The sequence below is a fragment of the Eleutherodactylus coqui genome, chromosome 3, assembly GCF_035609145.1.
Source record: "Eleutherodactylus coqui strain aEleCoq1 chromosome 3, aEleCoq1.hap1, whole genome shotgun sequence".
Lineage (NCBI taxonomy): Eukaryota > Metazoa > Chordata > Amphibia > Anura > Eleutherodactylidae > Eleutherodactylus > Eleutherodactylus coqui.
In genome coordinates, this window is record NC_089839.1 from 275,217,172 (window position 1) to 275,346,984 (window position 129,813).

Consider the following 129,813-nt stretch of genomic DNA (forward strand, 5'->3'; position numbering starts at 1 on the left):
ACTTGGTGACCATTCAGATGTTTAGCTGTCTATGTAGTGCAGCCATTGACAACACCACTCATACAGAGTAGTTCTCTGTTCTGATTCATATGGGGGGGGGGGGGGGTCCTGACTGAGGGGTGGGGGGAACCAGGAGAACTTGTGACTCTCCTCGTCACCGGCAAAAATTTTAAAAATAAAGCCAAAAAGTGGTTGTGATTTGCAAGGAGAGAGTGTGGCCTTCAACTTTTACAAAAATTGCATAGCCCACCAAGCGGGAGATTGCTTCTACAGGGTGGGCCATGGTAAAGTTGTCCGGCACCACATTCTTATGAAAGCTGTCTAAAAGGAAATCTGTCTTTGCTACCCATTGCAACCAATCACAGCTGAGGTAAAATGATAGCTATGGTGTGATTGGTTGCTTCTGTTATAGCGAGCTTTCAAAGCTCTCAGGATTATTCCTCAAGCATAATGAAATAGATCCGAATAGGCATGCATATATATATATATATACACATACTTTTGACAAGGTACAGACATAGCATGATTAATTGGCACTTAAAAGAATACCAGAACAGGATGAGTAGAGAAATAAATACTTAAAGGGGTTGTCCCGCGCCGAAACGGTTTTTGTTTTTTTTCAACCCCCCCGTTCGGCGCGAGACAACCCCGATGCAGGGGTTAAAAAAGAACACCGCACAGCGCTTACCTGAATCCCCGCGCTCCGGTGACTTCTTACTTACCTGCTGAAGATGGCCGCCGGGATCTTCTCCCTCGGTGGACCACAGGGCTTCTGTGCGGTCCATTGCCGATTCCAGCCTCCTGATTGGCTGGAATCGGCACGTGACGGGGCGGAGCTACACGGAGCCGGCATCCTGCACGAGCGGCCCCATTGAGAAAAGAAGAAGACCCGGACTGCGCAAGCGCGTCTAATTTGGCCATTAGACGCCGAAAATTAGACGGCCTCCATGGAAACGAGGACGCTAGCAACGGAGCAGGTAAGTGAAAAACTTCTTATAACTTCTGTATGGCTCATAATTAATGCACAATGTACATTACAAAGTGCATTAATATGGCCATACAGAAGTGTATAGACCCACTTGCTGCCGCGGGACAACCCCTTTAAATAGTTCACTGATAAGGATGTGAAAGTTTTATGGTCTCTGAATTAGTGTTAGGCGGTCACCAGGCCAGAGTGTTATCTCTGCTATAGATTTCTCATACTTCCCAGTCATGAATCCTCTATGGCTTTGTGACTTGAAACCACCCTTCAATATCATAATTCTCATATCTCCTATGTCATGTCCATGACTAGAAAAGTGCTCAGCCACAGGTAATTTTCTCGTTCTCTCTTTAATTGTGTGGCGATGAGATTCAGTTTTTGTCCTGTTTCTCCAACTTAAAGCCCCCAACAGAACATTTACGGCACAAGATCAGGTACACAACATCAGAAGTGGAACATGTGAATGTCCACGGGATCTTATAGTCCTGCTATGTGTTGGGGATTTGTATCCTGTCCGCGGTCCGTACATGTGAGCAGGTCTTACAGCTTACACTGCAGGGATAAGTTCCTTTTTGTGTGTCTGAGGGCAATGCAATGCAGAGGATCCGGGAATATGGTGTTCAGACGGTCATCCTTGTGTAGGGTATGATGGAGTATCTTTGCAGTTTTCCTTAGGACCTCTTGCTGTGAATTGTAGGTCACTACTAGAGGTACTCAATCATTTCCTTCTTTTTCTGTGTATTGCAGTAGTTGATTCCTGGATATCCTGGTAGCTCTGGTGATTTGATCATCAATTGAAGTGGGATGGTAGCCCTGATTTAAAAATGTCTTTTTGAGATTGTGTAAATGTTCCTTTCTGTCTGTTGGGTTGGAGCAGATCCGGTTGTATCTGATGGCCTGGCTATAGACAATGGACTTTTTGATGTGTTTAGGATGAAAACTATCCTATCTGAGGTATGTGGGCTGATTAATCGGTTTTTGGTATAGGGATTTTGTTGTTTGAAATTTTTATGGTGGAGCAAAAAGTTGATTTTAGTATACGAGTAGCTTAAAGGGGTTCTGTCATTAAAAAACAAAAATTCTATACTTACCTATTCCTCCCCCATCAGTCTACTTACCTAATCTTCTCCCCGCCGATCCTCTGTCTCCTGCAAACCTTTTCTCCGGTCACCTCACCTCCTTCTGCTTCCTGTGACGTTACATACATTCACAGGCAGTCTCCTTCCTGCCCGGCAATGTACGCTACGTCACTAAATCACAGTCTGGCAGGGAGTGCTGAGCTATTGCAGAAACTGCTCGTGCGTGCTGTTTCTGTAATATATCAGGATTCTTTCCTAGCCAGTGAATGCTACATCACAGGGATGTGACCTTCACTGACCTGCCGGAAGGAGAATGCGAGAAATGCCAGCTTCATAACAAGGAGAAGACAATCCAGATGGCTTGTGGTGAGCTGACACAGGTGACTGGTTAAGATCAATGAGGAGAAGATGTGGTATGTAGTCTGCCTGTGGAGGAATAGGTGAGAATAGAATTTAATGTCAGGTTTATGGTGGGGCAGAATGGAATTTTATTAGTTCTTGTTTGGTGTTGGTCCAGATGATTATTATGTCATCAATGTAGAGGAAGTAGGCCAATAGTTTGCTAGAGCAGGAGGCCAGAAAGTCATTCTGCAGTTTTGCTATGAAAAGGTTGGCATATTGTGGTGCCATTTTATTGCCCATGGTGGTTCCCTTGAGTTGCAGGAATATCTCTTTGCCAAAGGAGAAATAATTGTGTGTGAGGATGAATCTTGTGAACTGTAACACGGATTCAGAGGCAACCCCTAATGGCCTCAAGGTGTGCCTGGCAGGCGGTCAGTCCATCTTCATGTGGGATGTTGGAATATAAGGATTCCACATCCATGGTGTTAGTGAAATATGACTCTACGTTCTATCCTACGCGTAGCCATTTTGTGAGCAAGTAGCCATCTTCTGTGTCAATTATTTTGTACTTTTCCTTTAACAAGATTTGCTAAAATGTATTGAAGAATAAGAAGGGACCTCGATGATTAGAACATTCCCTAGATTGAATGTCTTTGGTTATTGCACCCTATTCTCCTATTTCTCTCTAAACAATTATTGTTTAGAATTAAAGTATCTTTGTATTCTGAGAAGTTAATCATGTAGGATTCTACTGCATCTGCACTGCTTTTCCTTCAGCAATTTAGATGCTAAATTCCTTATCCTGCATGTTTATGTTCCTTTGACTAACGGTAATAAATGAATTATAATAGATTTGAATTATTGTAATTAGATTGGGCGCCTCTATAAAAGCTGCTGTCTGTTATTCAATAAACAGATTACTTTGGATCACATCGCATGTGTTTGTGGTGAGAGTTAATCTCCTTAGTTTAGCTTACCTCTAACTAAGAATTTGGAACCCAAAAGCATATTGTATGGCAATTATTAAATTTTTGCATTAACAATGGTGGCCAGGATGGTGCCATTGATGTGGGGACCTATGGTTGATAGTTTGTTCAGTGGGTCCGTGGTGTTCTGCAAATAGCTGCATAATGAATACACCCCACCAGTATTTCTACAGCCTGAACAGCAATGATGCAGGTCTTTCCCCAGGAGCCAGGTGCTGTTGCATCGTCATCCTCTAACCGTTGCTAGGTAAACAGTCTAAACCATCCACCCCCTCATAGCAAATAGCATACATAAAAATATAAAACCGTTCATTAACGAGTCTGATGGATAATAATGAGAATGGGAAATTCCAATTACTACTGGAATTTCCCTATAAAAATAATGTATCTGTATTATGTTACTGATTTTCACACAAGCTATTTCAGTGTTCATCCAGTACTCATCATGAGAAGGTCAACCATGTTGTCTATCTCAAACATCCGTGTTGACGGCCCATTGGGATTACAAGTATGAATTCAACAGCAAACAGGATCTGTTATCAGTTCACCACACAAATACTCGGCTAATCACAATAACACGACATCCTAAAGCTCAGCAAACGGGAACAAGCGGTTCTTGTGTGTTTTCATATCTCAACGGATAAACCGAGAAGCCAAAATCGATAACCGTCAAATAAAATGAGACATATGACATCATGTTTGCTAACATATTCATTCTTGGAAAGTGTCTTTCTTGTAAATGACTTTAGACTACTGGCTGTAGGCCCACCTTAGAGCTCATAAAATCCAAAAATGTAGTAATATGCAAAAACATTCAAGATTCTATGCAGCAACATTACTTCTATTTGCAATATTTTTGATGCTATTTGTGCTCTATTTTTGTTTATTTTTACGTGCACCAAATGTATTGCCTATTTGCGCCAATTTTTCTTTCATTTGAGCCGTCTATACCAATTTAGACTTCGCCTAGTTTAAATGGATGTGGCTTAAGTGGGGCATGTGTTTTCCTTAAATGGGTGTCTTTTCCTTAGGGACCTCTCATACAGGACGGAATTGTCTGCAGCGCAAATTAAGATTTTGTCAAATTGGACAAACACTACCGCCCTCCATTTCAATGTGGTTCCATCTTATATGTGAGATCAGAGAGATGGAAGAGCTCACAGCATCACTCAAAGACGCTCATGAAAAATTTGCCAAAACATGGCATCATTGGCTGGAGTTCCAAAACACTGATGAATATAAGAATCTGGACAGAACGTTAGGTAGCTTTTCCAACAGGGGTTTTCAGCCAGTTATTAAATCCCCCACTTCCACACCTTATATGCCTTCCCTTACGGAACATAGGGGCCTGTATTTGTTCCCCCCCCCCCCTTTTTTTGTCTTAACCGTCTTTGTCTTTGTCTTCTTGCTTTTCCCTCCCACTCAAACCTTCTATGTTCCTTTTCCTTACCCTTGTTGCAAGTTATGGTACATATGGTCAGGAGGACCACCCTGGTCCCATATTGTGACTGATATTTTGGAATGTTAAAGATGTATGTACACATATATTTTGTTTTTGTATTTGGTAAATGTTGAATCGCAGTTTTATATGAAAAACTTATAAATAAAGAATAAAAAAAAAAAAAAAGATTTTGTCAAATTGGTGCAGATTTTGTTGCGTTTTTAACTGCGGAATTTGTTCTGTGGAATGTCTTGCGTTTTTTTACGCAGACTTTAATCACAGAATTACATCTACTGTAGGTTAGAAATCTGCAGCAACAATTCTGCAGGATGTCCTTGATTCCACAGCAGAAAGCTTTTCCGCTATGGAATTTAATCTTGCAGTTTTGACGTAAAGATGCCTAGATTTTGACATGTGCGGAATTCAAGCCCCATAAGGATAATATTGTGATGCAGAAATGTCTGCGCGGACTAATATCATCTCGTGTGAAAGCTCCCTTATGGAGAAGACTCTGTTTTGGCTTATATCCTTAGTCATGTTGCAAGTCCTATTAAAATGTTGGGCATTGAAATATAGGGTAGGTAGTTTCCAATTAGTGATTCCATGGAGACATTTTTCCTTCTTGTATTTGCTGGCACGTTCCTTGGTTGCACTATTTTCTGGTCAAGGGTGTGGACATTTGAGCATAGTCCCACGCAGGCTGTATTACAGGTGAGATCAGGGACTGTATATATACTTCATGGGGCTGATTTATGAGGTGTGATGCACTTAGCAGTAGTGTAGAGCAAGTGTCAGGTGTGTCTGTGACTAACTACTTAACACTGACAGAGAGACGCAAGCATCAACCAACCTGGTCTCTCATACATGGAATATTGTGGACAGTTTGGGGCACTGATACTCAAGAAGGACATATCAGAGCTTTAGCAGGTACAAAAATGGGCAACTAAAGTAATAAATGGAATGGGCGGACTACAATACCCAGAGAGGTTATCAAAATTGGGTTATTTAGTTTAGAAAAAAAGACGTCTGAGGGGCGATAAAATAACTATGTACGATATATAAATATATTAGGGAACAATATCTCTCCCATCATCTGTTTATACCCAGGACTGTGACAGTAACAAGGGGGCGCCCTCTACGTCTAGAGGAAAGAAAGTTTTGTACACCAACATAGAAGGGGGTTCTTTACTGTAAGAGCAGTGAGACTGTGAAACTCTCTACCTAAGGATGTGGTGATGGCAAATTCGATAAAAAAAAAGTTTAAGAAGGGCTTTTCAATATTACATGTTATGGTCACAGAAGGATCGGTGATCCAGGGATTATTCTGATTACCAAATTGGAGTAGGGAAGGAATTTGTTAACCTTACATGAGAAAAATTGGCTTCTACCTCATTGGCTTTTTTTTTTGCCTTCCTCTGGATCAATATTGAGGGATAATAGGCTGAACTGAATGGACATATGTCTTAATTCAGCTTTACAGACTATGTTATTATGTTACCTTTTCACGGGATAAGTCATTAATAGTTAATTGCCAGGGATCCACCGCTAAGGATCCTCAGCAATGAGCTGTTAGCCCAGCCTTCTCTCAGTGTAGCGGGGTGGATGTGCGTCTTGGGGAATCAATGGGATCTGAAGTGACTATTACACTTACACAGCCATCGCCAGTGTCGGCTTCATGGCCGGGGTGCAACTGTATCCCCTATAGTTTCTCCAGTGATACATCGTACTACATGTAAACCGTTTGCACATCATTTTTAAGGCTCGGAAACCCCTTAAGATGCTTAAAAAACCCTGAAAACATATCACATACATTATGCTTCTAAGGGTCAGTGTGCAATGTACCTGCTCTCATAATATAGCCGAATTGGTTTGACATGGCTGCTCCTTTGTGAACCCGTGCTGCTATGACTTTACCTTTCATCTAAGCCATCTCGATGACTACATGGCAATTCTAGTCATTCAGTGAGAGCCATTCATTTGTCATGGTTTGTCACTACCATTATTCTAACCCTCTGCTTCGTCACTGTCATTATCCCAAACCTCTGAACTACCAATCCTGCCAATGTAAGTGCATTCATGCAGCAAATCCCGCCTCAGCATGGACCTCGCTTCATCTGCCCAACTTCTCCCAATGGAGGCGCTGCAAACTTCGTACCCTTTCAGACACGGTCATCTAAGCCTTGCAATCCGTGTTATTATCTTCTGGAGGATAAGAAGCATTTGTTCTCTTCTACATTACCTTCACATGAAAGCGTTTGTGCTGTTTTGATGTTTTATATGACCTTTAGGCTCCATTCACACGGGGCAGTTCGATTGTAATAAAAGCCGCAGCAAAAAGTGCTTATGCAAAAATGCGTGCGTTTTTTGCCACATTTTACTACAAACTTAGAAAAAAACACTCATGGTTTCACCAATGCACTTTTTTTTAACAGTTTTTATTGCAACCGAACCGCGGCGTGTAAATGGAGCCTTAGGGCGGCTTCACGCAAGCGTTGGTGTACAAATGCTCACCGCAGCACAACCTGCTCTATCTTTCTGCATTTTGCACAGCAAAGGTCACCATAGAAGACTATGGAAGGTGTACAAATACGCTAGGCGATGCGTGAAACACTGCGCAAAACCTTGAAATAAAGAACACATCTGGACCTCATTAGGCTAAACAGCCTTTTAGTCCATGGAAGATGTGTGTCGCACCTTTGAACTGACCCAGCGTGCACAAAAAGTAAAGTACTATGTGCAGACATGCACGCAAATCAAACTCAACAACCTCGTTCATGCGCAAATACGTTGTGCTGGGGCGAGCGTTTTTGCGCATATGGTCATACGAAGCCGTCCTAAGGCCAGCTTCACATGGGTGTAATTGTGCACACAAAATTTGCACACGCAATACGCTGAGAATGGAACCCATTGATTTAAGGCAATTAAGCTTCCTGTACACGGGATAATTGCCACGGGCGTAAGCACTCGACAGCCATTCCGACGACTATTGCTCTTGTAATGTCACACAGGAGCAATAGTAATTCACAGAATGGGGGTGGAGCGCAATGGAGATTTCTTCCGGTCATCCGCCTCCACTCACTGCAAACAGGCAGTCGTTCATAGATAAATGACTGCCTGTTTACACGGGGCGATAGTCTCTTGGTTTTTAGGTGAGCTAAAAACCAAGCTACTTAGACAAGTGAGCAATTTCTCTCTCAGTACCCTATTAGCGGCCATGTGTTCATGGGATGACTACTTCTTTGAATTTGTGTTTTCCAGCGATTATTTGGGTAATAATCACTCCGTGTAAAGGTACCTTTATTCCTCTTTCCCTTGTTGAGTACACATGCATGTATCCGAGCGCACATGTGTATTGTTTGAAAATGAGTTTCTTACTTCTGGTAGAGAGCAAAAAGTTGGTAAAAACAATCTCTTGCTGCTGCAATGCCACGTATGACCCATAGGTGGTGTTGCTGTTCCAAACCAAAAGTGGAAACCCATACGGACCTGCAGAGTTGTAGAAATGATTTTCGCCTAATACAATGTAATCAACTTGTGGTTTTAGAATTTTCAGATGTATGTATTTTTATATAAATCTATACATTGAATGTGTAAAGTAACAAAGGAGTTGTTTAGGGTGCGAACATTTGTCAACAAAGTTAGAAAACAGAAAAATGGAGAAAAAAATTTTATTCAATATTCTTACCCCTAGAATGTTTCTCATCCCCGTTGCTGTAATACCTCCAGTGGTGTATTGACTTAGATATGTTGCATCTATAGTAACATAAGATCACGTGACGGCAGCAACTTTGAGCTGTCACTGGATATTATATGACTGGAGGACATATCCCTACGGTCCACAGTGATTGGATGATCATGTGCTATAACTGTCACTAGGCATAGATAGTTAAAAATGTTCATAATTGTTCAAATCCCTAACCAAGCATGCAGACAGGTCAACAGACATGGTCCCATCTCATGCATGTAGCAATGCCATGTGCATGAACCCTGAGCTACAGAGCAACCCATGGATCACTCGTCAGCTTCATCACTACTGGAATCAATGGGATTTATGAAAGTTGTCGCGTCAGACACAGAAACAGGTGTGACCGTCTGTGATGTCACGCCTTGTGGAGAACCTCTTCATGGGACTGAGTTTTGCACAGTCTAAACTAGAAAAATAATAATAAGGAAAAGTAATAATAAGGAGGAGAGAGAAAGAAGAGAAAGAAAGAAAGAAAGAAGGAGAGAAAGAAAGAAGGGGAGAAAGAAAGAAGGAGAGAAAGAAAGGAGAGAAAGAAGAAGAGAAAGAAAGGAGAGAAAGAAAGAAAGGAGAGAAAGAAGGAAAGAAGGAGAGAAAGAAAGGAGAGAAAGAAAGAGAGAGAAAGAAAGAAAAAGAAAGAAAGAGAAAAAGAAAGAAAGAAAGAAAAAGAGAAAGAAAGAAAGAAGGAGAGAAAGAAAGAAAGAAAGAAAGAAAAGGAAAGGAAAGAAAGAGAAAGAAAGAAAGAAAGAAAGAAAGAAAGAAAGAAAGAAAGAAAGAAAGAAAGAAAGAAAAAGAAAATGAGAGAGAACAGAATGAATGAGAGAAAAAGAGAGAGAACAGAATGAATGAGAGAGAGAACAGAATGAATGAGAGATAAAGAGAGAGAACAGAATGAATGAGAGATAAAGAAAGAGAAAGAATGTGTAAGAGAGAGAATAGGAAGAATAAGAGAAAGAAAGAGAGGTAGAAAGAAAGAATCTGCAGTACATAACTACAAGACACGGAGAGGTACGCAGGGTCGCCGGCATGGGCATATTCAGTGCGGGATTCCCCATGTGGAATCCGTGCGCGCCTGTGGACATGAGGCCCTTTAGGGGCGGACTCGCATAGCCGTATGCGCAAAAACACTTGCAGTAGCGTGACGTTTTAATGTCATGAATAGGCCTATTTTGCTCACTTTTTACTGTACTGTACTAATGAGGACCTTTTACATCTGTGCAGCACACACCCATGCCATGATTAAAAAGGCTGCGCAGCCTAATTAGTTCTCGGTTTGTTGGCTTTCCTGCAAAATTGCGCATCCTATCACACAATTACAGGGGTATTGCTTGTGCACCTCTCATGGACTCCTATGGGACTTTTTGTGCACAAATGCACACAAAGATAGAGCATGTTGTGTTTTTTTTTTTTTTTTGAGGGAACCCATTGAAATCAACGAGTTCTATTATCTGCATATTACGCATCCAAATTTTGTGCGCGCAAATTTGTCCGTATGAGTCTGTCCTAAAAGGCTATTTATTCTAATGAGGTTTTGCGCAGTGTTTCACGCATTCCCCTTGTGTATTTGTGTACCTCCCATAGACTTCTATGAGGCCTTTGCTACCCACGGAATTCAGTGGTTTAGTTTTCACTATCAGGATTCTCGCCCGTTAATTGTGCGGCCGAGTAAAGATAAGGCTTCCCCCATCTACCCTGCACGTAGTATTAACTATAGGGCAAGACCGAGCTTACTGCTATTTTTTTCAAATTCCTACGCTATGGCGCTATGGTGGAATGGCCAGTGAGGAAGAAAAAAAAACGTGTTCATGCGCAACTATGCTCCATACCAGCGAGCATAGTTGCGCATACGGCCGTATGACACGGCCCTATAGGGATAATCGGAGCAATTACTACATGACCCATCCTTAGGGTACCTGGACATCTGGATTGGTGGTCATGCGGAATCCGACCCGCTCTTATTGTTCACATTCGCACGATCTAACGATTTTTTTGAGCAATAATCGTTCCGTGTAAAAGGACCCCCACTAATTAGCAAGTGACCCCCCTCTCCTGTGTACAGAGAGTACGTACTTTCCAGGGACACCCCCTACTCAACGGTAAGGACTGTCTGCCAAAAAGCAGGACACTAAGGCCGGCTTCACGCGACCGTATACGTATTTGCGCCATGTTTTCGCACATCAGGTGTTGTGTAATTGCAACAGCGTTTCTTACTGTACTTTTTGCACACTCAAGTCAGGCGCAATTGCGCACGCAATAAAACACGCACCGATGTTCGCGGCCATTGAAATGGCCAATTAGTTTAATGAGTTCAAGATGTGCAGGAAAACAGGGATCACTGCGTATTTTTTTGTGCGACTGAATCGCGCAGCCAATTACGCGCATGGGAACAAACCCATTGAAATCAAGGGGTTCTATTTTCTGCGTATGACGAGCGCAAATTTTTTGCGTGCGAATGCATGCACAAATACATCTGTGTGAATCCAGCTTCACACGAACGTATGTGTATTTGCGTGCGCCTGAGCGCTGTGTTTTGGCAGAATGAACGGTTTCTTTAAGCGCGCATCGGCGTATTTCACTACGCTTTTCCCCCTGCAAGGCGTGTTTATTTGATGGCAGTTTATTTGTTCTTTTTCTAGCAGAATTACGCTTTGTCACGCATCTCTGACCGCATTTGCGCACCTCCATTGACTTCTATGGGGACCTGTGGTGCGCAAATACTCATTATCATAGAGTATGTCTTTTTTTTTTGCGCAACAAATATGGCGATGTGAACGAACCCAGTGAAATCAACAGGTTCTATTCCCTGCGTATCGCACGCGCAAATACACCCGTGTGAAGCTGCCCTATGGGGGTCTCACACATGATCTAAATCGCGGCGCTGTGCCACGCTTCTACTTTTGCATTCAGAGGCAGCGCTCCTGCTTTAGCGTGCATCATCATTGATGAAGTGCGCTAAACGCACAAAACACAACGGACTGCGTTCGAAAATCTGGAAACAATGGGAGCCTCTGCCGGTTGCATGAGAGGGTCCCAAAATGTGAAGAAATTCCTGCGAGGAGCAAAAAAAAACATTTATTTTTTAATTAATTTTTACAAAATTGGAAAAACTCGTTAGAACAAACTCCCTGTTGTCCGGGCAACAAGTGGAACGTTCCATTGATGGGCGGGGGGGACGCTTTTGCTTACAGGTAACCCCATAAAGTTCGTGTCCCGGTGTCCGAATCCTGCCGGAAATTGCCGAAGTAGAATCCCCGCTCCCGGGATCCCGTTGTAGCTCATTTACATTCATTCCCAGGCTGCACCGCGTTGGCAGAGCCCCCACCCCGTGTCCTCGTCCGGCCCCTCTATCCTGCCCCATAGAGAGGAGCTCAGTGCACACTGTCCCCCCCACCCAGAGCCGAGCCCCGGGAGCCGGACCCACCCACCGCTGTGCCTCCAGCCCCGGGACCCTGACCCACCCACCGCTGTGCCTCCAGCCCCGGGACCCTGACCCACCCACCGCTGCCCTCTCCCGTCCCGGGACGTCTCCTCCTCTCCCCGACTCGCAAGGAGAAACTTTCCTGGGAAGTTGCTGCCGCTCTGCCGCCTATGAGCGCCGCTTGTCCGCATCCCTCCCGGCTGACTGCGACCCTTCCCGGCTCCCAGCCCGTGTCCTGAGTGTAGAGAGCAGCCCGGAGGATGCGGCCTCCCGTCTTCCTCGCCCCGCTGCTCCTGCTGGCCGCAGCCCGGGCCGCCATGGACGAGTGTGCGGAGGGCGGCCGGCCGCAGCGCTGCATGCCCGAGTTTGTCAATGCGGCTTTTAACGTGACGATCGTGGCGACCAACACGTGCGGCTCCCCGCCGGAGGAGTACTGCGTGCAGACCGGCGTCACCGGGGTCACCAAGTCCTGCCACCTGTGCGACAGCGGGCAGCTCCACCTGCAGCACGGCGCCGAGTACCTGACCGACTACAACAACCAGGCGGACACCACCTGGTGGCAGAGCCAGACCATGCTGGCGGGCATCCAGTACCCGCACGCCATCAACCTGACGCTGCATCTGGGTGAGTCAGCTGTGCCATGCCCACCACACATTCTGTGCCCGGTGGGAGCAGTGGTGCCCACACAACACTAATGCCCACTAGGTGCCATGCCCACCACACATTCTGTGCCCGGTGGGAGCAGTGGTGCCCACACAACACTAATGCCCAGTGGGTGCCATGCCCACCACACACTCTGTGCCTGGTGGGAGCACTGGTGCCCACACAACACTAATGCCCACTGGGTGCCATGCCCACCACACACTCTGTGCCGGGAGGAAGCACTGGTGTCCACACAACACTAATGCCCACCACACAATCTGTGCCCAGAGGGAGCAGTGGTGCCCACACAACACTAATGCCCATTGGCAGTGCCAACTGTGTGCTATGCCCACCACACACTCTGTGCCTGGTGGGAGCACTGGTGCCCACACAACACTAATGCCCACTGGGTGCCATGCCCACCACACACTCTGTGCCGGGAGGAAGCACTGGTGTCCACACAACACTAATGCCCACCACACAATCTGTGCCCAGAGGGAGCAGTGGTGCCCACACAACACTAATGCCCATTGGCAGTGCCAACTGTGTGCTATGCCCACCACACACTGCCCAGAGGGACCAGTAGTGCCCACACAACACTAATGCCCATTGGTAGTGTCACTGGGTGCCATGACTACCACACACTCTGTGCCCGGATAGAGTAGTGGTGCCCACACAACTCTATATCCCATTGGTAGTGCCTGCTTCTAACTTCTTCACTGTGCATGTGTTGGTTACGGGTAGCGCTACCCACATGGCGCTGGGCAAATTGCAGGTTCCGGTGCATGAAGAAATTGCAGCTGTCAATTTTGGTGTTGGTCATCTCGTACCCGCAGGGCTGCCAGTCTGTTTGTTTTTTTCCTCTCGCGGACAGCGGGCAAAATATTCTTCCTACTAACTGTCAAGGAATTTACAGAATGCCACCGGGTTCACACGAGCGGATGCGTGCTTATGTAGCTGCGCCTCGTTCTTGCAGAATGGACATGCGCAACGCCCGTTCCGCAAAAATGCCCAGTCAGCAAGAGGAAGTGCCAAGCGTAGACATTTATGCTATTTTTTTTTTTTTTTTTAACCACGTGTAAAAATCAGATGATAAACCAATGAAAATGATGCGGGAAAAGTTGCGTAAATGCAGGAAAATCGCAAATGCATGAACAACACCCATGTGCGTAAAGCCTAAAGGCGGAATCCTACTTCATGCGCAAATACGTTCGCTGTAGCGTAAAATATTTGCACGTGAAGGAGGTTGGACGAGGTACATTTGCGCGTGTCTGTGCGCAGTAGTGTACATTCTGCCCACGCACGGCCGGTTCACACCCCCTCCGTGGATTAAATTGGCCTAAAGAGGTCCAGAGGTGTTCTTTTTTTTTCCCCCGTAATTTTGCGCAGTTTTTCACGCTTGCGTATTTGCGCATTTTCCATAGACCTATATGGGGGCATTTGCTGCTCCTGCAGATCGCCCTCTAGAGGACTGATCTGCTGACTGCAGTGGGTTCTATTCTCTCCGTCTTGCGCATGTTTATTTTATGCGTGAGAAAACCTGCGGAAATCCGGTCGCGTGAGGACGCCATAAGGCGGAATTCACATGGGCAATATTCACGCACAGAGCTCGCATGTGAAAAGAACCCGTTAATTTGCATACGTGAACGAGCTGCGAGATCGTACAATCACAGCGTGACCTTTTCCTGGCGACTCTGCTGCGAGAATCGCCCGTTATTTCATACGGAACCGTGAAAAAATAATCGTATTGCATCTGCGTGCCAGGCGGTTTGGGGTTTTCCTGGTCTGGGTTTTTTTGTTGTTGTTTTTTTTTTTTCCCCTCCATTGCAATTACTAGAATAACGTGACTAATTTTTTTTCTCCACGTGCGTGAAAAACACAAGTACAGCGATGGGAATCGCGCATTTTAAACTTGGAAACGCATCGCAGAAGCGTAAAAGAACCCTGCAGGTGCGATGTACGTCCGATATTGTCAGCCCAGTATCGCACTCGCTTGTGTGAATACAGCCTGAGGGTTATTGACATAGGCGCCCCCCTCATTCTATGCGAGTTCTGTCCGCTTCCGAGATGGCTGAATTTGCGCGGGTAAAGAATCCGTTCGTATGAGTTACGTTATTTCACACAATCGTTTTTTTTTTTCCTCTGGAGCTGACAGTCTGAGTTCGAAAAATCGTTCCGTGTTCTATTTTTGCGCATTTCTTCAAGGATTATCCGTTATTTTCTATGGCCGCGACAAAGAGAAGAAGAAAAAAAAAAAAAGACTGCACTCGTGCAAATGTTTTTTCTTGTTTTTTTTGAAAAATTTGAAAATAGTTTAAAAAAAAATCGATCGTGTTTTTTTTCTTTTCTTAACTAATATCCCACTCTCTGAACACTGCTGGGTACACGGTGCCAGCTTGATGCCCCCGCCCGTCCTGCCACCGACCCGGAGTGTCATGTTCCCTCTGGTTGATAATTGCTGTCAGGTTGTGAGCGGATCTTTCCATCTCCCGGGGCTGCGGAATACACAATCTCTGTTGTGGACACCACAATACACAGTGTGTGCCCTCTGCCCGCCCTCGCTGCCCCGTGGCGTGTCACCAGCCCCCTGCTCCTGCTACATGTCATGCCTCGGTCTTGTTACATGTTCTGCATCTGTAGCGTGTTCTGTTGCTTCCAGCGTGTTTGTGCTGCCATGTAATTGGCATTCTCTGCCTCCAGCAACCCGCAGTCTTGACTTCACGTTGGCAGCATAGCGTTGGCAGCTGATAACCTGTCTGCGAACCGTTGGTTGTACCCGCCTGCCGCCTTACCTGTTGCTCCCTGTGTGTAACTCTAGTCTGTTGCTTCCTACTTTTCTCCGCCGCCACATCTCATGATATGGGGGGGGGGGGGGGGGTTTTGACTGGACAACCGTCTTCTGAATCGCCGCTTTGGCGTACGGATCGCTGCTGTTTATGCGCCTTTTCACAGCGATTATTGTTTCGCAATCTCTGACCGAGTTGTTGGGACTGTTTACACGGGTTCATAGACTAGTGATGGGGGTGACGTTGTTTGGTGGTCAGGAAGTGGAAGAACAGAATGGAAAAAAAACACCAAAAAAACGGAAGTCATCAGCGTTTGGTGGGAGGTTCGCACTGAACATGTGTCCACCCCCCCCCCCCCCCCTGTAAAGTTATTGGCTAGTTGATGAAAGGCGACGATAATTATTAATCAACCAGTGACTATTTTTAGGTGAGCTGAAACAAGGCGAGTAGTAAACGAATTCTCACTTATTAACTAGTTGGTGTCCATGTTTACGCGGAACGGCTGTCGCTTACATTGGCGTTACCCAGTGACCGGCTGCAGTTGTCCTGTATAGGGGCCCATTCACACAGGTGTATTTGTTTACATTTTTTTACGGATTGGTTACGGTCTTATAGAAGTAAATTGGTGTATTCGGATATGCGTTTTTCATGTGTGCGTTTTCCGTGCGTAAAATCTCGGCGCGTCCTGCGTTGGTCCGTATCGCTGAGCAAAATCGACCATAAAAGTCTATGGGAGTGTAAAAAAGCTTAAAAAAACAAAAAAAAGCGCAGTGAAAAGTGTCTTTGCCTTGTGTTTTTTTTAAATGTGAATACCGCCACTCACACCAGTGTAAATAGACCCTAAAAACGCACATACGCGCTTACGGCGAAGATCTCCAACGTGTGAGGCTGTATGGACGTGTTTCGAGAGTGCGCTGCGTGTGAATGTAGTCGTTGGCTGTAGGTTTTCCGTGTACATTTGTGCACATAGTCATCTGCTGCAAACTATCGGGCGCGCAGACGAGATCCGCACGCCTCGCAGCTACGCTTTGCAGATTTGTTTTTGTGCGCAGAAATTGACCTCTGATGCATATTTTTAAATTCGCAGTGTTTGTTTTTTGTCGTGGATCTCCCCCATTTCCGCGTAGAGGGGTGAAATCTGGATGTTGCTCGAGCAGGTTTTGCTGTGGTAACATTCGGCGGAGTCTTCTGCGGACCCCCCTGATTCATCGGAGCTCTTCCTGCGCTGCGATCATGCTGAGCGGACTTGCTGTGACTTCACAGACCGGTGCGCGGTTTGATGCGCGTTGCGCCCGAGCTCCTTGGGTGCGTCATGCACACAGCTGATATTTTGGCGCTGCGTGCACATTTCGGTTTGGAATTGCTGCAGATTTTGATCTTTACGAGTCCGCAGCTGTTCTGAGACAAATCCACATCCTAATAAGACGTGCGGATTTCACCGTGGCATAAGGATACATTGTGTGGATCCACTCCGAGGTCAGCTTCATACGTGGCGTATTCGCTGCACGCACGCCGCCATGGAAAGCCTGCAGCAATTGCGCTGGAAAACCGCAATGGCCAAATCTGTTACCTAAACATCGCAGTGCTGATTTGGCCATGGTGGTTATAACGGATCTGCTGTGGATTTAACCTTTGTATTACAGGGATTGAGTTCCATGGTATAGGGCCGGCGTGGCACGGGGGTCTGCAGCAGGTCCAACGCATCTGTTGGAACGCGGCCTTATATTTCTCTATAGGATCCGGTCGTACTTCTTGCAGAAAGGAAAAACAAATGGGCGGCAAGCGCTCCTGTGCGAACCCGTCCGTAACGGATGACCTCTGTGTAATTACACCTTTTAGCTTTTCTCACCAAAGAAGCGATTGCATGCCTGCTGCAGAGAATGGCCCCCGAGGCCGCGGGTAGGAGAACGCGCCGTCTGCTGGGCCTCCGGTGCTGCACTTCCCCACCGACCATTAAGGCCTCATTCACACGGGCGACATGGCATCACCGAAGAAAATTGTGTGCTCCGTACGATATCTCGCGGTGATACCGCAACTTTGTACCTTATGGGCTTTTTCTACTTAAACCAACTCCGTGCGCCTGCTGAACTTTAGGGACCTTTAACATGGAATTAGGAAGCATCGGAAAGCCGGGGTAAAAGCCGCAGGCTACCTGCTATAGTTGATCGGTGGGGTCCACTGCTCAGGACCCCGACGATCAGCCGGAGTGGCCGGCGCTTGTGACTGCAGGCACGGCTCCCATTGATTCCACAAGTTGAAGTACAATAAGACGCGCTGCGGTTATTTTTCAATTATGTAAATGGAGACGTTGGCGACGTTCATAAATCCTGTGGATGGGCGCACATGGCGCTATGCGTAAAACACTGCGTGAGTCACTGTGGGGCTGCCGGTGCCCCAGCCTATCGCTGCGTATGGCAGGACAGCGTATCCAATGCACGCAGTCCACCAGTTTTTGTTTATATTCCCCGCGCCATTGCTTCGCTACGGTGCTATGCGGGCCACCCATGCACAATGTAATTGCGTATCGGCAGTGTTGATTACACACCCATAGAGGACAAGGGCTCTCGTGTGTAATGCGCTGCAAAATAGAACATTCTGCGTTCTTTTTTTTACGTTCGTGTATTACACAATTCTTATATGAAAAGGTGAGCAGAACTGCGTTAGAGAATATACGTGATCGCCTGCTAATTACAGTGTGTCACACGCAGTAATCTTAGCCAGTTTATGGTGCACAAAAATTAGCGACTTTTTTACACGTCAAGTTTTGCACCAAAACTTTTTTTTGCGTTGCCCTTGCTGCTTTTGGGTGTGAAAATAAAGTGGGTGGGCCTTATCGGGAGGGGTGGAGGGGGGGGGGGGGTGCGGTTGCCCTGGGCCTACAGATGTATTTCCCCCATTGACTTTTATTAGGTCCGAGTTGTATCTGAGATGTGTAAATAGGCCGTTAGTGTAAAGTCCTTCTCACCCTGGAACACTCGAGGTGAGTCTCTTGGACTCATGTTTTTGAGACTTTGCAGCGCTTTCTGTAATCTCCCCTTCACTATTCCTCCTCATGTTCTTTGATGTATAACCTGATTTTGCACTTTCTTCCTACATTACGTATGTCCTAGATAAATGCCCATAACATGGGTATGATGGGCTCGCTAGATATTTAGTTCTACCAGTCTTCCTGCTTGGCTGTGGACGGCAGATAATCTATAACGGTGGTTTGGGGTAGATCCCACCACAATTGTGAGAGCTGTATTGGGCAGCAGTCGCCAGTAGTCGGGCAACGGGCATGTGGGTTCAGAATTTCCCCCTTGTTGCCACTGTTTCGGCATGTCCAAAAGGAAACCGTGCGCAGAAACAACTTGTTTGCAGTGACGAGTCGAGGTTTGATTGGACTGCAGGTCACTTGAAAAGCAATTAAAGCGTCCGTATTCCGAGGAGCAAGACATACGATTCGCCAATTTTCCATGCCACAATGAGTAGGGGAAGATTTGGAGACCTAATAAACTTTTTAAGATTTAATGACAAGCCGTCAAGAAGTTTTCGAAGGGCTACAGACAAACTACTGGGTAGGCTACTCTTCCCCACTGGAACTTGCCCTGCTTGGGTAAAGAAGGCAATACGAGGGGAGCAAATATTGCAATCAAGGTAGTAAACTAGCAGCGGGGTACTTCGGCACCCATCGGAATATTGCCTATATTAAATCAATGGAACTCGCTAACCGCTTGTAGAAGAACGGGCTGACCCTGGTCGGCACAGTATGTGAACACAAGACGGTCATACCAAAGGAATTTCTTCCCAGCAAACAGGGCAGTAAAAAGTTCCGTTCTCGATTTACGAGAGACCGCTCCTTAATGTCCTATGTACACAAAGTAGGAAAGAGTGTTGTGCTTCTCTCCACGGTGCGCCGCACCTCTGAGGGTATTGCGGATGGTGATGTCGATACTCTTGATCAGCTGGCACATCCGCAGAGAGAAGACAAGTACGCAGGGGTTGATGCCGGGGCACAGGGTCTGGTTCCGCTGCGAGAGTCCGACCCAGCTGTGTGCGTTCGGCCAAAGAATAGGTCTATATGGTGAATTTTTAGAGGTCAGTGGGGGATGTGGTGTGAGTGCCAGGCTACTGTGGGATGCAGGTCACAAAAAAATCCACCAAAATTAAAATTTTTTTTTTTTGTGCAACCTGCTGTCATGGCAACCTGTGACTCATGCTGCAATCCCATTGACCTCAACGTTCATGGAGGTCGCAGGGCTAAAATGTGCTGTAGGTTCCTCTACATATAAATCTGCTCTACCTGACTTCTAGTATGAGCAAAGGTAATATTTACTTGTCAGGTGTGCCTGGCTTTGTCTGTAGCACTTAGTACATGTACTTGCTTTTCAGGTGCACCTCATACATCCTTCGGAGGTGCATACCAGCATTTGTGTGATGCCCGAAGGATTTGGGGATCAGCAGCTACTTCCTGTTTTCTACCCATATCTCTTGGTGGATTGAACTTGTAACCAGAGATTGGCCAATATTTGTCATGAGAAGCCACACTGTGGGTTCTTTCTAAGAAGTTCTACTAAGATCTAGCGTTATCCCTTATTCACAGGCTAGAGGATGCCTTTGATTGGTGGGCATCTGACAGCTAGAACCCGCGAAGGTGTTATGGATGTGGGAACTGATGGGATCCCCTTTCTCTGGATCGGTGGAGGTCCCAGCAGTTAGTTATAAAGTTATTGTGGATAGATGCTCACTATAGATCTTGGTACAACCCCTTTAAGTAAAAGTAAACTTTTAAAAAACTTTTGACATATCACAGTGACATGTCAGAAGTTTTGATCAGTAGGGGTCCGGGTGTTGCGATCGCCACTGATGGCTAAAATGAATGTGCAGAAGCGCTGTGCCTGTTCAGCTGTCATCGCGATTAGGGTACGAGCGCCGTAGACTTTCTGTGGAGCCCATTCACCGCACTAAGCAGTGATGGGAACAGCGCTCAGATGAATCCTTCTGCCTGTTCTTTTTAGCGGTTGGTGGGGGTTTGGCCCCCAGACTCCTAATGATCAAAACTGTTGTTGTGTTACTATGACATGTCTGGAGCTTTAAAGGTTTCTCATCGACACAGGCTGATTATCGGGTACTAATGTTTGCCCCGATCACTCCATGAAGAAGCAACCATCGTTTGTAAGCTGATCGGATCTTTCATGTAAGTATTAAAATGCAGTCGCTCATCGGCCGTATGTTGCCAATCTTCGTGAATGGAGCGTCATGGTCGTTTCTGCAACAAATCTGCCAGATAGTAATTCAGCCTAGTACGATACGTCATTAAACACCTTGACAGATTCTCGTAAACGAGCGCCCTGTGGGCGGCTTCATTCGGCTGATCGATGTCTTGGCAGCTCTAAGCAAAAGTTTAGATAACTTTTTGACTTCTTTTTTTTAATGATTTGCTAATCTGGGATCTCCTCATACATAAAGAGAACACTGGCTGAGCTTTGCTGGCTTGGCTTGGGGGAAGTGAACATAAAGCGGAGTAATTGGTGCGATCTCCTGCTAGGTAGGAGCTCGTTCCTTGTAGATGTAGTTAGTAACAGATTGCGGGGATTAGAAGCAGATTTCCTTGTAGTCTCCGTGTTCGCAGGCAGATACTTCATATGTCTCACATTTTGTTTATATTGGTTCATTCTGCATCTATTACCAAGGAAATAAATCTTCATCTTCTTGTTGCTTTGAAGCTCTTGAGTTCGGCTGTGATGATGGTCGGCTCCGTGTGTTGCTGGGGAGTTTATGTACGGAGCTGTCAGGTGGCGCCGCGGTCAGCGGGTGTGCGCACGTTCTGCTTCTGGGAATCTTGGTGCTGGTCAGTGTTGCCGCACCACAGATGTGGCATAAGTCTGTTGGCGTATATCCTGGGATGATCTATCGTCTGTGTATATAGGTCTGAATATAGCGGTATTGTCTGCATAATAGGTGGGAGTGCTGGGAAAAACGGAAGGGTTGAGTAGTCGGACCCCTCAACGATCATAAGGTGATGGCATATCCTAGTGAAAGGCCGTCACTATCTGTAGTATGAAAACCACCTTTTTTAAAGGGGTTTTCGTACTTTTCTAACATTGGCAGTGGGCACATGGCACATGAAGTATGCAGTAAAGTAAATAACCATACATACTGGCCTCTAGCTGTGAGACGCTCCGGTCCCCTTTTTACTTTGCTGGGAATGGTATCATTTTTTTTACCTACGTGACTACTGCAGCCAATGGGAGGCCGGCAGGGGCGACAGCAGTGACTTCCCGTAAACTTGCCTTTTGGGTTTCCTTCATTAGATGCCTACTTGACTGGTTTACGGGACATTAACAAACTGCCTGGCCAGGTGCCATGACCTGTCAGATGCTGTGGTGGCGGTCTGGCGCCACAGTGAGTATATTTTATTTAGTTTTGGGCAAACCCAAAGCGATATAAAAGAAATAACTTGGAAAACCTGTTTAAGGACTCCTTCACACTGGCAAGGGTGATATCGGGCCATGAATCATGACCTGATATCGCCCTCACAATCCATATAAAACCCCTGGATGTGAGGCGTTTTCATGTGAAAACTGCCTCGCATCACTGCGGGGTATCCCTCCAGCTGAGGCTGAAAGGGATTCCCCAGTTGAGGCTGAAGGGATTTCCCTGTCACAGCCGTGACAGAGCAATGCAGAGTTCTCCCATTGGTTTCATAATTATGCATTTTCACTCACTCTTGCTTCAAGTGTGTCCCTACCTTCAAATACCTCCAATGTTTTTGCTTTAGATTAACGGGGCGAGCTACCGGGCAAACGATGCCGACACTCGTCCTAGTGATGTGCTGTTACAGAGGTGAGTAACCTTAAAGGGGTTGTCCCGCGCCGAAAGGTTTTCTTTTTTTTTTTCAATAGCCCCCCCGTTCGGCGCGAGACAAACCCGATGCAGGGGTTTAAAAAAAACAAACCGCATAGTGCTTACCCGAATCCCCGCGCTCCGGTGACTTCTTACTTACCTTGCGAAGATGGCCGCCGGGATCTTCACCCACGATGCACCGCGGGGGTCTTCTCCCATGGTGCACCGTGGGCTCTGTGCGTTCCATTGCCGATTCCAGCCTCCTGATTGGCTGGAATCGGCACACGTGACAGGGCGGAGCTACGAGGAGCAGCTCTCCAGCACGAGCGGCCCCATTCAGAAGGGAGAAGACCGGACTGCGCAAGCGTGTCTAATCGGGAGATTAGACGCTGAAATTAGACAGCACCATGGCGACGGGGACGCCAGCAACGGAACAGGTAAGTGAATAACTTCTGTATGGCTCATAATTAATGCACAATGTACATTACAAAGTGCATTAATATGGCCATACAGAAGTGTATACCCCAACTTGCTTTCGCGGGACAACCCCTTTAAGGAGACTGTTTTGAGTTGGGTAACACAAATACTTTGCTACCATGGGAGTAAAAGTTTTAAAAGTATGCTGGGGATTTCCTTTTATCTTTGGGCATCAGGTAATAAATACAACAACCTGATTTAATTTTTTTTTTTTATGAGCAAGGGTGCTGTGCATTAGTCGGCCTCAAACACCACGCTCTTATGAATTGATGTGGTGTGGCTCTGTAATAAAACGCACGTGTTGTAACGTCTATGGGGTATCCTGGAGGAAACAATGAAGGCACGTTCCCTTGTTCGTCATATTTCCATAGAATGGTAGAGTTGGAAGGACCCCCAGGGTCATCGGGTCCCACTCCCTGCTTAGTGCAGGACTCGCTAAATCATCCCAGACAGATATTTGTCCAGCCTTTGTTTGAAGACTTCCATTGAAGGACAACCTACCGCCTCCTGTGGTAACCTGTTCCACTCATTGATCACCCTGTCAGATTTTGAAAGTTTTTTTTCACTGCAAGTATTGATTCAGAGAACTTAACTCTATGGTGTCTTCTGCAAACTCTTAGCATAACTCAAGTGTTTTTTTTAGCTCTCAGTATTCGGTTGAGGCACGAATATCTGACTTGTCTGGCTTGGAGAAGTTCTTATGTAAAGTGCATGACTGTGTGAAGTTGCTTGAACTTCTTGGAAGCGCCACTTCTGTCCTATCCTCTTCTATCTTTGTACGCTTATAACCAATGTGAAATGAGGACTCTGAGAACGTAAGACCAATATTCACTATTTAGTCTACCTTGTTGACTTGGCAGACACCACGTCTGGAAATACCTCGCCCACATTGCCAATTCCGTGATGACATACCTGCGTGTTAAGCCTTCAAAGGAAATAAGCCCAATGTATTTTCAGTTTGTGGTCACAGCAGATTTTGGACTTTATTCAATGTTTTGTCAATCTCGGCAGGGAATCTCCGATTATGTGTTTAGTTTTCTTGGTATGAATGGAGAGCGCCTGCTTAGTCATAGACTTCAGTGGAACAGTAAGGCCGGGGTCACATCTGCGTTGGAAGATCCGGTCGGAGGTTCCGTCGCAGATCAGGCTCAAGATTCCGGAAGCAAAAGTGCTGCATGCGGGGCTTTTTCTTCGAAATAAAAGCCGGGCAGCTGAGCCGGAAGCGAAGGGACTCCATTGTAGTCGCTGGGGTCGATTTGCCGCTATTTGGCTCCATCATAAGACAGAGCCATTTAGTTAGGGGATTCCCCTTTCCTGCTCCTCGAACAAAGCAGGAAACCGGAACCCCCAATGCAGATGTGAAGGCACCGATGGGTCATTTTGCATGGCATGATTTGAGCCAAATGCCCCATGCAGATTGACAATCTTGGTGCCCGTTTACGGTGGCATCACACGGGACAACTATAGTCCGACTAGTCACTCAATGCAGCGAACGTAAGTGATCGTTCCTTTAAGGGCCAAGTCCTAACTTGTTCACTAGTCACATATACCTAAATTACACAGTTTTTTTTACTTTTGTGGGACAGAAAGGCCCCCTGCACACGGGCGGGATTTCCCGCAGAATTTCCGCCTGTGCCCACCTGCATAGGCTTGCATTACAAAACGCCATCCTATGCACACAGCCGCGATTAGGGCAGGCTCATACGAGCGTAATTTAATTGCGGATTACGTGGTGATTGGAGTCCATGAAAGTACGTTGGTTTTCTTTGATCTCTTCGCACTTGTGTTTATACACTGCGTACGATACGCACATAAAAAAGAAACCGGCATGTTCTATTTTACAACGTATTACACGCAATAGAGCCCTATTCTCTATGGGCACGTAATAAGCGCGGTACATACGCAGTTACATTGTGAATGTGCTGCATTTATATGCAACGTCTCTAAGCGACAGCGGGGAAAAAAGCAACAAGTCAGATTGCACGTGACGGCCGTGCGCAGTGCAAAATCGCTCCCATACGCAGCAACAGGCCTGCTTACACAGCGGCGGAACGCTAAGTTATATACGCGGCGTTTTTACAACACTCTCGTCCGGATGCGGCCTTCAACCGTAGACTCTTGAACGCTGGTTACAATGTGATATGAGCCGCTGCCAACCTGCCGGCACTTCTCAAGCAGGACCTTAGATGTAAATGGAGTAGAAGAAAAAGTTTCTGTAGTTCTATCTGCTGAAACTTTGTAACAAGTGATAAAGTGCATTAAACTGGGTTCTATGAGCCGGACCTCGCAATGTTGGATGTCCCAATCACTCAAGTATTTGCTGTTGACGTTGAGCATTTTACCCCGAATTACATTTTCCGCATATTTTCATCCCTCTAAAATCCGGATCTTGCATCCTGAATCCGGAGTTTTCCCATAGATCTGGAGCCGTAGGAATGATGAAATGACATAATCCACCGCCCACTCCTGCTGGAATCTTGGGAAAATAAAGAGAATTGTGTTTGAGAAAACAAGGCGGCATTATGAAGTCAGCGGCGGGAGAGGAATGTGTTTTATAGGAGGCTGTTCTCCGCTGACACATGGTGGAATGTCATGTTACATCGGCAGGACCTACAGAAAAGGACAATCGCCACTGTATATCATGCCGATGTACAGTAGGGAGCGGCTGGCCCTTACAGACTAATACCTAGATGGGTATTAATGGATTTACCAGTGATGGCCATCGGAGGTCTGTCCTCTGTCTGTAGACCCTTCATTTTTAGGCCTCGTGTACATAGCGAAGCCTGTCTAACCGCAGAGTCCTTATGGCTTCGTATGGTTGTGCGCTGCTGTATGGCATCTCTGTAGAAGTAATACTCGAAGGACGAGGGCCTCCATAGTGTATGTCTGAATTTGGAGGCATAAGGATATATAGCAGATGCCCATAGATATTTATGGGTGCTAGATTAGTTTGGCCATTGGCATCAGACGTACAATGGGCTGAACCTGCTGATTTCGGCAGATTCGGTCTCCTCTAATATGCATGGGGAACCTCCTGACTTTCCTCCACAGGCAGATAAAAATTGACACCTGGATTTCATCTGCCCCAAACTTTTGTTCTCTGGGAGATAAGCCGCTGCCAGAAGTGCCTGGCAGCGGCTTTCTCCCTTCTCTAAATTATTCAAATCGCCAAGCCGAGAGCATATGTATGTCCATAGCATGCAATGTAAAATGATTCTTCCGCACACATGAACAGAAGTCACTTGTGATTTCCGCTCACAAAGGAAGAATCGCACCATTTTGGGGCGAGACTCGCACAGATGGCTTCCATTGCGGTCAATAGGAGCTGTTCGGCCCGCAGCGATTTCAAAATGCCAATTTTGAAATCGCTGGCAAGGCATTCTCTGCACTGCCCATGTGCGTCAGCGTGCTGGCCTGGCACTTGCGCAGCAGAAAGAAGACAATCCGGACAGGTACGCAGGGGTCACCGGCCGGCACAGGGTCTGGTTCTGCTGCAGGATCCGACCTGACCGCGTGCACGCGGCTTTAATGTTTTTACTGCAAAATGTTGCAGTTTTGCTGCGGCTTTGCAGAAGGGCGCTGCGGTCTCCTGGTTCAGTGTAGCAAAAGAAAAACCACAAACCATGTCACAACATGCGAACACACCCTGAGGGCTCGTTCACGTGAGCGTGAGTTCGGCACGTGAATGCGGTCAATGAAAGTAAACAGACTCTCATTGATCCGTTCTCAATGACATGTGAACGCTGAGTGTAGGTACGTGCGAGGAAAAAGATCGCAGTGTGTTCTATTTCTCGGCGTGAGCCTTGTATGGGCAGCGCAAGCAACGCAATATTTTGCATATGGGCGGCGATTCATATGCAACACTACTATGAAGCAGAGCGAGTAATTAAAAAAAAAAAGTCACACTGCGCATGTCCATGTGCTTGAGATCCGTGGTCATGCGCAGTGCACTCGCTGCCAAACTTGTTGTCTGCCAACTTGCACAGACCGGTTAAAATGCTGCAGGACGCCCACAGCGGTTTACGGAAACGGTAGTGTGAACGAGATCTTGGGGTGCGTTCACTCTTAGCTTATTTTGCTGTGGATCCGTGCTAAAATCTGCATTTTGCGCTGTGGATTTTGCTTCAGATCCATAGCTGATTTTACCCTTTCCATTAAAGGGGGTGAAGTCTGCTGCAGACTGGCACCAATGGGCGCTGTGTGAACGCACCTTTAGGCCCCATTCACAGGTCCCTACTGTATTTTGCTCAGTATGTTGCTTCAGTGTTTTGGACCCACTGGTTCTGGTTCCAAACACAGAAGTGGTGCAAATCTTTCCATTAAACATCTGCAGGTACAGCGAACCGAACAAACAAAAGATGGATCTGTGGAGACGGGCTGAACGAGCGAACGCTGACATTATTCGCTCGTGGGAGCGATGAATTTTTAAGTGTAAAAGCACCTTTACTGCTAGTCTTCACTTCCATCAAAGGTTTGCAGTGAAGACTAAGACCACTGGCAATGACCCTGCCAGGGGTAATGTGGGCAGACTGGTGGCGGGCTCCAGGAATAGATCTCTATATAAAGGCTACTGATGCCCTATGTAATGGGGGTCACAGATGACGCTACTTGTGTAGACTGGATACTATATTTCTTCCCTTGCCGCGGTCCTGGAGGAGCGCGCTGTGATTTACATCCGTACATGCTCGGCCGTCAGTGTATTGTAATGAGGAAGCTATTAGCAAGTGACCTTCTAAAAGGACAATCGCCCCTTGTAAATGACGGGGGATGACCCCTCGGCTGCTTCCGTCTGGCCGCGACTGCTCCTTTTTAAAACTAGAAATAAGACTATTCCACCCATGAGTATGAGCTGCTCTGTGGGTATACAGCGGAGAGTGTTAGTATAATGGCGCACGGACAGTGACCTGTAGTTCCATACAGTCACATTTATGGCTAGATTACGGATATTACTAGGACATAAGAAAAGACTCGCAGAGCCTAATAACTGGTTACTTATCAGGAAGTTTGTCTTGGCTTTGTAGTTCATCTCGGTGATACGATCTTGCTATTAATGTTTCTTTTCCATTGACACTCTTTGCATGATCGACATTAGCGCACATGTGAAACACGAGGCTCGCGGGCTGAATCTGGCCCGCCACCTCCTTTTATGTGGCCCGACGGCCATGCTTTAAACCCTAAGGATTATCCAGGCAGCACCTGCAGTCAGTGTTGGGATACATCGGGGTCGGAGCAGAAGCAATTCTCCAACCCCTGTGTAGTGGCCAGCGCAGTGCTTCCTCTTCGACCCCTGGTGTATTCCGGCAGGTGCTGCCTGGAAGATTACCCTTTAAGGGAATTCTACCCACCCCGCCCGCAGCACCCGTTTGGCGGCGCAGTACAAAGTCTGTGATTGTGGACCTCTGTGCCGAGAATGGTGTCAGACTCGGTAGTATTAGCTGTTGCCAACCGCCGGACCAGAGCTGCCGGCAGAGTGAGTGTAAAGCCTGTAGGGATGCTGCCCGGCCAGAGGCCAATAGATTGGTTGCTGTTGGCCTCTGTCTGGACCGCATCCCTGGGACTACGGTGGGGGGCGCAGTTTTGGCCACCCTAGGTTTTTATGTGCGCAAACACGCTGTGAATAATGCAGACCACCCATTCACTTCAATGGCCTATTGCGGTGCGTAACACGGATGCCATGTTTTTCGTTAAACCCCATTCACCTTTTGTTGAAGCAAGTTTTAGCATAGCCCTTGCCAAATGCATTGAATCCGTAGGCCAAAAAAATTGCTTTGTCATCGCTTCAAATAATATTGAATGATGGAACACGGATACCTTGGTCGCAGTCTATGGCATCAAGTCATCGACTGCTACGTCTTCCTGTAGATGGCAAATGACGTCGTCCATATGTGCCAAACAAAGTCATGGAGAGCCGATGTAATGTCAAATAAATTCCCAGCAAGAACAGGTCTTGCTTTAACCAAATTTAGGAAAATATGGGTGTACGATTTCTCTCCTCCACATGCTACGTCTTCGGTTGGAACCACATCGGTTCATGATCTTCACCTCCGAAGAAGCAATCTTAAGTTTCGTTTGGTCTTCATCTGTTTTTTCTTCCAGCCTGATAACCGCTCATCAATACTCTTTTTTTCCCTAATTTTTTTGCCAGCGCCGCCCGCTCCCTCCGGGCTGCATGTTTGTCACCGGTTGAGCGAGTGTTTTACAAACTCGTCTGTGGTTTCTGTTGTGGATCAATCTTGGGAATCGAGGCATGCTTCCTGCCTGGCGCAGGGGGACGGAGGGCTGAGGTCAGGGGAAGGGAATATGTTTTTGTGTCTGTTGGGACTAGAGAGAAGGGGAGGTTTGGGAATGCTCATGGATATTCTGGTGGTGTCCACCTCGCCTATGGCGGGGGATGGGTAGGGATTTTCCAGACCACAGGCTAAACTGCCTTTTTTGTAGCATTCCAGCTTCAGTAAGCTCTTTTTTCAGTTGAGTTGAAATGCAGGCCCATTCCAGGACCGGGGCGATGGAGGAAACAAAGAGCGCTGTTGATCGCAGTTGGTCAGAAATGTTCGGGACAGTCGTTGCGTGTGTCCTTGTCTTCTCCACTGAGATACATTTTCCAATTTCCGAGTGCTAGAAAAGAAGGGGGGGGGGGGGGGGCGGCAGAGGACAAAGTTCCCAGGAGAGTCAAACTTAACATCTGTATTTTTCCAACTTTTTCTACTTTCGGCTTCAACTTTTTTTTTTTTTTTCTATTTCTTTTGCCTGAGGGCTTTTGAGCGCTGCTCCCACGACCTGATGTGAAGATTGACTTAACCCAGACAGTGCTGGCGCCTATGCATCCATGCCACTTTATTTTGATATAAGGAGCGAGCCTGAATTCATTGCTTTTGGCATGCACCGCACGGATAAGCCACCCTTTGTTTATGGCATACACTTCTTGTATAATAGTAGCAAGGTTTGCTCTGTGGGATATGTTTGTCGCCATACAAAGGGAATGGTCATCTGAATGCCGGGGACAGAGATGTTTGTATCTTGACATATTAGTGTCTAAATGTGATTGGGAATTAATTCGTATACAAGGGTTTTGTTTAGTAGTGTTGCGAGGCACAGTTTTCAGACAATGTCGTTGAGTGCCCTTAGGGGGGGAGGGAATGGAAAATGAATGTCTCCCTGCAAATAAGAAAGTATGCAAGTCCTGCTTCATCCGCCATGGATTCTTCTCCGTAGACCCACCTCTGCTCTGAGGCAATCGTACTACAGGAATTCCAAATATCCCGTTGGTCACGTCACAGATCTGGCAACTTCTTACTGAGGTGTGAGCCGGCGTTGGGCATAGGGACTTCAGGCCTGAGGATTGTCAGGAGCTCTCGGAGGGGAAAAAGTTTGACTCGAGATTACTTTAAGAGGAGTCTGGACCTTGTGTAAACACTTGGGTAATCCATATTGTAACTGTTGGCTAGTAGAATTGGCTTCGTGTCCTCAGGAAGTGATCTCTTTCAATTTTTGGCTTGGGTCGCCTCAGTTCCTCCCCAGGGGTGAAGATTTTTCTATTATCGGTCTTCATTCCTCTCCGTAGATATCTTGCAGCGCTCGGTTTTCCTGCTATCGTATTTCCACCCACGGTTTAAATAACATTCGAGGCAGAGAATTATCTTTTTGGACAGGAAGAATAACAGTTGGACTCTTTGCCGGATTGTAGAAGAAAGTGATATGGGAAGTTTTGGATGTTTTCTAAAAGTAACAAAGTTTGTTTTTGAAAGGGGCGCAATAAAACGGACCGCCAAGTTGTTAGACAAGAGATAGTAGGTAATTGTTAAACCTTTTTTTTTTTTTTTTTTCTTTTGTCCCTTGGCACAATTTTTTGTAACTCAGATCTGCTTAATACCTTGTTGGGGTTGTACTTGCTGATTGGTGGGGTCTCGCCATTGAGAGAGCGGTGTGTCTTGTTTCCCCTATTCTCCTCCCTGTGGGCTTACTGCACCCCCTGCAGTGAGGAGAATGAATAGAACGACATTCACGCAAGCGCACTGCCGCTGCATTCATTTTCCATGGGATTGCAGTTATAGTGGAGTCCTAAGCGCTTGGGTATTTCAGTCGGCCCCATTGAAATGCCGACTGTACATGGTGGGCCGGCGCTCCAGTCACTGTGGGTGGGAGAAGTATTTCTACAGTGGTGAAAGAAGGGGACATGGGACCCTCGTTCTTGACCAGTAGGGATCTCAGCACATTGTACCCCCTGTGGATGGGGATAACTTGTAATTCTGGCACAACCTCTTTAAGGTGCTTCATACACCTTCATTAGTTGACGGACAAACCCTTTTTTTTCGCCAACTGCTATTTTTCCTGAGTTCTCCATGCATATGAACGCTTGATTCGGTTGAGCGTTCATGTGTTAGTCAAGAAAACTGCAGCGAGACATATCTAGCAGCAGCTTATCTCCAAGGAGAATAAAGGCCCATTTACATGGAGCGATGATCGCTCAAAAATCGCTAAAAAGCGACCGTTTAAGCGATCATCGTTGTGTCTAAACGCACGCCCATTGTACACTTTTCGTGCACTGCTAGCTGATCGTTAAACTCAGGTCAACCTAAAAATTGGCATGTGGTCTTATCAGGGCCGCACGCTGAGTTCTCCACCGGTAGTGCTGATAGCATTGTTTCCCATCTGAGAACAAAGGAGCTGAATGCAGATAAGAGCGCTCGGCTACTAACTGCATTCAGCTAAAGGCTTCGTTTGCACGCTAATAAGCTATTAAGTATCTACTTAATAGTTTATGCAAAATAATCACTGAAAGCTGTCACTCAAACTGTCGTTTTGAGCGATCATCGCTCCGTGTAAATGGGCCTTAAGATAGGGAACTTGGAATTAACTTTCAACGCCCAATCTTCCTTTCACAACCTGTGTTTGGGGGGGCTTCTAACTCTTGACAGTGGTATGGTCCAGCTGAAATCGGCAGGTTTGGACCACTTTTGTCTGCGCGTGAGGACTCTTTTATAGTCACCAAAAATGGAGTGATGTCGTTGTCAGTATCTGCCCTGTAGAGAAACAATGGTGGGACCTTACATACTTGGCATTTTCTGCAGTGTGAATGGGATTATTCTTCATGTTCATTGTACTATGCGTTTATACCTTAGCAGCAACCAGTACATAGTGGGTTAAAGGCGTTTTCTGGGACTGATACTGTTGACTCATCCTTAGAATAGGTCATCAATATGACGTTGGTGGGGGTCCACCATTCCGGACCCCTGGCACTCAGGTGAGTGCTGTGGCTTGATGGTTTATTTAGAAGAACTGTTGGGCTGCTGATGTGGTACCTATAGGAGTGTGAGAACTTTCCCAGCCACCTGTATTACAAGATTTCACAAAGTAGTGACCTCCTTACATGCACAGTGTAGCGGACCCCCAGCTCTCACTGTAGAGATTTGGTCCTTTGTTAGAAATCTTCCGTGACTCGCTGGCGTTTTGACATTGGCCTGAATTTTAAAAGGAAAGCGTAAAATCTCATCAGGGTGTACATCCTCTAATATATGTGGTCCAACAATAAGGAAAGGCTAGGAACCTGGTAGGAACCTGGTAGGAACCTGGTAGGAACCTGGTAGGAACCTGGTAGGAACCTGGTAGGAACCTGGTAGGAACCTGGTAGGAACCTGGTAGGAACCTGGTAGGAACCTGGTAGGAACCTGGTAGGAGCCTGGTAGGAGCCTGGTAGGAGCCTGGTAGGAGCCTGGTAGGAGCCTGGTAGGAGCCTGGTAGGAGCCTGGTAGGAGCCTGGTAGGAACCTGGTAGGAACCTGGTAGGAACCTGGTAGGAACCTGGTAGGAACCTGGTAGGAACCTGGTAGGAACCTGGTAGGAACCTGGTAGGAACCTGGTAGGAACCTGGTAGGAACCTGGTAGGAACCTGGTAGGAACCTGGTAGGAACCTGGTAGGAACCTGGTAGGAACCTGGTAGGAACCTGGTAGGAACCTGGTAGGAACCTGGTAGGAACCTGGTAGGAACCTGGTAGGAACCTGGTAGGAACCTGGTAGGAACCTGGTAGGAACCTGGTAGGAACCTGGTAGGAACCTGGTAGGAACCTGGTAGGAACCTGGTAGGAACCTGGTAGGAACCTGGTAGGAACCTGGTAGGAACCTGGTAGGTTAGGCTGAAGGGAGACAATGGTTGTTGATCCAGAGGAAGGCAAAAAAAAAAACCCAATGAGGCAAATTGGGGGACTGCAGGAACATTTTTTTTTTTTTTTGTAGATGACTTTTTTAAACGAGTCTATTTGCGTTTAATGCCAGGTCACCCTACGAAGTAATCTGTCTCATGTGGCACAGTATGGCCCGACGAGACATTTTTCCTCCAAGTAGGCGTCTCGGATATTCTCCCACACATTTCATTATTAAGATGTCAGTCTGATTGGGGGGACACTTGTAATAAATAAATGCACCGTAAGCCGCGAAGTGCTAAAATCTGACAGAATTTCTCTGAGCTCCAGAGCTGGAATTCGTCTGCCCCCTTAGGGGGTCTCTACGAGGCATTCTGACAAAGAGCTGCTTTTACATGCATGTCTGGACTAGAAGAAGTTCCAGCACACTTTTATGTTTTCAAGGAGCATCCTCCCCTCTCCTTCCTTCTCTCTCCTTTTTTGTCTTTCCTTAATTATATTTTTTGATTCCCTTTCTGTTCTTTTTTTACCTTTTTTTCCCCCTTTAATGACCTGCAGCCCCCACCCCTTGTGCAGGCTCGTCCTGTCTTCCCTTCCTCGAAGCTTCTCCTGAGTCCCGTGCTTATTTTAGGGCACTGCCAGACTTAGATTTTTATGGCATGCTGCAGCTATTTGCAGAAAGGCTGAAGTGGAGTGTTGGGACTGCGGTGGGGGCGCTGAGTGTTGGGACTGCGGTGGGGGCGGCGCTGACGCCATCTCCGCACACTTCTAAGACAACATCCTGTACTCACCTGCAAGCTCCCCTTTCATGTAGAGGAGACTTGACCCTCTTCAAGTCACAATGGCGTATTATAAGTGACACATTAACGCTTATTGTACAGCGGGCGCTCCCTCCCACGCCCCGGCTTCCATTTTCGTGTAGAAATTGCAAATCTCCTTAGCAAACAACCTTTTTTTTAATCTGGTTCGAGGAGCGCGCGGGGTCCGCCCTTCTTCAGAGGGACTTTGCAGCTCAACTCAGTCTGGCGAACCGTATAGGCAACTGTCCGAATAATTGTCTGGACGCCAGTCTGAGCTCCGCATTTACATTCTGCAAGGATGGGAACAAGAATAGCCGATCCCAGCAAAATAAATCCCTGCTATTCCTGACAATGGGCTTTGTGGTTAGCGGTGTTCTCTTGCAGCACTGGGGTCCTGATTTGGGAGGGGGTTAAAAATGAAAGTTTTGAGATTATTAACAAAGTTTTCTCTTTCCCCAGGAAGAGCGCCACACTTGTTCATGGACTTTGCTTGTATTGCAGCTCGGCACCAAGTGCTGGTAGTGCTTTGGCCTGAGGAAAATAAATAGGGATTTTTCAAATTTCTTACTAATTTAAATGGCTTTCTGTTAAATTGTATGATTTGGTGCCGGTCCAGTCCCAAATACCGGAGCATACTAGTGTGTTGGGTCCAGTAAAACGCAGGGAGGCATGGCGAAAACCCAATGGATCCCAATATAGTCGGTCGCAAAAACGTGGTAAAACGTTTTTGTTTATCCCCGGTCATTTTGTTACTATGGTGGTTGATAATTCCATGGCTTCCTGCATGTAATATGATAACTCACTTACACACAGCTCACATTTAGCATCACCCATTGTAAGGAATGAAGGTAACTTGAGTCTTTGAAGTTTGGAATGCTTTAAAGTTGCAGTCCTGCCTCCTTAGAATTGAGGTAAACAGCACAGCATAGACCCATTTGAGGAGCCAGATAATTTATTAGTGTTCTGGCAATAAGGTTGTCGAAGACTCTTACTATTGATCACCTTCAGGATAGTTGATCGTCAGACCCCTGCTGCTCAGGATCACAGCTGATCGCTGGGCCCGCTGACAGTGTGGACAGTGCTTGACGCAGATAGCGCTGTCAGTATTGCAGTGGCCTGGTTTGGGTACTACAGGCACACCTCCCATTGGGAGCTGTGCCCACAACATCAAACCAAGCTGTTGCAATATACAAAGCGCTGTCCAGACTGACTGCGGGCTTTGGTGATCAGCTATTGATGACCTATCCTGCAGATCATCAATAGTAAAAGTCCTGGACAACCTCTTTTTAAAAGGGGTTGTCTCACAAAAGCAACTATTAAATAGAAGCTGACCCTGAGTGAATTGTCATCTAAAGCAGCTGGATTTGGTGGACCGGACGACTTTTGCATGTGTATGGAGGGCCAACTTACTTTTACCCAATGGGGGTGGGGGGCAGGATCAGACAAATTGAATTTCAGCGCCCTATCCTCTTCGTTTTGGGGTCTGTCCAGGAAGTTATGGACAACTTGATACACGTGTGGTTGGTGGGAAGTCTTGTATTACATTAGTTTTCGCTGAGGGTCAAAAAGTGTTTTCTGTTTGTCATACAGGGTCGGCCACAGGAAATGAGCCCAACACTGTCTAAACGAGAGTTTTGCTCTAGCAACCAATCACAGTGCAGCTTTTCACTTTTCCTCAGCAGTATAAGAAATGAAAGCTGTGTTGTGATTGGTTGTTCTGGGTAATAGACAGATTTTCTTTGGGACAGCTTTCATAAGAGTGAGGTGCCGGGCTACTTTTCCGTGACCCACCCTACAGATGCTATGGCAATGAGTGCGAGACATAGTGATACATCTAATATTTATACACGTTGGGGCTTGTTCACATGGGCGTCTTGTCACCCCGTCTTATGCACGCGTATATCCTACGCGGTAAAGGAAGTCCATGAAAGTCAATTGACCTTCAGTGATCCATGCACGCCGGCGAGTGGACGCTGCAACGCAGTCGCTCCCGCTGGCAGAGCGTATGGCTACTAGATGTGTAAGATGTTGCGGGGAGACTCGCAGCATTTCACACGTATGAACAAGCCCCTAGGCCCAACGGCCACGTGTGGATTTGATTTATTAAATCCACAGCTCTAGCCACAATGCGGCGTCCGCAACTGAATTAAACCATAGGGATTTGATTTTTAGGCGCTTTGCGGATGCCCCGCGTGGATCTAAAATCGCAGCGTGCTCTGTTTTATTGCGGATGTGGCTCCATTCATCTCTATGGGAGATTAAAACGCTGATCCGCGATCACCCGCAAGACATTAAAAAAAAAAACAAAAACATTTTTAAGATGATCCACAGTGGATGCCATGGGCATTGGGCCTTAGTCTGATGCGGTTCGGTTTGTTGTCCTAACTGTCCTTACGTGGATGTATTATGTAACCACACGTTATGCTCACTCATCATCACCATAGCATCTACAGGGTGGGCCACGGACAAGTAGTTCGGCACCACACTCTTAGGCTAACCTCACATGGGCGAGCGCAATATGGAGATGTGAATCACCGCCCCATGTGAATTCCCCACAGATGTGAGGCACTTTTACATCAAAACAGCCTCACTGACGGCCACGACGGAGGACCGCTGAGTGTCTCCCATTGTTGTCAATGAGAGACTTCGCACATGGGGCGATGCTGCCGCCAGCCCCATTGAAAGCAATGGAGCTGCAATGCGAGAGCGCACAAGATAGGACATGCCACTTGTTTCCTGCATCACAGTGCGGTGCCATCGCTCATGTGTATCACCTCATTCAAAAGAATGCGCTTCATATTTGTGCGACTTGCAACACACAAATCTCGCTGAATTTCTTTTTTTTTTTTTCTTTTTAATATTTTCTCACCCGCGTGAAGGCAGCCATAGGGTTCATTCACACGGGCGTAAATATCCACTGTATTACAGAGTGAAAAGAACCCAATAGGTTCAATGGGTTTATTTACAAAAAAATCTCTAGAGGGGTCGACTTACACCCTGAATAGAGTTTGGGTACATGAATATGCTGCGTATTCACTGACTGATACCCGCATACACCCTGCAAATGAGCCCTTATTACAGCGGTCTTAAAGAAAGTATCTGTTGCGCATTGCAACCAATCACAGCGCAGGCTATGGCTAGTCCCATACGGGCATATTATCATGGTGCGTTAAACACGCGATGCCAATAGCCTATCGACTTCTATTGGGTCACACATACCTGCATTTTTTTTTTCATGTGAAAAAAAAAATTGCGACTTGTACTATTTCGAAGCGTATTACGCATGTATACGCGCCATTATTTATTTTATATATATATAAATTTTTTTTCTTTTAATGTTTTCTAATTTGTATATTAAAATATTGCACAATACCGATATCTCGCCGCCTTAGGAAGAAGGAAAATAAATTAGTACATTTGAACATGAGGCTCCAGGAGTGTAGAATGACCCCCACTTGCGGCATTATGCGTGGTCTGTATATAGCCTCAGTCCCCCGATGCTATAGAGCACGCAGTAGTAAATACTAGACCCGCTCACAGATGCGTCTTATCCACGTTGGCGCTGCTTTGACAGTGATGGGTAACGTTTTAAGGAATATTTTTGCGCTGGCTTTGACATGTAAGCTGGCGTGCAACCAAGTTTACATGGGCGCAGATGCCTTTCTGTGCACTTAAGATTACTTGATGGTGGTATTTTGGCATTGCGCTCACTAGATGGTATCTGCGTTAATATCTTACTTGTGCGAGTGCTAGAAGTCACATGGTTCCACATGAGTCGTTTCCAGCCATTATAGCTTAAGCTTGGCCAAACTGTAATCCGTGACCCTGCATGTATGGAACTATACCTGCAAGGCAAGTGTTCCCGGGGAAGAATCCTCTTATTTAACCCTTTCCAATCCACTGTCTGACATTATGATTTAAGGCTGTACAGCTCCGATGTTGGAAGACGTCCATTGGGGTTCTCTTACTGTATATTGCCAGCCTCTCTGCTGTCGGAGCCTATCCAATGTGTCACCTCATGCAGTACTGGTTTTAGCCAGCATATAGCGCTGTTGTATAACAGAAAGAGTAAGCCCCCTAGGAAAACCAGGATACAAATTGGATTGGAAAGGGTTAATGTACAGGGCTCATTATATATTCCCAACAAAGAGACTAAGCTCAGGATAAATACTAGATTTGGGGTATGTTCACACATGGCCGATTTGCTCAGGATCGCTCAGTGGAAAAATCCGAGTCAAAATTTGCAGCATTTGGTGGGACGTTGATGGCGACCTGCAGCGGATTGCACCCCATCAAATTAAAATCAATAAAGGGGTGAAAACCACAGCAATTCTGCACCAAAATCCTCATCATACGTTGCAGATTTTGGTATGGATTTCTGGCTGAAAATCTGCGGCAAATCGGCTACATGTGAACACACCTAAGGGTGCAGCCACGCGGGCGGATTTGAATTCGACCGCCTCCGGATTTCGCAGCAAATACCGCCCATAGCATGCAATGCAAAAGTGATACTTCATGCACACGAGTGGAAACCAGTTGTAGTTTCCGCTAGTGGATGAAAAGATCACAGCATGCTCTATTTTTGTGACGATTCCGCACGTACGGCTTCCGTTGAAGTCAATGGAGGCCGTCCGATGCGCAGCCCTTCCGCAGTTGGCATTGCAGAAAGGTTGCGGATACCGTGTCACCACTAGGTGATGGCACAGGAAAAGCAGGAGTTTAAAAATCTGTATTGCGCATGTCCGATGGCGAGTCGTGCGGACCGTCAGCAGTACAGATGAAGCGACAAGAAACCAGGTATGCGCGTACGCCGCTGCTCCCCGCGTGCATGTGGTCTAGTAGGGTATATGTTCACAAGGGGTGGCATTTGCTGCTAAGTGTCCGTGGCACGCAATCTTCCCTGTGTAATGTAGAATTGACTCCATCCTTTTTGAAGTGGTGGAATCCATGTGAATTGAAAATGGACCATAAAGTTGGATTTCAACAGCTTGCCTCCCTCTCCATTTGAAAGGGGCGAGCATGTGCATGGAGGGATTGTCTGGCCAGCGTAAGTCAGCCGAACCAGCCAATTTCGACAAGACAGGCCAAGGAGCTAATGGGTGTCCCACCGCTTTGATTCTTGGTTCCCACCAAGTTGCTGCCACACATCTGGCAATGGGGTCAGTTTATTTATACAGCACATGCTTATTCCGCAGGACTGTAATCACTTGTCACCGTTGGTACTCGCTGACTAACTTTACCTATTACCGTAGTAGGTTTTTGGAGTACCCGGAGGAAACTCATGCAAAAACTGGAGAACCTACAAACTCCATGCAGATGTTCTTGGTATGATTTGAACCCAGGACCCCAGCACTGCAAGGCAAAAGTGCTAACCCCTTAGCCACCATACTGCACATATTTACCATTGTTTGGCTCCAAGAACTGAGCCGAACAATGGATCTAATTGGTGGCAGGGTCAACGAGCCATTGAGACCATATGGAGGAGCAATTTAAGGGTGCATTCACATGGGCAAGAACATCATGCAAGTTTTGTGCGTTGCAAGGCGCACCTGGGAACGGCGGGTACGACTCGCTGTTCGTGTGAGTGCCCCCTTGTACAGCGTTAAGGGCCAAGTAGAGGGCACCAACCTGAGCTGCCCAACTATCTCCAAGTGCCCTATAGCAGCTGCCTGATTTCTTTCCAAGGTATGTATGTTCTTGAATAAGGTGCCATTTGTGACTGTAGAGGGCAGAGGGGCTGTTGCAGTGTGCCATCCCCACCCCTCCATTCACAGGATTATTTGCTATTTTTGACGTGTAGCGTGTGTCCATAACTGGGCTTTTGTAGCTCCATTGACTTTGTAAAGGGTGTACGTTCTTTGTAGATGTGTCCAGGCCCCGCTTCTCTCCTCCAGGTGTGCGAGTACAAGGACCATCCACTCCCCTCCGCCCTGTTCTACTATTCAGGAAATGCCACCTTTGTCCTTTTCTAGTCGGCTTATCTCTTGTTGCTGGGGGTCACTCATTGAGATTTCTTTGATGCTAAATCCCTTCTGCCCATCGCATGCCCAGAGGGAAAAGCCCCGCTGAGTAAGATTTCCTGGAGTGCGCCTCACAAGCTTTGAATCTGTGCCCTGCAGTCCCCGCTAAGCCCATCAAATTGATTTACATTGTGCAATAATTAATTATACTTGCTTGTTTCCTTGGCGAACAAAAGGCGAGGCGGCTTTCTCATTTGTGAAATATTGGTTAAAGTCATTAGCGTAGCCGAGTGCATTAGCAGGGCATCTCTCCGAATTGGCACGATTGTGTTTGTAACGCCACCAGTGGGTGAACTTGTACGGTATTCAGGCACTAGATTACAGAGTAATGGTTTGTATCTGTTTTTGCAGGATTAGTAATGTGATATTTTATTGGACCTTTACCGATGCAGTGATACCAGTTTTTATATTAATTCAGGTTTTTTATTTTTTTTATTTTTTTAGATGCAATGACTGGGAAAATGGTTATGTAACTTTTTAGTTTTTGTAATCTATTTTATTTTTTTTTTTTTTTAAATTGGTGAGCTTGCAACCTTTTGATCGCTCATACAATATAATGCAATACTATGATATTGCATTGTATTGTGTTTTAACAGGCTGCCTATTAAAGGCATGTTACAGGCACATCTCTAATAAGCAAACAATCTTGGCAGCCCTGGTGGCCTTCAGAAGGTCCCAAGCTGCCATGGCATCCGGATGGCACCCCTGCGATCTAATCGCCGTTCGGGACGGAGCTGACAATGGCATTTAAAGTGTTTAACAGCCACATTATCAGTTCTCTCCAATTGAGACTGTTGCATGGTGGAGATCAGCTGTCAGATACCAATACCTGCCGTGTTTGGGTTGGATTTGGGCAGTGCAAAACTGAAAAGCATGGGAGCTCGCCTTTAGGATCGCCAAGTGTCATGAATGACTAAACGGGCAACAACCATCACCCAGTGGTAATTTGTTCAAAGACTTCTAGGAGGAGCCAACAGGTGGTCATGGGCTACGCCCTTTGTACATATGACCACTCTGCCAATCACAGGCTTCAGTGGCCATGGAAGAATTGCCGCTGAATCCTGTGATTGGCAGAGTGGTCACATGCATGGTGAGCGGCACGTGAGCTCCCGCCGGCTTCTTCCACCATGACCTCCTATCTAAGAGGGAGACACAGATATTTTTTTGTTTTGCTTTCACCCCAAGTGCAAAGGTCCCCATACATGTTAGGAAGAAAACGCTTTCAAACCCGCCGATTTTTGTCAAAATCAGACAACTGTTGGATGTTTATCGGAGGCCTTGCCACTTTCATTTCACAGATTATGTGGGGGAAATAGAATCAGAATTCCAACTTTTTGATTCTTTTGTTCCTTCTGGAGTTGTATGGCGGCGGCTTTCTTTACTTTGTCTATGGAAAACACATGACCGCTTGGCCGAGTTGAGTGTTTATGGAGAAGACAGCAGAATTGGCTGGCTGTTGACTGTGCATAGATACCTTTAAAGGGGTTGTCCACCTTCTAGCTCTTTTGCCGCAGGAAGCAGATATTGCTATACACTGCACAGTGGCCAAAATTGGTACTGCAGACCGACTCCCATTCACTTCAAGCTGGGTTATTGCACAATGTACAGCGCTGTCTGCTTCTTGAAGCAAAACCGCTAGAAGTAGAACAACCCTTTAACTGTGCCAGAGCTGTTCTGCAGCAGACTATCCTTTTTCTAATCTATGGGATGCAGAATAGGATTAATTCCAGAACTTGGGCTAGGTTTTTTACACCGATGCAAAGTCCTTTTTTTTTTCAAGACACCTCACATCAATTGCGATCCTCAGGCACGCATTTCACGCTCATCAAAGGGTCAAAAGTGTTTCCCATTGATTTCAATTGGAAACCTCAAGTTGCACTCGCATGCACATTGCACATCATGTAAGTGCCATGTGATATCTTTTAAGGTCCCATTGGAAAGAATGGGTTAGGCGCTACGCGGAAACGCCCAAAGATCAACATGCAGCGATTTACTTTTTTTTTTTTTCTTTTACCTTTCCCCTCGTTCATGTGAATAAATCTATTCAAAAGAATGAATTTAATCGCATATTTTGGGCGTATCGCCCAAAACTCACATGACTTTTGCTTGTGTGAATAAGCCTTTAATGTCTTCATTATACTTTCGGACTGTTCATCGTGGGTCTAACAGCTTCACGATGACACTTAAGACATCTTAAAAGCTTCCACTTTAATCCTTGAACAGAACAATGAAGTTGTCTTCTCTCCATGACTTTTCCTTCTCGGGTTGCCAACAATACTTGACTTTCTACCTGACTTAATCCAAACTAACGGAAAACCTACCGGAAATGGCCCATGTTTGACTGCTTTCTCTTGTGTTTTAGGTTAAGTAGGTGTATGTAAGTGGCATGGGATCAAGGAAGGAAGGTTACCAATATGTCTGGGCTTGTTGGACTGATTAGGAAGTTGGTGCGGTGGGGGATATTGTGGTTAACCGGCGCACTCCGCTGTGGGGGTGGAGAGATATTTCAACCAGTCGCTCCATTCTCATCCGCTCTTCAAAGATTCATTGCAGACAATGCGTCTTTTATGGAATGAGTTCATGTTGTAAATGAGTCCCCTGTGTCTTTGGCTAGTGAGATTCCCCAAGCATGCACCCATTATACTTGGTATTATCCCTATTATACAGTAACCCGCTTATTAGCTCGCTGACATTTTTTGTAGAATGCCAGAGATGTTCTAGAACATAAGAGAAGTTGTGACAGTCCCGTAACGGATTGTTTTAAAGTCAGAATAACTTCTTTGTGCTCCATCCATACATTACGCCATGCTGTGGTTGTCTTTGTGGGGATGCGGTGGCATGGAAATGACCATTTGTGTGCAGAATTATGGCCATAACAAGGAAACCAAAAGTTGGAGCTATAATATTGTGGTCTTTACAAGACTAACGTACTAGAAAGGAGTTGTCGCAGAAAAGGCAAAAGGGCTTTTCGAGAAGCGGCTCTATTCTTGCCTATGGACTTTGATGTTGCGGCTCTGTTTCGTTGACTTGAATGAAGATGTACTACAATACCTGCCAAGCCCAATATAAGGTTGCCTAATATTTTATCAGGCATAAGAGCAGATAGAAATATGGGGTACATATAAGACGCGGGAAGCCTTCGGGGACGAGCAAGACAAATGGCCGCCTCGTCCAGTGCGCAGAACCCACGTGACAGCGGCCAGAGTTAGTTTTCAATACTTTCACAAGTAGCAGTCATATTCTAAGAACGGCGTGTAATTATCCATTTTCTTCACCTGCGTGGAATGACAGCCATTGACATTCGGCCATGCAGCTGCCGGTCTGATGTAAGACCGCCGATTGACTGCGAAAGAGGTTGCTTGCAAAGTCAGCATTTCCGTAAGATCTTCGCGCACCATTCTGCATGACGACCTGAAGATGCAAAAAGTTTCTTCCCAGGTTGGTGCTGCAAATGTTCTTCCAATGAACAAAACGGCGTTCGCAGCGGTCATGCGATCATGATGTGGATGTGAAAAATGTCAAGCGGAAGATTAGGTGAAGTGATTATACTTTCAGATTTCTGGGGTAAGTAGTGTTAGGAGGGGAACGGAGCCGGTCACACCTAGGAGCCACAAAGTATTGAAGTAGTTTGTCTTATGAAGGGGTTTCCCTTGGCCATATGGACATCATAGAGTTGGTCGCCCACTCGGTACTGTCGTCTAACCCTAATTGAGAGCGGCTCCCGTTCTGGCGGAGCCATGCTTTATTATGTGGGCAGACATTAATCTGGCCGTTGTGTACCACTACATTCTCCGTGCATCAGCTATTTGCCCCAAGGGATGCGTTCTGTAAAGGGTGGTTTCTGATGAGACAACCCCTTTAGTGCAAAAACAAAATTTGTAGTAGGCAGAGTTTCCTCTGGTGGGTTGGTGGTCCTGCGTTCATATCGGATTGGTTTAGGGACCTCCGCCAAGAACATGGAGTTATTACCAGGAAACGATATTATGTCTCTGGCTATAATCTGTGGGGGCCGCCTGGAACAGCTTGACTTTAATCATTAAAAATCATGGGTCTTGCATGCTATTCCACACTGACACATGTAAGACTTCAGCTGGAAACACAAGAAGTGTTTTGTCCTATTACGTATTTCAGTGGATGTCGCAATCCGTGAGTGCGCAGTAACAAGGGCCAGACGGCTTTGAAGTACGGCTTCATCTTGCCAGTTTTGTTAGTTGGGTTTATATTGTAATATCTGATGGAACACCAAGAGGCAACATTCCACGGGTGTCTGCGGTAATAACGATTGTCCTAACTGTATTTGAAGCAATTATAGATAATGTAATTTTAATAAAATGTCAGATGAATGTGTTCTTGTAGTCTCGGGTGACTTTAATATAAGCTGCTGTGTAGATGTGAGGACTTGCATTATTTCGGACCTCTTATGACTTGTATCTTGCTTTTTAAGCTCCAGTTCTCTGTCTTCCCTGAGCTGGTTGGTGTAGACTAGCTACTATGAGGTCTCCCATACACTGCACATAGCGAAGAGGAGATCCTGTCCACCTGTTTCTGTAGTAAAGCCTCAGAAGCAGCAGCATCATAGAGGACATCATACAGCAGTACTGAGCAGTGTAGATGTGAGTTAGGAAACTTACTAGAGGCTTCAGCAGTCGTATCTGTGTTGCACCTTTTTACTCTTCAGCTACTTCCTTCCCCTATTGCCCGTAGACTTCTATGGGCAGCATGTAACCTGATCTCTCAGCGGAAAATCCACCTCTGTTTCACTCAAAATTGATTTTTAGCAGAGGGCATGTTCAGTGCAGGAGATGGGAAGGGAAGAAGGGGCTGATAAGTGGAGGAGGATGTATTTTGCTCTAATGAGATGTATTACAAGTTTTCTTATCTGTGCCTGTACTATTGAATTATGGAAAGTAGGTTGAAAGAGTGGCGCCTATTTAAATTAATTTTTGTCAAGCCCTTAAGGTAGTGATCATTCTAGTCGACAGTAGCTATAAACACAATTACTAATGTCATGACTTCAGATTACCACTGGCCTCATTGAACATAGTTGGAAACCCTCCAGAGAATTCCGATAGTGTGTGTATATGTACATACATACATACTCACATACATACTCACATACATACTCTCATACATACTCTCATACATACTCTCATACATACTCTCATACATACTCTCATACATACTCTCATACATACTCTCATACATACTCTCATACATACTCTCATACATACTCTCATACATACTCTCATACATACTCTCATACATACTCTCATACATACTCTCATACATACTCTCATACATACTCTCATACATACTCTCATACATACTCTCATACATACTCTCATACATACTCTCATACATACTCTCATACATACTCTCATACATACTCTCATACATACTCTCATACATACTCTCATACATACTCTCATACATACTCTCATACATACTCTCATACATACTCTCATACATACTCTCATACATACTCTCATACATACTCTCATACATACTCTCATACATACTCTCATACATACTCTCATACATACTCTCATACATACTCTATCAGAATTCTCAGGAGTGGTTCTCGAGTCTAAATGTACACATTCACCTAGTTTTCCATGACACAAGGAAAAAGAGCGCTGTATGTGCAGTTGTGGCTTTGCCAGGTACTGCAGCTCAGTCCCATTCACCTGACTAGGAAAAATCTTGCAACACCAGATAGAGCTGCCTGATGTGTCATCAGTGAAGGGCACCCTCATGGTCATCAGCAGGGGTCCCTGGAGTTAGACACCGACTTTGTAAATATTGAAAGCCTATGCTTCGGATCAGTATTTACATCACAGAACACCTCTTTAAGGAAACCTTCACAATATCGCCTGTTGTGTTCTGCGTTCTGTCCCCTACAGAATCTGATCTACATGGTTTGGCATGGCCTTTGTCCACAGTTGGGTGTACAATGGGTTAAATGTTGGGTAGCGAGCAGTGGAATGTAAGTGTGTGTGTGACTGTGATCTGGGCCTGCTTAGAAAGCAGAAGTGCAGCCATTCGTGAAATGCAACAACTTCTGGGATCATTGATCTTCCCCCAGTTGAAATATGTCGGGTCACGGGCTGCAGTGCTCAGCATTGCTTGGGGTTGTAGTTGCAGTATTTCTTATTTGTGCCACTTCATCTTTCCTTGACAGAAGGGTTACTGTAAATGTGAAACATTGAATGGCATCTTAAACCAAGGGAGGAACTTTTGATAGGGAATTGGTAATTAAATCGCCACAGTTGGTTACCATGACCTTGTAGGACATGGGTATGAGATGGAAGTTGATTTTCTCAGCCTATGGACCTTCTAATATGCCTTGAAACAGAAATGCAATTGTAGTCTTCAAAATCAGATCTAAGGGAACCGCAGCAGTCAGCTGCTATTTGTAGGAAAATGTGATAGTAAAGTGTTACGTTTCCCTGCAGTGCCTCCACAGGGGAAATGAAGTATTACACAGTTCCCAATGATATTGATGCATTGTCTATGTAATATAGGACAGGTCCTCCAGAACGAGACACTTTGTGACCACGCTCCACTCTGTCGCTTGCAGTAAAAGGTGGGCTTTCTTTTGAGAGGTGGAGGTCTTAAAAGGGTTTTATGGGCCTCTTTAAAAAAAAAAAAAACAAAAAAAAAAAACTTGAAATGGTGTAAAATAAAAAAAAAAATGGACGGTCTCGTACTTCATTGACAATTCTTCCATGGCCACTGATTGGCTGAACAGCCACATACATAATGTACGGCACATTATCGCCCCCTGCTGCTTCCGGATTCCGAATGACGTACGGCCAAACTTCAACGTTAGATGGGGAGCAGCTGGAGTAGATAAATATTTCTTTTGTTTTATACCATTTTTAAGCCCATAATTCTTTTTCAAGTCCCGGACAACCCCTCTAGAGTCCATCATCTTAATTTCCTGGAGATGTAACGATAGAAGTCATTGAAACTTTTTATATACAACTGAATTTTTGGCCTCCGTGTAAGTTGCCGTTCTCAGTGTTTTCCCTCCGTCTCTGGGGAAAGGACCCTTCCATTATGTTTTTGGCATTTTTGGCAGAGCGCGGATCGTAGTTCAGTTTCCCACAGGAAATTCAATCATATTTTAAAACTGGTCTGTATCACATTAGCATTATAATGGTCACTGTGTGCCATATTTATTAATGAGCGGCTGGGACGGCTGCAGGAGAAAGTCAGGACCGTATATTTATAGGGTGAATAAAAATAAATGGCAGCTCGCTAGCGCCCGGCATTGGTTGGTATTTCTGTGGAGAATGTAGAAGGTTTGAGAACATAGACTCCTGGTGCTCATACTTCTATATATGCAACCTGAGCGTCATGGGTCAGCAACCAAAATATACACGACCCAAACACCATTTGTATGTACTGTAAATAGGGTCACAGTTCTCTGCTGGTTAACTTATTAAAGGGTAGCTAACATTGGGGGTGGGGGGGGGGGAACTTCTGAAGTGCATGAAAGTTTTTGACCACATGATGCAGATAATCCTGACTCCATAGTCGGCCCTGGGGTATTGGGTTTTATGTGTTGTCAGCCAGTAGGTGGATTGCTGTAACTAGTATACTTCTATAGGGTTACAAGTATTTTCCATCTCCCGCTCTCTAATTTTTGCCCATTGGACGCCGACCTGGGTTCAGAAAGCCAGCAAACGGAGCTTTGTGTGGGATCTCCCTATGTGCTCACCTGCAATGACATCATCTGAAGATAGCAGGTCCTGTCATCACTTGCCAATCCTCTGCTCACCACCCTAAGAAAATAAGCCTGGAGGGCGAGGGAGTCGGAGTGCAGGAGCTGCTATTCAACCACTAATGCACCTGGTTAAATACGGCTCTGTACCTCTGCTAAGGTGCAAATGATTTATGACCAGGTTGAGGGTTCTTTCTCCTCCTAGACCTGTCATTAGACCTGGGTGATCGGGGCGGTGTAATTCTGGGAGCTGTGGAGTATGACTTCATTCGCATAAATAGAAGGCATGTTGTGCATTGGTTGCATCAATGTACGTTACTAGGATTACAGCTGGTAACATGTTGAGGGGCGGCTCTGGGACTCTGGTTACATGGAAAAGAATAAAACGGAAGGAACTGGGATCATGTTTTTAGTCTCTTCTGAGCTCATTTGCACCCCCTGCTGAGTATTGCAGCCTACTCGGGAAGACCTGCCAGGAACGAGCCCCGATCAACCTTCCTGCATGTCAGTCGGGGCTTGTTCAGCGCCATTTACATGGGTAGGCATTATTATGTGTAGGATCTTCCCGGCACGTGCAGTACCATTGTTGGGAGTACATCCCTGTTTACACGGAGCAAAGTGCTGCTGATCGATTCTTTTTGGTGCCTTATGAAGGACCTTTTAGGCTGGGTTCACACGGGACGGATTTTACACCGACTTGCTGCTTTTTTTTTTTTTCCCCCGCGCCTACATTCTGCAATCAGAATCCACCGCCAGGTTGAGCTGAAGTACTGCGCTTATTAAGGCGTGTTTTAAGCGTTTTTTCCGCATGGAATTTCCGCAACACAAATGACTATGCAGAATTGGCTGCAGATTTTGCAACTTCTTTTGAGGTCTACAAACGCCATGGAAACTACGCCAAAATTGACATGCTGCAGATCCTAAATCTGTACTGCAACAACCTTTCCGCAAGCTTTACATGCGTAAAGTTTCCACAACGTGACAACCATGTTTTATGAAACCACATTGACTTGCATTATGCTGCAGATTTTCCATGCACCAGGTCTGCATGGGGGAAAAAAGCAGCAAATCCTCGTATGAACGCAGCCGTGCACCTACAGATCATCCGCGAACGTTTGTCCGAATGGTTGTTCACTCAGTTGCCAAAAAATGCTCCTTTTGTGAGGCGATTGCATCACTTATGTGGCATCAAGTCATCGGTTGTCAGCAGCACATCACCCTGTGATTGCCCTTTATGAACCAGCCCCGGTTGCCTTGCCAAAATGCGGACTGGGGCTCTTTCCTGGAAGAACACACCTAATTGGGTTTTCCAGGACTAAAGGCCTATTTACACACAACAATTATTGTTCAAAATTCATTCAAACGATGTCTTTTGAGTGATCGTTGTGTGTAAATGCTACCATCGTTAGCTTTTCGACCGAACGATGATTCTTAGTTCAGCATAAAAACCATCCTTTGGCCGGCCAGCTGATGGCAGGGAACTCAAGCTGTGATACTCCACGGGAGCGCTGATAACATTGTTTTCACCTGCTGTCCCGCGGGAGAACAATGGGCCTGTATGCAGATAACAGACCACCCGCTGTTATCTGCATCCAGCGAAGGGAGCTTCATTTACACGCAAATGAAGCTAATAAGCTACATTAGTGCCTATTAGTAGTTTATTCCAAATAATTGCTCAAACTGTCATTCAAGCTATCTTCTGAGCGATCATCTTTGTGTGTAAATGGGGCCTAAGGGCCATTTTACTTGAGCCAAGAAATCGTTCAATTGTCCAATCTAAATGTATGTACGACTAACAATAAATTCATTCGGCATTCAGTTTCTGCATGCATAAAAGCTGAATGATGGAATGTCGGGCAATCACTCATCCATGAACGACTGCCTATTTACTGTGAATGGAGACTGGCTCCTGGAGCAATTCTCGTCCGGCTCCACCTTATTCATTAGCGATGGTCCTTCCTGTGTAAAAGCACCTGAGCGATCATTGCTGGGATGGTCTAGTGGGCATCTGTGCCCTACAGGTCGTCCCATGTAGAAGCACACTTGGATCTTGATGATCAGTCCTCCAGGATAGGTCATCAGTATCAGATTGGTGGTCGATGATCCCCGTTCAACTGATTGAAGAGACTGCAGCGCTCCAGTCTCTTTTCAGACCTATGACATCACGTTCATCAAGATCATGTGACAAGGTTTCGGCTGCCCACAGTCATTACATCATGGCACCGAAATCTCATAGTAGTTGTGTAAGTGGCATAAGTAAGGCAGGTCTCACACGGGTGATCCAGATTCTGCATAAGGGAGGCCGCAGCAGAATCTGGCTGTGACCCCGCCCGGTTGGCGACCCTGCATCCCTTTATTGCGGATGACCGCAGAATCTCACTGTTGGGCATGCGCAGTACAAACTGCAATTGCAATTGCTGTCTACTCATCTGAATGTTCTATTTTGTTTCAATGTTGGCGGGCTATCACGGATTACGCAATTGGAATCTGCTCGTGTGAGACCGGCCTTAGTAGAGTTGCCCAGGGCTAAAAAGCGTTTTACCCCTTCGACCGGATTAATGCACTTATCTGGACTGCAACCTTCTCTGTTCAGTGAACCCTGGGCAATCTCCTCTCACATATAGTAGGTACTTAACCTCTAACTATAGTGATCATGTGAGTGTAGTACTTATTTATATTTATTTATATATATATATACACACCGCCAGTACTCGAGGTATGGTTGGTAAGAGTATATTCGGAGGAGTTGAGGGGAGCAGTCCTGATTGTTCTGCTCGGGTGGTAGACTTCCGGCCTCTGCTCTCTTGTTTTGCTGATGCGGTGACCTTGCGGTGTAGCTGTCACCTTGGCCTCTCTGTGTATTTAAGAGTTAAGTCCCTTCCCCTCTTTCCTATTGTTCAAAGGAATTGGGGAGGGCTCCAGAAAGGAGGGTGTGAGAAGTATTCTATATCCTCAGATAACACCTGATGAACTCTGGCACAAAAACATTAATGGCTCTTTCACACACGAGCTGCACGATTCACGTTTGCCCAAGCGAACGAGCTGATGACATCACCACCACCCTGCTGGCGCTCGTACAGCCTGTGTAGGCAGGCGGATCATCATTGGGAATCATGGCCTTCCCGTTCAGTGCTTCACATTCCTCTGCAGCACGTGGCTTGCAGGTGAGCATCACGGCTACTGTTAATTTGAAGCACACTAGTGCAGCCGGGCGCTCCAATAGGGGGGAACAGCTGGATGCAGAAGACAAGCGGGGACACCCCGCTTGTGTTCCGCATCCTCGGCTCAGAGTGCAAGGTGATCGCTTAACATTTGAGCAATCGTTTTGCGCTGTAAATGACACAACGATTATTGCTCAAGACATCTTTTGAGCGATAATCGTTGTCTAAATAGGTCTTTAGTGGAATAGATCCGAAGAGGCCTACAAGATATGACGAGGCACAGACACGGTGTGATTAATTTGCACTTAATACAATACAGAACAGGATGAGCGGAGGAGTAAATACTTAATTAGTCCACTGATTAAGCCCTGGTGACCCCCTGAATTGGGCTGCATCCACACGGGGTACAAAATCTCTCTACCAAACATCGCTCATGTGAAAGAACCCATTGGAAACCTTGGGCTTCACATTGTAGCGATGTTTTGTAGCTCGTGCGGATGCAGCCTAAGTGTTAGAGGTAGAGATGAGCGAGCGTACTCGGAAAAGCACTACTCGCTCGAGTAATTGGCTTTATCCGAGTATCGGTGTGCTCGTCCCTGAAGATTCGGGTGCCGCTGCGGCTGACAGGTGAGTCGCAGCGGGGAGCAGGGGAGAGCGGGCGGGAGAGAGGGAGAGAAAGATCTTACCTCCGTTCCTCCCCGCTCTCCCCTGCAGCTCCCCGCTCCGTGCCGGCACCCGAAACTTCAGGGACGAGCACAGCGATACTCGGATAAAGCAAATTACTCGAGCGAGTAGTGCTTTTCCAAGTACGCTCGCTCATCTCTAGTTAGAGGGTCACCAGGCCTGAGTGTTATCTGTGCTATAGGTTTCTCATAATCTCCAATGATGCATGAAGACACTTCCAATGTTTATTCCGGTCTTCAGTGTCAAAGATGGTTATAAATTTGTACTCCCAAATTCTTCTATGACGTTGAGATTTGAAGTTGGCCTCTTTCACACGGGCTACAAAATCTCACTACAAAATCATCGCTACAATGTGAAGCTCATGGTTTCCAATCTGTTCTTTCACTTGAGCGATGCTTTGTAGCCCGTGAGCCCTTAGGCCTCATGTCCACGGGGAAAAGAAGAATTAAAATCCGCAGCGGATTTTAAATCTTCTCCTGCCTGCGGATCCACCCCATAGGGATGCATTGACCACCCGCGGGTAGATAAATACCCGCGGATGGTCAATAAAAAAGAATTAAAAAAAATATGGAGCATGAAGAAAAATGGACATGCTTAATTTTCGTGCGGGTCTCCCGCAGGGACCGCTCCCGCAGGCTTCTATTGCAGCCTATGGAAGCCGTCCTGATCCGCGGGAGACCTAAAATAAGAATAAACTTACCGCAGCGGACCGTGCAGATCTTCTCCTCTTCGCAGCTGGATCTTCTTTCTTCGGCCCGGCGGATGTGCCCGGCGCATGCGCGCGGTACGCCGACGACGTGCCAAGCACATTCGGCCGCGAAGAAAAGACCTGCCCAGTCCACTGCGGGTAAGTTAATTCTTATTTTCAGCGCTCATGTCCGCGGGGCAGGAGGGACCCGCTGCAGATTCTCCATGGAGAATCTGTAGCGGGCCTGATTTTCCCCGTGGACATGAGGCCTCAAAGTTACTATAGTACCATAAAAGAAATCTATAGCACCCAGGCCTGGTGACCTCAAGAAACAACTTTACACCCCTTGTCCCGTCTGCAAATGACTGATCGATGTCTATTTACTCCGATGGATTATTTGGCGACTAACAATATTTGTTTTCATCTTTCATGCAATCGACGACGATCGCTGTACGCACTTACTGAGCGATAATTGGCGGCGTTCACTTGATATAACGGTTCTTCGGATTAAAATCGCCCTAGGTAAATAGGGTAATAAAACTAGGGTTAAAGCGACCCTCCGGTTTTGCAACCAAATTACGTCCAGGAAATGGGGGGGGGGGGGGTATATTGCCTATGATTGATCTATGCCGTCGCTCGCTTGCAATACGCAGGGAATATGCATATTTCATTCACGTAACTAGGCTGCATACTTACGCGACTGACATACACCCATGTGAATAATAGAGCTGCTTTCATATCCGCGCTGGAATCTTTGTTCAAAGGTTCCATCGCAGATCCGGGACAAAATACCAGAAGTAGAAGTCCTGCATGCTGGACCTCCTCTTGTAAAATGCCGGTCAGCTGAGTGCAGACCGTACTGACCCCATCATAATCAATGGGGTCCTTTCAGTGCTGTTTGGGTCAGTCTTGGGACCGAACCGTTCGGCCAGGAGATTCCCCTTTCCTGCTCCCATAACGGAGCAGTACAATGGAACCCCCGACGCAGATGTGAGAGCAGCCAAACAGCATCAGCGCACTGCGGGAATTACGTAGTCTGAAGATCGTATCGGTCAACTTGGATGGCCAAAAACGGGACCTGTAACTGGCAGAACAGAGGGGCGGCGGTAAAGATCAATAACTGTAATGTAGTAGCCTATGCTCTCAAGCTCTGGTCTCGGGGACAAACTTTCTCCTGAAAGCATAGTTGCTTTAAACTCCTTTTGGACACACTGCTACTGTTATATATGCAGTACCTGGTATTGCGGTTTAAACCCATGTACAGAAATGGTGATAAGCTGGAATGCCAGATACATCGAGGACAGTGGCTCCGTTTCCGGTATAGTTCCTTCTTCATGGCTGTGGTTGGTGTACATCCACCTCGGGTGGTCCTCGCTGTTCGTCCCATCAACGGCAAAAGCCTTTTATTACTGACACATTCCCTTTAAATTATTTTAAAGGCCACATTTCTGTAAAGAGACCAAGGTGTTAATGTTGTGTTTTCTGTGAGATCGCTCAGCGGCCGGGCACATCCACCCTTCATTTGTTTTTGTAAATTAATATTTCCTAAGTGCTTTAACACATGTTGCGCTCCCATCGCTGGGAGGGATGAGGGGTCTCTGCCAGCAAAACCTCCACCCACAACATGTGAGCTTTTCAACCTGTTTGCACTTTAGTTCAGCATCACCAATATGGGGGGTTTCTAAACTTTTTTTTTTTTTTTTTTTTTTAAAGAGCAGTCACTATGGTGGAAAGTTTGTTTTTAAGTTTTTAGGTTTCTACTTTTACATTCCTTTCACCTATAATAAATCCCCTTTTTTTTAATAAGGCGGTATGAACAATTACCCCCACACTATATAATGCATGGCTGATACCTTGCTGCTGGTGTAATGGCCGGCCATTGGTAAACTCTTACATTCCCTACCAGTGAGGTCTTATATTTGGATTTCTACTATCCCCTCCTTTTTCCCTGGTTCAGCGGTAATTGACCTTTACAGTCTCTTAAATCACGGAGATTGAATTGGGAGTCAAACCTCATTCTTTAAGAGTCATTTCTCCGGAGACTGGCACAAGGTGTGTGTGTTTGCACTTGGAAAGGGGGGAGGAAGGAAACGCTGTCCAGATCCGCTTATCAGGAGGAGAGAACATAAAGATCTGCCTATTAGTCTTATTTATGCTCCCTGTATATTATATACACCCCGCAGCTATATTTACATGGCGACTATAAGGAATTACATCCTTCTGGCAGGTAAGGCTTCCTTCACTACCAGATCTGATCCAGAATTTGCAGGAATTGACTGAGATTTTCCGGGATATTTTTCACTTTTTTTCTTTTTTATTGTAATATCTCAGATTCAAGAAGTTTATAATATATATTTACTTTCTTACTTGCTGCAATCCCCCTGTTTAACACCTGGTGCGTCAGTGTGGGGCGCACGTTCCGCTGACGCCGCGTCCACTATACACACCCGCTCTGGTCTATGTTGTAAAGTAGAGACAGACAGTTTTTGCTACCGATTTTTTTTTTTTTAAGTTTTTAATTTTTATTTTTTATTTTTTTTTTTAGCTAAAGGCATGAGAAATATAAAGGAAGGGCTTGCAGTATACATGTAGCGCAGACAGCCCTTGGAAATCGTGGCATTCAAGCGCAGGTCTGCGATGCCCCATTGCAATCAATAGAAGTGTTCTACCGCGATTATCACGGTGTTCGAAATGGGCAAAGCAAGCTGATGACGTCACCGCTTTCATTTTCCCCTCCCGGTGGCATACAACTCTGCGTTGAAAATGCTGTACTTGGCGGTTTTTACCGTGTTTTTAACACACCCCATCCATTTCAAAGGGCGATGCAGTGCATTATAAAGCGCCGCAGCGGCAAAAATAGAGCGTACAGCGTTCTATTTAGCGCACGTTAGAAATGACATTCCGTCCGGCTCCTGTACCTTCTGGGCGGCCCACCAGAGTGTAACAGTAGTGCATCGTTTTGTTGGTAGGGCATTCTAACTTGCTGGTGAGAGTACAGGGCACCCCTGGCTGTGGGGTTGTTTCTCCCAAGTGATGCCAGTTGGAGAGCAGATGCCATCCTATTGTCTGGGGCATGTGCCGCTCACTTCTTTGCAGACTTTATTCTAGGCTACGTCACCAAAGCGGCTCATGAGACTCGGTGGGTTTGTCCTATTTTCGGTTTGCACCGCTGACACATCGTCTCCTCCTGCAGATTCTCTTTAGAAAGTTTGGATTTGTTCGTGATGCCAGCAAGGTCTTTATTAGTTCGCTGACGAATCTAATCTATTTTTATTGCGCCAAGAATAAAAATGATGGCAGCGCCTGAAGTCTGCAATAAAGAAAAATAATCTGCCTAATGGACTCCCATTATTTTTTTCATTGTCGTGGTGAAAATGGTCACCCATGCTGCACAATCACGCAGTGCGGCGGTGCCAGCGGCTCCATTGGGAAGAGCTTCTCCAACGGGTAAAACATCCATTCCAGAATAACCCGCCTGGAGACGCCGCAGCCCCTCGCTCGCTCCTCTCACCTTCTTTCCGTCCCCATATTCTATCTTCAGGAAGGCATTCTCTCCCGAGAGTCCAGATAATGTCTGGCTCCATCACTAGGCAGATGTTCCGGAGAACGAGCCAAGCTGCAGATAGGCTCTTCCTGACCAAAGGACATTCTAGGACATTTCTGCACAGCTGCGACCTCGGAAGAACGTATCGCCAAACCAAATGTAAAGCTTTAAATTATTCAACGAGCTACAGAACTGCCCGTGTATTTCGGAAAAGGAAGGTGTACATTAGGGCTCCTTCACACGGGCGTGTGGTCACGGTGTATTACACATGCCAATTGTGCACGCATAGTACCCTACACCAGTGTGCCAGTGGCTCGTATGTTGCAGCTCACACATACTGCGTGAAACGGACATGCAAGAAAAATCGTAGCATCTTCCATCTTGGCACGTATTTCATGCGCATACACTCCAAGATGGTGCGTGGTGATTGGCGGCACGCAGTGAAGTATGCAGTTGCATTGCCTACTTGATGCAAGTTGGTTGGTGGCACGCAGCGAAGTACAGTTTCATTGCCTACTTGGTGCATGGTTATTGGCTGCAGTCAGTGGAGTGCGCAGAGCCTACTTGATGCACGGTGGTTGGTGGCCTGCAGCGAAGTACGCAGGGTCATTGCCAATTTGGTGCGCTGCGGTTGGCGTCACGCAGTGACCTACGCTCGTGTGAAACCACTCCTAATCGGAGTTGATCTGTTACTGCTTTTGAACTGGTTCCCTGGAAGAAATGTTAGCCCATTTAGCACCCTTCCACTGGCATTTTTAGGGTGCCATTCAGTGCAGTTTCACCAGCTAATTTAGTCTTAGGGCGCCCACCCACTGGCGTTTGCGATTTTCGTGCGTGAAAAACGCAGCGTTTTCGGTGCGTTTTCCGCGGCATTTTCGCGGCTTTTTCCGTTAATTTCCATTGACATTCATGGGTGCATTAAGAGAAAAATAAGGACACATATGCAACTGACAGTTCCTATGTTAAAAATTGCAACGGACTGAAAAAAAAAACCGCCAGTGGACAGGAGCACATTCAATACTAATTGCTCTTGAGAAAAAACGCAAAGGAAAAAAAATCGCCAGTGGGTGGGCGCCCTTATCCTTGTATTATAAGGCATCCATCCGTCTACCATCCTGTAGTCCTCATTTCTCCCTGCATTAATTGTCTTGGCTATCATTCATAGTGCATGACGTTAAGGAGACGTTCCCACCGTCCTCGCTGCTGATGGTGACCACGATGGTGCATGACATTAAGGAGACGGTCCTACCGTCCTTGCTGCTGACTGTGACCACGGTAGTGCATGGGGTTAAGGAGACAGTCCCAGCGTCCTCGCTGCCAACGGTGACACGATGGCACATGAGGTTATGTAGACGTCCCAGCGTCCTCGCTGCCAACGGTGACACGATGGCACATGAGGTTATGTAGACGTCCCAGCGTCCTCGCTGCCAACGGTGACACGATGGCACATGAGGTTATGTAGACGTCCCAGCGTCCTCGCTGCCAACGGTGACACGATGGCACATGAGGTTATGTAGACGTCCCAGCGTCCTCGCTGCCAACGGTGACACGATGGCACATGAGGTTATGTAGACGTCCCAGCGTCCTCGCTGCCAACGGTGACACGATGGCACATGAGGTTATGTAGACGTCCCAGCGTCCTCGCTGCCAACGGTGACACGATGGCACATGAGGTTATGTAGACGTCCCAGCGTCCTCGCTGCCAACGGTGACACGATGGCACATGAGGTTATGTAGACGTCCCAGCGTCCTCGCTGCCAACGGTGACACGATGGCACATGAGGTTATGTAGACGTCCCAGCGTCCTCGCTGCCAACGGTGACACGATGGCACATGAGGTTATGTAGACGTCCCAGCGTCCTCGCTGCCAACGGTGACACGATGGCGCATGAGGTTATGTAGACGTCCCAGCGTCCTCGCTGCCAACGGTGACACGATGGCGCATGAGGTTATGTAGACGTCCCAGCGTCCTCGCTGCCAACGGTGACACGATGGTGCATGGGGTTATGGAGACGGTCCCACCGTCCTCGCTGCTGACGGTGACACGATGGCGCATGACATTAAGGAGACGGTGCCGCTGTCCTCGCTGCTGACGGTGACATGATGGCGCATGACGTTAAGGAGATGGTCCCACCGTCCTTGCTGCTGACGGTGACATGATGGCGCATGACGTTAAGGAGATGGTCCCACCGTCCTTGCTGCTGACGGTGACACGATGGCGCATGAGGTTATGGAGACGGTCCCACCGTCCTTGCTGCTGACGGTGACACGATGGTGCATGACGTTAAGCAGAGGTTCCCACTGTCCTCACTGCTGACACTGACACGATGGTGCATGACGTTAAGGAGATGGTGCCGCTGTCCTCGCTGCTGACGATGACACGATGGTGCCGTGCGCCTCTTCTGGATGTTGTGTAATGTTAATTGCTCCCCACCTCTTGGGCTCCTGCAGCTGCACACAAGATGTTGGCTTAGTCTGCGGTCGGATGGTTTAGGTTTTTAATGGGTTTCCTGTGCGGCTTCCTGCCAAACAAAAAAAAAAAAAGCTCTCCTGATGAACTTGGAGATTACTCCACGCATATAGAAGGGTTAGTACACACAAAGATGCCTTTGATAACTTGCCATTGAAAAGGGTCTTTACATCCATTGTTTACACAACCAAACTATGAAGTTATGCGCGTCCTTGTAGTATTGTTTCACCAAAACGCGTTGGGTTTTCTGCATTTTTTATTAGCTAGATGTTTTCTTCTCATATTGGACTTTCGACATGGGTGAACAACTTCGAAGCACAATTGCTCGTTCCTGCCGAGGTACACGGCCCGTTCCGCCGCCTGGATGGGACTTCCATTTTCCTCTGTCCGTGCCATGACATTGCTCCATCTTCCCCGATACTCCCATAAGTGGGCAGGTCACTTGCCCTTACAAGATCGTCAGGCTCATCTTCAACTGTCCTTTGGTCAAACAGCCAGAATTGACTATGGGTGCATCCTCCTGTCCCCTTTTACAGTAAGAGCAGCAGCTCTGGAGAACAAAGTGCAGCTGTGCTGTCTTACTGCATAGATTAGGGCCTTATGTCTACAGGCGGATTTAAATAGCAGAATCCGTGCGGACGATCCGCAGTTTAAGTCCCCATAGGGAAACCTGGGCATCCGCAACTGAATTAAAGCATGCACATTTGATTTGCGGATCTTTTGGGTGCGGAAATCAAATTGCAGCATGCTACATTCAGTGCAGTTCCTGCACGGAAGGCTTCCATTGAAGTCAATGTAAGCCGTTCGATCCATGGCCTGTCCGCAATCGACATTGCGGACGGGCTGCGGATTCCACAGGAAAGCAGGAGTTTAAACAAAAAACTCTACTGCGCCGGCTGGCGCTTCTGCACACATCCGCAGTACAAACAAAAGCCCCCGACAGGTAATCCGTGTCCTTGGCCGTGGGCAGGGTCTGATTCCGCTGCGGGCTCCCGCATGCAGAATCCGGCCTGTCCGTGGACATGAGGCCTAATGGTTCTTTTACACCGACCTCTCAGTCAGCGCTCGTTACCACCTCCATGTATATGGACAGATTATTGGCTCTGTGGATGGCCAATCATTAACACGATTGTTCGTCCCCATACTACGATCCTTGATCAGCTGCATGCCTCTGTCGGCACCGGGACAAAAAGTGAGCATTTTTATGGTCGTATAAATGGGCTCTCAGCTGGCAAATATTTGCTTTTTTTATCAACTGATTGTTGGTCCCCTTAGATGGCCCAAGGAGAGCGAGCATTCGGAGGAGGACTTGTGCTCCATAGCTGGCCCTTGTAGGACCAAAGCATGGCCATAGACTTTACATGGCTCTCACCTTTTTTTGGTTGACTACTATCTTGCCCTATACACAGAGGCCTACCCACTGGATCGGCCAAGCATTCATGTGTTGTGTAGAGAGGGGAGAAAGCGGTTGCTGGACACCTTTGGTGTTGGGACGTAACTCCAAGAGAAGGATGGGGCAGTCAAAATGCTACTGCCCGACCCTTCCCACCTGGCATCTACTGTTGGGGAATAGACGGGATCCCCTATACACATTAGATGATTGTCTGGACCCAGCAGTATCGGTGGGTCTGCCCGATATACATTTATAGCTATGGCCACCTTAAGACAATAATAGTCATGGTTCATATAAATTTGGTGAAGGATGTATCTGTAGAAACAGTATACTTCAAGGTCCTCGGCCAAAGTATTACCTTCTATTCTTCATGGTCCTTTTTTTTTTTTTTTTTGATTGATTCTAGGTTTCATGCATCTGCCTCGTTTACCTGGCCTTATATACCCTTTTTTATGTTTGGGATGTAAGGCCCCCCCCCCACTGGTGCCCCGGTGTCTTGGACTAGGAGAATCGGAAGTACAATTTGGCTGTAACACTTTGAATTTTCTCTTTATGGGGGGTGATAAACGGTACCAAAGGTGTGTGGCAGCCACTTATCTCATGGCCATTGGGTATGGGGGGAGCAGGAGGATAATCCGAATGTAAATCATGTTTAACATAGGCAACTTACAAGACATTCTTCGAATAGCGATCTAACACGGTAAGCGGAGACCGATTACAATGCGCCCTGGTCTGCTGGCTGTTTATACACGCACGTTATCTCTGGAATTTCGTGTTTTGTGAACGACGATGTTTGATTTGTGGTTTAAATTTTGACTTGTAGATTTCAAAAAGTTGATTTCTTAACATTTTTTTATTCGTTGGGTAACTCCAAGCTGTAATTGACAGTGTTCCGCTTCTCCATTTGCGATGGTGCCTACTGGGGTCTATGATGCCATCACTTTGAGTCATTAGACATTTGGTTGGGCTGGGGCAAATGGCCGCTACCTAACTCGCATGAAGCTGCCCTATGACCTGTTCCAGTACTTTGCATTAGTGTTTGTAAACCAAAGCCCAGGATTGGGTCCAAAACATGCAGATTAAATCTGGTTTTGCCAAATGGTAATGTAAAAAAAACTACATAAGTGTGAACGAGGCCCAATGTCCACGGGCGGCTTTGATTTGCGGAATCTGCGTGGGAGATCCACACATCAAGCCGGCTATAGGGAAGCATGGGCGGCCGCAAATGACTTAAGGAATGCGGTCCAGAAAATCGCAGCATGCTCCATCTCTGTGCGGATCCCGCACGTACGGCTTCCATTGTAGTCAATGGAAGCTGTCTGATCCGCGGCGCGGCTGATACTGCGGACGTGCCGCGGATCCCTGGGAAGCATTATATCCGGATGAGTTCCTCGGCGGATATCGCGCTCGCCCGTGTGAATGTCGCCCAGCGGTGAGGCCGCTGCTGCTCAGCATTTATTGTACCGTTGGACATTTTGGGAGGTATTTAGGTGGTCTTGGATCTAAACATAAACTGGATTATTTAGTATTCGTGTTGCGCTGCGGCGACCGGAGGGTCCCGCGTCTCCCTTCAGTAACAGCTGTGTCCACAGAGCTCCGGTTTCGTTTTCTCAGGGTTGGCAATGGATACTGATGGATCGCTATTTACTACCTACTCGTTTAAGGAAGTCGGGGCTTTAATTACAGCACTGTTTGATTTGTCAACACTGCGTATAATTAGTGCCGGGGCCCGTCTGTTTGTGGTCAGAGGAGAATTATTTCATGAATACCTGCTAAAAGATGGCTGTTGATCCTGCGCCGGCGACACTCTGAAGTTTAATGTATCCTTCCTCGTTATTTGTTAGGCGCTTGTATTTTTTATGTACTTTGGCAATTCTAGCTTTGTGTATCTTGCTGAGTGGATGTTGTGTACCCAAACATGACTTGTGTGCCCTGCTATAAAGCTGCCACTGGAGGCGCTCTTAGTCCTTCCATCTGGTTTGATGCAAGAATAGTGCAGCATGTGGCGCTATTCTTGCTGTCAGGAATCACAATTTGTTCCCGATGGACCCCGGTATGGGTCATTGGGGTCTTGCCAGATGGAAAAGGTTGCAGTGTAGCCGGTAGGGATTTCTGTCATTATTTCTAGTTTATATTAGAAACTTACTGTTCGGCCGCATGCACACGGGCGGATTTTTTGTTACTTGATCCGGCGCGGGCGTCTGCCTCCGGGTGCCACAGCAATAACTCTCCATAGTATGCTATGGGAAATGATTCTTCATGCGCACGAGCAGAAACCAATCGCTTTTTCTACTAGCGGATGAAAAATCGCAGCACGCTCCTTTTTCCTGCGATTCAATGGAAGTTGCTTCTGCAGCAGAAGCAGGAGTTTAAAAAACCATCTGTACTGCACATGTGCGCCGGCGAGCCGTGCGGATCATATGCAGTACAGATGACATAAGGCCTTAAATGGAGCATGTTTTAGTTGAGGTGTGGACGCCCATGCTTGCCCATCGGCGGCTTGAATAGCAGAGCTTCCGCATAGGTGCTACAAATTAAATCCACCCGTGGATCAGGGGCCTTAAGATGCTGACAAAGTGTAAGACCCCCTTCCACGGTCAAGGCAGAATATCGCTAGTGATATTCTGCTATGGGGGAAGAGGGGGAGCACTGATAGGCTCATCGCAGAGAATCGCGGCAACCGCAGCATGCCATGATTTAAATCCCGTGAGCGGGGGATTGCTATGATTCTCCGCCTGTGGACGCCGGTGCTGCGCTTTCCATAGTAATCCTATGGAAAGCATTACAGAGCGCGATCCGTGGGTGTTCTATCGCAAGCATATCCTCGCCCGTGGACAGGCAGTCTTAAGTCCGCTCGGAGCTTCTAGTTCTCTCCTCTCCAAGTTGTGACTCTAGGCAGTAGTGTTACCTTTTGGTCTTTTTTCTGTACTTGTGTGTTTAGAAGCCGTGATGATTTCGGTTAATGAATCGCCTGTCTAGCTGTTTTGGTGGGGAATGTTGTTAATTTTCAGCTCCAGTAGCTGCAGCCATGATTAGCTTGTTGGTTTAATGTACCATTAATCCCCTAACCCTTTCCAATTGGGAGTCCTGAGAGATTGCCCCTTGTGTTTGCTGAACTAGGGCTCTATTCACACGGGCGACTTATATATCTTTTTTTTTTTTTTTTTTTTTTTTTTTAATTTCTTGGACGCATAAAGTTCGTAAAATCCCTGTAAGCCCTATTCTTGTGCAATTCTTGTTTGTAGATTATTTTCTATGGAGTGCGAACAAACAAATTGCAATCCTATGACATGCCAATGTGAGGCTTTAAGGCTGCCTGCACACGGGTGGATTTGCGTTGCAGAATCTGAGGCAGGCGTCTGCCCCTGAATTCCGCAGCAAATGCCACCCATAGCATGTTATGGAAAAGTGATTATTTCATGCAAAGGATCGGAAACTGATTGCGGTTTCTGCCCCTGAATAAAAAATCGCAGCATGCTTAATTTTTGCACAGATTCCACGTGGACGGCCCTTGCGCAATTGACATCGCAGAAAGATGGGCGTGGAGTCAGCGTCATCGCTTGGCGATCATGTGGGAAAATAAATCTGTACTGTTCATGTCCAACGGCTCGCTGCGCGGACCATCCGCGGTACAGAGGAATCAAAAAGAAACTACGTACGCCGCTGCTGCCAGGACCGGATTCCGCATGTAGAATTCGACCTGCCCATGTGCATGCGGCCTTATGCAGGTTAACATATGGGGGGGGGGACGTGCGGAGCAGTGAAAAAACGGGTGCCAATTTTGTGTGCATGGAAAATGGTCAGCTTTTTACTTACCACATCGCACTCGCCTGTGTGAGTACAGTCTGATATGGATGATCATTCACCACCTTTGAATCACAAGTGGCTGTGGCACGGGGGGCGCAGCACTTGGCATTTGCAGCCTGAAGGGCACATTCACATGGACTTGTTTTCCAAGCGCTGCCCATATGTTTTACTGAATGAATATGGACCGCTCACAGACCCATTAAATCGGTGTACTCCTACATGCATTTCTATGCAGACTGATGTTGCACGTAGAAAAAAGAAATATTGCAGCTTGTCCTACTTTGGTCTATATTAGCAGACCAAACTGGCCCATGAAAGTCTATGGGAGCATAAATAAAAAGACATGGACAATACATGTGTGTGCCGTGTATTTTACACATGTTGCCAGGAGACAGTGGGGGAAAAACCAATGCCACATGTAAAACAATGCACACATGCAGCAAAAATACATGCAAAATGCTGTGAAATTGGTCTGTTTTTCACGGTCCAAGATTGCATACGCCTGTATGGATGGGCCCTTAGGCTCTGTTCATGCCTGTCCTGGAAAATGCCGGAAGGCATGACTGAAACTGGACAGACCCCATTATAATCAATAGGGTCTGCCCACGGCCTTCTAGTTCCATTATAGGACAGATCACTTTTTTTTTTTTTTGTGCTTCCATGATGTAACAAGAAAACAAAATCCACGAAAGCAAGTGTGAACAGAAGCGCAGATTGAGATTTAACGTGATACCTCTGGCTCCTGCATATTACCAGGAAGCTGTCGGGATAATGGTGCCATGTAACCGGTCTGGGGACTCGGAGTGTAGGGATGTGCAATGTTTAATGATTTTAGTGTCCCCGGTGTTGGAACCAATATTCCATAATATGTAGCACTGTGTTGTATTATCAGGCTGCCATCAGGTCTGATTGCTGTTTTCAGGAGATGCATTAGTTACTTCTCCCTCTTACCACCACTCCCTTGTGATTGACAGATTTCTCCCTATCGATCTGATGGAGAGAAACCGTCAGTCACAGGGATGGAGTGAGTAAGGAGTAATTGATGCATCTCACTAATACATTAGAAAATAGTCTAATCTGAAAACTAGAGTCTACATGGCCAATTTTTTTTTTTTTGCATGATAGTTCCCCCCCCCCCCCCCCCCAATAAAATGTTTTACAGTACTGTATAAACTCCGTCATGTGCATATAAAAGTCTTGTATAATTTATATGCTCCATCATGACAACGTTGACTGCTTATGGGTTAAGTCTATAGCACGCCGCTACATAGACTACGTTCCTATTGGGATAAGGAAAAACAAATGTCATTTGATGATTATTTAGAGTCCTGTGTTTAGGGTTATTTAGACTCCGGTCACTTTTTCTGCACAAGGCCGTCGTGACCTTCCTGATTAAGTCATAACTTCCTACGCCGGTGATAAATGAACCATCTGTGTAACGCCGTGAGTTCTAAATGATGGTATAAAGGCTTACTAATCCGCCGGTGAGACCCCGGGCATCATTGTTCTTTGTGAAGCTCCTAACTTTGTGCTGCTATTTTCCGACAAGAACTTGGAGCCGCGTTTGATGGCGAAATACAGGTTTGTTGCCATGTACCATCGCACATTACACCTACCACCTCCCAACAAAACACGAGGGTTCCTATGGAGAGGAGATGCAGCAATCTGCTTATTTGTGTTGCTGCAGGACTTGTTCGGACTTGTGTAGGACGTCCGGGATCGCTTTATTATAAGCCGGGTTTATCACAGGTTTAATCGGCTCTGATCTTCTTCGTCTGCATTTTTAGTTCAGCGTCGTATTCTACGGGAAAATGCCAAGGGGTTAATGGAATAGCAAACGCATTATGGGAGCAGCACCAATAAAAGTGTGCCTTTCAGGGTACGTTCACACGTGGATGATTTGCTGTGGATCTGCAGCAGATTTCACAGAGTTCAATTCAGATGAATTGTACTGTAAATTGCCACAGATTGTTAATGGAGCGGAGGAAGGCATTGACAGAAAGCTCTAGCGGTAGGAGGTCCCACCAATACACATCAGATGGTTCCGTTGGAACTCACAGGTTTGGCCACATTTTCTCTTACAGGGGTTTTCCAGGGAGAATACTATTGATGACCTTTCCTCGGGATAGATCATCAATAGTTGATCAGCTGGGGTCCGTCCCTTTGGACACAGACCGACCAGCTGACTGTACGCTCGCTGACAGCGCTGCAAATACACAGGGGTCTGAGTGGAAGTCTCTGCACCAACCTCCTTGTAGTGGCCGGCCCTTGTAACTTTAGACTTGGCTCCCATTAAGTTGCACTTGCAGTTACAAGCACCGGCCACTACAGACGTCGGCACAGAGGCTTCTGTTTTGACCCCTGTGTAACTGCGGTGCTGTCAGCAGGTGCGTAATCAGCTGATCGGTCGGATCCAGAGTGATGGACCTCGGCCGATCAACTATTGATGACCTTTCCTGAGGATAGTAGTCATCCATAGTATTCTCCCTGGAAACCCCTTTAACATGTATGTGGGAAGTGTGTAATGCTTGTTTTCCTTGGTGCAGTGATGATGCATGGGAAATGGTAGTTGCTGTGTCCTTCCTCCTACAGATGGGAGTCCCAGCAGTACAACATCCTGTGCTCAACTTATCCAGGGACCAGCCTGACAAAAAGGACTTTTCTAAAGGGGACACATCTCCCCCTTAAAGCAACCCCCTGGTCCAGGGACCGGAGGAGAAGTGGGTCTATATTGCCTGCAGCTGTTCTACTCTGTGCTCCCTTCAATCCACTGGTCCAGAATCCCATTTTCGGCTAATGCCTCGGCCATCTTTAATTTTACAACTATCTAATCCTCGTAGTGTATTGTTCATATTGTAGTGTTGGACTACCAAAGTACTATATCTGTTCTCTGGCTGGAACAGATAGACCAGAATGCTGGAGCCTTCTTGGACGGACAGAAATGGAACCAGTGGATGGGGGCAGTGAACTACTGCAAGTAATATACCCCTCTGTCTCTCCTGTCTTGGCTCAGACTTTTGTCCAAAGCCCGGTGGGTCACTTTAAAGGTGTCCTTACGACTTCAGTAGCTCTTGACTCAGTCTACGTTCGGCTGACACCTATTTCTCCACTGTCCTCATTCCTTTTCTCTTTATTTTTTTTTTCCAATTGGGATCGTGGAGAAAGCCGCAATCAGATATCTCCCGGTGGAACGAGGATCAGGCATAGAGATTAAGCATGCCCAATTCTCCTACATCGGGGGGAAAGTCAGGAGGCACACAGGTGCAACAGTCGTCTGGTCCTGATGAAATTGTTGGGTTTGGCCATTTTTGTCTCTTGTATATGGGGAGCTTTAATGTGGCTATTTCATGTTCTTCATAGATTAATGCTCCTTCTACGCCGAACGAAAATTCCCATTTGCCCAAGCGAACCAGTTGGTGACACATCCCCAACCCGTTTGCGTTCGGATAGCCTATTTAGACAGGCAAATCATCGTTGGGACTCATGAACTTCTCATTCGGTGTTTCAGATTCCTCATAGTTGGCTCGCGTTTAAACCAAACAATCGGTCACGTTGGAACGATTTTTGGAACGCTAATCCTTCCGCACCTTAACCCAGGCCGCTGCAGCCGGGCCCTAGGACTCATAGAGTTAAGCTAATAATGCTCTGTGTGTATAGAAGAACTGACATCTTATAAGGTGCTGCGGAATTTGTAGCACATAAAAAAGCACTTACCTAAAATTCCTCCCCTATCAGTTTGTTCCTTGTTTGTTTTTGGAGATTACGGCCGTTTGCAGAAGCTTTTGGCACAAAATCTTATCCTTTTTTAAAAAAAGCTAACAATTGCGAATACCCGGAAGAGTCCAGTGTATATACTGCGTCCCACTGCGGCAACTTACATTACAAGAGAGGAAAAAACAGCCTCAAGGAGGGAAATATATGTAAGGGATTTCTGGCCGAAATGGTCAGCGCTTATTCATCACCCACTGAGCGAGGAGGAGGAATTCATGCCATTTAAAGTAACATAGGAGCAGAGCGGAGTGCAGACAATGACGGCGCACCGGCTCCCGGGGGCCAGGAAACAGCTGCTTTACACTGGAAATATAACATTTTCTATAAACTCAGTACTAAGTGGTATTCATTGCAGTAAACAGTAGCGCATCAAGGCTTTTATCTGCATTACATCTTACTTGGTGTAGGAGCGGAGTGAGCATCAACTTCTGTAGCTTCAGGCCTAATGGCTCAACCACATGGTCGCATTACAACTGGATCAGAGCCGATCCCCGGAGAGCCTTTCCAAATCTCTTGTTGGCACTAATCGTGTAGCTCCTGCAAAGAGCTCTAATATGCCATGTGCATAATCCCTAAGCCACATGGGTAATTACTTGTAGACTGGTCATGTTACCCATGACTCTAGATGATGCACTACTTCATACTGTCACAGGCACATTCATGGTTGAACCAAAGAGCATTTTAGGTCTCCGATCATTGATGAGGGCAGTTTTTGGTCAGTATTTCTGTGTGATCTAGGCCCATAAACTTGGAAGATTAATCAAGACAATCAAGGACTCTTCAACGCGATTGGCCAACGGCGCTCATGTCTAGGCACCAACGAAATTCCATCCAGTTCTATTTGAGTCTGTATCAGTCCATCATGGGTTATTTACTAAAGAGCCTCATGTGGTGCTGTGTGTTAAGGCAGCAGAAATGCAGTCCTAAGCTCTCGCTCACGACCTGAAGGTTGCAGGTTCAACCCCGTGTGGTTCAGGTAGCCGGTACAAGGTTGACTCAACCTTCCATCTTTCCGAGGTCAGTAAAATGAGTACCCAGCTCGCTGGGGGGTTAAAGATGACTGGGGAAGGCAATGCCAAACCACCCCACAAAAATGGTCTGCCAAGAAAACGTCACGATGTGACTCCACCATAGGACTTAGTGTGATTCGGTGCTTGCTCCAGGGAACTTAAAGGGGTGGTCTCGCGAAACCAAGTGGGGTTATACACTTCCGTATGGCCATATTAATGCACTTTGTAATGTACATTGTGCATTAAATATGAGCCATACAGAAGTTATTCACTTACCTGCTCCGTTGCTGGCGTCCTCGTCTCCATGGTTCCGTCTAAATTCGCTGGCAGCTTGCTTTTTTTAGACGCGCTTGCGCAGTCCGGTCTTCTCCTTCCAGCACGAGCCGCTTCAGTGTGCTCCCCGCTACAGCTCTTCTGCGCATGCGCAGACGAGCTGTCACTGTTCGGGAGCGCGCTGGAGCGGCCATTCTGTACCTTCCTCTGTTAGAGGAAGGTGCAGAGCTGCAGAGCTGTCCGGAGAAGCCGCCCAGCTGTCCCGCCGTCCAGCTGTCCTGGTAAGTGATGGGCCGGGGGGGGGGGCTGCCGCTGCGCCGGGGGGGGGGGGGGGCTGCCGCTGCGATGGGGGGGCTGTCGCTGCGCCGGGGGGGGGGCTGCCGCTGCGCCGGGGGGGGGGGGCTGCCGCTGCGATGGGGGGGCTGTCGCTGCGCCGGGGGAACTAGCGCTGGGCCGGGGGGGGGGGGGGGGGGCTGTCGCTGGGCCGGGGGAACTAGCGCTGGGTCGGGGGGGGGGGGGGCTGCGCCGGTTACCTTCTGCCTGGCGGTGGGTGACTGGTCGGCGGCTGCGGTGGGTCCGGTCGGCGGCTGCGGGGCGTCTGGTTGCCATGGAGACACAGCTGGTAGCGTCTCGGGAGCGCGCACGTCGGGCTACAGCAAGCGATGCGAAAAGAGCTGGCGGCCATCTTGGGAAAAAGTTTTATAAGTTGCTGAAACGCTGGAACGGTAAGTAGAAACCAGCTAGGAAAGTCATTTACAGGGGTAATTAGTAATGTATGTTTAATTAGGGGGACTGGGCAAAAAAAAAATTCACTGCTTCCTCGAGACATCTCCTTTAACCTTTACCTACTAAAGAGTGGCCATCTAGCATATCTCCTGGACACTCCATCTTAGACTACCTACGCACAGGTGAGTGCCGCCCAATATTGCGCTCAGCAAACTTCGTTTTAACCACGGATATAAGGCTTGTTTTGTTTTTTTTTAAAGGTAAAAGCGCCCCACATCTGTGAAAATTTGATCCTCTGGCGCGATTAGACGATCGGAAGTGTTTCCCATTGATTTCAATGGGAAACTTTGCATTCACATCACATGCCATGCGAGAGCCATGCAATGCATTAAAGGTCCCTTTGAAATCAATGGGCGATGTGTTCTGAGGAACGCAAAAAGATAAGAAATTGCGTGTATATGACTGCATTCAAAAGAATGGGGGTCGCACGCACGTCAATACGAGTTCTTCAGCCCTGTGAAAGTGGCTTATGTTGGGGAAAGTGAGGATTAAAATCAAACATTTTAATATTCTTGATAATGGATGCCCATTTGGGAGGTCACAGATCACTGAGCACTTTTCAATTCACATTAATCATCATTCAGTCTGCAATCTGATAGTCTGAGGAAGGTCCATATTGGGCTGAAACGTTACCGCAGTTTCTGTGGCTTGCATGTAAAATCCTGTAACGCGTTTCTACAAGTTCAGGAATCCTTATTTGACCTTTTGTAAGGAATTGGAACCTTTCTGAGCACTAATAAAGCAGCGACCTATTCGGAAGCGTCGAAGTTTAGAACAGAGAAACGGAATTAAAATAGAAACTTTTTTTTTTTTTTTTTTAACCCCGAATTAATTTGAATGGGCTTTCAAAAAAAAAAAAAAAAAAAGAGGAAAGTAACCAAATGTTATGTTTTGCTTCAATTCCATTGCGCATGCGGAACACAACCCGGCCATAGTAGTAGCGCTACTGCATCTGTGCAAGCAGCGCTCCTCAGGGTGTAATGACGGAGATGTGAGGTGCCGGCTGTTGTCAGATTCTGCAAATAGCACATTCTGAGCCGAGCGTCTCCTAATCAGGTACAGCCATGTCTACGGCTGGCTATCTCTTCCCTGACATTCCTACTGTATTATGTACAGGGACGTAGATCTTACAGTCACATCTCCAAATAAAGTTCGCTGCAGGTCATCTCTTCACATCCTAAAACAGAAGTTCCCCTTTTAGAACAAACTTGCATGAAAGCCTGAGCGGAAACTCATGATGCCCGCTGCAGTCTGGCGTGGGGAATACTCCGGGGACTTGGTTTATATTGGAACGATGGCTGCTAATTGGGTGCCTATAGTGGGATAGAGTGCCGGTAGGTGGCTCTACATAAAGTGCAGTGTATGTAATGAACCCTGGGGTATGGCTGCCCATGCATTCTAGAGATCGGACATTTGGGTGATGGCAGTCTCCCCCGACCCCTCATACACATGTGTTCCCAATGTACACGGGGGAGATAGCTGCCGCTGAAAGCTGTTGGGGAGGAGTCTGGCTGCTGCCATACATGAGACAATCGGCAGGTTCCACCGATCTGGATGGGATGTGTTTGGCTACCCTATATCTGGATGGGGTCTAGAAGAACCCCCTAAATCTCTGCACACATGACTGTCTTTTAGTAAATATTTGTTTTCTTCCTGAAATAACAAATATGCAGAATTTTTAGAACTACATTTTGTGGTGTTCCTCCTAGAAATTTATGAATAAGTTGACAAGTGGGTGTGTCCTTACAAAACTCTGTCCAATCTGCACAGAGTACGTCAGACTTGGTACACACCTCTTTAAGGAGGAGTAGTAACACCCAGTTGCAATTTATTCATACATTTCCAGGAGGAATAACAGAGGAATGGCGCAGTGCGGAGTGTGGATTCACACCAGGGTAAGAATATTTACACGTGTTTTGCAGTGCGTTTTGGTGGATCGTGCGCACAAGTTGTGCACACTGATGTGTGCAGATTGACACACAGACCCTCTCAGCCATTGATATGCCCAATTAGTATGAGTTCAAGCTGTGTTCTTTCCCTGCGGAAATACCCAGGAGAATAGAGCATGCTGCACTTTTTATTTTTGCGCCACCGAATTGCACATGCCAAATTTGCGCATATGAACAAACCCATCCCTGTGCCCCCCTTCGTAGTTAGCGGAAAGAGCGGGGTCCGGCGGTCTCTGTTGTATGTAGATACGGTTCTGTGCTGGGCCACCATTTTGGAGGCCGATGAGCGCACACGTCTCCACGGGGCCTTAATCTGAGAATATTACAATCCCCGCCGCTGCTGGCTCAGCATGTTCAGCGGCGGGCGGACGCCTACGTTATTTATCCCAGTGGAGGAGGACAGGCATTGAGAGATTGTCGGAGCAGTTGCATTTTCTTCCCCTGCACTTAGCGGTGTGGATTTTCCCACAGTCTTCCCTTCCGCTCCGGCCCCTTTCTCAGCCTGCTCCTTAGCACCTGTTTCGCTCCTTCTCTCCCCCTCAGCTCACTGGAGTGTATGGAATTTTGTTTAGATATTGCACACATCCCAAAGGAGAAAGATTGTTTCCTGCAACCATCTGTGCCTGTTCGTGGCGCCGCTCGTACCTGCAGGGGGCAAGTGTCCAGCCGCAGACCTGCGGGAGCGTCCGTCTACAGGGGTAGGGGCCATATCACCAGGGGGGTACAGTGTTATGTCATGTTCGTTCCTTGACTACCACTAATATGAATGACAGGTAGTCACTAATCCAGGTAGTCACCCAGCTTTCTCAGACTCCAGAATGGCAGATCCTGTAGTAATAGTCACCACTCCTCTATCTGGGAATAGTTGGCCGCAGAGGGAGTTCACACATCTTGTGCGCTATCACCTGTGGTAGTTATAATGGCAGCCGTGTAGTGCCTCACCCAGCTTTATAACCTGGAGGAACTTGAAATTGCTTTACAGAATATGAGCCTGCGTTTGGCGTCGAACCCCCCCCCCCCCCCCCCCCCCGACATACAGAATACGCCCCACGTAGGCTGAAAAGGTCATGTGACCAGAGCCTTAAAGGCCTTTTTACACAGCCTGATTATGGGGCATGAACACTTTTACTAGATTGTCTGGTCTTGTAAGAGGGAGAACGATCGCCTTCTGCGGCTGATTGGCTCACTGGTTGGCGGCACATCTAACCGGGGGCGATCTCATGAATATGAACCCCATTCTTGGAAGGGTGTCACATACATGAGTGATTTTTATTTTATTTTCCTGGAAAAAACCCCAAAACTCAGCACGTTGTTCCTCAGAACGTATCGCCCACTGCTGTCCGTGGAACCTGAAAACTCCTCGCACGGCAGCTGATGCGCCCCCAAGTGGGATGTGAGGTGTTCCTTTTGAAAACAATGGGAAACACTTGCCGATCCTCCAACACAGCTGAAAGTCGCGCCTGGAGGTTCATAACTCCACAGAAGTGATGGGAGGCGTTTTTTTGGTGGAGAGATTGCGCGTACACGAGCGCGATAACGGGCAGAGTTTCATGGTCCGATATCGCGCTCGGCCGTGTGTGGGCAGCCTTGGGGTGCGCTCATACATAGTGGAAAATGCGCAGCAAATCTCCCAGTAATAACTGTGTGAAAATCTGCGGCTCCGCAGCCGACTTCACCCTTCACTGAAAAGTGCAATCTGCGGCAAAAAGACACGGCAAAATTCACCCCAAATGGTGCCAGTTTTGGTCCGGATCTGCGCCAAAATCTGTAGCACAAAATCTCCTGAGGATGTTGTGGTGGCTCGGCACGTAACGCGTGAACATACCCCAAGTATAGCTGCACACGCAGGTTTTGTGGCATGGGTTTTCCCACCATAGTAAACACTTTTTTTTTTTTTTTATAAACCCCATACGAACGACTTTTTGTACCTTTTAAATATTTCAAATTTATTTTTTTGCTTTTTTTTTTTCCCCCTCCCTCATTGCTATAACACTTTTTTTTTTTTTCTTTTTTCTATCAACATAGCCGTATAGGAGCTTGTTTTTTGGTGGATAGTTAATATATAAATATAAGCTGTAACATTTTTTTTTTTTCCCCTCAAAGATGCAGCATTTTGTTGAACTTCTGCATATCGACAGCTTTTTTTTTTTTGCCACAATTTTGCTCAAATCGTAGCAAATAGAACATAGAAATAACCGCTTCCCCAAGGTTTGTGGTTGAGGTGCTTTCACATCTGCGTTGGGGATTCCGCTTTCCTGCTCCACTTGGGGAGCAAGAAAAGGGAATCCCCGCAGCCAAACAGCTCAGTCTCTGGACGAAACTAAACATGGACAGACGGACCACATTGACTAACGGTATCCGCCTAACTGCCCGGCTTTTGGACGGAGGAAAACACGCTGCAAGCCGTGCTTTTTCTTGCAGTATTTTGAGCCAGATCCGCGACGGAACCTCCGACTGGAGATTCCAATTCAGATGTGATCCCGCCTTTAATCATACAGGAATCTAGTAAAACTACATGGTGGATCTCTTCTGAAGACCGACTGGTCACACGTCGGGCTTCGCTCCTACTTTCCCACATGTAACTGCAGCAACGACTTCACGTTCGGGCTGTACCCGGCATGAGGACGGTGTTGGAGTCAGAAGGCTGTAGCGCGAGCTGCGTGTTTGTGGATGTACCTCCCATAAAGGAACAATGTAGCAGCTGGTTTGCAGCTGTTGCTCATCACCCTGGGAACTTTCGTGCCGGACAGTTGTTCCAGATGTTCTGTGAAATAATTGCGTGGGGGGTGGCGGCATTTCTCACTGACGCTTTGTCTGTATCTCTCATCTTTCATTTGTTCCCTGCTTTTATTTTATGTCTTTCATATGCATTCTTCTTGCTTTACTCATTTTCCTAACTTCTGTTCTAACGAGCGGGGAAGTGTCTGTCGCACACATCCTCAATCAGAGAGAGCTGGTCTTCATTACCCAGAATGCCTTGCATTTTAATAGCGAGAAGTTTGTGTAAACTTTTTTATGAGTGTAATATGACTTGTACAGAATTGGAATCTTTATTTATTTTATATCTGACAACTTTCTTCCCACCACTCATATCCAATGTTTCTTATTTCTCTCTCCCATAGGGAAGTCATTTGATATTACTTACGTCCGGTTGAAGTTCCATACGAGTCGCCCAGAGAGCTTTGCCCTCTACAAGCGGACGCAGGAAGATGGTCCGTGGATCCCCTACCAGTATTACAGCGGCTCCTGTGAAAATACATACCAAATCTTTAACCGCGGCTTCATCCGCACCGGAGAAGATGAGCAGCAGGCACTGTGTACCGACGAATTCAGTGACATCTCGCCGTTAACGGGCGGCAATGTTGCTTTTTCTACCCTTGAGGGCAGACCGAGTGCCTACAACTTTGACAACAGTCCTGTTCTGCAGGTACATTCACTACGCTGTATTTACACCCCAGGCACAAATATTAGATTTCTCATTTGGGATCCCCCTCACTGTTAGACATTGCAGGGAGTTGCGAACAAGTGGCTCTTGCAATGGTGGACTCGGGTTCTCTGTTTTACATCAGGGGTGCACAAACTTCAGGTCGGAGGGCCACAAACCAATTCCAAGGGCTGTAATACAACTTAAAGGGGTATTGCCAACTTATACATTTATGGCTTATTGAAAGTATACACCATAAATGTTTGATAGGTGCCGGGTGCAGTTCCATAGCGGTCACTTATCGGGGATCCCCGTTTTACCCAATGCACTCAAGAAGGAGACCATGCATGCCTGCGGCGCTCTCCATTGTAGTTTGTGAGTTACTGATACAATCTAGTGTTTCACAACTACCACAAACTGCAGTGAATATAGCTGCCCTTATGCATGGGCACGTCCTCTACTTCTGGAGTGCCACGCGGCGCTCAGGAGATCCCCATTCTCCTGCTATATGGCAATCCTAGAGATGGCGCCACAGTGCAACATAAGGACTCGCCAGTCCGTACTCATGTTATACACCGATCTTCACTCTGGCGTGGAAAATAGATTTGAGAAGCGGACAAGCGTATCTGTGACTGGACGGCTGGGGGGCCACACAGACTGGCATTGAAGGCTGCAGGTTGTGCTCCCCTTTTTACATAGATGGTCATCCATCTGTACGGCCACCATGTCCATCTACAGTATGCTGTCCCTAGAATAATCAATCATGTCGTTATTTGTAACCAGCCGATTGCTTCAGAACTTTAGAGGGTTTTTGAGCTTAATGTATAAACTAGTACACGGCTCCAGCGCTGTCTGATCAGGTCCCCAAAAACTTCTGCAGCAGTCATGTGAACGATGGACGGCACGTGCCCGCTGTAGGAGCTTCTGGGACCCGACCACACAGTGCCGGGCTGAGATGCAGGACTACTAAGGAAGGTATGTTCACACTGAGTGGCAATGGTGTGCAATGCCCGCGGCAGAAACTTCTGCATCATTTCTGTGTCCAAAACCGTGTCAATTTCTGCCTCATTGGTGCGGGTTTTGCCTCTGAATCAGCGGCGTATCCGCAGCTATTTTAAGACGATACCTGGCAGCTTCTAGTGAGCGCCCTAGTGCCACTGGTCAGGTGATGCGAAAGTGCCATCACCCAACCAGCGGCGCTGAGTGCCCCGTGAAGGAAGCGCTGACGGCCAAAGACAGCGCGGGGGGGGGGGGGGGGGAGCGCAGTATCTTTTAAATCAGCTGCGTACCCGTAGCTGAATTCAGGAGTCAAAATTGGCACCAGTGATGCGGATTTTGACTCTTTTGGATGTGAGATTTCCTGCAGACATACTACAGTGTGTTCGCCTTGTTATAAACATACCCTAGAGAATGACTACAATTCTCTTCCATTCTTTTCTTAATTATGGAAGACCCCTTTTAAAGGCCATTGTCCACAGGGTGATCAAGGACTGACCGATAACTCCCTTGTCATGGGTCTCTTCTCTAGTACTGATAATAAATTCATAATTTCATGGCCCTACATCCCCTCATGCAAACGTGTCTGCTTGAGGTTTATAATATAGTGAGCATGACTGCAGAAAAGACGAGCGATCGCACAAACTATTGGATCAATGAGGACCACATAAGTGCTAGGCTTGGACATCTAAACAACTTGCTATATTGTTTGGCATTTGTCCAAAAGCTGGGTAGCTGGGTGAAAAGCGAATGGACCCCATTATAGTCAATGGGGTCCGTCCGGCACTGTTCGGTTCTGTCTCTCAACGGAACCGTTCAGTCACAGGGATTCCCCTTTCCTGCCCCCCCGAACAGAGCAGCAAACCAGAACCCACCACGCAGGTGTGAAAGCCCCCCCTTAATCCAGGGCTACCTTAAGGGTCTTGTGTTGTCCTACTTTGGAACCAATTTTATGTATTGCCTTAGTCAGTTCAAATGAAAAACCAAGCACAGAACCCCCCCCCCCCCCAGTGTTCTACTATTTTGGGTATTCAGCTCGTATGAAGAACGGTCTTGGTGACTGTCAGCAAAAGAGATTTGCTGCAGAAATGAACATATCTGAGTGGGGCTGCAGGTCCAAAGAGAGTCATAAATCTCCCCAAATCACAATCCAGTCTGAGTGACTGACATACTGCGTGGCAATGGAGACCATCGCTCGTGTATATTCAGGAGGGACTGTTACAAGACCATACTGGGTTGCTCCAAACTTGCTGTTTTCAGCAGCTGTGGGGAACCCAGCGTTGTAGTTATGTTGAATTACGCTAATTGCACAACTCTGTATTTTCGGATCCAGCGCATCAATGCAGGCCTAAAACAGAAGCTCTTTGGAATAAAATGAAAGTTTCAATGGCTTCTGTGCTTTAGTCCAGATAGGTAACTTGGGGCACATTAGAACACACGATCACTGCTGTTAACCCTCTTTGTCCTGCAGGATTGGGTGACCGCCACAGACATCCGCGTGACTTTGAACAGGCTCAATACATTCGGGGATGAAGTGTTCAGTGACCCAAAGGTGCTGAAGTCTTATTACTATGCCATTTCTGACTTTGCCGTAGGAGGCAGGTAAGTGTCCGTTCAACAAATGGTGGATCTGTAGTTTTTATATTTGGCCGAAATATTTTGTTTATGGGTTAATGGTGAAAAAGGATACTAAAGAGGAACGTCCGGCTCTCCTGAGCTGCTGTGTTTTTAATCAATACTTGCACAACTCATGGAATAATTTTGGATTGTTTACTAAGAACTTTTAATTGTGTAGTTCCTCTGTTATACCTCCTGGAAAAGTATTAATAAACTGTCAACTGGGTGTCACCATTTCCTGCACGATCCCAGAAGTGCTGACAGTGACGGATTGTGTAGAGCAGGGGTCCCCAACTCCGGTCCTCAGGGACCACCAACAGGTCATGTTTTCAGGATCTCCTATGGTAAGAACACCTGTGGTAATATCTGAGGCACTGACTATAATTACATCACCTGTACAACACTGAGGAAATCCTGAAAACATGACCTGTTGGTGGTCCCTGAGGACTGGAGTTGGGGAACACTGCTGTAGATGATGCACTACTTCATATCGTCACATTCATGGTTAAGGCCTCCTTCCCACGAGCGTGACGGGCTCCGCAGCGTAATATTCCGCTGTGAAGCCCGTCACGGCGCCCCCCAGAGCCCCTATACTTACCTGCGGGAGATAGCGTGAAATCGCTTCCCCGCCCACCGCCGCGCGTCACCGCCCGTCACCGCCCACCGCCCTCGCGTCACCAGCCGTGTCACGTGCACGGCCGGCCGTGTCACGTGACGCGGCCGGACCGCGTCATTTGGCGTCATATGACGCTCGGCGGTGGGCGGGAAAGCGTTTTTTCACGCTATCTCCCGCTGGTTACAGCGGGAGATAGCGTGAATGGACGGCTTCCATTGACTGCAATGGAAGCCGTCAGTGCGTACAGCCCGTCCTCACCCGCAGAAAATAGAGCATGCTGCGGGTGAGGACGGGAGAAATCGCGGTGCGTAATTCCGCGGTGGAATTACGCATCGTGAGCATTGTGCTATTAGGTTCAATAGAACCTAATAGCTGCGGGCAACGTGGCGGATTTTCGCCGCGAATTACGCGGCGGAAATCCGTTCGTGGGAAGGAGGCCTAAACCAAAGAGCATTTTAAGTCTCAGATCATTGATGAGGGCAGTTTTTGGTCAGTATTTGTGTGACCTAGGCCCATAACCTTGGAAGATCAATCAAGACAATCAAGGACTCTTTAACGTGATTGGCCAACCGCGCTCATGTCTAGGCACCAACATATTCCTTCCAATTCTATTTGAGTCTGTATCAGTCCATCATGGGTTATTTACTAAAGAGACTCATGTGGCACAGTGTGTTAAGGCAGCAGAAATGCAGTCCTAAGCTCTCACTCACGACCTGAAGGTTGCAAGTTCAACCCCGTTTGGTTCAGGTAGCCGGTTCAGGGTTGACTCAACCTTCCATCTTTCCGAGGTCGGTAAAATGAGTACCCAGCTCACTGGGGGGTTAAACATGACAGGGAAAGGCAATGCCAAACATGTGGCAATGTCTGAGGCACCGGCAATAATTACATCACCTGTGCAATACTGAGGAAATCCTGAAAACATGACCTGTTGGCGGTCCCTGAGGACTGGAGTTGGGAACACTGGTGTAGAGAAACCCCATATTGTCAAGGGGACTGGTAATGCCCAGTTATTAGTATATTCATAAATTTTAGGAGGAATCACAGCACAATGTAGAGTTTTAAGAAGGGATTCTCCAGAATTGTTTTATGAGGAACAGGAGTATTTCATAAATCGCATGTCTGGAAAGTGAACAGGTCCTCTTTAGTTCAGGGCTACACGGAAACTTTGCTCATACTACCACATATCGCTGTGTAGCCCTGTGGTCTCGCAGTAGCATTAAAGCCAGTAGGTTTGCAGTGCCAATCGCAGGTTGCCACAACTCCCAGGTCACAAATTCCAATGAGGTAGGTTGTTTGTGATCTGTGAGTCAGTTGTGGCAACCTGCGACTCGTACTGCGAACTCATTGACTTCTATGACAGTGTTAGTCCCATCCCAATCTTTGCTCGTGTAGTCCGAGCCTAAATGGGAAACTTTCCGTTGGGTCACACCCGCTAAACCGTCACCAGCGTGTTCTGCTCTTTAATAGCCGCAGCATCATGCTTTTGGATACACTGTATATCATGCATGCGGTGTATGGAGTGTGAAGCACTGAGCGATTAGTGAACGAGAATCGTGCAGTTTAAACAGGCTGCCTGAGCGCGAACGAGCGGAAGACGTCACCAGATCATTCGCTCTGGCAAACAAGAATCGTGAGATTCTCGATGTATCTAAATGGGCCCTTAGACTAGTAGTAAAGTAACTGTGGAGTGCAGCATTTACTCTAGATACCAGGGGTCAATGCAGAAATCTCTCCCAGGACTGGGACGGTAACAAGAGGGCATTCTCTACTTCTAGAGGAAAGAAGGTTTCTACTCAACACAGAAGGGGGTTCTGTGCTGTAGGGTGGATTTGCCGCGGAAATTCCTTGCAGAATTTCGCTGCGGCTGCTGTGGACGAGATTTCTCAGAAATCTCGTCCACACAGGACGGCCAATGCGCTGTGGTTAATCCGGCAGAAACCGCGGCTGCGGCACTGCTTTGCTGACCGCAGCATGTCCGTTCTTTTTTCCTTTCCACTGCGGCCGCGCTCTCCTCTATGGGAGCGCCAGCCGCAGCGGAGGAGCGAGCGGCCGGGCCGCTTCAAAGCCGTCGTGGGTTTTTCCACGGCAGTTCTCCCGGCGGAAATCTCGTGGTTTTTCGCTGTGGCCAAACCGCGGGATTTCCGTCGGGAATCCGCCCCATGTGACCCCAGCCTAAGAGTGGTGAGACTAAACAATTATCATTCAGAAAATCGTTCCAACAAGTGAAAATGAATGATAATCGGGTAGTTTAAATGTGGGACTAGCGAGAATCGTGAGGTTCAGTGTGCAAACGGCATGAGCTGGTGCTGGTTTTATGCCGTCTGAAACTGAACAACCTTTGCGCGAGAACTGCACGATTCTCAACGAGCGGACTGGTTGATGACGTCAGCAATGCGTCAAACGCAGACTAACAGATCGTAAGATTCTTGGTTTTGTGTAAAAGGACAATAAGGGACTCTCTGCCGGAGGACGTGGTGATGGCGAAATTACTAATAGTTCTAGAGGGTCCTGGACGCCTTTCTTGAGTGCAATACGATTTACAAGTTGTTACTGATTTGCTTCAGAGCGGTCGGTGATCCCAGGATTATTCTGATTGCCAGACTTGGAAAGGAATTTTAGTCCTAAAATAAGGAAAATTGGCTTCTACTTCCATAGCTTTATTTTTTTTTGTCTTCCTCTGGGTCAACATTGCAGGATAATAGGCTGAAGTGAATGGAAAGATGCCTTTTCTTTCAGCCTCCCATACTAGGTAACCAGCAAGGGTGTACGGCTTTGGGGGCGATCCTTCCAGTTAATGAACCTTCATTTTCTTAATGCAAGCTGTAATTGAAGGTCCTCACTATTTTTTATAATGGTTTCCGCTAAAAATGGTTTTCTGAGATTCTTTGAGCCAGTCTTTTTTATAAAACATGGAAACCTTTTTTAAAAAAAGGCATATTCTCCTTCCCAATGCCCTCCCCATCCCCCACTGATGCAATCCTGGAACTGCCACTCATCGCTCACATGACCGCTTAGCCAATCACTGGTTTCCGCAGGCACTAGAGATGAGCGAGTATACTCACTAAGGCACATTACTCGAGCTAGTAGTGCCTTAGCAGAGTATCTCCCCGCTCGTCTCTAAAGATTCGGGGATCGGCGCGGGTGACAGGTGAGTTGCGTCGGGGAGCGGAGGGGAGAGAGATCTCCCCTCCGTTCCTCCCCGCCTCTCGCCGGCCTCCGAATCTTTAGAGCCGAGCGGGAGGATACTCAGCTAAGGCACTACTCGCTCGAGTAATGTGCCTTAGCGAGTATACTCACTCATCTCTAGCAGGCACCTTTGCATGAGTGGCACATGACTACTGAGGTCGGTGAGCAATAAATGGCACGTGGCCGCTGCAGTTTCTTCCGGCATCAGACTAGTGACTCTAGATGGGAGAGATGATTGGAAAGGTGATTATACATTTTCTGTCTTATAACATTTTCTGCCCCTGTAATTTAATTTATTTTCCCCTTTAAGTCTCCGAACGCCCTTTAATGGCAGCTAACGCTACGCCTGTCGTGTTTCTGCATACGTTCCAGCTTCGTTCTTGCATTGTTTAATCACCTCCTGGATAGTAAATCATCAACGACCTTGTTGGTGTTAAGGACATTGGTGAACAAGCCAAGATCTGTAGGGTGTAGTTCCTTTCCAGCTCCTCCGAGTATCATTTCCTCGTGTCATCCAGAATCCCTCTCTTGTTTTCAGGTGCAAGTGTAACGGCCACGCCAGCGAATGTGTGCGCAACGAGTACAACAAGCTGGTCTGTAACTGCAAGCACAACACATTTGGTGCGGACTGTGAAAAGTGTTTACCCTTCTTTAATGACCGGCCCTGGAGGAGGGCGACTTCAGAGAGTGCCAGCGAGTGTTTGCGTGAGTTTTTTGTTTCTTTGTTCTACACTAACTATACCATTATTGTTACACGGTCCTTCCATCATTCAGCTGTGTCAATAGTCCACGTGAAAACTAATTATTAGGAATAAACAAAAGTTCCATTGACTTCAAAGTTTGAGAACTCCCTCCCTGTGTATCCGGAAAGCTGCCCCCAAGCTAGCAAGACTCCGTTTACACACACCGTCCATGAAGACTGCTTTCTTTATGTACTTTTCATTGCATGCATCTTCGGACTGTACTACCCTGTTTCCCTGAAAATAAGACATACCGTGAAAGTAAGACATAGCATGATTTTCCAGAATTTTTGAGGATGCAAAATGATTTTTCAGGCTTTTTGAGGATGCTTGAAATATAAGCTCTACTCCAAAATTAAGCCTTGCTAACAGTTAATTAAAAAAGTCAATTTAAATAGTGTCCAGGCAGCTATACATGTAAAAAGGGTAAACCTTTTTGAACAAAAATTAATATAAGACACTGTCTTATTTTTGGGGGAACACAGTATGTGCAGGAGCTGATTCAGTAACGTTGAGCCCAACAGTAGCATTACAAGCATCCATGCCGATGGAATGCGGCTAGCTAGGACCGCTCTTACTGATGCTCCTCTCTGAACTTAAACTGCATTGTAATTGCTAACAGGCTTTCAGTTGTGATTCCTTTTTTTTTTTTTTTAATGCGTTTATTCATATTTTTCTACACTGGCGGAAATTGAAAGCATCACTCCCAGAAGGAATTGGTGGAATTTCATGGAACATAGTAGATATGTATAGAGTCCTAACCAAAATAAATGATCGCAAAATGAAACAGTTTATTGCTGTTCGGCACGGGTTTCAGTAAGAAGTGGGCCCGTCGTGGGGGCCCATACACTTTTGGGTTCTTGTAGGCATTGCATCAATAAGTATTCAGATGTCTTGTTAGGGTAGGTCTCTCCTGTTGGGGTAGGTCTCTCCATGCCTGCATGACTTTGCTGTTGAAAGATACCATTTTGGATGGTGGACATGGGTATGACAACCAGTTCTACCATTCTGCCCACATACTGGCAGGCAGTCATTGTGCCTTCAGCAACCACCAACTCGGTCCTGATGTCGTAACTGATTGTCCCCCAAACCATGAGGGTTTGGACCTGTGTGGCGCTCTGACATCACAGCAGGGGGGCCTTTCTCCAAAACGCCAGCAGATACGTTGACGATTAACACTTTACCACCAGACCGAATTGGGACTTGTCACTGATTTCCATTCATTTGTCCAGTTGCGTCTAGCATTACACCAGGTTAGTCGTTGCTGGAAGTGCAATCAGGTTAGCGGAACATGGGGCATCGGGGTCCGAGAATGCAAGCCAGCTTCAAGCAATGGGTTACAATTGTTCGTCGGGTGACTCTGACTCCAACCATTGCTTGGATCTGTGCTGCAGTCGCCCGTCTATCAGCAACCGCCATCCACCCGATTTGGCGTTCTACATATGGCACTGGTCTGCGAGCCCTGGAGCCTTCCTGTGTCCATTGAGAAACCACTCTCTGTATTGACATTGCACTATATGGCCAATCCTTCGGGATATTTCACAATCTGATGCCCCCATTTCAAACACGCCAATTACTCAAACTCTCTCAACCTCAGACATTTGGGTGTACGGAATTCGAACTGTACAATTTTTTGGCATACTTGGTCCTTTTTTGTCTACAGATTGTCAAGGACTTTCTTACATAACCCATTTTACGACTTATAAACTAAAGCAACGTAGCCTTTTACATGGCAAAGGGCCCCATAAGTTGCATACTAATACATGTACTTTTAATTATTCAGTACCCTTCATGTGGAGACTTGGATCAACGTTTCATAAATTTTCTGCAACTCTTGTCTGCATGTAACGATTTTTCAACTTCCCCCAGTTTATTTCATTCTCTCTTTTTTGTTACAGCCTGCAATTGCAACGGTCGCGCTCAAGAATGTTACTTTGACCCAGAGCTGTACCGTTCTACGGGACACGGTGGCCATTGTAAAGGTTGTAGAGACAATACCGACGGACCAAACTGCGAGCGTTGTAGGGAAAACTACTACCGGCAGAATGATGCCGAACCTTGCCTGGCTTGCAATTGTAACCCTGTTGGTAAGTATGTTTTTTTTCATTTCTTTTGTTTCCCTGAATGTTCTCCGGTCCTTTACTCTTGGATGTCTTTACAGTACGGCGATATTGCTTATTTTCACATTCTCTGCTTGAAAACCTCTCCTGGGTCTGAAACAAACAAGAAAACGTTACATAAACACATTGTAGACGGTGTCGAGCCTTGCAATCCAATGTAAATAAGCATCATGCTGTCTTCTAAACAAAGGAGACCTCCCACTGATTATCTGCCCCTTTGGCTTTGTAGATGTGCATTCCAACCTCAGCTGTAAGATCAGTAGGGCCATTGTATCTACCATTAGACTATACACCGTATATGTAGCGAGCTACCATGAAGAGCAATTAGAGAGTCTTTAACGAGAGCTTTGATTTGTATACAATTGTTTAAAATCATATTACAAGTTTTAGTTTCGTGAAGACATTTTTTTTTACCTTTTTTTTTGTACCTTTTTTTTTGTGGTTTTCACACTTTAAAAAAAAAAAATTTTTATTACCAGTTCCAACTGTATAGGCTGAGTATATTGAAATGGAAAGAATAAGCTTTTGGCGTAATGATGATTATAGCCATTCCATTTACTACTTATCAGAATTCAACAGACCTTACATGAAAGGGCTTGCCCAGGACTAATCATGACCTTTTCTCGGAATAGGTCATCAATAGTTGACCGGCGGGGGTCTGCAACTCGATTCCCCAGGCTTAGTGTAGACAGCGCTGGAAGCAAATAGTGCTGCATTGCAGCTGCTTGGTTTGGTACTGCAGGCACAGCTCCTACTTAATTCAATAGAAGCTGCGCCTGTAGTACCAAACCGGGCCACTGCAATGTTGACGGCACTATCTGCTTCTATTGCTGTAAACACTGGTAACAGGCCCAGGGATCCCAAGTGGCAGATCCCCACCGATCAACTATCTTGACAATAGTAAAACTCCCAGACAACCCCTTTAACTCCCTGAAGGTTCCCGTAGACTTCCGATGAACATCAGCTGGTCCCACTGGTTTCAGCAGGACAAGACCTACGCCTAATGTGCATGGGGTCTTCTCTCTCCCTTCAACAAGCCAATTAAAATCTGCATGTGTTTTTTTTTTCCTGAGTGGAGAAGGGGGGGTTAGGACATGCTTTATATTTTATTTTTCCTAATTTTTATTTTCGGAGCCAGTCATACTCTCTTGCAATTTAATGAATTTTCCAGCTGCGTGTGAATATGACTAATGACATAAACTTTTGTTCTGCTGGCAGAACCAAAAGTTAACAAATAGTCATTCTGTACTCCCTTTCGTCCCATCTTCTGATCACAAAAAGTATATTTTTAGAACTGTTTTCTAACAAAAGTAATGGTGCAGACTACAATGTAAGCAGAGATTGTTCTTGTCGGCCTTGTACAGGAATAGGGACTTATGATTGGATGCTTATGATCTGTGTTTTGCCTTCTGTATATCAGTGAGGTCCAAAGATTTAGGACATCTATGAGCAAAATAGTTACCATAAAGTTATCATTTTCGAGCTTCCTTCCTTAGAATACCACTTTGTGATGTTCCTCTGCTATTACTCCTGTGAATGTTTTATTCTATACGGACAACTCAGTGTCCGGACTACTTCTGTCTATAAGGTATGTCTTGGCATGGTCTTATTGGTGCAATCTGTGTCATATGGACACCAGGAATAGGAAAACCTAGCCATCAACTTATACATTTCCAGGAGGAATAACAGAGGAACTGCACAAGTTTGTAGTAAAGATGCTCTAGAACTTTATAGTTTCCAGGAGAATCCAAGCATTTACCAGGAGGGCTGGCGCCTCTCATCCTCACTTGCATTGCTTCTGACTCTTGCTTCGCTGTTCTGGTACCCTGCAGGTTCTCTTAGTACGCAGTGTGATAATTATGGACGCTGTAGCTGTAAACCTGGGGTTATGGGAGAGAAGTGTGACCGATGCCAGCCTGGTTTCCATTCGCTCACTGAAGCTGGATGCAGGTAACAGGATTTCAGATTTTTCCCAATGCCGTTCCTGCTATATCCATGTGTTGAGTAGTAACTCTATTCTCTCTCGCCTAGGCCCTGTGCGTGTAATGCTGCCGGTAGTACAGATGATTGCAATATGGAGACCGGACGCTGCGGCTGTAAGGATAACGTAGAAGGCTTCAACTGTGAAAGGTAAGATGCAGAATGGGCCCTTATGTAGAATCCAGCAGTTGGGCCCTTATGTATAAACTGCCATGCAGATTATTCTTCAGCGGCCCTTTTACGTGGGCTAATTTCAGGCCCGTGATGAGCGCCAATTAGTATGGCAAGTCGATCAGTGTTCATTTAAATGGCCTTCAGGCAAGCTGATGCAAACTGTTCAGGGGACACATCATGCATTATGGTGCTGTGCAAGAACCTGGGTGTCCTTGGTGCAAAAATTGGCATTGTAAAAAGCAATTGCTCAAAGGCCGTGTTTAAAGGGGGGCCTTATGATAGTCAATATCGCCTCAAAAACCAGCAGGCGTAAAGTCCCATTTAGACAAGACGACCGCCATCTAAACGACCGCACGATCGCTGACGTCACTGCTAAGGTCGTTGGCGCTCATGCGGGGCATTTAGACAGGCAGCAAACACCACCGGATCGCGGGCCTCCTTGTTCAGCACTTCACATTTCATGTAAAGCGCTGACTGGGGAGCGTTCACATTCAACGAGAATCCCAGAATCCAGCGACGTTTTTTTATGCTGACTTAGTCAGCGATAAAAAAAAAGTGAACGAATAGTAAACCCTTTTTTTGCATTTACACGGGACAGTTATTGCACATTTTTGCACATTTTTGTACATTTGAACGAAATTTGAGCGGTAATCGTCCCGTGTAAATGGCCTTTAAGAAAGAAGATAAAGCTGTCCCTCATTTTCATTGCCCACATTGCTGGAAGCTCCTCATAATTTACTAAAAATGCAAATGGAAGGAGAATGACCTTCCAGTCCATCGTTAGATTAGGTCTTATACTGTCCTACCAAAAGTATTTGGACCCCCCCCCCCCCCCCCCGTCCCCCATCAGAATGGATTGTGTGTTGTTAGCATGTCACATGTCCTAAACCATGCTACATGAGATGTAAACCCTTGGAGGTGTCAGCCATAGTTTGTGCACGCTATTGGGATATATGGGTTATGCACACAAGCTGTCCATCAGGAGCACAATGTATTGGCCCGTCTGCAGTGGTGGAAGGAGCGTCGTCATTAGCCAGGTGAGCAGTGGAAGAATGTTCTACGGAGTGATGGATCACGCTACTCCGTCTTCATATCAGATGGAAATACCTGTTTGTAGGAGAACGCTGTTTTATGCTAGTTTGAGGATATGGATGTTCCTTGATTCGGACTGGCTGCACCTGAACCCTAATGGACTTCTTTGGGACGAACTAGAACGTTGGGTCAGGAAATATAAAAAACACAGCCATCATCTTTAAGAGAACTCGCCAGACATTTGCAGGATGAATGGAGGGAAATACAAGCTGAAGTTTATCAGACGTTAGTAGAAAGTATGCCATGGAGTATTCAATGTCATTAGGGTTAAAGGAGCCCCACTAAGTGTTAACATATCTAAATACTTTTGATTCTTGCTCAGGTGTCCACTTACTTTGGATAGGATAGTGTATACTGTGATGATGATCACTTTATTCTCGTCTCTTCTTCCGTTTAGATGTAAGCCTGGTTTCTTTTATATGGATGCAGCCAACCCTCGAGGCTGCACGCCCTGTTTCTGCTATGGCCATTCCTCAGTTTGCAGTAGCGCTGAACGCTTCACCATCACCAAGATCGTTTCCACTTTTGAGACTGGTAATTATATTCTGGGGTTGGAGATTCTATCACCCTCTACAGTTTTCTAAATTAAGCAAAAGCTAATAACCCTCTTAGCGCCGTACTGGCTAATGTTACACATTAACACAGGTCACATCCTGACTACTTATCGCTGCCTTATTAGCTGTTGTGTGGCATACCTAAACATGCCGTTAGATGTTAGTGGATCCCTATATCAGTCCGATGTCTATAATCACATGTTTGCCTGCTATGCATGCTGAATGTATAATAATGAGGACATCGCCCATTAACTGTAGACTGCAAGGTAATTTGACTAATAATTGCGCGACCAACTTTACAGTAAAAAAAAAACAAACTACTATTAAGTGCCAATCTTACTCCACGCTCTGATTTGCGGAGACTGCAGGATATGTTAGATTGTTACAGATGGCGAATACCCCTTTTTGTGTTCCATTACTAATACAAAGAGAGATTGATGGATTAACTGCATTTTATTTTTTCCACTGAGACTCGGATTTAATGCCCGCGGTGTGTCTTACAGGTACGGATGAGTGGGTGGCGCAGCAGAGGGATGGCGGTGAATACCCCCTCACCTGGGTTTCTGAAAGTAGCTCCTTATCAGTCACCTCCGAGAGCTACTTTCCCATCTACTTCATTGCACCTGGTAAGTGTAAAGGAGGACTCCGCTCCTGTAAAACGTCCTGCTGCTTCTGATTACCACATAATTTATAATGAAATCCCAGTTGGGACCGTTGGGAACACTTCATCATTGAGGCAGCGACTGGTACTGCAACTCAGTGCATTAGAGGATCCGGTACAGCCAATGCATTGTACATGAGTGAAGACGGTGGAGTGCCGTGGTCCCGATCGGTAGGGTTTCTGGGTCTTGGGGCCTTCTTATCATTCAGATTCTTGCTGGATCACAGTAATCATTCCGTGTAAATGCTGCCAACGACTAACGGTAATTAGTTCACTTGTTCATTATTCAGTTTCTGTAAAGATTTAAGAATCAGCGGAGATTCTTCCTGTATAAATGACTGCCGGCTCACTGTGAATGGAGGTGGGCTGCTGGAAGCAATCTCCAGCCCACTCCGCCTCTATCATCACTGCAGTCATGGGAGCAATTATTGCTGGGACGACTGTCGGGTGCTTAGGTGCTGGACAATCATCCCGGGTAGAAGGAGCTTTACACTCACTAATCACACATTGATAACCTGGGAGTTGCATCCAAGTTCTAAGGTCTCCTCATTTAAAAAAACTAATTGCCCCAGAAAATTGAAAGAACTGTCATTTATCAACATAATCTTCCTCTTCACAACCACATTTTTCACACCATTGACACCATTGCGGCTGGAAATACTTCTTTTAAGGTTGTTTTGCTCACTGGAAATCATTCATGTCAGAGCAGAATGACTGGAACACGTGCGACCAAGGAGCGGGTTCTTCATCACTGAAAAAAGATTGCTAGGCGGAAGGTCAGATGAGTCGGGAGTATGAAGAACTACTTTAAACCCCTGAATAAAGACCGCCTGATGAGCAGGACGATGTCTTCATGGATTCGCAGCCCAACCCTGGGGGAAACGTTCTGCATCTTCTGTTTGCAGGGGTGTCGCAAATGACTAGACTGCTATAGAGTGGAACCGGGTTATCTTCAGCGACAAATCCTGGTTTAGTTAGGGAACGGACGTCTGTAGTGGTCATGTGTGGTGACCTCGGGGTGAGCGGCTCAATCCTGCCTTTGCTCTGGAGCAGCACACTGCCCCCTGCTGGTGTGATGGCCTGGGGGACCATCGCATACAACAGTTGGTCACCCCTAGTATGAGGGACAATGACAGCTCAGCGATATGTTCAGGACATCCTGCAGCCACATGTGTTCCTCTCATGGCGGCTTCCAGCAGGATAATGCTCAGCCGCACACACAAGGGGGTCACCGGAGCCCCCACAACATTGTCGCACTTCTGTGGCTGCCCGGTTGTCAGATCTATCACCAATAGAACATGTATGGGACCATCTGGGACGCCAACGTCCACAGCCCAGGAGTTTGCACAGTCTAGAGGCTCAGTTACAGAAAATGTATGGTAGCCTGCGGCATATCGCTCCACAATATGATTCGGTGCTTCTGGAGGACCAACGATTAACTGTAGAACAGATTGCCTGCGAAGTTGATATTTCTGTGGATTTGTGAACAAAATGACAACGTTTTGCCACAAAATGGCAACTCCTGATTAGGTGGTTGATTTTCTTGACAGTGTATATCCATGCGTAGTTACAGGACACACAAGATACATTCGGGGTGGGGGGTAAGCCATACGAGCATTAGGTTTCCCTTTATTTCCAGAACATCATTTTCTCATTTGTTCTCACTGACTATTATTTTGGAACTCGCAGTTCCTGCCTTGTGAACGGGGCAGCAGATGATCTTCTGCAGGAAATTAATTAATGATGAACTCTGCTATCGCCATCATCTTCTGCGCTCTGGTGAAATAGTATTTATAGCTGGAGACGTCCTAATATATTAAGTGAAGGCAAGGCTGTCTGTGGCTCAGGATGTGGTTTAGTTTAGAAGTGCGGTCTGCGGGAGGTCATTCGTTCAATGTCATTGCTCGGGATCTGTTATGTGCTCTGACATCTAGCGGCTGACTACGGCAAAGCACAGATTGTAGGATATGGATCTATAAGCCAGGAAATGGTATCCCTTAAAGGGACTGCATCTAAAAAAAAATATGGCTTAAAATCAGATAGAGAAACATAACATTTTTTGAATTTGTTTTTATTTTATGATTGTAGAATTCTTTATTCTGTTGTCTGTACAGGACTATGGGGGCGGCCATCTTGCCTGAGCTACATTTAGAGTGATGCTTTACAGCAGCTTCATGGGCCGTTCACACAATGGACAGGAGGGGACCCATTGACTTCTATGGGAGACAGTTGTAGACAAACTTGGACCTGTGCAGGGGTCATTGTGAAGGTAGTGGAGTAGATAAGCACAGTTGATCGCCTATTGTGAATGGTGGATCCTGTGTCTTCTACATATAGGCAGGGGCGTAACTATAGAGGTTGCAGGGGATGCGGTTGCACCCGGGCCCAGGAGCCTTAGGCGGCCCATAAGGCCTCTCTTCTCCATATAGGGAGTCCAGTACTATGAATAAAGCATTATAGTTGGGGGCCCTGTTACAGGTTTTGCATTGGGGCCCAGAAGCTTCAAGTTATGCCTCTCTGCAGCATGGTTTAGGTATGGGTACGGGTACAGATACAGATAGAGGGGGGGGCCCAGCTCACCTTTTGCATCAGGGCCCCTGAGCCTTTAGTTACGCCCCTGCATATAGGTGTTAGCTCCCAGTGTAATCCGGCCTGTGAGGTTAGTGAGATGATGACTGTAAAATTCTCTCTACTGATCAGGAAGTATCAGGCTATTATCAAGCTCTGTGGTCGGTGTGAAAAAATGCAGGATTTACGTTTTCTTTTTTTTTTTTTTATACAGTGTGATCAAAAATGTAAAAATATTAAATAAAAAATTATTTAAAAAAATGTTTAATGCAAAGGACCCAGTCTGTGGTCCTCCCTGAGTACCTAGATGGTGAGTGTGGAAATGCATCCCGATTCCAACACTCTTCCCTGTGCGGGGACTGATGTTCATGTAAATGTATATCTAATAACCTCTCATTGAGAAGCAATATTAGACAATGGAATGATTAGCGTAAGGCCTCGTGTCCACGGGTGGGTCAGATTCTGCATGCGGGAGCTCACAGCGGAATCCGACCCTGTCCGTGGCAGAGGACAGTGCTTACCTGTCCAGGTGTTCACTGCGGATGTGTGCAGAAGCGCTGGCCGGCACATGTACAGTAGATTTTTTTTAAAAAAAGAAAATCCCCTGCTTGGCCGCAGATCGGACGGCTTCCATTGACTTCAACGGAAGACGTCTGTGCAGGGTACCGCAGCAAAATGGAGCATGCTGCAATTTGTTTTCCAGACCCCAAATTCTGCAAAACAAATGCGCATGTTTTAATTCAGCTGCAAACGCACGTGTCTTCCTGCGGAGCTGCTTGAACTGCGATCGTCCATGCGGGTGTCCTGCAATTCAACTTTGCTAGTGGACATTGGGTCTAAGATATCTGCACTCACCTAGATATACAAGCTGTGTATATAACCGCAGGTGGGTACAGTAAGTGCTTGCGGTATACCGAGAGACTGAGGTGAAGGACCAACTCGCATAGTGTTGACTCTACTATCACATAGATGGCTGTCTGCGCTACTCCTCCGTAGAGCCGAGATTTTATGATGCCGTGTTTCCCCAAAAAGAAGATACTGTCTTATATTAAATTTTGCCCTAAAAGAGGCACAGTGTCTTATTTTCGCAAGTAAGCGCTGTGATTGGAACGAGCACCAGCCAATCACAGCCATTCAGTGATGTCATTCACTGTCTGTGAATGATCGAGCGCCGGCTTTGATTGGCTGGCGCTCAAACCAATCACAGCGCTTACTTGCTGGAGGCGGGGGAATTCAAAGCCCAGTTTACCAGAGAGAGACGACAGCGGAGAGAATTACAGAGCAGCCTGGGGAGATCATCGCTGGGGAGTATTGGGGAAAACTGTTTTGCATTTTACTGTAAATGCTGCGAGTAGTTGAATTGCCTAATCCCGATTCCAGTGAATTCCATGGGTATCTTAGAGGCGACTGATAGCTACAGCCATCTAAAAGTGAAAGTATTCACCTCGGCCAATGACGTCCCTGTAAGTATGGAAAACAGAATTGACCAAAACTCCTCCAGCATGTTTCGGGGGACATGTTCTCCTTCCTCCACATTGGAGGAAGCATGTGCAGCACTGAGCGAGAAATTAGTGGTTCTCAATGATGATCTGCCTGTCTAAACATTCTGCACGAGCGACTAGCAGTGACATCACCTGCTCGTACGCTCGTTTAAACGACAGTCGTCCCGCGTTAATGGGGCATTACTTACATTTGGCGTTTAGGCTGGCAGCGCCTGATATCAGCTGCTTTCTGCTACATCCAGTGAACCCCATGCATTGGAATATCAGCTAAAGCAGCTTTTACACAGAACAATTATAAATGTTCGGATTTCTGCGATCCAGCGACAATCTGAGCGAATTGTTCGGTGTGTAAATGCGTGCACCGACTGAATGCCGAACGTTCAGAAAACTGAATTGACGGATCGTCCAATATAAACGGGTGAGCGGAACGATCCCCGTCCGGCTCCGCCTCCATACAGCCAGCGATGCTTGTTCCTTTGTAAAAGCACACAAGTGATTATTGCTGGGATGACCTGTTGGGCATCCCGTCCCGTGTAAAGGCACCCTTCATACAAGACTATCACTTTTTACATTTATCTCTGCTTTCTTGCAGCAAAATTCCTTGGTAATCAGGGGCTGAGCTACGGGCAGAATTTGACCTTTAGCTTCCGGGTGGAGCGGCGGGATACTCGTCTTTCCGCTGAGGATCTGGTCTTGGAAGGGGCTGGACTGAGGGTCTCCGTGCCGCTGATCGCCCAGGGGAATTCCTACCCCAGTGAAAATGCTCTGCAGTATGTCTTCAGGTAAGGAGCTGCCTTCCAGTTGTTGGTGATGGGCCCCGGAGGTAGGGGGAGCACTTACACCCCTGATGTATAGCGGGAGCCTGTTTTATATACCAGTGACAGTGTTTATGGGAGGGCATATTAACACATTCCTTTCTAGAGGTTGGCAGATAGGAAAGATGAGCGATGAGATAGCGGGCAGTGAGGCTTGTGGGAATCTTCTACCAATCTCTAGGACAGTCAGCCTGTTATCTTCTGGTTACCTAATTCAGTCAAGTTAAAAAAATGTCAGGAATTTGCTACATACCTTCTACATACATGTGGAGACCTGCAGATCGGAGGGAGGGAAAGGGTTACATTAATTACATACATTACAGAATAAGGATACGGATTAAAACTTCCTTTGCACAATCCCACATCCTTCAATTTCCATAACGTTCTGTGTCGTTCCTCTATTACTCCTCTTAAAAAATTTATGACAAGAGGGAGGAATAGTAACACTGTCAAAGGGGTGTGTCCTTATGTCCTCTCTAATTGAACAATATCCGACTGTGTAGGGACACGCCCTCAACTGGTAATGCCAATTGTCAAATGTATTCATACATTTCTAGTAGGAATAACAGGGGAAGGCCTAATGCAGAGTTCTAAAAGAAGATGCTTCAGAATTGTTTGTTGAAACCGACATGTCAGAAGAACTGTCAGGTCCTCTTTTTAAAGGAGTTGTACCATTTGTTGCTGTTTTTCTGTAGGAAGCAGACAGCTCTGTCCATTGCACAGTGGCCAGAGTTGGTACTGCAGTCACTTCAATAGGACTCATACTGCAGTACCATCCAGGGCCACTATGCAATGTACAGAGCTGTCTGTCAGCTAGACGTGCAACAAATCTTTTAATAAAGCTCTTTGGATCACCTATGAATGCAGGAGTTTTCCCTCTTTTATTCACTTTATATCTCTGCTCCCAAATTGCTGTATAACTAAGCAGATTGCTTAGGACTCTAGGAACGCATGGGAAAGCTGTAATGCTGATCAAATTCAATACCTCCTTAGATGTGATTGTACTACTCTCCTTGGTCCCTGCTTCCACTAATCTTTCCAAATCAACATTTTTTTGGTAGACATCCGCTTTTGTTTAACTTCAGGGGAAAAGAATCTGGACTTCATATTTTGACCTATAATCACATTTAAAATCTGCACTTTTTTTGTTCATGGGATGGAGGATTACCAGATGTTGCACAAGACGAAAATGAGTTACAAGACAATTGTGAGAAATTTACGAACCTGAATTTCTGCCATTTAGTTCTTAAAGGGGCTGTTGTGGACTTGTACTATTGGTGACCTGTCCTCAGTATAGGTTATCATTAGTTGAACAGCATGTGTTTGCCACTCGGAATTCCCGCTGATCAGTTGATTGCTGGGCCCGCTGTCAATGCAGGCAGCGCTGTCAGCACGGCAGTGGCCCACTTTGGTACTACAGGCACAACTCCATCGAATTGAAAGAGAGCGCTGTGCCTGTAGGACCAAACTTGGCTGCTGCATTGTTGACCCCCCCCCAGACAGCGAGCCCAGAGGTCAGCATAGGTCAATAGTAAAGGCCCGGAGAACCCCTTTAATGTTAAATTCACAATACTTCTCTTTGTTTCACTTGCCGTAACATTCCTTTAATACAGCAAGCGCCTGCTGAGATCCTGATACTGTGGTGATCACTTTAATGACAAAATATAGTAATTTTGATTGTTCTGGAAATATAAATTAGAATGCGTTGTGTTCCCCCAGGTTGCACGAGGCTACTGATTACCCCTGGAGGCCATCCGTATCGCCCTTTGAATTCCAGAAAATGCTCCAGAATCTCACTGCAATCAAAATCCGAGGAACATACAGCGAAAGAAGTGAGTTGTGCAACCGCAGTCCTGTTACTGTATCACCAGCGTAATAGATTATGTAATGCTTACTTACCTAATGACCATGGGATCGTCGCTGTGTGCTGCCGCTGAATGATCCTTGCCATTCCCGCGTCTAGGCTATGGTTGCTATAGCTGCAGCTTTTGATGAAATTCTGGCTTGTCAGCACTATTCCATTATGTGTGTGCCATTATAATGAGACCGACTGTAAAGGTACATTGATGTGCATCTATATGCAGTACCAGATTGGACTACCATTATGTAGCTTATTAGAATTGATTTGATCAGCCTCATCTTGGCTTGGGTCGCTGGTGGGAAGCTTGCGGTTAGGAGACTCCACAATCTGTTGCAAGGTAACATTGCAGCGTACCTGTTGAAATCACTGGACGGCCATTGGTTGCATTACACACCTGAGGCCTTCTAGATAGATGCATATATAGGTTTTAGTTAAAGGGGTTCTCCCACTTCTAGTTATTGCTCCCCTATCCTCTTGGTAGGTCTGCAATAGCAGATCGGCAGGGGCCTGACATTCGGGAATCCCGGCAATCCGGTGTTTCACCGGGCGTTTCACCGGGCTAGTACCTGTGGGTGCAGGGCTGTTTTTCCTCCTGGAACATTATGCAGCAGCCCCCGCTGGTATTGCATGCGGAGTTCCCTTAAGTTTCCTGAGGATAGGTAATCAACAGCTAGAAGTGGGGGAACACCTTTAACCACTTCATGACCACATAATGTAAATTTATTTAATGCGTTTATGAAGGGTGTATGGTATTATCCATATAACACACGCCGGGTATTACGCATATGGTGTGTGTTATATGGATCAGTAAAATTAGGCCAGGCTCAAAGTTCATATGTCCCTTTTACTGGGCTTAGAACGCTGTAAAAACTACATAAACGCACACTAAAAATAGTGTAACTACATTTTTTTTTAATCCCCACTTAATTTTTATAAGTTTGTCAGTACAACATATGGTACATTAAATGGTACCATTAACCCTTTCCAATCCAATTTGTATCCTGGTTTTCCTAGGGGGCTTACTCTTTTCTATCGTTACCAATGGCACCATCTACTGGCTGAAGCCAGTACTGCATGAGGTGACACGTTGGATAGGCTCAGACAGCAGAGAGGCTGACAATATACAGTAAGAGAACCCCAACAGCTTTTCCAACATCGGAGCTGTACAGCCTTAAATCATAATGTCTTCAGACGTCAGACAGTGGATTGGAAAGGGTTAAAGAAAAAAATTAACTTTTGTGCTGCAGAAGGCCTCACTGTCAATGGGAAAAATGAAAAAAAGTTATGGGTCTGAAGTGGTTAATATCTACTCTTTAATCAATTATCTATAGAATAGGTGATAAGTCTTATGGGTGGGAGTCTCACTGCTGAGACCCCCACTGATCATTAGAACGAGAGTCATGTATCCCTTTTTTCTCTTCGCTGCCCCAGTTGCACATTCGTGGTGCCACCCTAATGTGGGGTGCTTGTATTTGACTGCTCCTGACATGAATGGAGCATGTGGGACCATCGCTCCATTCAATCTCCATATGACTGCAAGTGGGTGCAGTGAGGAGAAGAGGGGGAGACAGGACTTTTTTGACAAGTTTGGTGAGGGTTTCAGCGGTGGGACCCTAGCCGGTCAGACTTTTATCACCTACTCTATGGATAGGTGATAAAAGTCGATTCTGTGAAAACCCCTTAATTTTACACCTTGTTGGCAGTGTGACCCATACAGCATTTTCTTGTCTGCGCCATATGTCTTTGTCTTGCCATTAGTATCTAAATAATTAATGACTGCTAGAAGTAGCCTTTTTGGACACCTTTTGGGTATTATCACTCAACTTCCCTGATGTAAAAGTGTTATCGGAGCTCTTAGCAGAAGTCCCAATTGATTAGAGGTCTGAATTCGACACTTGGCCACATTGACTCAGTCTTGGCTACGTACCCGACCTGGAGACCATGGAAGAACTGAAGCATGCTTTACCTATAGCAGAGGAGAACCTGGTAAATTTTGCCTTAAATGGCCTAGTTTCTGAAAACCATCTGTAGTGTAAACATAGAAAATATGAAGAAGCTCCTATTTGCATGACAGAAAACCGTTGCCTTTATTTGCCCATAAAGAATGTATAATTACTTGTTCCCTGTCTGGACACGGCTGCGGTTTTATAGATTTTACCTCAACGCTGTTACTATGGACACAGGGATGTTCTTTGTCTGACTCCATCTCTTCATGACTCAATCTCTCTCATAAGCTAGCTTAAATCGCCTTTCATGTGCTTCATGTGTATTGTGCATCTATTGCTGGAGTAGACAGCCGTGCAAAGTGGATTTGAGAGACTCCAATACAGAGGCAAGCAGCCGCCGGGACTCCAACTATTGTGGCGTGCCAAGCCCGCTGGGAGACCTAAAGTTCCTGCAGCTTGGCTGCTCCAGAGTGTCTGTTCTTTCAAAACTTACCAAAATGCCTTAATTTTTTTCTACTTTGTCCCTAAATCTGGTATCCAGAACATGAATATTTCACTTAATGGATAATCCATGATCATTTCTTCACAGGTGCTGGTTTCCTTGAGGAGGTTACTTTAGTAACTGCAGAAGTTGGATTTGGCAGTCCCGCACCGTGGGTGGAGGTGTGCAGCTGTCCTGTCGGGTATATTGGGCAGTTCTGTGAAAGGTGTGCCCCTGGATACCGGAGAGAGAACCCCGGCTTAGGACCTTACAGTCCGTGTGTACTGTGCACTTGTAATGGTCATAGCGAGACGTGTGACCCCGAGTCAGGTGTGTAATAATAGGATGTAAATATCGGAATATGCTCCCTGGCTCATCACTAGTTAAAGGGGTACTGGCATCACGGCTTTTCATGGCCCTCTGTTTCTGATCACCTCTCGGAAACAGCCGAGCACTTCAGTTCGATTTCCGTAGCCCTCATCAAAGTGGATGGGGGCTACAGGAATAGTGTGGCCCGTTGTGCTATGCTGTTTCTGTAGTGCCTATTCAAGAGCAGCTATGGAAACTGGGCTAGGGTGGCTGGTAACTATAGCAGCAATTTCTTGTCTCTGCTATGAAAAGCCTATATGGGAATACCCCTTTTTAAGGGTTTCTGACATAAAAAAAAAAAAAAAATTTGCCTTGCCTGTGAATCACTGCCCCGCAGATGTTTTTTTTTTTTGAATGTTAAAACAGCCTTACGCCACTTCAAGGATGTAGCGAGCCGCCGCCGTGGCGGAGGATCGCAAAGTTTCTTCCATTGTTTTCAACAGGAGACTTTGCATCGCATGCACATAGCACATGGTGCGATACTGGCGCCACTGAAAACAATGGGCGCTGCAATGCGAGAGCATGCAGGAAGATAGAACATGCTGCAATTTGTTTCCTGCATCGCGGTGCCGTGTGGGAAAACATCGCTCATGTGTATGACCCCATTCAGAAGAATGGGGTTCATATTTGTGCTTCTCGCATGGCACAAATTGCGCACTATTTTCTCACCCGTGTGAAGGCGGCCTCACTCGGACAAACCATATTGCGCCTGAGAACCTTGAGTGTAACTTGCATTGGATTGCATGCAAGCACTCATTGCAGACCAGAAAGGGACGTGTGGAGATTTTTTTTCCGCTCTGACCATTAGTCATTATAATGAGTCAGTGTGCTGACCATGAAATATATGGATGGATTAGCATAGTCTGCTATACTGGTCCATAACCCTAACCTACCTCTTTTTGTCCACAGTCAGATTTAGTGGCCCCTTATGGACATCTTTAGCGTGTATATCAAGAGCTGTCCCAACATACACAGTAAGGCCTTATGTCCACGGGCGCATTTGATTTGCGGAATCCGTGCGGGGCACCCGAAAAACAAACCACCCGTAGGGATGCATGGGCGTCCGTAAATTAATGCATGTGGATTTGATTTGCGGACCTACTGCTTCGAAAAACAAATCACAGCATGCTCAATTTCTGTGCGGGTCCCGCACTGACTACTTCCATTGAAGTCAATGGAAGCCGTCCCAGTGGGCACCAGGCTTAAACGAAAAACATGATGTGCGTTGGGGCCTTACGGTTGCGCTGCAATACGGACTTTTCTATTCTTGGACTTACTAACCATGGTGAGTGCAGCGGTGTTATATCTGTATTAAGGAGATGACCAAAATGCTTTCCCTTACCCTGTAGGCGTGTGCGACTGCCAGCACAATACGGGAGGCCCACATTGTGAGAGGTGCAGTGAGGGCTTCTATGGAGACAGCACAGCAGGTACCAACTCTGACTGCCAGCCGTGCCCGTGCCCTGGTGGCTCCAGCTGTGCAGTTGTACCCCGTACCAAGGAAGTAGTGTGTACCAACTGTCCTCTGGGCACTACAGGTGAGAACGGTCTGGTTTTGTATCCCGCTAAGAATTTTCCTTTTTTTCCCATTCAGTGGTTGTCTGAATTTTTATTATATTTTTTTTTTCCTCCTTAGGAAAAAGATGTGAGCTTTGTGACGATGGCTATTTTGGTGACCCACTTGGACAGAACGGAGCACCTCGCCCCTGTCGTCCCTGCGAATGCAACAGCAACATTGATCCGAATGCCGTGGGAAACTGTGATCGCCTGACCGGCGAGTGTCTGAAGTGCATCTATAACACGGCCGGCTTCTACTGCGACCGCTGCAGGGATGGGTTCTATGGAAACCCTCTGGGGGCCACACCAGACCAAAAATGCAAAGGTATCCTATAGCTCAATGCTAGGCTGCACCGTAATAATTGCATATCCTAAATAGGGGGTTGCTAGTTAAGAGAGCGTACTTTTGACTGACCAGTGCATGAACATATGTAACCTCGGACTATTATTTCAGCCTGCAGTTGTAACTCATACGGCACAGTGAGAAGTCAGAGCAGCTGTAATCAGGTGACCGGCCAGTGCGAGTGCCTGCCGCACGTGATTGAGAGGGACTGCTCGGCCTGCGAGCCTGGATTCTTCAACCTTCTGAGTGGTCAGGGATGTGAGCGGTAAGGGGCATACACTTTATTTCTTTGGCATACAACACTTCGGGTAGAGCGGTGGTTCTTAACCTCCTGGGTTCGATTGAACCCTAGGGGTTCGGTGAATCAGTCTCAAGGGTTCGGAAGACACATGAGTGGGAGCGGTACACGTTTAGCATTGCAACAGCAAATGTCAATGATGAATACCTCAACGAAATCACTGAACTTCAGCAGAGCCAGGTTCAACAGCAACTCTTCAGAACAACAACGCTCTGGTGTCACGCATCTCTGAACTCGTCTCTGAAAGGCAACAGCAAAAGTCACATTGATTTGCAGGAAATATTCATTGAGTTCATTGTGTACAACTGATGCACGGTTCATTTTGTGCACTCATAAAATATAAACCTAGGCTTGGAAAAATAGAATAAGATTTTTTTCCAATTATGAAGGGTTCGGTGAACCCATGTATGAAACTTGCAGGGTTCAGTACCCCCAACAAGGTTAAGAATAGAGATGAGCGAGTATACTCGCTAAAGGCAATTGCTTGAGCGAGCATTATGAGCGGGACGGAACGGAGAGGGAGAGAGAGATCTCCCCTCCATTCCGCCCCGCTCTCCCCCGCAGCTCCGTGCCCGCTGCCGGCACCCGAACCTGCAGTCTCGAGCGGGGGAGATACTCGCTAAAGGCAATGCTCGCTCGAGCAATTGCCTTTAGCGAGTATACTCGCTCATCTATCGTTAAGCACAACTACGGAAGAGGCCCTGTACGCTGGGTGTCTTGTTTCTTGTACGTCATACAACCACAGATATTCCACTATCTAGAGCTTAAAGGGAACCTGTCACCAGGTTCATGCTGCCCAAACCAAAGGCAGCACGAACGCAAACAGATAAATAAAAAAAAGTTACTTGGAACCTAGAGCTCTCTAGTCCAAGGGACGGGCTGCTCCTGGCTCTCCACACCGGCAGCATTGAAAGGGACGGCTCCTCTTCCTGCTTGTAAATAAGGCGAGGGCTTTCAGTCAATATGTTGCAGGCGGGAAGAGCCCGCTGTGGCCCACCCTTTTGGCTCAGAGCTCCATTCTAGCTGAGCTCCGAGTCAAACTTCTAAGTATCATTTTTTTTTTTTTTTTTTTAAGACCTACGTGGTCCTAATGGGATTATCTGTCCCGGGTTCTGAACAGGTGATAAGTTCACCTTAATATATAATGTTCTCTTCTCCATTACTCCAAATTCTTGAACTACGAAATTATAAGGAATAGAGTTCTAATTACACGTTTTGGTTTTGTATTTAATAGATGCGAGTGCCATCCCCTGGGGTCTACAAATGGGCAGTGTGATATCCGTACTGGACAGTGTGAATGCCAGCCGGGCATCAGTGGATTACGTTGTCAGCATTGTGAGCCCAACCACTTTGGCTTTGGACCTGAAGGCTGTAAACGTGAGTGTACTGATAATGATAATGCATTTATATAAATGGTTCATCATTCACTTTACTTGCAGGAGTGACGAGGATAGTATTTCTGAGACGATTCATTTCTTCGTGTCTTGTAGCATGTGACTGCGATCCTGAGGGCTCCTTCAGATTACAATGTAGGGAAGACGGGCGCTGTGAGTGTAAAGATGGTTTCGTGGGAGTCCGCTGTGACCAGTGCGAGGAAAACTATTTCTACAACCGCTCAGGTCCAGGCTGCCAAGAGTGTCCTGCGTGCTACAGACTGGTGAAGGATAAGGTGAGTGGACTTCTTTCCATGGGTGTGTAATACCCAGTGTAGCATGGGTGCATTTTGTGATTTTTATCATTTTATATACAGGGTGCATCAAAAAGAATGGTGCAGTATATGTGTTGACCTGCAGCAACCAGAATGACATGCAAGGATGGAAGTTTTTATTGCACCTTACAGATGTTCGATGTGGGTGTCGTTGGTGACACAGCAGATGTGGAGTCCATAGTCCAGTTCTGCCCAGACGCGCCCAACCATATCCTCCTATCAATTCCACTGCTGCGGAGATGTGGTGTTTTAGGTCTTCTAGTGTCCCTAATGGTGCCCACATTAAACATCTGTAAGGTGCAATAAAAACTGGAAGAGTTCTTAAATCTTTTTATGGAATTCTAGCTATGTCAATTCATATGTCGTCATGAAAGGATATGCTTTACTTTTGCACCCTTTTCTTTGAATAAGGACTCATTCACACGGGCATATTGCCACCACTTATCAAGCACATGTATTTCCTGTGCGTAACATGCGGTGAATGGAAGCTGTGAAAGTCTATGGACTTTCATTCTTCCATTCACACCTGCGTATGATATGCTATCCATTCACAGGCATTGCGAGGGAGCGTCGGTTCAATATGCAGCCCGCTCTGCACTGAGCGGGGAATATAAAATAAGTCACTCTGTGCATGTCCGTGACGTCAGTGCCGATTGCAGCCCGTACGCAATCTCTGCCGGCAGAGATAGTGGGCTACAATGAGTACAACACAGAGATGCTCACAGTGTTGTACGTATATGTCTGTGTGAATGAGCCCTAACCTTGTATTTTTTCTCTCTTCTAAATCAATACAGCAGGTGGCATTTGTGCTATATAACTTATTGGGGTATTCCCATCATGGCTGCGATGGCAATGCCCTTATGTTGGGAGTACAGAGATAGCAGAACCCGTTGTGCAATGTTGTTTCTGTAACTTCTATTCACTTCTACAGCAGTTACAAGAGCAGTGTAAAACCGCCCACTTGGTGGTTTCCATAAATCGGGCCACCACATACCGCCGGGTGGTCGGGCTCAGTTCTTGAGATAGGCGTGGGACCCACATCAATCAGACTTTGCTCATTTTGTTTTTTTCAGATGTTATACGTAATGACTTAGTTTGTACGATTGTCACCCAGCATGAATGAGGCAGTGGATAAATATATTACAACTTGGATCCATATGACATCCGGCTTCATGCTGTAATGTGATAGAATGACTCAACTGTCTCTCTTCTGCTATGCACATGTGCCAGTGTTTAAATGGGACTCTGTGGGAATCCGGTGTTTGAAGCAGACTTCTTATAGAGACCATGCTGAGATCTCCGTACATACACAGATCACTTTAATAGAATTAGCCCATGGACCATTCGGTAACATGATTTAATCACATGACCTCTTATGGATGCTAGTGGCAGTACATCACAGTACTCCTTTAATGTGGTGCACGTTTTTTGGACTCCATAGACAGTTTGGGAGTCCAACATATGGAAAACTTACTAAATTAGGATTACTTTTTCAGCAATGTATTTTACCTAAATTGAACAGTTTATTAAAGTGAGAAGTGAATGTTACCATATGATATACTTTTGTTTTAGTGTTGGCAACAATATAAAGGGTTGAGAACTGATTCTAGGACTTACACGGAAAAATAGGAACAGTCTATCCATTTTGTGTTCTAGGTGATGGAGCAAAGAGAAAAACTGCAGGAACTGGAAGAACTTCTCAAGAACCTAGGAACAGCTGGCGACATTGTGACTGACCAAGGCTTTGAAGAACGGCTTAGAGATGCTGAGAAGGCAGTCAGTGACCTCCTTTTGGATGCCCAAGGCAGCAAAGGTGAGACCGCCTTTCATCATTTGCTATGTGTGAAAACTAGAAAAAAATCTTGTTAATCCTTACTGACCTTGTCGCTGTTTGTTCTTAGATGTGGATCAGGGAATGCTGGATCGTCTTGCGGAGATAAATGCCACGCTAAGTTCTCAACTGCAGCGTCTGCAAAACATCCGGGATATGGTCCGTGACACTGACAAGCAGGCACAGGATGCTCGGCAGCGCGTGGAAAGCACTGAGCTGATCATCGAGTCTGCCAGGGTGCAGCTGGAGAGGGCCAAATTGTCCATCGCTAATGTGGTAAGCCATGATGCAACATGGTGGTGGGTTGGCCTGGTGACTTGAGGTCATAAAGATCTGCAGATCTGATAGTTTGCAGATTCTTTTTAATTGCTCATAAATGGGTTTGTAATATTGCTTGAAGCATCAGTTCATCTAAAGTAAATTCAAACGAGTTGGGTCACTCTTTGGACTTGTATACGCAGCTGTATAACTGCTCTGCTTTGTACGGAGCCATAATACAGCTGCTATAGAAGTCCACAAGGCCTCTTCTGTACGTCTTTGTACCTCAGACATCATGCAGATACACAAATAGGTGTGTTTTTTTTGTTGGGTTCTTTATAAAACACTGTGTCCTTCATTGGACTCAATATGCATTGCTTCTAGGGGAGAATATTTCCATACGGAGTCAAATTTGAGTTATTCTTGATATTGCCATAGAGAATACTCTTGGTCGTGTAGGTGTATTTCATGGAAATCTCACTTCCTGTGGCATCCTAAGAGTTAAGTTGATCGGATGATAAACTTTTTGTTTTGCAGACTATCGCCGCACCAGAGTCTACCGGTGATCCTAATAATATGACATTGCTGGCAGAAGAGGCAAGGCGACTAGCTGAAAGGTGAGTGCAGTTCTAGTCTGGGAACTCATTAATCTTGCTCGTTGTCTTCAGGAAGTGCATAGAAAAGAGGACTATTGCTGCATGGTTAAATTCAGTGATATATAATATATCATCTTTATATAGTGCCAGCTTATTCTGCAGCACTTAAACGAATCACTATATGTAACTAAGTAGTAATAGTAATCTCATAAATGAAACTAGATCATAGACATTGCACTTGAGCAGCTGCAGTATCAATCCATAGGTGCACTGTTAAAGTTCTGCTTCCTCCATGATGGATGGAGGGCACTGTCAGTCTAGTGATTATATGTACTCCTCATTGGGCAGTATGATCAGTCTATTGAGTCCCATATTTATACATTCCAGGAGGCAATAAATAAGAATACGTCCTGCAGTGCTCTAAATATATACTGTTTGCAGTCTCCATAGGGACGTGTACCTTAGCAATGAACTTTTGCAACTTTAGGGCTCACAGGGACGTATTTTGTCTGTATATTAGGCCATGCTGGATCCCCGTGGACTTTTATTTCACACGTGTGAGAAAAATCGCAGCATGTCCTATAGTGGTCCAAATTACGGACTGAAATAGCTCATGCAAGTCTATGGGAGCAGAGAGAATCTGTAGTGATTATGAATGATGTGTGTCTATTCACTGTGTACTTACACAGAAAGGAAGGAGAAATCTTCACCTTCCTGCGTTTTTTTTGTGTTCATAAATACTCAGTGATCACTGCATATTTACACGCACAAAAACCGAAATGTACAAGGAATACACACTTCAGGTGTGTATCACGCGGCTAATACTCTGCGCCCGTGTGAGGGAGTCCGTACTGCAACGTCACCCTTTTGCAAATGCTTTAAATAAAGAATATAGGATTACATTTCATATATGGCCATGCACGAATACAGTAAAGTGCTTCTGGCAATTTTCGATCTGTCGCAGCAGCTGGTCCATTTTCTACGGCAGCCTGTATTGTCATTATAACCTAAAGTACAGGCTATAGTAAGACAGCTTGGGACTTCTTTTAGGCCCAGTAATGCAAGTTTAGAGAACCTGGCTTTTCCCACAGTCCTGGAACGCCCCTGTGGTTAAATGTAGCATCTTCAATATCTTAAAAAGCTGCATTCACTTTTAGAGTAGTGTTTTTTTGTTTTTTTAATCCAACTCATCTGAAGTATAAAAAAAATGTAGTCTTGATTTAAAACTATACAGGTTTGTGCCTACAGCTCTTACCCAGACCTGCGTGTCTCAATGGTAACAGACTACAAACAAATCCTGTGTAGTCTGATCTTTCAGTCATACTCCCTTTCATCTGCCGTCTACTTCTTGCTAATGGACGTTTGGCGGGGAGGTAGTGTGACTGCAAAGTTGCTCCATTCTGATGGAGCATCTAACATTGGAAACCAGAAGGTTTTTTTAATTTTTTTTAATTTATTTTTTAACTCTTTATCGACATGCTTGTAGTCCAGTTGTTGACCTAAGTTGAAATTGATCTATTCTGGTTACTTGGCTGTACATCTCTCCGATGTTACAATATGTGAATATTTTTTTTTTTCGACTTTCTTGTTCACATTAACTAAATAATCGATGTGTTTAGGCATACCCAGGAAGCTCGTGAGATTGAGCGAATCGCCAAGGAAGCGAATGACACGGCCAATGAAGCCTATCGCCTGCTTCTGAAGACGCTTGCTGCTGAGAATCAGACGGCATCTGATATAGAGGAGCTAAATAGGAAGTACGTTGCAGCACCTTTTGTATATGCAGCGGTCTGCAGCTTTATGCAGAGCTCTTCCCAGAGGAGTACAATAAAAAGTAACGTTATTCTAGATGGATGAGTTGGTTTTTTTTGTTGTCCATTAGGTATAACCAAGCTAAGGAGCTTTCCCAGCAGCTGGAGAGAGAGGCAAGCAAGGTGCATGCAGAGGCTGAGGAAGCAGGAAACCGGGCGTTGCAGATCTATGCCAACCTCACCAGCGTTCCGCAAATCAACACTACAGTTTTGCAGGTAAAGAAAGGTCTGGAATTGTTAAGTGAATGACAGTGGTGAGGAAAAGTTTAAGGGTATGGCCACATGAAGCAGGGCAGAAAATCCACAGTATAAATTGATGCGTTGCCTATTTACAATCTACACTGTAGGTCGGCTCTGCTGCACATTGTTTTCCACAGCGTGTAGTTGGGCTTCGTTTAGCTCTAATCTACTCTGCTGCTATTGTAAATGGTGGAGATTTATTGTGCGAAAATTCCATGCTGAAAGTGCAGCAGATCTGCCTTAACCCCTTGAGTGGCACGCCCGGAAAAGTTCCGTGACGAGCTCCACTGCCCATAGTGATATACCCCGGAAGATTTCCGGGCTATGTATCACTATGGGAGCTGCAGAGCACAATGCCACAAGCTGTGACAGTGTGCTCTGCCTGCACAGTCCCACACAGAGCAGTGCAAGGGCTTTGAAAAACCAGCAGAAGATATTGCCGACATGTCGGCAATGTCCTGCTTTGTTTACAGGTTGCCATAGAGACCATTGGCTTGTCAGAAGCAAGCCGATGGTCTCTGTGGCAGGGAGAGCTGGTTGTTAGCTGTCAGAGGACAGCTAGGTACTAGCTCTTACAGCAGAGATCAGAGAAAACCTCCGATCTCTGCTGTGTTAACCCTTTACATGCTGCAGTCTATGTGACTGCAGCATGTAAAGGGCTGTCACTGCAGCATGTAAAGGGCTGTCACCATCGGACCCCTGGAATGTGATCAGGGGTCCTGATGGGTCCCTGTGGAAGTCCCCTAAAGGGACAAAAAAAAAAAAAATTTTTTTTTAAATTAAAAAAAAAAAAAGTAAAAAAATTATTAAAAAAATAAAAAAAACACTTGTCTCTCTTTACTTTGTAAAAAAATCAAAAATACAATCACACATGTGGTATCCATGTGCGTCGTAATGACCCAGAGAAGGAAGTTAAAGGAGATGTCCCGCGCCGAAACGGGTTTTTTTTTTTTTAAACCCCCCCCCCCCCCGTTCGACAACCCCGATGCAGGGGTTAAAAAAACCACCCGCACAGCGCTTACCTGAATCCCGGCGGTCCGGCGTCTTCATACTCACCTGCTGAAGATGGCCGCCGGGATCCTCTGTCTTCGTGGACCGCAGCTCTTCTGTGCGGTCCACTGCCGATTCCAGCCTCCTGATTGGCTGGAATCGGCACGTGACGGGGCGGAGCTACACGGAGCCGCTCTCTGGCACGAGCGGCTCCATAGAAGACTGCTGAAGACCCGGACTGCGCAAGCGCGGCTAATTTGGCCATCGGAGGCCAAAAATTAGTCGGCTCCATGGGAACGAGGACGCTAGCAACGGAGCAGGTAAGTAAAAAACTTTTTATAACTTCTGTATGGCTCATAATTAATGCACAATGTATATTACAAAGTGCATTATTATGGCCATACAGAAGTGTATAGACCCACTTGCTGCCTCGGGACATCTCCTTTAATACATTATTTAACCCCTTAATGACATGGCCCCTTTTTTCTTTTTTCCCCATTTCTTTTTTTCCTCCCCCCTGTTTAAAAAATCACAACTTGTCCCGCAAAAAACAAGCCCTTATATGGCCATGTCAATGGAAAAATGAAAAAGTTATGGCTCTTGAGACGCAACTGCAAAACTAGTTGAAATTCAATGATTAGACCATTTTAAAAAACCTGCCCTGGTGGGCACGACAGGGTGGTAGGAAACCCGCCACTCAAGGGGTTAAGTGGCCATACTGTTAAGGTCCATTTAGACCAACGATTCTCGTTCAAAATTCGCTCAAAGCTGTTTTTGAGCGAGAATCGTTGGATCTAAATGCGCAGCCATCGCGCAGTTTTCGTTAACAATTCGCTCATCGTCGTCTTTCAGCTTTCTGAAATGATGAGTCTTATCAGGACCGCACGTTGAGTTCTAAGCGGGATACCACTGATATTATTGTTTCAGCTGGTATCCCGCTTGGAGAACACAGCAGGAGTATGCAGAAGACCGTGCTCCAGCTGTCTTCTATATACCCCACTTGGAGTGCTCAGCTGTATGCCAGCTGAGCGCTCTGTGAAAACGGCAGAACTATGCAGAAGACAGCGCTATAGCTGTCTTCTGCATACCATATTCGGAGCGCTCAGCTGTATACCAGCTGAGCGCTCCGTGAACACAGCAGAAGTATGCAGAAGACAGCCCTCCAGCTGTGTTATGCATACCTCGCTCGGAGCGCTCAGCTGGATACCAGCTGAGCCCTCTGAGAAGACAACTGTTGTATGCAGAAGTTAGCGGTCCCGCTTAAACTGCCGTTTGAGCGAATTTTGAGCGATCATCTTACCGTGTTAATGCACGCAACGATTATCGCTCAAAAGATGTCTCTTGAGCGATAATCGTTGTCTAAATGGGCTTTTAGACTTGGAGCTGTTTACTGTACAAAGGTGTGTACGATATATGGAAAAAGGAAATGACCACAATGTGAAGAGTACCTTGAATGCTAGAACTAAAGGCCTCATTCACATGGCAGTATTATGGTCCGTGTTTTTGTATCAGGAATGGACCCTATAGAGAAGAGTATAATGAAAAACTCTGCATCTCTTCCGTATTTCAGACCCACTCCTGATTTTGGCTCATAAATACTGATGAAAACTACTGACCCCGCTCTATTATATGTAGCAATTCCTCTTGCCCTCCAGTACTAATGCACCTGAAAACTGCTTCGTCTGCAATGGAAGTCAAGCAATCTATGCATTATTCCTGATCCTTTCCAGATTGAGAGTGAAGTGGATCATAAGAGGAGATGGCTTCATGGGGTTTTGCCAGCTTCCCTTTAAAATTGATTTCCCCAGGATTTTCTTGCTTTTGCAGACTGACAGGTTAATGGCTCGGACCTTCAGAAGTCATCGGTTCATCAGAATCCAACATAACTACTTAGTGTTAAATAGAAGAAGTGCTGCTGGTGTGAACAGAGCCTTGCTATTTACCTCCAGTACACTGCTAATGCTTTGGGGTTCAAAAGTCCCCATCTTACTGTATTCTTCATATTCCACCAGAACGAGGCTGACAAAATCCAGAAGGAGGCACAAGACTTGGATCTGCTTATTGATAAAAAGCTGAGAAACTACGATGTTCTACGTGAGGACATGCGAGGCAAGGAGATGGAGGTTAGACGTTTGTTGGACAAAGGCATAAGTGAGCAACAGGTGAGTTAATTCTTGTGGTGTGAGTAAAAGAAATGAAAAAGGAGGGTGGAGCAAGACCCAGTGAGGGTGGTGGAATATTTATGGAGTACAAAGAGCTTTCAATGATTGAGTATTTTGAATGGTGGAGGTGCTGCCAACCAGATGACGCTCCACCAGTGTGGGCGTGAGTGTAGCGAAAAGGATGTGAAAAGAACTGGTATGGAGGCGCAACCCTCTAAGCTACTAGAAGATGTAGATCAAAGTCCAATGTGTGATGGTGAAAGCACTTCTTTTTTATTATTTTTTCACAAATTAAAAACCAGCAATAGAATACTCGTTTTGGGGAAGAACCCCTTCGTCAGTTCGGCTGGATAGGACAACAGGATGCCTGGGGTTGACACGACTCCAAAGATGTATTGGATGTGCCGGAGGTCCTGTGTGCAGGAGGGCAGGGGAGAAAAAAAAGCACTATTGCTTGTTTTTAATTTGTGAAAAAATAATAAAAAAGAAGTGCTTTCACCATCACACATTGGACTTTGATCTACATGTTCTAGTAGCTTAGAGGGTTGCGCCTCCATACCAATTCTTGTGGTGTGTCTTGCAACCTGTACCAGTCATGTTAAAGTTCTTGGAAATGTAAGACGATTCTCAGTGTTCTGTATTAATCCCGACGTGTTGGTTGACAAGCCAGTGTATTCCATCCTTGAATTGGACGTTTCCTGGGGTGACTACGGGTCTCCTGACCCAAAGTATAAGCATCATAGATTACTCTAATGCTTGGAGTTCAGGTCTGGATATCTGCAGTCAAGCCAAGAAAGTCAACCATAGACGTATTAACCCTTTCCAATCCACGGTCTTCCTACATTCTGATTGAAGCTTGTACAGCTCCAATGTCAGAAGACGTCTGACAGAGTATTCTTACCGTCTATTGCCAGCCACTCCGCTGTTGGAGCCTCTCTGGCACGCACACACTGGCTTTAGCCAGCAGATGGCACCATTGTACAACAGCAAAAAGAGAAAGCCTTTTAGGGAACCCTGAATCCAAAATTGGATTGGAAAGGGGTAATGCAGCTGGAATATGCTAGTGTCGCTGGCCTAAGAATGCTGTAAAACTGCATTCAATTATAGAATGCAGAATGAATCAAAATCCTATTACATTATGACTTATTCCCAATACCGGTGTTCTTTGGCCTTGAAATGTGTGTATGTATTGTAAAGGCGCCACAGACCTAAAACTGAATATCCATGGTGTCTATATCATTGACCAAAATGCATCCAACCAAATTCTACAATACTTCTACAAGGGTATCCATAATTTAGAGTAGCTCTGTTCAGAGAGGTCTATAGAGACATCTGGGCGTAATTGAACCAAACTTGGCAATAATACTATCCAGGACAAGCAGAAGCAATCCATGTGAAAAAACGATTTTAGTTACAAATCTCGCCACCAGAAACAGGATTTTGGATATTGTTCACTGGGCCATGTCTAATGGTCTTGGAATAGCATGTGCGCTGCTTGTCCCTTACAGATTCTCCATAGGGCTCTCAACAACTGTAGCAACATGTTCTGTTTTTATTTTTTTCACATGGATTACTTTTGCATATACTTGTTCAATTACACCCAGTAGATGTCTCTCTAGATATATCTGAATAAGGATACTTTATGATCTCGCTGTAACTTCTGTTCCTACTAAATCTGTACAGCTTAAGGCTGGGCTCACGTGTCCGTAAGCAGAAAACGCCACAGGGCTCGCGCAGAGTTTTACAACCTGTAAACCCAGGAGTGACCCTGCATATAGCGGTCAAAAGTTTACTGCACATGACCGCATGTGTACTGTTGTTTGTTTGTGCTGTTGCTTAGCAATGTCATGTATACCCACCGCCCATCGTATGGGTGCGTGTACGTACGTGACAATAGAAAACAATGGGCTCTATCTCGCATACATGCTGCATTCTGTTTTGCGCTCGCATATTACACAATTCCGACAAGCTAATGTAAGCGGAACAAGGTGGCCTACGTCGGGTTCCGTCCTTTCTGCCGAAGATGGTATTGGCATTCCATCTCAATGAGGACATCGTTCTGCCTTCATTTTGCCCCTCTGCGTTCCACAAACTAGATCTTATGTGAACCAGACTGCTCTTTTGAGGCGCCTACTCTGCATCTGCGGACTCCTTCCTCGGTCGTAGAGCTTCACGGACGGCTATAAACTGACCAACTGTGTCGCCCAATGATGGAGATGAGGGAACAAGATTTTTGTACTACTTGTAAGATCTTTCTCGTCTTGTTCTTGCTGCGTGCTGAGGTAGAGCGCAGTCACATTGCATAGTCTTCAGCCACGTCACCACCCTTGACAATTGACATTTCCTAAAGGCTTTTTCCCCATACTACATGTCATGGATCATCAATGTCACGATCAGGAATGTTTGGAGGGGGTGGGTTATGTGTGAAAGTCTTGCTGCATTTAAACACTTGATGTTCTATCTAAATGCAATATGAATAAATGTATTTTACCTCTGACTAAAGTTACTGTGTCTCTATAGACTGCTGACCAGTTGCTGGCCCGGGCTGACGCAGCAAAGGCACAAGCAGAAGAGGCTGCCAAGAAAGGGCGCACTACGCTACAGGAGGCCAATGACATATTAACCAGCTTGAGAGGTTAGGAAGTATATAGATGATGATGCAGAATTGAAGAATTTGATTACCCCTAATTAAAGCAGTACAGTAAATGAAATAAACGTTCCCTTAATATGTCGTAACGTTCTCTATCTGCACTACAGATTTTGACAAACGAGTTAATGACAATAAAACTGCAGCAGAAGCTGCTTTAAGGAGAATCCCTGCCATCACCCAGACGATTGCTGAAGCGAACAACAAGACTCGTCAAGCTGAAAATGCATTGGGCAATGCCAATGCCGATGCCAGAGGAGCGAAGAGCAAAGCAGAGGAAGCGGAGAGAATTGCCAATACCGTCCAAAAGGTGGGCAATGAACAGTCTGTGTCCTAGAGAGGGGATATCAAGCTATAAATGACTTTTTAGTTTCTCTCAAAAATGCCGTAAGTGAATGGAAACATGCTAAAACTGAGGCCTGTTGGTCTCCGTTTTAGGAGTTTTCATTAATGGTCAAGATGGGTTCCATCCAGGTCCGAGGATTTTAAATAGAAACCCTGACTGCAGGACCCCTGGATGGGGACAATAACAAGACCTGAACACAGCCTTAGGTGTCCAGCGAATCTTCTACCAATCTAAGGTGTATGGGGAATCGGATGATTTGCCTATTACCAAGCTGCTTTTTCCTTCTCTTCTGTAAGCATAGTGTCTCATGGCTTTTCTCTAATAAGCCAAGTCACATCAGGCAGTCTGCTTACTAAGAACAGAATACAGTTTCTTTATAGTTATGTTTTTTTTATAAAAATGTTTATCTGCAGATGTTAGAATAGCGCCGCCTGCTGTTTTTTATCCCCAGATATTCCAGGACTAATGCTAGAATGTTGCCACTTGCTGTCTTTATTGTGTCCACCTCTGTAATTATTCCATCTTCAGTCTAGCCTCCCTCTCTGCTCTGCTGGGGGTGTGGATGGATCCCTATTGTGGTGAGTTGTCTCTGTCATAAGAGATGCTGAGCAAGTGATACGAGGATGCAGCGTTACTGCAGAGAAGCGATACAGAGCATGTGTGACCACCTCTGAACATTTACTGAGGTGGACACACAATAGAAATAGCAGATGGCGCTATTCTAACATTAGCAACAACAAAAAAAACTGTTTCTATCCTCTAACATATTTCATAACTAAGTGAAAATGCAAAAAATGATAAGCATTAAAAGCTGAATTTACCTGAAAACAATATTTTTCGAGGGGCAACCCCTATAAGTAATACAAGCTCATTACAGGGAAGGATGGTTGTCCTTCCTGGTCCAGGTTTGATCGCACTTCCTGGGAACTATTTAAAATGTCATACGTTTCCTCTATATTTCTTCATTTCATCCAGAACGCTGCTACAGCCAAAGCCGACGCTGACAAGACGTTTAAGGATGTCACCGATTTAGATGGAGAATTACAAGCGATGTTGCGTCAGCTTCAAGATGCAGAAAACCAGCTGAAAAATAAGGAGACCGAAGCAGACCAAGACATGATGATGGCGAGCATGGTAAGCAACTGTAAAGAGGCTCTTCACGGGAGGTGGGACGTGTGAGCGCCACACGCTGTGCACCTACAGGAACTAATAAACCCTCCTTTGTCTCCAGACCACTCAAGCAGCACAAGAAGCAGAAGATAATGCCAAGAAGGCAAAGAACTCTGTGAATAATGTCCTTGGTATTATTAATGACTTGCTCGGACAGCTTGGTAAGAAACTTTTTAAAGGGGTATTTCAGGACTTTACAAACTTCTAACCTTTTAGAGAATCATTCAACAATGCCTTTTGTTTACCTGAAATGAGTGCTTGTGCTTCAATTGGGGTGGGTCACATGACCCCTGCTGTCCTGGTTTTGAGACTTCTCCTGATTTAATGACCATGGTCAGAGGCTCCTACATCCTGTCTCAGTAACATGAATACTTATGAGCGGACAGTCAGGGCTGCAATGCGCAGAGAATAGAACCCATAGATGTCAATGGGTTTGTTCTCATTGGCAATTTTTTTTTTTAATTTATTTTTTTGCGTATGACCAAAAAACATAGTGCCTGCTCTAAATTCTGTGTACTTGTGTACCAAAGGGGCCCCATAGACATCTATGGGTGTGCAGAAATGTGCACTACGTTATGCAATTCTGTAAAGAATGAGAAGACATTCTGGGCCTCGTTTGGCTAAATAACCTTTTGAATTGGGCAGCGGATTGTTGTGTTCGCATATGAACTGGTCCTGCCTTTGCAAAAAATACAGTATTATGCACCGATACGCACGCAAATCAACCTCCATTAAGTGCGCAAATATATTGGTGAGGTAAGCGTATTTGCACAAGAATGGAGCAGGTAAAGTTCTAACCTCAAGAGGATGCTGCATGCTCACTAACACAGCGCAGCGCTGCGGTCCCTACTAGCTGTTAATGCTCTCATGGCTGTCGTAGAATGTTATGTATCCTCTTTTATTCATGGATACAATGTATCACAGTGGGTAAAGGAGCAAAGGTTACATACATTTCTGGATGGTATGTCGAGTATACATCTTACTCCACAAGGGAAAAGATCTGGAAGGTAAAGATGTGTATTAGACTGTGTGGGCAATTTACAGCTGATTCTGTGCACAGTGGCTAAGAATGCTGCCTTGACATAAAAGACAGGGGTTCAAATCCTTGCTGAAACTTGGCTTATTCATGGAGTGTGTATGCATATAAATATTTGTATATACATTTTTTACAGGCTGCTTTCTTGCAAGCAAATTTGTACTGATTTCTGGTTTTCCTATCTGCAATAAAATATCGGCGTGCCCGCAGAGCATTTCGCAGTACGATGATCCGCTGCGCACCTGTCTTGTTTTCTTGTGTGAATGTGGGTTACAGTTGCAGCCATAGCTGGCGACAGTAATTCAGGTCTACCTCCTCTTCAGCTTTGTGAAACAATGAAAGGAGCTAAAGGAGCATCATTGATTTAGTTGGTGGGATTTAGTATTCATGAGTGATGTATGGGAGGAGGATGCAGGGTGAACAGGCAGAGATGCAGTCCAGGGGGTGTGGAGAAGCACTGGAGGACTGTGAACAGGAAGTGCAGATGTACATGACGATAAAGCACAGTGGGTGCTACTATAGTACTGTGAGATAGATGATTTAGGACTATTTTGGAATCTGACTTTGCTAGATCTTAAAAGGGATGTTCTAAAAAACCATTGTGGCAATTAGTTTATTCTGAAACCTCACTGTGTTCCTCCACAAATAACACCCCTCTCATCCATGGGCTGTAGTATTGCAGTCTTCATTTTTGCAAAAATACTGGTTTCTTGTATTAACAAATGTGATCTCAGTAAAAGAAACCAAGTAATCTTGTAGATATGATACCTTTTAATAGCTAACAAAAAATACATCATGTTATAGTGAGCTTTCAAACCTACACAGGGTTCTTCCTCAGGCTTAATAGAATAGATCTGAAGATAGATATACACACACAGATGGTGTGAGTAATTTGCACTTAAAACAATACCAGAGCAAATGAGTAGAGGCGTAAATACTTAATTGGTCCACTGATAGGAATTATGGGGTTGCCAGGCCTGTGTGTTATCTCTGCTCCAGATTTATCATACTCTCCACAGATGCAAGAAGCCCCCTCCGTGGTTCATACCAGTCCTGACATATGTGTATATGTATGTGTACATACATGCTTCCCTCCCTCGTCGGATCTATTTGAGTTAAGCCTAAGGAAGAACCCTGTGTAGGTTGGAAAGCTTGCTATGACATGATGTATTTTTGTTCGCCATTAAAAGGTCTCATCTACAAGATTACTTGGTGTCTCTATTACAGAGAACAATCACATCTTGCTCCACTGGCTAACACGGTACCAAACCTTTTTCGTGTATTGCCAAACACACTCAATCCTGTACAGTGTTCTGTGCTTAAGAATACCTGTAGGCTAATCGGACACACTGACGGGTTAAGTGATTTTCTGGTAGATTATATGATACGAGTATGCAAGTAATGGTTGCCTAAGAACCTGTTTAAAAGGCACCATCAGTAGATTTATGGAGCTGCAGAAATAATTGATGTTTTTGCTTTCCACCACAGGTAAACTGGATTCTGTAGACGTAGGAAAACTCAACGAGCTTGAAAAGACACTAGAGGACGCAAAGGGCGAGCTCACCAAAAGTGATCTGGACAGGAAGGTGGCGCAGCTGGAGGAATCTGCGCGACTGCAGGATGCTGCCATTCTCTCTTATCAACAAGACATTGACCAGATCCGGAAAGATATTACTAATCTCGAAGACATTAAAAACACTCTGCCTCCTGGCTGCTACAACACCCCTGTTATTGAGAAGCCCTAAGAGTTTGGCAAAGAAAAAGGAAGGACTTCAGCCACACTTCCTTCCTCACCAACCTCCATGTTTGGCTGTGAAGTGCCTTATTACTCACCCACCCCAAACTATCTGCCCTACACAATGATCACTCCATGCCCTCCACATATTGAACTTTTAAGGGGGGCAGTATTTGAAACTGTATTATTTCACCTGAACTCCTACCACCATACTCTGTGTACAAGAGGCATCCGTTCAGGTTTGTTTTTGTTCTTGCTACTACAGAGAGAAATAGAGGTTTGCTGTAACGGTGAGAGAAACAATTGCTCAGGCCTCTTCACGCGGCATAGTAATGCCAACGGTGCCATGTGGTTGGCTCTGCAGTGATTAGCCAAGGGACTGTTTCTAGCAAGGGTTAACTGCTTCAGTGACGGCTGCAGCCTTCAGCGCTGTACATTCAAGTGCTCTGCAGCACAGAAGTGGTTAATAAAGCTATGCTTTCAGCCTTCTAGAAAACTTGGGCCTGTTGCCCCAAAAAGTCTTTCAAGTACACCTGTTCCTCGTCTATGCTCCTTTTTACCTTTTCATTCCCTTCGACTAACCTACTGCCTGGCCTCCTGTCCTGTAATGTAGCCACACAGCCAGTATTATCCCTGACAGCGCAGAGCCCTCAGAAATATAAGGGGATGGGCTACTGGTCTTTGCTGTATAGAAGGGTCCGATAATGCAGAGACTGGGAAAATAGAATGGATTTCCCTTCTCGGCGGTAAGCTGGTCTACATAATATGACTATAAAGCAATTGTGGGCGCACGAGCTGTGGCCGGGTATTCTGGCCATTGTAAAGGTGTAGAACTGGACACCAAGAGCGAAATCTACTCCCACAACCAGCAAAAGTATTCATGGCATAGTACCAAGGGGCCACACGACGACATGCATATTAAAGCTTTCATCTAGAGCCATCCAGAATCAGAATGGTCATTATTTCCGGTAGCCAACGGCCCAACACCTTGGCTCCTCCCATTGCAGGAAAGAAAATCCACTGGAATATTATTATTTTAGATGCCATAATTTGTATATATACCTTTTTCCTATAGTTTATATGTTGGCAGTACAGAGGAGGTGTTTATATCCAGTCCATAGCTATATATTTGAGATTTCTGCACTCTGTAGTATAGTAGAATATTATTTTATTATGTGGCCACTTGCTGAACAAAGGAAGGATCTTACTATTTACATACTTTCAAAGTCACTTCACATGAACTGCCATAACAGACATTACCACGATGGACTTGCTGCGGCTTATTATCGGCCAAGTCCAGATCAAAAGGGAGTGTTAGCGAGGAGTGAAAAATGGCGGTCTAGTGTTCATGTGTTGTCTTTTTGGTATTGCGGCTCATCCGATTGACTTGAATGAGGCTAAACTGCAATACTTGAAGCAACTCGGAGACTGATGTAGCAAGGTTTCTGCATAAAAAAAACCCTTTTTTCCCCCCTAATTCTGGAAACCCCTTTTAAACTAAGGCATTCACTGTAAATGGAGGAGGGCAGGCGCAAGAGATCTCAGATGCGTCCCCCTCCATTCACTGAACAGGCCGCAGTTATGCAAATAAGGAAGATGGAACAATATCTCTGCAGCGCCACCTATTGGATGTTGACATTCCTGCAAATCAATGCTGCCATCCAATAGGTGGCGCTGTAGAGGTATTGTTCCATCTTCCTTATTTGCATATATTTCCCAGAGGCCTTATAAGTCTCATCACCTAGGTGCTCTCCTTAAGTAGTGAGGATTCCCCTCCCAACAGGCAGCAGTTGAAACCAAGTAACTAATGCATGATTTCTCGTTCAACATCCTGTCGGGTCTCGCTTTTTCATGGGACAACTATTAGGCAAAATTGCTTATTTAAGGGATTTTTCAGATTATAGTTGGCCGGCGTAAAAGTACCCCTAATCAAGGTGGAATGATGTAGAACACTGAGGGTACAAGAAGCTCCAGAATACTCCATCAGTAATCCTGCACATCCCTCATAAACTGATTCGAAACAAGTAATTCTTATGTTAATGATATCTTATTGCGGCATCCGACTTGGAATTTTCCCGTCACTTTTTGAATTTTGGGTCATTTTATTTCTCAAGGGGAAAAATCAAATACTGTTGCACATATTAACAAAAGTTAACATATCTTTGTAACTAATCTGCCAGCTAATGTCGCACAAAAGCTTTATCCCTTCTTATGTACCATCCGTTGAGCTACACCTAGAATGGTACCAACACTAATCCTACATTGCGTCCCCTTCACTGATGATTAGTCAGGGGTCTTAGAGTTTGGACCCTCAGCAGCTATAATTCCTACTGATATGCCATCACTTTATAAGATGGATAATCCTCTTTAAATTGTAGTTAATGAGCTCAAAAGTACTTTTATGCCTAGTTCAGGGTGGGCAGTACATAACGACACAAGGATCCCCCAAAACACCAAAGAGAATCAATGTGTCCTATAGCACACCATCGAGCCCTTCATTCAATATAACACGATCTGTTTTTACTGGATTGGGCTGCTGCAGCCAAAAAGGGCAAGCTTTTGCTCTTCATCCTTCTTTTCATCTTGGAATTCCTTGTAAGCGCAAACCATGACCCAACAGCAGCACGAATCGGGCCTACAAGCCAACCAGAGGGGTGTGAGGCCAGGTTGTTGCCCCAAAAGGCCAACATTTCAGAAAATGGCACAATTTGAGGGCAACCGCTTTAATTTGGTCACGGACTTGAGTTCCGATCGTATGATCTCTGCACATATGTATAAGCATGTAAGAGGAATAGCTACTTATTAGCCATATAGACTTTGGGAACCTTCAAAAACGTAAGGAACAGCAGTGGGAACGGCTTCCGTCTGACATTAGCTTTACAGTTCTGAGAAACCGTACATCCGGTCTTTTCTATACAGCAATCCCTCATCTGAAGGACACTCCATCCCTGCTCCCTGGTATGTATTGGGGCGCAGTCGGAGGGTAACTCCCTTTTTAAATGACACTGGTGCTATAAATGATTTTTGACTTTGCTTGATTCCTGTGAGTGTTTTTATCTTTTTTTTTTTTTTGTATCCAGATTATAACTCAAGTTGAATGTCTATTTTGTTCCAGTTTTTATCTTTATTTCTGTAAATATGTTTCTGGCTTGGAGGAAGTGGGATTAGGAGGAGAGGAGGGTTCATTCATAGCTAAGGTGCGCCCCCCCCCCCCCCAACTCCTTAAACCTTTCTCCCTCTCCTCCTACTCTCAATGTCCTTCACTTGACAGTCTCTCTTGAAAACATTATGTATTACACCCCTATAGAAGCAAAGACACTTGTGTAGGGTTGCAGCACAAAGCTAAATTTTACTCCCTCACTCAAACTCCTCACAGACCCTAACTCGTGTCGGTGTTTCTTCTCTGTTTCAACCTCCTCCTCTGTCATCCGCCTTCATCAGACCCTTCCCGAAAAGAGAAGCAGCCATTTCATTCTTATGAAAGCTCCGGTGGCCACAAAGCTTTGCGCCCAATTTGCTCTCTTTGTTAGCCATGTCTAATACCGGACTTACAACGGACAACAGACTGTTCAGAAGGGGGGAGAGGGTCATCTGTGGTCAACTTTTTTTTGGTCCAGGGAAGAAAGGGGTTCAACAGAACACAACACATTTTTTATGTATAAAACAGTATTTCTTATTTATAATAAATTGAATATTTGTAACCCCTTACACTACTGGAGTTGTGCACTTTTTCCTTCCAATTCTGGTCGTCCATTTGGTTTAAGTTTTTTGGATTGCCAAGCATTCTGGTTGTCTTTCTTGAGATTTGGTCTAAAGGTGGCCAAACACCTTCAACAGCTGTTGGCCGAAGGTTTTGTCAGCCATGCTCAATGGAAATTGGGGAGTAAGCCATTGCCACACACCTCTGGCGGCTTATTTCCTGTGAGAACACAGATTTGGGTATGTAGAAAGTAAAAATCACCAGTTTAGAGAGTCTCCACACCCCATGTTCATAAAATAGCCAATTCTGCAGAAATTGATAGGTTCACCCAACTGTGTATGGGCACCTTATGACTCGTGCGTATGGCAAAGCAGTCCATGTAGTGTATATGATGACTTGCAGAGTCCTCTCTATTACTGAGCTGTGGACACGGTGTGTGCGGCCTTATGGTGGCTCTGTCCAGCACAATATACAAAATACACCTATGGAATAACTCTTAATATAATGTGCTATAGAACACGATGCAATGGGTGTTGTCTTATGGATTCAAGAAAACTAAGGGAGCCCTTTAACTGGCCGTACGCTTCAGACAGGTGTCTGCTGGGCATTCTTTCTGAACTTCACATGCGTTCTCATCTTTGCCCACACATGTTCTCGATGAGGAAAGAGGAGTAATCTGGGCAGGCACTCCTGGCAGCAGCTTATCTTCCCAGTGGACAAAGATCAAAAGGACTGCCCCTTCTTTCGACTGACATCTACTGATGGGTACGTGGTACACTAATTTGGTCGGCCAGTGCCAGAAAACTTGACGTTCATCCAATGTTGTTGGCCATACTAGGTCACAGAATGTCAGTGTTAGGGCTCATTCACACAGGTGTCCAAATAGCGCAAAAGATGGCGGCTAACTCGCACAAAAATCGTGTGAATGGACAACTTATCCGTGCTGAAGTCTCGAGCTGTATCAGCATTTAAATTACGCGGATGAGTGATGCAAAAATGCGCTGCTGTTTCACTTTTTAAATGTCCCACTGTAATCTCCTGTTAGTCCCCGCTGGGTATGAATAGAACCCCTGCCAAAGACTCCCTTCATCTCCCTGGGGGTTCCATTCATCGCAGGCATGAGGGGACCACCCCTGGCTTTCCTTCATCTCCCCGGGAATCCCTTCATCCCCCCCGAGAATCCCTTCATCTCCATGATGAAGGGAGCCCCTGGGGAGATGAAGGGAAGCCCCAGGGAATCCCTTCATTCCTGCATCCCCAGGGCATCCCTTTATCTCCCCGGGGGTTCCATTCATCACAGGGATGAGGGGACCACCCCTGGCTTCCCTTCATCTCCCCGGGAATCCCTTCATCTCCCCGGGAATCCCTTCATCCCCCCCGAGAATCCCTTCATCCCCATGATGAAGGGAGCCCCTGGGGAGAGGAAGGGAAGCCCCGGGGAATCCCTTCATTCCTGCATCCCCAGGGCTTCCCTTTATCTCTCTCCAGTGAAGGGAGGCCCTGTCACGGTGATGAAGGAAGGCCTCCGCCGCGGGACTTCCCTTCATCCCCGTAGGGACACAATACTTCTGCGTTTAGCAGAGCAGCAGAACTTGCTCCCCATTTTTTTTCAGCTCCCATAGGAGTCTATGGACATTCCTGCATTTTGTGCATCAAAGATGGGCCAAGACCTGTATTTTCGCACAGCAGGGAATTTCAATTGCTGATCTTTTCAGGTGCATGTTTTTTGTTTTTTTTCCCCTATGCATAAAATTCCTTCATTTGAACATTTCTATAGAAGCCATTGGTTCCCATAGTCATGTTTTTTTGCGAATGTACACTGTGCAAATTCCCTTGTGTTAATGAGCCCTTGGGATGCATTCACATGTCACTGAATTTCTGCGGATTTTATCACAAACTTTGGTGCAGGGCTGCGATTGAATTCAAATTGAAGGGGTGAAATCTGCAGATCTGCACCAGGATGAAATTCACAGCACATCAGCGACGTGCATCAGAGTTTCCATTTGGGACCTTCATTGCCGAATTCGATTTAAAAACAAAACAAAATAGCGCAGCCCGCTGCTCTATTCCCTCTGGTAAAACGCCAAAAGCTCAGCCAAAAACTGAATGGACCCCATTCTAATCAATTGAGTCTGTTTGCTGTCATCTGGATCCATTTGGCCAGGGGTTGCCATTTTTCTAATCCCCCAAAAGAAGCAGGAAAACTGAACCCTGATGTGAACAGGCCCTTATCCAGTCGTCTTTCTGTTGGGGGGGGGGGGGTATTCAATAATTAAAGCAAAGGATTTTGTGTGCCTACATATCCGTGTAGTTCTCTCCCATCACTAATGTTCTCACATGGAGCAGCGCTAGAGATGTCCTGCAGTCCAGGCTTTAACGTATTCTCTTAGAGATTTCAACAAAGCAGCGTAGGTGTCGGAGCGTGCAATAGAACTGCAATTATTTAAAGCCCCATGTCTAAGGGATATACTGTAACCGCATGAAGAGCTGTCAGCTCTATTGATTTCCATAGAGGAGAAGTAGAAACTAGCAACTACTTCCTCCTTTGATATCACTCTAAGTTCAATTATAAGCATTTCATAAGTTTTTAAACTTTCATTAACCAAGTTAAAGCAAAGGCTCAATATGTGGTGTTCCTTCCCCCCCCCCCCCCCCCCCCCCCCCCAAGACTTTTGCAACGTATTCTTGCCTAATCAGTGCTTGGAGTTTATAACAATTTCCATGTTTTTGTTTGTCCATCCACTTTTTTAAAAGATTGACCACAGATTCTCAATGGGATTGACATCTGCAGACTTTTCCCACCATGGACCCATAAGCCCAGCTCCATACTGGCGAGAGCGATATTGCACAATTCATGTGAACCCCCTGGATGCAAGGAGCTTGCACTTGAAAACTGCCTCACATCACTGCAGGGCTGAAGCAGTCCCTTCCACGGCTGTCACAGCCGCAGTAGGGGATCTCTATGTACTCCCATTGTTTTCAATAGGGCCTGTGCTGCTGCTGACCCCATTGAAAACGTGGGAAACCCTGGATGCAAGGCGTTTTCACATGGAAACTGCCTCGCTTCACTACGGCGCTGAAGGAAATCCCCGCTGTGGCAGAGGATCACGGAGTTCTCCCATTGCCTTCAATGGGGCCAGTGTTGCTGCTGCCGGCCCCATTCAATGCAATGGGCAATATCGCAAAAAGAAAGGACATGTTAGGTTTTTTCTTTTTGAAATTTTTTTTTATTCACGCAGCATCGCAGGAGTGAAACCATCACAAATGAGAATGGAACCATTGAAAATGTAAATCCTTTGGTTTTATAATCATGCGTTTACACTCACTCTCGCATAGCACGAAAATCGCACGATTTTCTTGCCAGTGTGAAGCCGGCCTAATTTTAATGTGGTGTTCACCAAGCTGCTTATTCACTTTTGCCTTGTCAAATGGTGTTCCATTATGCTGTAGAAAGTATTGTTCCTCACCAAATTGCTTTTGGATGGTTGGGAGAAGTTGCTCTTGGAGGATGTTTTAGATATTAGAGATGAGCGAGCATACTCGCCAAGGGCAATTACTCGATCGAGCATTGTCCTTAGCGAGTATCTCCCCACTCGGCAGAGAAGGTTCGGCTGCCGGCGCAGGTGACAGGTGAGTTGCAGCCATGAGCGGGAGGGAACCTGGGGGGGGGGGGGGGGGAGAGCGGGAGAGAGAGATCTTCCCGCTCTCCCCCCCACTGCTCCCCGCCCGCCGACGGCAGCCGAATCTTTGCTCCCGAGCGGGCTGGTACTCGCTAAGGACAATGCTCGATCGAGCATTTGCCCTTAGCGAGTATGCTCGCTCATCTCTACAGATATAATTCTGCATTTATGGCAGTGTGTTAAGGCAAAATTGTGGGTGAGCCCGCTCCCTCGAACAAAAAGTAACCTCACCTATGAATGGTCTCGGAATGTTTTACTGTTGGCATGCCCCATGACTCATGGTAGTGCTCACCTTTGTAGGCTTAGTCCCAAGAGCGAAGCATTCTGAGAGGTAGGTTACCTGGATGTTGGTAGATGGGCCAATGTAATTCGATCGAATGATATACCAAGAGCCTTGCATTATTTAATGTGGTTAGAGTATTGATTACAGGTATGTACATCTCTGATAGTAAATTTATTTTGCGTGCTGTTGCCATTTTTGGTTTCTGCTTCTACTGTATGTTGCCACCATGGTTTAACCTGCACCTATATATTTCTATTGAGATATATTTCCATTGGGTAGTGCTGACCTATTTTATCTTTATTTGTATAACTCTGAGCAGCAAACTTTTACCAAAATGTGTTTGTCTTAAAACTTTTGACCATGACTGCAGTATCTATCATTAGTCTAAAACTCTATTGGCTCTGACTGGCCAATGCTGCTCATGTGGTTAGTCAAAGCAGGTGTAGTGTCTTACACACTGCATCATTAGGCCGCTTCCACACGGCCGAGAAACTTGCGTGAGATTTGTGTGTTGCGAGACGCACAAAACTTGTGCACATATGAATCCCATTCTTTTGAATGGAGTCATATACATGGGCTGGCCGATGTGTAGGTAGCCTAAGGCCCAATGTCCACGTGCAGGGTTGGATTCTGTGCATGGAATCCAGCCTCGCCCGCAGCGAGTGAGCCCTATTTACCTGTTTTCCCCGGCAGCGGCGTCCATTTGGATCCCTATACTTCTGGGTTCGCTGTACTGCACATGGTCCTCGTGGCTCACCGTCCGACATGTGCAATATAGTTTTTTGTTTGTTTTCTTAAAATTTCCTGCGGGTGTGCCACAGGTCAGACTGCTTCCATTGACTTGAATGGAAGCCGTGCCCGTGGGATCCGCAGAAAAAAAAGGAGCATGCTTAAATTGGTTTGCGGATGCCCATGCTTCCGTATGGGCTGCTTAATTTGCGGGTGTCCCATGCAGGTTCTACAAATCAAACCCACCCGTGGACATTGGGCCTTAGTCTATCAAGTAGTCAGAGAAGGGGTTCAGCCAGGTTTGTTTGTCCCACTCCAGAGGGTCACTTTAAAGAATGAAAAAAAACCCTAAAACCTTTCTCCTATGCTTGGGGATGCAGATTTAAGTGTGTTCTAAGTACAGTATATTTTAAAACACTTGTAAGAACCTTTAATGGGTGTGGGTACGACCTGAATAATCAGCCCGAGGGGTGTAAGTATAGGCAGATGCAGCGTTCTTTATGTAGCAGTGGCAGACAAGCTCCGGCACGTCTCTCCTGGCACAGGAACAGGGTGTTTCCCAATCAACTGTAAATGATGCGACTGATATTAGCTCATCCTCCCTTAGATCAGAATGGTTTTTTCTTTTTCCTTAAAATGCTGGAAGATTGATGATTTAGTGAATTGTCTCGCCCCTCTTCCTTCCTTTTAGTAGAGCAATTAGGCTGGGTTCACACGGGGCGGATTTGCGGCAGAAATTCCGTGCAGAATTTCGCCGCGGCAAATCCACATGCGGCCGCTAATCCCGGGATTAGCCAACCATGTAGACGAGATTTCTCAAAAATCTTGTCCACATGGGACGGAAAATCCGCTGCGGCTAATCCGGCAGAAACCGACGCTGCGGCGCAGATTTGCCGACCGCAGCATGTTCATTTTTTTTTTTTTTCTGCTGCGGCTGCGCTCTCTATGGGCGGGTTTTGAAGCAGCGGTTCTCCCGACGGAAATGTTGCGGTTTTTCACTGCGGCCAAACCGCGACATTTCCGTCGGGAATCCGCCCCGTGTGACCGTGGCCTCAGACTGCAATCACCTCTTCAACCCAATAATGTAAAAAATACTATATATTGTATGAATATTTGCCTGTAAGTAACTTGTGATATAAAAGTGTCATTATTTGAAATCTTAGACCACTCCTATTAGGTCACCAAATAGTATTTGCTGTAGGCAGTCCGCAGCGGAAAACCCGCAGCAAATACACTGGCAATCCCAATTTGCACTGACATGGTGTGGATATGACTGCGGTTTTCATTGCAGATCTGCTGTGGATTTTAATTCTTGTATTTCAGGGGCTGAGATCCACCGCATAAGAAGACATGCTGCAAATTAAGTTTTTGCAGCATTTTTCAAAAACACTGCAGATTTGGTATGAAAACTTTCCAGAAGATTTTAGAAATTTCTTCCACATATCTTGTACTGTAAGGCCACCTGTCCACAGGCGTTATTGAATTGCGTTCCCTGCTGCGATAATCCGGCCACGGGGAACGCAGTGCATGCTTTCCATAGCGTTGCTATGGAAAGTGCAGCCCCCCTGTCCACGAGTGGAGAATCATTAATTCTCCGCTCACGGCCGGCAATTCGCAGCATGTTGCGAATTGTCGCGATTCTCCGCGGTCAGCCTATCTGTCAGATACGCTGACCGGAGATCCACCGGCGGGATACCGCAACGCCCATGGACAGGCAGCCTAAATGCTTCCGCTACAAATCGGAGCTTGCGGTCCCTGCTATCAGCTGGCTGTCTGAATGATGGTTTTTATGCTGAACTAAAAATCATCGTTCGGACAAAAAGTAACTATGGTAGCATTTACATGCAACGATTATCGCTGAAAAGACATCGTTTGAACGAATTCTGAGCGATAATCATGCGAAAATGGGCCTTTACAAACTGAAATTACATGTTAAAGTCAATGGGATTGCATAAATAGGCAGTGAATATGCATGAAGGCAGAAGAAAAAAAAACAAACTACAAGAAGGTCAAAATATGCAGTTTTCGTTTGAAAACGCTGCGAACTTCACGGACAAAGACTGCATACACTCTGAATGTAAATGAATGAGCCCTAAATGTAAATATTCCTTTACATGGTGCTGTGGACTATGATGGTATTTCTCCCCTTCCACCTTCTTAGTACTGAGCTTCCTACCTTGGAGGGTGGCTAGGGTGCCCTGGTAGGCCTGGCAGAACTGTGCCACCACCTGTGAGTTGCTGAACAGAGGATACGGCACCCACCCCCCGTGTTCAAGCCACGTCCTCTGCCAAGCGCTGGCTGCGCCCTCTGGTTAAAGTGGACAGCCGGTCGTTCTGCATCTGAACCTCGTCACGGACCACATAAAATGATGTGGTGGGCCCAATTCGGCCTGCGGGCCTTGAGTTTGACACAGGCTCTAGAAGAAAAACTTGTAGGGGACAATATATGAAAGGTGCTGAAGGGTACAGTATGGGCCTGTAGAAGTCTAGGGGGGGTATGAATCCATACAAAACATGCATAATATGGCCGGTTGCATGGGCCCTATGTTTTCATTAACTAATGACTCTTATTGTAACTATTTTTCAGTCTTCTACATTAACCCATTAGGGAGCATCCTGTAAACCTTTTATTGGGTGTGCCTGATGGCGACGGTACAATGTATCAGGAAGATTTCCGCTCGTTTGCTGTTTACCCCTGTTTACTTTGTGTATCCGCAGGGCAGGCAGTCTTTGCACAGGGAGTGGCTCGCCCCAGACTCGGTTACCTTTACCTGCGGGCATGTTCTCAGCCGGTTGTCATTCTTCTGACCGCTGCAGCAATCCCTGATTCACTAATTGCTTCCTGTCTGCAGCGCACATTTCCATCACTCACTAGAACGCTCCACCTTTACATCATACATTAAGATACTGCATAAATAGTAATTCCCTCATGCATGTTCCATCAACAATAGTTATTTCCAGAAGACCTCTCCTGAGACGGCCCTGTCAGCAGATGCAGAATGTCTTACAGGAGTCTGATGACTGATTGCAGGTTGCCTGCAGTCTGATGATGGATGCCGAGGGGCCGGTGGACGCAAAAGCGATTCCAGTTCTAGGTCTGCTTGTATCAATGGGGATTATTACCATAATATGGAAACTCAAATCTTATAAAATAAAATATTCGTCAAGCGCTCAGTCCCTGCAGGATGTGCCACACACAGCGCTTGTCCGTGCGACTCCCCTCGTCTCCAGTCCGCCGCGGGATTACAGAAGTTTTATTACAAACTAATCTTTCATCGCGTAAACCCTATAATTATGGATTCCTACGGGGTTGTTTAAATAACTATATAAGGGACACACGGATTATTAGTCTTTCTTTGCAGACACTAATGGGACACGCTTGTCTGAATAAAGCCTAGGGGCGAAGTCACTTGGACGTAGTCGCACAGGCAAAATTTGTGCACAATATGCAGTAGACAGAACCCATTGATTTCAGTGAGTTCGTTCACATGCGCATATTTTGGCGCATGCATTTTCGTTGCACTAAGAAAGAAACATGCTCCATTTTCCTGCGCACTTGCACAGGAAAATAGCCCATACTGAACTGATTACGCGTATAGCCCATTGCAATCAATGGTTGCCTACTTTTTGCATATGCACATGCGCATGACTTCTGTGTGCAAAAAATACAGCAAAACATGCAGAGGTGCATGCAAAAGACAACGCACATTTTACTCGCAGATGCAAGGCGATTTTTCGGGCATTGTTTTCAATGGGAAGCTCTACATCACACGGCAGGGGAGACATTATTGAAATCATTGGGTGATGCGTTCTGTAACATGAAAAGATAGGACAAGCCGTGATTTTTTTTACGGCGACGCTTGTGTATATGACTCCATTCAAAAGACTGGGTTCATATTCACATGTCTCGCAACACACAAAACTCACGTGAGATTGTCGCCCGTGCAGGGGCGTAACTAAAGGCTCGGGGGCCCTGGTGAAAAAGTGAGCTAGGCCCCCCCCTCCTATCTGTATCTGTACCCGTACCCATACCCAAACCATGCTGCACAGAGGCATAACTTGAAGCTTCTGGGCCCCAATGCAAAACTTGTAACAGGGCCCCCAACTATAATGCTTTATTCATAGTACTGGGCTCCCTATATGGAGAAGAGAGGCCTTATGGGCCCCCTAAGGCTCCTGGGCCCGGGTGTTACCGCATCCCCTGCACCCTCTATAGTTACGCTCCTGCGCCCGTGTGAAACCAGCCCAAGGCTTCCTTTCTCACTCACATTTTTTGTGACCTGAAGCGTGTATCTGTTTTTTTTTTCTTTAAAGCCTTTTTTTTTAAGCTGGTACAAGTATTTTTTACAAACGTTTTTCGTCTTTACACGTTTTTAATATGATGACAGATTCTTCATTATATGACAGATTCTGACGCAGCTGCCTTTTGCACTGCTGCTTCCGGGGCCTAAAAGGACCTTCCCTGAGTTTAATGACCGCTGGTCACATGACTGTCATTCGCGAAAGTTCCTTTAGTAAAGGAGTGTTCACACAGTGATGTCACACCAGCGGCGCCGCTAGCAGTAGATATTTAGACCCTTTAAATATCTATTCTGCCTGCATCTGCGTCTTCTAAGATGTGTTTAAGGCCGGTTTCACATCTGCGTCGGATCCTCCGGCCGGGGATTCCATAGTAGATCTGGCTGCAAATATGAGAAGAAAAAGCGTTACTTTTTCCTCCATTCTAAGAGCGGGTAGCTGGGCATAAAGTGGGCAGACCCCGTACGTTGGCAGGGATTCCCGTCCTGCTCCCTGAACATAACAGAAAGTGGAATCCCCAGGCAGGTGTGAAAGCACACTAAATCTCTCGCATTAGACATAGGGTGGTTTTTAATTGATTCTGGGGAGGAGGGGAGGGGGGTGCAATTTGCTTAATTTGCCTAAGACACCAAACCACCTTGTCCCTGCCCTCTGCAGCCCGTCTGCTAGTACATTTTGTGCTCGGACCATAAGTTGTTCTATCTCTGGAATGATGTTCTGTCCATCATCAGAATCCTGGCTGCCACGTATAG

General features: G+C 46.1%; 1 protein-coding gene across 1 annotated transcript; it reads left to right on the plus strand.

Annotated features, from left to right (window-relative positions):
• The first annotated feature begins 11,970 nt into the window (after positions 1–11,970).
• On the plus strand, positions 11,971–120,078 carry LAMC1 (laminin subunit gamma 1). Its single transcript, XM_066597448.1, has 28 exons — positions 11,971–12,614; positions 74,063–74,367; positions 76,832–76,962; positions 81,318–81,484; positions 83,418–83,606; positions 85,472–85,589; positions 85,671–85,769; positions 87,283–87,419; positions 87,943–88,065; positions 92,763–92,952; positions 94,705–94,817; positions 97,382–97,603; positions 98,992–99,180; positions 99,279–99,524; positions 99,654–99,807; positions 101,075–101,217; positions 101,331–101,509; positions 103,205–103,361; positions 103,450–103,655; positions 104,175–104,254; positions 105,853–105,990; positions 106,116–106,260; positions 109,287–109,436; positions 111,957–112,071; positions 112,194–112,393; positions 113,405–113,563; positions 113,661–113,760; positions 116,124–120,078. The coding sequence occupies exons 1-28, from the start codon at positions 12,251–12,253 to the stop codon at positions 116,378–116,380; spliced, it is 4,776 nt and encodes a 1,591-aa protein (XP_066453545.1). The 5' UTR covers positions 11,971–12,250; the 3' UTR covers positions 116,381–120,078.
• The last annotated feature ends 9,735 nt before the right edge of the window (positions 120,079–129,813 follow it).

Excerpts from the sequence above, each read along its gene's own strand:
- LAMC1 (XM_066597448.1), top strand. The coding sequence starts at position 12,251 with ATGCGGCCTCCCGTCTTCCTCGCCCCGCTGCTCCTGCTGGCCGCAGCC. Across the intron at positions 88,066-92,762 it reads CATCTACTTCATTGCACCTG|CAAAATTCCTTGGTAATCAG; the intron begins GTAAGTGTAAAG and ends GCTTTCTTGCAG. Across the intron at positions 104,255-105,852 it reads GCAAGGCGACTAGCTGAAAG|GCATACCCAGGAAGCTCGTG; the intron begins GTGAGTGCAGTT and ends CGATGTGTTTAG.